This window comes from Chenopodium quinoa, unplaced genomic scaffold, assembly GCF_001683475.1.
Source record: "Chenopodium quinoa cultivar QQ74 unplaced genomic scaffold, ASM168347v1, whole genome shotgun sequence".
Taxonomy (NCBI): Eukaryota; Viridiplantae; Streptophyta; class Magnoliopsida; order Caryophyllales; family Amaranthaceae; genus Chenopodium; species Chenopodium quinoa.
In genome coordinates, this window is record NW_018743791.1 from 431363 (window position 1) to 574688 (window position 143326).

General features: G+C 36.6%; 14 protein-coding genes, 1 long non-coding RNA gene and 1 pseudogene across 18 annotated transcripts; 8 read left to right on the forward strand and 8 right to left on the reverse strand.

The window, feature by feature from the left end:
- Nucleotides 1-25657: 25657 nt before the first annotated feature.
- Nucleotides 25658-26760, forward strand: LOC110684997. The gene is made up of 3 exons (XR_002503902.1): nt 25658-25878; nt 25954-26000; nt 26472-26760. It is a non-coding gene; the product is annotated as an uncharacterized LOC110684997 (long non-coding RNA).
- Nucleotides 26761-34381: 7621 nt separating this feature from the next.
- Nucleotides 34382-35706, reverse strand: LOC110684951. Its single transcript, XM_021861397.1, has 3 exons — nt 35268-35706; nt 35147-35193; nt 34382-34798 (listed from the first exon to the last, which is right to left on the reverse strand). The coding sequence occupies exons 1-3, from the start codon at nt 35494-35496 to the stop codon at nt 34664-34666; spliced, it is 411 nt and encodes a 136-aa protein (XP_021717089.1). The 5' UTR covers nt 35497-35706; the 3' UTR covers nt 34382-34663.
- A 261-nt stretch (nt 35707-35967) lies between these two features.
- On the reverse strand, nt 35968-41513 carry LOC110684999 (magnesium transporter MRS2-3-like). Its single transcript, XM_021861452.1, has 6 exons — nt 40952-41513; nt 39776-40024; nt 39502-39630; nt 37105-37265; nt 36756-36981; nt 35968-36470 (listed from the first exon to the last, which is right to left on the reverse strand). The coding sequence occupies exons 1-6, from the start codon at nt 41336-41338 to the stop codon at nt 36183-36185; spliced, it is 1440 nt and encodes a 479-aa protein (XP_021717144.1). The 5' UTR covers nt 41339-41513; the 3' UTR covers nt 35968-36182.
- Nucleotides 41514-42582: 1069 nt separating this feature from the next.
- Nucleotides 42583-47241, forward strand: LOC110685000 (serine carboxypeptidase-like 18). Of its 2 annotated transcripts, XM_021861453.1 has the most exons (14): nt 42585-42821; nt 42933-43069; nt 44293-44372; nt 44495-44617; nt 44794-44896; nt 45008-45045; nt 45139-45240; nt 45568-45654; nt 45760-45909; nt 46006-46077; nt 46282-46400; nt 46493-46618; nt 46704-46761; nt 46927-47241. In XM_021861453.1, exons 1-14 carry the CDS (start codon nt 42679-42681, stop codon nt 47008-47010), a joined length of 1422 nt encoding a protein of 473 aa, XP_021717145.1. In that variant the 5' UTR covers nt 42585-42678; the 3' UTR covers nt 47011-47241. The 2 variants fall into 2 exon arrangements, with proteins under 2 accessions (XP_021717146.1, XP_021717145.1); XM_021861454.1 differs by lacking the exon at nt 45139-45240 and having other exon boundaries at nt 42583-42821.
- Nucleotides 47242-48445: 1204 nt separating this feature from the next.
- On the reverse strand, nt 48446-48811 carry LOC110684952. The gene has a single exon (XM_021861398.1). It carries the CDS (start codon nt 48706-48708, stop codon nt 48505-48507), a length of 204 nt encoding a protein of 67 aa, XP_021717090.1. The 5' UTR covers nt 48709-48811; the 3' UTR covers nt 48446-48504.
- Nucleotides 48812-64458: 15647 nt separating this feature from the next.
- On the reverse strand, nt 64459-81474 carry LOC110685001 (annotated as a pseudogene).
- A 3811-nt stretch (nt 81475-85285) lies between these two features.
- Nucleotides 85286-89844, reverse strand: LOC110685002 (probable zinc metallopeptidase EGY3, chloroplastic). The gene is made up of 6 exons (XM_021861456.1): nt 89009-89844; nt 88491-88688; nt 87534-87758; nt 86840-87078; nt 86341-86495; nt 85286-85841 (listed from the first exon to the last, which is right to left on the reverse strand). The coding sequence occupies exons 1-6, from the start codon at nt 89543-89545 to the stop codon at nt 85486-85488; spliced, it is 1710 nt and encodes a 569-aa protein (XP_021717148.1). The 5' UTR covers nt 89546-89844; the 3' UTR covers nt 85286-85485.
- Nucleotides 89845-96184: 6340 nt separating this feature from the next.
- On the forward strand, nt 96185-98200 carry LOC110685003 (putative F-box protein At1g23770). Its single transcript, XM_021861457.1, has one exon. The coding sequence runs from the start codon at nt 96305-96307 to the stop codon at nt 97922-97924; it is 1620 nt and encodes a 539-aa protein (XP_021717149.1). The 5' UTR covers nt 96185-96304; the 3' UTR covers nt 97925-98200.
- Nucleotides 98201-100472: 2272 nt separating this feature from the next.
- Nucleotides 100473-103460, forward strand: LOC110685004 (protein SHORT HYPOCOTYL IN WHITE LIGHT 1-like). Its single transcript, XM_021861458.1, has 4 exons — nt 100473-100768; nt 100877-101092; nt 101386-101451; nt 102738-103460. Exons 1-4 carry the CDS (start codon nt 100595-100597, stop codon nt 102894-102896), a joined length of 615 nt encoding a protein of 204 aa, XP_021717150.1. The 5' UTR covers nt 100473-100594; the 3' UTR covers nt 102897-103460.
- A 1650-nt stretch (nt 103461-105110) lies between these two features.
- On the forward strand, nt 105111-108098 carry LOC110685093 (amino acid permease 6-like; the record flags this gene model as incomplete). Its single annotated transcript, XM_021861558.1, has 6 exons — nt 105111-105345; nt 106395-106488; nt 106583-106797; nt 106963-107105; nt 107232-107459; nt 107538-108098. Coding segments are annotated over 6 exons (1341 nt in total), but the record flags the coding sequence as incomplete, so codon positions are not given.
- A 1306-nt stretch (nt 108099-109404) lies between these two features.
- LOC110685005 (60S ribosomal protein L8-1) lies at nt 109405-111217 on the forward strand. Its single transcript, XM_021861459.1, has 2 exons — nt 109405-109921; nt 110695-111217. Exons 1-2 carry the CDS (start codon nt 109482-109484, stop codon nt 111035-111037), a joined length of 783 nt encoding a protein of 260 aa, XP_021717151.1. The 5' UTR covers nt 109405-109481; the 3' UTR covers nt 111038-111217.
- A 692-nt stretch (nt 111218-111909) lies between these two features.
- On the reverse strand, nt 111910-115661 carry LOC110685006. Its single transcript, XM_021861460.1, has 4 exons — nt 115029-115661; nt 113526-113749; nt 112857-112964; nt 111910-112263 (listed from the first exon to the last, which is right to left on the reverse strand). The coding sequence occupies exons 1-4, from the start codon at nt 115225-115227 to the stop codon at nt 112159-112161; spliced, it is 636 nt and encodes a 211-aa protein (XP_021717152.1). The 5' UTR covers nt 115228-115661; the 3' UTR covers nt 111910-112158.
- Nucleotides 115662-118585: 2924 nt separating this feature from the next.
- Nucleotides 118586-119096, forward strand: LOC110684953. Its single transcript, XM_021861399.1, has 2 exons — nt 118586-118836; nt 118921-119096. The coding sequence occupies exons 1-2, from the start codon at nt 118639-118641 to the stop codon at nt 119059-119061; spliced, it is 339 nt and encodes a 112-aa protein (XP_021717091.1). The 5' UTR covers nt 118586-118638; the 3' UTR covers nt 119062-119096.
- A 79-nt stretch (nt 119097-119175) lies between these two features.
- Nucleotides 119176-120385, reverse strand: LOC110685007. Its single transcript, XM_021861461.1, has 2 exons — nt 119984-120385; nt 119176-119895 (listed from the first exon to the last, which is right to left on the reverse strand). The coding sequence occupies exons 1-2, from the start codon at nt 120237-120239 to the stop codon at nt 119279-119281; spliced, it is 873 nt and encodes a 290-aa protein (XP_021717153.1). The 5' UTR covers nt 120240-120385; the 3' UTR covers nt 119176-119278.
- Nucleotides 120386-122728: 2343 nt separating this feature from the next.
- On the forward strand, nt 122729-130450 carry LOC110685009 (inositol-tetrakisphosphate 1-kinase 3-like). Of its 3 annotated transcripts, XR_002503904.1 has the most exons (11): nt 122729-123345; nt 124009-124090; nt 124593-124625; nt 127261-127381; nt 127647-127739; nt 128356-128475; nt 128588-128764; nt 129266-129321; nt 129411-129495; nt 129648-129839; nt 129960-130411. XR_002503904.1 is itself a non-coding variant. In XM_021861463.1 (10 exons), exons 1-10 carry the CDS (start codon nt 123164-123166, stop codon nt 129737-129739), a joined length of 1041 nt encoding a protein of 346 aa, XP_021717155.1. In that variant the 5' UTR covers nt 122729-123163; the 3' UTR covers nt 129740-130411. The 3 variants fall into 3 exon arrangements, 2 of the variants coding, with proteins under 2 accessions (XP_021717155.1, XP_021717156.1); XM_021861463.1 differs by having other exon boundaries at nt 129648-130411; XM_021861464.1 differs by lacking the exon at nt 122729-123345 and adding an exon at nt 124863-124981 and having other exon boundaries at nt 124012-124090; nt 129648-130450.
- A 283-nt stretch (nt 130451-130733) lies between these two features.
- On the reverse strand, nt 130734-133876 carry LOC110685008 (F-box/kelch-repeat protein At1g22040-like). The gene is made up of 2 exons (XM_021861462.1): nt 133597-133876; nt 130734-132583 (listed from the first exon to the last, which is right to left on the reverse strand). The coding sequence occupies exon 2, from the start codon at nt 132539-132541 to the stop codon at nt 131120-131122; it is 1422 nt and encodes a 473-aa protein (XP_021717154.1). The 5' UTR covers nt 132542-132583; nt 133597-133876; the 3' UTR covers nt 130734-131119.
- Between the last annotated feature and the right edge of the window lie 9450 nt (nt 133877-143326).

Sequence of the window (143326 nt, forward strand, 5' to 3'; positions counted from 1 at the left end):
CCATTTCAGTCTTGTTATCTTGTGGTTGGATGTCAGTGCAGGGCGATTTGTGCTTGTATGTGTTCTGAGTCTTCCTTTTTTCTTTAACTTGTGGATGGTGACATGTGATATTTTGAGAGCTGCTCCATAGCTTCTCTCAGTCACCCTCTTGTACAATGGGGCTGATTGCAGGAACTCATCTGTGTATTCTGTTGGTTTGGGTCCAGTTTTGCCCAACTTCTTGCTTCTGACATCTATCACATTCCCCACTGCCATTTGTGTCTTAATGTCTTTGATTAGTCTGTGAATAGTTGACCTGTGTACCTGAAACTTGATTGCTTGCTTTGTTAAAAATCCTCTTGGTATTTCCCCACACTGATGTTGTAATAAAAAATCATCAACAATCTGTCTCTTCTGGGATACAGTCAGCTCTTTCTTGGCTCTAGGATTGCCATTTGTTTCTTGTTGTTGTTGACTGTGTTGATTGTTGTGAGTTCCTTCATTGCTTGCATATTGGTCTTCCATGTTGCCTTCATCGTTGAGTATTTGGTCAATGCTGAAATAAGCATCATTGAAATTGTCTGCCATGCTTGATAAACTAATGACCCTGAGTTCCACAGATTTAGGAACTGGTAATGAAGTTGGTGGCTGTTTTTTTTTGGGCTTTGCTGTGCTGAACCAGAACAATTCAAAGGAAGATGCTGCTTCTAACGTAGGATTAATTAGGCGTAGGATGGTAGCCTGATTTGCTAAACAATTGCTGTAATGAGGATTTCTGACTTTTGGATTGTAAATTTCTACTTGTACTGTGGATTTAAGGCAGTTTGTTTGTTAAATACCCTGACTTGATTGGAAAAGTCAAGTTGGGGGAAAAATTTGATGTTTCATAAGCTGTTATATTCTGGTGGCAGGGTCTTTAAGTACTCTTCCAAGATTGCTGATTTGAAATGGAGGGAAAAAATTTGGGGAAAAAAAAAACAGACTGAAATGTTTGGAGGGAAAAATTTTGAGTTGAAAATAGAGTTAATTGTTTGGTGGGAAAAAAGGGAGGTAAAAATTTAGGGGCTGAAATTTTTACCCCTCTTATTTCACCCTCCCTATAAATTCAGATTCTCTCTCCTCGTTTTTAAAAAAAATACCGGGTCCCCACTATAATTTTCAGATTCTCCCTCCTTTTTTATTCCCCTAATCACATGCCCCTCATTACACTTATAATATCCTAAACACTCTCTAAAAGTTTTGACTTGGTTTCCGCAACAAGTACACTTGTTGCAATTAATCATTAACGGAGGTAGTATAAAATATGGTATAGTGGTACTTATTTATTTTTATACATAAAATATATTCCCTCAATCCTGAAATCATTTTTCTCATGGGTGTGTAGGACTATGTACACACTGCACACATGTTAAGAGTAGATGGTAGGAAGGTGTAGGTTTTTCTGTAAATAGGGAGAAATAAGAATTAAAAATTAGGGAGAAAGATTTAGTGGAGTACCCTTATTACGTAAAAGAGAGAGAGAGAGAGAGTACTAGGGCCTACATCAAAAGGATATGGATAAGAAGAATTTTTCATTTTAAGTGAAAAGTTCCAACATACTATACAATTATTTAACGACAAAGGGAGTAATACTTATCTATCTTTACTAAAAAAGTGTATTTAGGGGTAAATAAGTGTGATGAATTTTCATCATTGGTGACTATTTTTGCTAGCTTTAATATGAGGTTCCATTTGTTATGGATAATTTCCCATAAACAAAATATAGCTTCATTATGACCAATTATAAAAAAGGCCAACCAAAATTAATTAGACAAACATTTTAAAAAAAAAAAATCAGATGTACATTAATATATTGTACATCCGTTATAAAATTACCTAAAAATTATCAAAAGATACCCTGTAATGAATGAAAGCTACCCAATATATATAAGCTACCCAATATAAATACTGCTTGTTCTTTGGCTGGGGAGGAACCCATGCCTGAGCTTTCTTTCAGAACCTGTGCTCGAGAAGGTCCCCCAGTTCCTCGGAAGCACCTCGATCTTACATGAGACGCGCCAGCCCCAGTCTTGAAAAGTCGGGTGGAGGTCAACAATGGAGAGAGACAAGGGAGAGCAACTCTTCCCTGATCTTTAGATTTACGCTTGTAAAAAGAATATTAGATCCCCTCCCCTATGTACTAAAACAATCGTAGCTGGAGCAAGAAGACGAGTAGAAAGAATAATGGCATCCATGGCTGAATGGTTAAAGCGCCCAACTCATAATTGGCGAATTCGTAGGTCACGGCTGGAACAGCGGCATTCACCGTAGCAGTTTCGTTCAACGAAGGAGCAGCGACTCGACGAAGGAAGGAAACGGCTTTCGGAGATCGAGTTTTTCTTTGTTATATATTAGTTACAACTTTCGGGATTATTTGTGAGAAGTAAAATATTCTAAAGTTGCAATTAATATGTAACAGTGGTAGTAAAAGTTAATTATTCTTTATTGATAAAAGTTACCCAAAAAAGTCTAAAAGTTACCCTAAATTCAATAGAAGTTAACTCGATGTATGTACTTATGTACATCGGATGTATACAAAAGTTTTTGAATCAATAATGGGGGTAATGGCTATTTATCAAACACCAATATAATATAACAACCATGTAATGCTGGATCAATGATATGCTAACAATGAATGAATAGGTGAGTTTGGGTTTGGTGATTAGAATCATCTTTGATAGCTTTTGATTGCAAATGCAAAATAGTTATAACAGTTTTGAAATACCTAAATACCTGCACCAAACTCATTCTCATAACTTTGTAGACCTATTGGAAAACTTTTTATGGTTGCAAACCAACTTATATAACTCGGTACACCCTTCATATTCACTATAATTTTGAAAAAATTTCCCAAAAATAGTGAAAGCATGGATTAGAGGCTTTAAATTTGAAAAACCTTGTTGGCATGAGAAAAAGGACGAGTCTATTCTTATCTACCAAAGACAATTTGGGTGGTTATAACCACCCACTTTGCCTTCACTTTAGCTAATTACGGACACGTCTCTCCTTATTAACAAAATTATATACACCACGACCTTTATGCGATCAAATAGTGGTAATGTTTGGTTCCTAACATTATTATGTAACCCTAGGATGTATCCTCTACCATTAGTTGAGGATTCAATATAGAGTCTTAAATCTTTCAAAATAGCCCAATTTCATGTATGCTTTCAAATTTGGCCTCCAGTGAACATGTTTGGACGCGACAAGGTTATGCATCGAGATGCTTTCGGGTTCCCAAATGGCCTTAGGAGGCTTAATTAGTGTCCAAAGTCATCTCATTCATACCGTGGCCCATCCCTCATTTTTATGCAGTGCATGCATCAACAATGACTGAATGTGTGATTTTGGATTTGATAACCTAATGAAGGTTTCCCTTTGCCTAAATAGGACTCGGGATGCCAAATTTATGATTGGAATCAACCCTTAGAGCTCTTGCCTACAAATGTTGTGAAGTTTCAAAATACCCACATAATTGAACCACACTCATTCTTGAGACTTTTTTAACCTATTTGTTGGTCTTTTATGGTTTCAAACCAACTTATGTGACCTTAAGCAACACCCACACATTCTCTTTAATTTTGAAATTTTTTTCCGAAAAATGGTCTGAAAACGTGGATTATAACCTTCTATTTTGGACACCTTTTGACTATTCTGGTTTCGGAAAAAAGGTTGAGGTGCTACCCATGGATCGCATGGGACCCGAAGAAGCCTTTTGGATGGTTAGAACCATCTACTTTGCCTTTAAAATGTCACTATAACAATTTTGTACACGGCTCCCTTCATCTGAAGGCCACTGCAGGCTTTTATGTAACCAACTAGTGGTCTTATTTGGTTCCTTACAACATTATAACCCCAAGTTGCGTACTTGAGCATCACTCTAAATCTCTTAGAATTGCTTGATCTTATGTATTTAGCCTTCAAATTTGGCTTTATGGAACATGTTTGACACTGTAATCTTGTTGATGATACTCCTATGCTATGATTTTTGTCTTTGATCATGCAGCTTTCCTTTGCCTTATGAAAGCATATATAATGAGCTGACAATTGTCTCCTTATTTTAGTAATTTATTTATGAAAAAAAAGATGAAAAGGAGAAAAATAGGAAAAATAAGGGAATTTTGGCAAAAAATTAAGTGTGATGATTTTTCATCAATACTGACTATTCTTTCCAAAGAACATGTTTGGACGGGGCAAGATTATGTATCGAGATGCTTATCGGGTTCCCAAATAGCCTTAAGAGACTTCATTGGCGTCCCAAATTGTCTTATTCATACCGTGGCCCATCCCTCATTTTCATGATGTGCTTGCATCAATAATGATTGAATGTGTGAAATTGGATTTGATAACCAAATGAAGGATTCCCTTTGCCTTAATAGGACTCGGGATGCCAAATTTATGATTGGAATCACCCCTTGGGAGCTCTTGCTTACAATTGTTGTGAAATTTCAAAATACCCACATAATTAAACCACACTCATTCTTGTGACTTTTTTAACCTATTTGTAGGTCTTTTATGGTTCAAACCAACTTATATGACCTTGGGCAACACCCACACATTCTTTTTACTTTCGAAAAAAAATTCCGAACAATGGCCAGAAAATGTGGATTACCTTCTATTTTGGACACCTTTTGACTGTTTTGGGTCCCGAAAAAAAGTGCTTGAGGTGCTTCTCATGGATCGCATGTGACCCGAAGAAGCCTTTTGGATGGTTAGAACCACCTACTTTGCCTTTGAAATGTCACTATAACCAATTTTGTACACTCCTCCCATCATCAACTAATGGTCTTATTTGGTTCCTTACAACATTATAACCCCAAGTTGCATACTTTAGCATTACTCTAAATCTCTTAGAATTGCTTGATCTTATGTATATAGCCTTCGAATTTGGCTTTAAGGAACATGTTTTGACACTGTAAACTTGTTAGTACTCCTATGCTGTGATTTTTGTGATGATTTTTCATCAATAGTGACTATTCTTTTAGAAGAACATGTTTGGACGCGACAAGGTTATGCATCGAGATGCTTTTCGTGTTCCCAAATAGCCTTAGGAGGCTTCATTGGTGTCCGAAATTGTCTCATCCATACCATGGCCCATCCTTCATTTTCATGGTGTGCATGCATCAACAATGACTGAATGTGTGAGTTTGGATTTGATAACCTAATGAAGGATTCCCTTTTCCTTAATAGGACTCGAGATGGCAAATTTATGATTAGACTCACCCCTTGGAGTTGTTGCCTACAATTGTTGTGAAGTTTCAAAATACCCACATAGTTGAACCACACTCTTTCTTGAGACTTTTTTAACCTATTTATTGGTCTTTTGTGGTTTCAAACCAACTTATATGACCTTAGCAACACCCACACATTCTCTTTTCTATTGAAAATTTTTGCTAAAAAATGGTATGAAAACGTGGATTATAACCTTCTATTTTGGATACCTTTTGACTATTGTGGGTCCGTAAAAATAAGAGGTTGAGGTGCTTCTCATGGATCGCATGGGACCAAAAAGGCTTTTTGGATGGTTAGAAACACTTACTTTGCCTTTGAAGTGTCACTTTAACCAATTTTGTTTACACCTTTATCAACTAAAGGCCGCCACAGGCTTTTATGTAACCAACTAGTGGTCTTATTTGGTTCCTTACAACATTTTAACCCCAAGTTGCATACTTTAGCATCACTTTAAATCTCTTAGAATTGCTTGATCATTATATAGCCTTCGAATTTGGCATTAAGGAACATGTTTTGACACCTTAAACTTGTTAATACTCCTGATTTTTGTCTCTAATCATCCAGTTTTCCTTTGCCTTATGAAAGCATGTATAATGAGCCGACAATTGTCTCCTTATTTTAGTAATTTATATTTGAAAAAAAAAGATGAAAAGGAGAAAAATAGAAAAGTAAGGGAATTTTGGCAAAAAAATAAGTGTGATGATTTTTCATCAATAGTGACTGAATATGTGAGTTTGGATTTGATAACCTAATGAAGGATTCCCCTTGCCTTAATAGGACTCGAGATGCCAATTTTATGATTGGAATCACCCCTTAAAGCTCTTGCCTACAAATGTTGTGAAGTTTCAAAATACCCACGTAATTGAACCACACTCTTTCTTAAGACTTTTTTAACCTATTTGTAGGCCTTTTTTGGTTTCAAACCAACTTATATGACCTTGGGCAACACCTACACATTCTCTTTAATTTTGAAAAAAAAATTATGAAAAATGGTCTAAAAACGTGGATTATAACCTTATATCTCAAGCAACTTTTGACTATTCTGGGTCCCGAAAAAAAAGAGGTCGAGGTACTTCTCATGGATCGCAATGGACCCGGAGAGGCTTTTTGGATGGTTAGAATCACTTACTTTGCCTTTAAAATGTCTCTATAACCTATTTTGTACACACCTCCCTTCTAGTACATGCTTTTATGTAACCAACTAGTGGCCTTATTTGGTTCCTTACAACATTATAACCCTAAGTTGCATACTTTAGCATCACTCTAAATCTCTTAGAATTGCTTGATCTTATAGCCTTCGAATTTGGCTTTAAGGAACATGTTTTGACACTGTAAACTTTGTTTTTGTTTTTGTTTTTTGTTTTTTTACGACACTGTAAACTTGTTGATACTCCTATGCTATGATTTTTATCTCTTATCATGCAATTTTCCTTTACCTTTAACACATGTATAAAAAGCTTACAATCGTCTCCTTATTTTGGTAATTTATATTTGGAAAAAAAAAATATGAAATGGAGAAAAATAGGAAAATTAAGGGAATTTTGGCAAAAAAAAATAAGTGTGATGATTTTTCATTGACTATTCTTTCCAAAGAACATGTCTGGACTCGACAAGATTATGCATCGAGATGCTATTCAGGTTCCCAAATAGCCTTAGGAGGCTTCATAGGTGTCTGAAATTGTCTCATTCATATCGTGGCCCATCCCTCATTTTCATGCTTGGCGTGCATCAACAATGACTGAATGTGTGAGTTTGGATTTGATAACCTAATGAAGGATTCCCTTTGACTTAATAGGACTTGGGATGCCAAATTTATGATTGGAATCACCGCTTGGAGCTCTTGCCTACAAATGTTGTGAAGTTTCAAAATACCCACATAATTGAACCACACTCATTACTTTTTAAACCTATTTGTAGGCCTTTTATGGTTTCAAACCAACTTATATGACCTTAGGCAACACCCACACATTCTCTTTTATTATGAAATGAATTTTCGAAAAATGGTCTATAAACGTGGATTATAACCTTCTATTTTAGACCTCTTTTGACTATTCTAGGTTCGGAAGAAAAAGAGGTAGAGGTGCTTCTCATGGATCGCATGGGTTCCGAAGAGGCTTTTTGGGTGGTTAGAACTAGAGCTGTCAATTCGGGTAAACAGGTTGGGGTTTGGTCGGGTAAGAGTGGGTCGCGTCAACTCAGGTTAGGTCAATTCGGATTAATTCCATAACTATGTGGGTCGGGTTTGGGTTATGCTTGACTCGGGTCACGTCGGGTCATACTTCTTATCGGGTTTGGGACTGGTTTAGGTCGGGTTACATTTGGGTCGGGTGAACAATAGGTCGGGTTTAATTCGGGTTTTCACGAGTTAGAGTAATTCTCGGGTTCAGCTCTAGTCAATAATTTGCGGGTTAGAATCAGGTTGGGTCATTCTCGGGTTTGAGTCGGGTTTGGTTCAAGTCAATAATTTGTCACAAAATTTTCAAGTCGGGTCATTCTCAGGTTCAAGTCGGGTTCGGTTCAAGTCAATAATTTGCGGGTTATAATCAGGTTGGGTAATTTCCAAGTCGGATCATTCTTGAATTCAAGTCGGTGTATGTTGAAGTCGGGTAATTACTTCCTTTGACTATAATATATATGACAATATACTAAGGAACTATAGTCTATAATTTAGGAAGATAATTATCTCCGTTGACCATACAACAAATACATACTATATTTAACTCTTAAATTTGAGGATGATGCTCCTTTCTTTTGCTGGCGTGAACCGACTTGGTCTCCTTAAACAAAATGAGTTGATCATCAATAATAAGGTGGTCTAAATTGCATTTAAGGTGATTTGAAATAAGGTCAGGAATAATGTGGGTTGAATTTAGGCCGGGTCAATAACAAGTCTTGTTAATTTCGAGTCGAGTTAGTAACAGATCGGGTTGAATTTTTGGGTCAGGTAAAATAGATATGGTAAAATAGGTCTGGTCAATAACTAGTCGGTTTAATTTGGTTAGGTCAATAACAAGTCGGGTTGATTTCGGGTCGGGTTTGTAACAAGTTTTGTTAAATTCGGGTTGGGTTAGGTATAGGTCGGGTTGAATTCAGGTCAGGTCAAAAAAATTCAAAAATTGAAGGCTATTATCCACCATTTTGAGAAATTTTGGAGTCTTCGGGGCTCGGTGTATAAAATTCTTGAAATTCAAGGGAATATATCTCAGAGTCATAATGTCGTTTAGAACCATATGTAATCATTATTTGTTGTCATAAATGTTCGTGGTAGGCTTGGGTTAATGAAATCGGTGCAAGTTGTAAACCGGTATATTGGCCATTTAAAGGCAAATTGGATGGTTCCACCCACCTGAATGGATTCCCGGAGGGTATTAGGGACCATGGTAAACATTTCGTCAATTTTTATTTACGGGCGAAAAAAGTCAAAAAATTCCCACCCAATACCCAATTGGACTCCCAAAGGTTATTAGGGATCGTGGTAAACAAAAAAAAGTTAAATAATTCCAAAAGTTAAGTCTAATATCTATGCATGTTTGAAAAAATTTAGAGGTTTTGTGGCCCGGTGTCGAAAATTTTTGAAATTTTAGGGAATACATTTCGGGGTTATATAATGTCGTTTGGAGCCTTATATGATTATTTTTTCTTGTCATAAATGTTCCTTGTAGGCTTGATAATGAAATCGGTACAAGTTGTAAACCGGTAACTCGGTTGTCTAAAGGCAAATTGAATGGTTGCACTGCAATAGACCAACCTATCCGTGTATATACAAGGAGGCACAAAATGTAAGGTAAAAACAAAGACAACGGTCAGCAAGGACATCAGCCAAAAAGGACAGCAGATGAAGACAAAAGTAATGAGTAATGATTTATTGTAATAGAGCAAGTGAAATGTAAATGTACAGCCTCTCTGGCAATCAGTACATGACAAATTACTGAGCTAGGTTACAGGAGAGAGCTTAGTATTTAAGCGAGGGAAGGAATGTGAGTGGTATGCGAATTTTGATGTTTTTTCTAGCCTAGTAGTAGCAGTAGTAGATTATCCTCCAAGACTCTAGCTTTATTCCTGTAGAAGCAGCCTTGTAGCCGTTATTTCTCTTTCAATATTTAATCAAAAATCCCTCCTTTCCTCTGCTATTTCCCCTGTTCTGGTGTTGTGTGTTATTGCAGGTACCTTGAGGGCTGAGTCTACAGCAAGTGGTATCACAGCAGTTCCATCATGGTGACCCCAACATTGTCCCAACGCGCCGACGCCGCAGATGAGAAAATCGGGGAGGTAGAAGGTCGGCTATAGTCTATCGAACAAAAGTTTGAGGCACAGGAGACTCACCTCAAAACTATAGCGGAGAAGCTCAGGAAGCTTCTATAGAGAAGGCGGTTCAAGCGGCGGTGGCCGGCGTACTGGAGGCCGAGAGGAAGAGAACGGAAGAGACTTTGGCTAGAACCACTCACCGACTGGAGGAGAGACTCGATCGATTCCGGATTGAGCAAGATCGTTTGGCAACGATTGAAAAAGAGAACAACCTGAAATTTTCGGGAAGAGTTGAAGAGAACCGCCGGAAGCGGCGGTCAGGGAACCCGACCCCCTTTACCACCACCAGTGCTCAACCAGCCCATCAACCTAGAGGGTGAAAGAAGCCACAACCATGGCCAAGGAGAGAACGAGGTGCGTTCCTCTATAAGGAGAGGCTGAAGGGGAGGCGGCCATGGCGAGGAGGAGCAGTTCGAGTTCCGACACTGGCCCGGAGGCGGGGGTGGCGGAGAAGGTCACGGAGATAACAGGGGCATTGGAGACACCGTAAGTTGGATATGCCGTTGTTCGAAGGATCCGACCCGGACAACTGGATTATACGGGTTGAGGTCTTCTTTGAGTTCTATAAGTTATCTGAAAAGGAGAAGCTGGAGGCTGCCGTCATCGCCATGGACGGAGCGGCGCTTAAATGGTATCAGTGGGAGAAGAGGAGAAGGCCACTAGTGGGGTGGATGGACTTGAAACAAAGGGTGCTCCATGAGTTCCGACCTTCGCACTCCGGTTCCCTGTACAAGCAGTGGTTAGCCGTCGAGCAAATAGGGAGCGTGGAGGAATATCGCAGGAAGTATATTTAATTAGCAGCTCCGTTAGAAGGTGTACCGGAGAACATAATGCTAGCACAATTCATAAACGGGCTCAAGAGTGAGGTCAAAACTGAGTTGAGAATGCTCAACCCGTTTAATCTGGAAGCGGCCATGGACCTAGCAAACCGGATAGAAGAGAAGAATCGGGTATGTCAGTCCAGGAAGGGAAGTTTTGGGCCATCAAGATTTGGGCCGGCCCAAGTCTCCACTCCAATCTCCTCATCCGCCCAAAATCGAGGGTCCAACTTGATGCAAACATACGGGATTCCAAATCACTCTAACTTAGCCAGATCTGGGTCAAAACCCCTGGAATCACAAGCATCAGTCAATCCGGCTGGAGCTTCTGGTTTCGCCTCCACCCGCAACGCCTCAAACCCGACTAGGCGGCTCTCGGAAGCAGAATTGCAAGAGAAACGAGCGAAGAACCTTTGTTTTCGCTTTGACGAGCATTGGGAAGTAGGGCACCGATGCAAAAGAAAGGAGATGAGTGTTCTCCTAGTGGCCGGAGAAGAAGAAGATGCGGCCAAAGAAGAGTAAGAAGATGGAGCGGCTGTCGGGGTATCCCTGTGCTCCGTCATTGGGCTTTCCAACCCCAAAACCATGAAATTGAGGGGAAGGTTGGCCGGAAAACCCGTGGTGGTTATGATAGATCCGGGAGTGACACATAATTGTGTAGCGGTGGAGTTGGTGGACGAGCTGGCGGTACCAATTTCTAAGGCTGGTGAGTTCACGGTTGCTCTTGGTAATGGTGAGATAATTAGAGGGAAATGGGTGTGTAAAGGATTGAAACTCGAGATGGACGGGGCGGTGACAGTCACAAAAGATTTCTTGCCTCTTGAACTTGGGAGTGCCGACGTGATCCTCGGGGTCCAATGGTTAGAGAAGTTGGGGGCGGTAACCACGAACTGGAAAACACATGTTATGAGGTTCAAGGTGAAAGGGATGCCGACCACCTTGGTGGGGGATCCGTCTCTTGAGAAGAGGGAGGTGTCCCTCAAGGCGATGCTACGCAACTTGAACAAGGAGAGGCAGGGTGTTTGGGTGGAGTTTGGGAATTTGAAGGGGAGGATAGAAAAGCAGGAAGGAAGCCATAATATTCCTTCTTTTCTAGCAGAAACTTTGAGTGAGTTTGTTACAGTCTTTGATTTGCCTAGTGGGCTACCTTCGAGAAAGAATCATGAGCATGCTATTGTCTTAAAAGGTGGAAGCGATCCGGTGAGTGTCCGGCCATATCGTTATCCACAAATACAGAAGGACGAGATTGAGCGATTGATTCAAGAGATGTTACAAACCGGAATTATCCGGCCATCCACAAGCCCTTACTCTAGCCTGGTAATTCTTGTCAAAAAGAAGGATTGCTCGTGGCGGTTTTGTGTCGATTACCATGCCTTGAATAAGGAAACGGTTCCCGATAAATTTCCTATTCCGGTAATCGACGAATTACTAGATGAATTGAATGGGGCGAGGTGGTTTTCGAAGCTTGACTTGAAATCGGGGTATCATCAAATTAGAGTGAAGGCGGAGGATGTCCATAAAACCGCGTTTAGAACCCATGAGGGTCACTACGAGTTTTTAGTGATGCCTTTCGGGTTAACTAACGCACCCGCGACATTCCAATCCTTGATGAATGAGGTGTTTAGGCCCTACTTGAGGCGGTTCGTGTTGGTGTTGTTCGAAGACATATTGATTTATAGCAAGGATGAGAAAGAGCATGCGGTACATGTTAGAGTGGTGTTGGAGTGTTTGGCGAAGCATAAATTGTATGCAAATAGGAAGAAATGTGAGTTTGGAAAACGGGAAGTAGCTTATTTGGGGCATGGCATTTCGGAGGCGGGGGTAGCTATGGACATGGAGAAAGTGAAAGCTATTGTTGAATGGGAAGAGCCTAGAAATCTAAGAGAGTTGCGGGGGTTTTTGGGTCTCACGGGGTACTATCGGAAGTTCGTTTCCCACTATGCCCAAATAACCGGGCCACTAACTTCACAATTGAAGAAGGATAGTTTTGTTTGGTCGGAAGAGGCTGCCCAAGCTTTCAACGCTCTCAAAACAACCATGACAACCGCTCTGGTACTTGCAATGCCGAATTTCCAAGCCGAGTTTGTAGTAGAAACGGATGCTTCGGGTTTTGGCCTTGGGGCGGTGATGATGCAACAAGGGAGACCGATAGCTTACTTTAGCAAGCTACTTGGGGTGAGGAATCGGGCTAAGTCGATTTATGAGAAAGAGTTGATGGCCATAAGTTTGGCCGTAATGAAATGGCGGCACTACCTCCTTGGAAGACACTTCATAATTAGGACCGATCAATAAAGTTTGAGGTTCCTAACACAACAAAGAGAGGTTGGGGAAGAATATCAAAAGTGGATGAGAAAGTTGATGGGAATGGACTTTGAGATACAATACAAGCCCGGGGCTTCGAATCGAGTGGCTGATGCTCTATCACGCAAGGAGAGTGGATCGGTGCAACTCGGTGCTCTCATTTCTGCCACGACAGTAGATTGGACTGACCTTGAGATCACTGCTGACCCATGGCTGGCAGAGGTACGGAAGGGGTTGCAAGAGGGGCAGCAAGGTCTTAAAGGGTACCACTTGGAGGGTAAGAGAGTGTTGTATAAGGGAAGGACCGTATTACCAAAAGGGTCGAGTTTTATTCCTAAACTACTCAACGAGTACCATTATACTCCAAACGGGGATCATGACGGAGAGGTGAAAACTTACTTGAGGTTGGCTAGTGAATGGTTTTGGCCCGGGATGAGAAAGAAAGTGGGGGAGTTTGTTCAACAATGTGAAGCGTGTCAAAAGGGGAAAAGTATGCACCAAAGCTCTTACGGGATGATGCAACCACTTCCAATTCCGGATGCCATTTGGGAAGATTTGTCCATGGACTTCATCGAGGGGTTGCCTCTCTCAAAAGGGGTGGATGCAATTTTGGTCGTGGCGGATTGTTTGTCCAAATATAGTCATTTTATTGGTATATGGCACCCCTTCAACGCCTTAAAGGTGGCTGAAATTTTTGTGAAAGAGGTAGTTCGGTTGCATGGTTTTCCCAACTCGATTGTGTCCGATCGGGATAGGGTGTTCATGAGTATATTTTGGAGGAAACTATTCCGTTTGCAAGGGACATCACTCAAGAGAAGTACGGCTTATCACCCTCAAACGCATGGTCAATCCGAGGTTGTTAATAAATGCTTGGAGACTTACCCAATTCGGTGGGAGTTGTAAATTGGTAAATTGGCCGTTTATAAGCAAATTGGATGGTTCCACTTACCCAATTGGAATTTCGGAGGGTATTAGGGATCAAGGATAACATTTCAGCAATTTTTATTTGCATGTGAAAAAAAGTCAAAAAAATTCAAAAATTGAAGGCTAATATCCACACTTTTTGAGAAATTTTGAAGTTTTCGAGGCCAGGTGTCTAAAAATCTTGAAATTTTAGGGAATACATCTTGGGGTCATATAATGTCATTTGGAACCATATATGATTATTATTTGTTGTCATAAATGTTCGTGGTAGGCTTGAGGTAATGAAATCGGTGCAAGTTGTAAACTGGTAAATTGGTTGTTTAAAGGAAAATTGGATTGTTTCACCCACGCAATTGGACACCCGTGGGGTATTAGGGACCATGGTAAACATTTCCGCAATTTTTATTTCCGTGAGAAAAAAAAGTTTAAAAATACCAAAATAAAAAGGCTAATATCCATGCTTTTTGAGAAATTTCAAAGGTTTTACAGTCTGGTGTCGAAAAGAAATGAGATTTTAGGAGATGCATTTTGGGGTCATATAATGCCATTTGGAACCATAAATGATCATTATATGTTGTCATAAATGTTCGTGGTAGGCTTGAGTTAATGAAATTGATGCAAGTTGTATACCGATAAATTGACCGTTTAAAGGTGGCAAATTTGATGGTTCCAACCACCCAACTAGACTCCCGGATGGTATAATGGACCATGGTAAACATTTCGAAAAATTTTATTTCCTTAGAGAAAAAAGTTAAAAAAAAAAATCCAAAATTGAAGGCTAATATCCACGTTTTTTGAGAAATTTTGGAGGTTTCGGGTCCCGGTGACGACAAGGCTTGAGATTTTAGGGGATACATCTCGGGAATATATAATGTCGTTTGGAACCATAGATGATCATTATATGTTGTCATAATGTTCGTGGAAGGATTGAGTTAATGATAATAGTGCAAGTTATAGATCGCTAAATTGGTCGTTTAAAGGCAATTTGGATGGTTCCACTCACCCAATTGGACTCCTAGAGAGTATTAGGTATCATGGTAAACATTTCGTCAATTTTTATTTTCAGGCGAAAAAAAAGTCAATAAATTCCAAAATTGAACACTAATATCCACACCTTTTTAGGAACTTTGGAGGTTTTAGGGTCTAGTGTCGAAAAGTCTTGAAATTCTAGGATATAGATCTCGAGGTCATATTATGCTGTTTGCAATCATATATGATCATTAAATGTTGTCATAAATGTTCGTGGTAGGCTTGGATTAATGAAGTCGGTGCAAGTTATGAACCGGTAAATTGGACGTTTAAAAGCAAATTGGATGGTTCCACCCACCTAGTTGGACTTCTGGAAGGTATTAGGTATCATGGTAAACATTTCGGAAATTTATATTTCTGGGGAGAAAAAAAATCAAAAAATTCCAAAATTGAAATCCATGTTTTTTGAGAAATTTAGGATGTTTCAAGGCCCGGTGTCAAAAAGTTTTGAGATTTTAGGGGATACATCTTGGTGTCATATTATGTCGTTTGGATCCATATATGATCATTATATGTTGTCATAAATGTTCGTGGTAGGTTTGAGTTAATGAAATCGGTGCATGTTGTAAATCGATAAATTTGCCGCTTAAGGCAAATTGGATGGTTCCATCCACTCAATGGGACGCCCGGAGGGTATTAGGGACCATGTTTAACATTTCGGCAATTTTTATTTACCGGCAAAAAAAAGTAAAAAAAATCAAAAATTGAAGTCTAATATACACGTTTTTTGAAAATTTTTAGAGGTTTTAGGGCTCGTTGTCGAAAATCCCTGAGATTTTAGAGGATATATCTCAGGGTCATATAATGCCGTTTGTAACCATATATGGTCATTATATGTTGTTATAAATGTTCGTGGTTGGATTGAATTAATGAAATCGGTAAGAGTTGTAAAAAAATTGGTTGTTAACGACAAATTGGATGGTTCTACCTACCCAATTGGACTCCCGGAGGTTATTAGGGATCATGGTAAATATTTCAGCCATTTTTATTTGCGTACGAGAAAAGGTAAAAAAAAATCACAAATTGAATGCTAGTATCCACTCGTTTTGAGAAATTTTGCCGGTGACTTAACGTCTAAAAATTCTAAGGAATACATCTCGGTGTCATTTAATCTCGTTTGGAACCATACATGATCAATATTTGGTGTCATAAATGTTCGTGGTAGGCTTGAGTTAATGAAATCGGTTCAATTAGTATATCGGTAAATTGGTCGTTTAAAGACAAATTGCATAGTTCCACCCACCCAATTGAACTCTGTGGGTATTAGGGACCTTGGTAAACATTTCGGCAATTTTTATTTCCGTGCGAAAAAAAACTAAAAAAATTCCAAAATTAAAGGCTATTATCCATGCATTTTGAGAAATTTCGAATGTTTTGAGGCCCGGTATCAAAGAAAAATTAAATTTTAAGGGATATATCTTGGGGTCATATATTGCCGTTTTGAACCATAAATGATCATTATATTTTGTCGTAAATGTTCGTGATAGGCTTGAATTAATAAAAACGGTGCAAGTTTTAAACAGGTAAATTGTGCATTCAAAGGCAAATTCGATGGTTCCACCCACCCAAATGGGCTCCTGGAGGGTATTAATGACCATGGTAAACATTTCGGCAATTTTTATTTCCCGCAGAAAAAAAAGTCAAAAAATTCCAAAATTAAAGGTTAATATCCACGCTTTTTGATAAATTTTGGAGGTTTCGGGTCTCGGTGTCTGATAACTTGCTATTTGATACGATTTTAGGGTGTTTTGAACCTAGTTTACTTGATATAAATTGCGTTTTGGTTCATTTTTACTCTATTATTATGCAATTCTTGTGTATCCTATGCTTCACGGGTTGTTGGTGTTTTTGTTGAGATTCTAGGTTCAAAAGAACGACCAAATGGAGCCCATGGATACAAAGCCGAGGTTAGAAGCAAGAAGATGGATGAAAGAAGCCAAGGAAAGGAGCATTATAGAAGAAAAGATGAAAAAAAGGGGTTTAGAAGACCCTGCACGGCTGTGCCAGACCTTGCACGTCCGTGCAGGAGGTTCCAGAAAGCTTCAGCATTCTGCCAAGGCCTGCACGGCCGTGCTTAATCTGGCACGTCCGTGTAGAAGAGGATGCACGACCGTGCCAGACTTTGCACGTCCGTGCAGAAGTGCTCCAGAAACTCAGAACATTCTGCCAAGGCCTGCATGGACGTGCCAAATTAAGCACGTCCGTGCAGATGTAGCTGCACGTCCGTGCCAATATCTGCACGTCCGTGCGGAACTGCTCGATTCTTAGCAGTACGTTCTGCCTCATTTCTGCCCCCTCTGCAGTGTCAAAAAGGCTTGAGATTTTAGGGGATACATCTTAGGGTCATATAATGTCGTTTGGAACCATATATGATCATTATTTGTTGTCATAAATTTTCGTGGTGGGATTGAGTTAATGAAATCGGTGCTAGTTATAAATCGGTAAATTGGCCGTTTAAAGACAAATTGGATGGTTCCACCCACCATATTAGACTCATAGTGGGTATTAGGGACCGTGGTAAACATTTTTCAATTTTTATTTTCATGCGAAAAAAGGCAAAAAATTCCAAAATTGAAGAACAATATCCACACTTTTTGAGAAATTTTGGAGGTTTCAGGGGCCCGGTGTCGAAAAGTCTTGAAATTCTAGGGTATTTATCGTGGTTATATAATGCGGTTGTGAATCTTATATTATTATTATTTGTTTTCAAATGTTCGTGGTAGGCTTGAGTTAATGATATCGGTGGAAGTTGTAAACCAGTAAATTGGTCATTTTATGGCAAATTGGAAAGTTCCACCCATTGAAAAAAAACGCGGTCACGGTCACGTTGTCGCTGAAACGGCTTGTAACGGTTAAATAAATTGGATCGCGGGTTTCGCGGCGTGAATTTTTTTTATACCATTGTATTTGTTTTTATACCATATTATAGCCCAAACTATACTCCATAATAAATACTCCGTACTAAAGACATTATAATGTAGACCATGTAGTAGTGCAGTACTATCTACAGTGATATTCTAATCTAAAAATGTATTGCTTAGTTAAAAACTTAAAGTACTTGTACGTGTACTTTTAAAATTATTATATCATTTTTTTTATAAAAAAGGGATAATGGAAGGGGGGGTTTAAAAATATTAAAAATAGAAAGAAAAGGAAGTTAATTGAAAATGGGTTCCAATTGTCTAATCTTTCAGCCACTCATTTTTAATTTCTCTCTCCTCTCTCCTCTCTCCTCTATAATTTTGTCTGTAGTCTGTTGAATAGTCTGAATGTTTGACCTTGACCCATCTTCAAACTCCTTCGCCATTTATGAAACTCCAAAAGCTTGAAGCCATGAAATCGCAAAAGCATAAAAAGGATAGTAGGAAATTCTGAAATTTAATGGTCGTTAAATGCCTATAACGGTTCCAGAACGCCGTTCCACCGTTATGGAACAGGAGATGCGCCGCGTTAGGTGCAATTTTTGACTCGCTGTTATATAATGGGGTTTTTCGGTTCGGTCTCTTTGAAACCTGTCACAAAGCGCCCGTTCCATCACGAAACGGCCGAGTTTTATTTCCATTGTTCCACCCACCCAATTGGACTCCTGGTGGGTATTAGGGATCATGGATAACATTTTGGCAATTTTTATTTGCATGCTAAAAAAGTCAAAATATTCAAAAATTGATGGCTAGTATCCACGCTTTTTGAGAAATTTTGAAGTCTTCGAGGCCCAGTGTCTAAAATTCTTGAAATTCTAAGAAATACTTCTCGGAATCATATAATGTCATTTGGACCATATATGATTACTACCTCCGTTTCTTATTATGTGCAACAAATGAATATTTTGTCTCACAAATAATAGCCCTTTGTTGCACATAATAGGAAACTGAGGGAGTATTATTTGTTCTCATAAATGTTCGTTGTAAGGCTTGAGTTGATGAAATCGATGATAGTTGTAAACCGGTTAATTGGTCATTTAAAGGAAAATTGGATTGTTCCACCCACCCAATTAGACTCCTGTGGGGTATTAGGGACATTGGTTAATATTTCGGCAATTTTTATTTCCATGTGAAAAAAGTCAAAAGATTCCAAAATTAAAGGCTAATATCCATGCTTTTTGAGAAATGTCGAATGTTTCGGGGCCAGGTGTCAAAGAGAAATGAGATTTTAGGGGATACATCTCGGGGTCACATACTGCCGTTTGGAACCATAAATAATCATTATATGTTGTCATAAATGTTCGTGGTAGGCTTGAGTTAATGAAATTGGTGTAAGTTGTAAACCGATAAATTGGCCGTTTAAAGGCAAATTTTATGGTTCCACCCATCCAAATGGACTCCCGGATGGTATTAGGGACCACTGTAAACATTTTGGAAATTTTTATTTCAGGGCGCAAAGAAGTAAAAAAAATCGCAAAATTAAAGTCTAATATCCACGCTTTTTGAGAAATTTTAGAGGTTTTGGGGCCCGTTATCGAAAAGCCATGAGATTTTAGAGGATACATCTAAGGGTCATATAATGCCGTTTGGAATCATATATGATCATTATACGTTGTCATTAATGTTTGTGGTAAGCTTGAATTAATGAATTCGGTGAGAGTTGTAAATTGGTAAATTGGTCGTTTAAAGGCAAATTGGATGATTCCTTCTACCCAATTAGACTCCCGAATGGTGTTAGGGATCATGGATAACATTTCGGCAATTTTTATTTTCATGCGAAAAAAAAGTCAAAAAATTCAAAAATAGTAGGCTAGTATCCACGCTTTTTGAGAATTTTGAAGTCTTCGAGGCCCAGTGTCCAAAATTCTTGAAATTCTAGGGAATACATCTCGGGGTCATATAATGTCGTTTGGAATCATATATGATTATTATTTGTTGTCATAAATATTCGTGGTAGGCTTGAGGTAATGAAATCGGTGCAAGTAGTAATTCGGTAAATTGGTCGTTTAAAGACAAATTGGATTGTTCCACCCACCCAGTCAAGGGTGGACCTAGGGGGGCCTACATAGACCATGGCCCCCCTATGATTTAAGAAAACCAAATTAAATAGTTAGCCCAAATAGCCCAACACAAAAAAATTACTCAGCTTATTGGCTTCACGTGTTGCCGGCTTTTGCAATTTAGCTATTCTATTCTAATACCTACAAGGCTACAAAGTCTTTGTCATGTAAATAGGTAATCATCAATTCATCACATTGCCTAATCAATAAAAAAAAAAAGGAAAAACTTTTATTTTTTTTCTCAAAATTTGTGCTGCTTGCTTGCTCCGTGATATTCCATACCTAAATTGTGAAAAAGCTCAAGTCATCTAAATTGCATATATAATTTAATTTTGTTTGATTGTATTTTATATGTAGATAATTTGTTATGTTCTTTTAGACTTTTACTAGATTATTAGTTTATACTAATCCAATAGAAATTACCTTAGCAATTAGCAATTTAGCAGTTTAAGATATTTTGATTGTTTCGGGACCCGATGTCGAAAAACATTGAGATTTTAGGGGATGCATATATGGGTCATATAATGACATTTGGAACCATATATGATCATTATATGTTGTCATAAATGTTCGTGGTAGGTTTGAGTTAATGAAATCGGTGCAAGTTGTAAACTGTTAAATTGGTCGTTTAAAGGCAAATTAGATGGTTCCATCAATCCAATTGGACTCGTGGAGGATATTAGGGAATATGGTAAATATTTCAGCAACTTTTATTTCCAGGTGAAAAAAACTTTTAAAATTCCAAAATTGAAGGCTTATATCTACGTTTTTTGAGAAATTTTTGAGTTTTGGGTAAAGCTGTCAATTTGGGTAAACAGGTCGGGTTTAGGTCGTTAAGAGTGGGTCGGGTAAACTCGGGTCGGGTCAATTCAGATTAATTTCATAACCTTTGCAGGTCGAGTTTTGGTTGGGTCATGCTTGAGTCGGGTTACGTCGGCTCATTTTTCTTATCAGGTTTGGGTCGGGTTAATACAGGTCGAGTTACATTCGGGTCTGGTGAACAATAGGCCGGGTTTATTTCAGGTTTTTACGGTTTAGGGTAATCCTCAGGTTCGTGTCGGACTATCGAGTTCGGTTCAAGTCAATAATTTGTGGATTAGAATCAGGTCGGGTCATTCTCGGGTTTGATTCGGGTTCGTTTCAAGTCAATAAATTTACGGGTTATAGTCAGGTCGGTTCATTTTTAAGTTGGGTCAGTCTCGGGTTCAAGTCAGGTTCGGTCAATAATTTGCGGGTTATAATCAGGTTGGATCGTTTCCAAGTTGGGTCATTCTCGTATTCAAGTCGGGTTATGTTGAAGTCAATAATTTGCAGGTTACAACCGGATCGGGTCATGTCCAAGTCAGGTCATATTCGGGTTCAACTAACTATAAATAGATAATTATCATTATTATGAAGCTAATTATTTCCTTTGACTATAATATATATGGCAATATAATATGGAATTATAGTCTATAGTTTAGGAAGATAATTATCTCCATTGTACATACAACAAATATATAATATATTTAATTTTTAATTTTATGTCTATAATATAAGACTTGGTCTCCCTAGACAAAATGCTTTGGTCATATCGCATTTAAGGTGATTTGAAATCGAGTCAGGAATAATTTGGGTTGAATTTAGTTCGGGTCAATATCAAGTCGTGTTTTGGTTTTGAGTCGGGTTAGTAACAGATCGGGTTGAATTTTTGGTCGGGTTAGTAATAGTTTTGGTAAAATTCGGGTCGGGTAAATAACAAGTCGGGTTGAATTTAGGTCAGGTTAGTAACAAGTCGGGTTAAATTCGAATTTTGACGGGTTAAAACGGGTTTGGGTCAATTTCAGTTCAAGTCAGGTCTGGTTCAGGTCAATAATTAACGGGTTACATTCGGGTCGGGTTATCTCCATGTTCATGTTCATGTACGGGTCAACTCAGGTCTAGGGTTTGTTTCAGGTCGGGTTAGAGTCACCATTTTTTCAAGTTCGAATGGTTCGGTTAATAATCAGGTTTGATTCGGGTCGGGTCAACTTTTGACAGCTCCAGTTAGAATCACTTATTTTGCCTTTGAAATGTCATTATAACCAATTTTGTGCACACCTCCCTTCATCAACTAAAGGCCACCGCTGGCTTTTATGTAACCAACTAGTGGTCTGCTTTGGTTCCTTACAACATTATAACCCCAAGTTGCATACTTTAGCGTCACTCTAAATCTCTTAGAGTTCTCTTAGAATTGCTTGATCGTATGTATATAGCCTTCGAATTTGGGTTTAAGGAACATGTTTTGACACTATAAACTTGTTGATACTCCTATGCTGTGATTTTTGTCTCTGATCTTGCAGATTTCCTTTGCGTAATTAAGCATGTATAATGAGCTGACAATTGTCTCCTTTTTTTTTCCCAGAAAGGACAATTGTCTTCTTATTTTGGTAATTTATATTTGAAAAAAAAAGATAAAAAGGAGAAAAATTGGAAAAATAATGGAATTTTGGCAAAAAAAATAAGTGTGATGATCATCAATACCAACTATATTTTGCAAAAAAAATTATTTGGACTAGACAAGGTTATGCATCGAGATGCTCTTCGGGTTCCCAAATAGCCTTAGGAGGCTTTATTGGTGTCCGAATTGTCTCATTCATACCGTGGCCTATCCCTCATTTTCACGTTGTGCGTGCATCAACAATGACTGAATGTGTGAGTTTGGATTTGATAACCTAATGAAGGATTCCCTTTGGCTTAATAGGACTCGGGATGCCAAATTTTTGATTCAAATCACCCCTTGGAGCTCGTGCCTACAAATGTTGTGAAGTTTCAAAATACCCACATAATTGAACACACTCATTCTTGAGACTTTTTTAACCTATTTGTAGGCCTTTTATGGTTTCAAACCAACTTATATGACCTTGGGCAACACCCACACATTCTTTTTAATTTTGAAAAAATTTTCCGAAAATTGGTATGAAAACGTGGATTATAACCTTCTATTTTTGACACTTTATAACTCGTTTTGAGTCCGGAAAAAAAAAGAGGTTGAGGTGCTTCTGATGGATCGCATGGGACCGAAAGAGGCCTTCTGGATGGTTAGAACTACCTACTTTTCCTTTGAAATGTCACTATAACTAATTTTGTACACACCTCCCTTCATCAATTATAGGCCACCGTAGGCTTTTATGTTACCAACTAGTGGTCTTATAACCCCAAGATGCATACTTTAGCTACACTCTAAATCTCTTAAAATTGCTTGATTTTATGTATATAGCCTTCAAATTTGGCTTTAACCTTCAAAAAAGATGTAAAAGAGAAAAATAAGGGAATTTTTGCAAAAAAAACAAGTGATGATTTTTCATCAATAGTTGCTATTCTTGCCAACCACGAGATGAAGAATCAGTCTTTCTGGAATTTTTTGTTTTTTTCTATGAATAAATGAGCTTCATTATGAAAATACAGCGAAGTAAAATCTACAATTGGGTTAATGATGTCAACAAACACCAGTTTAATGAAAAAAATTCATGTAATGCATGCATCCGAAATGGTTGAGTGGTTAATAAATGTATGTTTGACTTTGGGTTTGATAACCTAATGAAGAAATTCTTTTACTTTAATAGACCAGTCCAAGTTATTGGTTGGAATCATCCCTTAGAGCTTCTGACTACTACTGGTTCAAAACTCATTCTGATAACTTTATAGACCTATTGGCAGGCTTTCAATGGTTCTAAACACAGTTAATTTGACCCCCGGAGACACCCACACATTCTCTTCAATTTTGAAAAATTTAAAATTTTCCCAAAAAATGGCCAAATACATAGATTATAGCCTTCAATTTTGGACAATTTTTCAATTTTTTGGGTTCGTAAAGGAAAAGGGTTAGGGTGCTTCCCACGGACCCCATGAGACCCCAATAGGCCATATGGTTGTTAAAACTGCCTACTTTGGCTTTAAAATGTCACTTAAGCCAATTTCCTTGCACACATCCTTTCATTAACTAAAGAGCGCAATTATCTTTTATGTAAACAACTCGTGGTCATATATTTGGTTCCCAGTAGCATTATTTGACTTCGTCTGAGTCTTGAAATCTATGAATATGTCCTTGTTTCATGTGTTATCGCCTTTAAACTTTGCTTTTAAAGAAAATTTTTGGATCCAGCAAGGTTATGCATTGAGGTGCTTCTCGGGGTCCTAAAGTCCCTTGGGAGACCTAAATGCTGCCCGGATTTATCTCATTCATGCTTTGGCCCACCTTTCATTATTTTAATGTGGAAACTTGTTAATACTTCTATTGTGTGATTTTGGCCTCTTTAGTTTATGTAATTTTCCTTTGCCTTATGAAAGCGTGTTTGATGAGCTGATAATTGTACCCTTATTTACGTAATTTATTTAATAAAAGGGGGAAATTTGGGAAATTTAGGGGAAAAAAGGGAATGTCGGGGAAAAGTAAGTGTTACGTACTCCCTCCGTGTTTTTTTTAAGTGTTACAGTTTGACCGTCACATAGTTTTAGGCAATTTAATTGACTTAAATAAAATAAGAGGTAAGTGGGGTAGTTAGAGTATTAAAAAAATTGCAAAAGAAAGATAGTGGGGTTAATAGTTTATTGAAAAGTAATGAATGTGAGGGGAGAGATATAATAAAAAAAAGTAGTACGCCTAGGCGCTGAGGCGCAAGGCGGTAGAGGTCATGCGCTTTTTATGGTCTAGGCGAGGCGACTTCAATGAGGCGCAGCTAAGGCGCACAGAGGCGCGCCTAGGCGCACTAAGGCGCACCAAGGCACAGCCTGAGGCGCAACAAGAGCTTTTTTCAGAATTTTTTTTAGTTATTATATGTGTCTCACTTCAATGAGGCGCACCAAGGCGCGCCTTAGGCGCAAGATGCTCCAAAACGCCTTGGTGCGCCTTGTGCCTTTTTATACATTGGTATTGGGTTTGGGTGGGGACCATGAGAGGAGAGAGATATAATATTTTAATGTAGTTTTTTGCCAAAAAAAAGTGTAACACTTATTAAAACACAGCCGGATTTGATAAGTGTAATACTTAAAAAAACATGGAGGGAGTAGTATGTTTTTACAAAAATAATGAGTATTCTTGCAAACCATGAGATGAAGTTTCAGTTGTTATGGAAACATGGATACTACGTTGTTATGGATACTTTTGACTTTTCTATTAAAAAAATAGCTTCAGTATGTACAATTGTTAACAATCAAGTAAAATCTACAACGGGAGTTTTGAGTTTAATAAACACCAATATAGTTATAGTATAAAATACACAATTCATGTAGTGCATGCATCAGTTATGGCTTGGTAATCAATTAATGAATGTGTGGGTTTGGGTTTGATAACCTAATCTCAATAGGATTCTAAGATTCCAAGTTTGAAGTTTGTGATTGGAACCAAACCTGAGTTTCGATATACCCACATAATTGAACCAATCTCGGAACTTTATAGGTCTAGTGATAGGCCTTTTACGGTTCTCAACCAACTTATATGACCCCGGGGTCACCCACCACATTCACTTCAATTTCGAAATTTTTTTCCGAAAATGATCTAAAAACGTGTAGTATAGCCTTCAATTTTGGACAATATTTTACTTTTCTAGGTGTTGTATAGAAAAAGGTCTTGTGGACCGCATGAGACCCTTGGAGGCATTTTGAGTGATTAGAACCGCCCACTTTGCCTTTAAAATGTCACTTTAGTCAATTACATATACACCTCCCCTCAATTACTCAAGTCCAGCACTAGCCTTTATGTCACTGACTATTGGTCTTATTTGGCTCCTAGCAACATCATATGACTCTAGGATGCATCCTCTATCAACACTTGATTTTTCAACACCGGTTCCTTAAATCTCTGAAAATGGCTTGATTTTATGTATGCCTTCCAATTTGGCCTGTAGGGAACATTTTTGGACTTGGCAAGGTTATGCGCCAAGGTGCTTCCTGGGTTTCTCAAAGGGCCCCAGGAGGCCTGATTTGTGCCCGGAACTATCTCATTCATGTCTAGGCCCACCCCTTGTTATTTTCATGTGAAACTTGTAGATACTCTTATTGTGTGATTTTGGTCTCTACTGTTTATGACTTTGTGTAATCAACCTTTGCCTTATGAAAGAGCATATGATGAGCTGATTATTGTCTCCTTGTTTTAATATTTGAATGCAAGGATAGAACTCTTCAATGGTAAAGGCGGTTTGGTAGAGGGTTCTATAGAGAGAGTCGATCGCACGGGAATTGATTTTGTGGCAATTAAGGATCAAGTAGTTGTACATCCTCATGAACCACAATGGGATGTATATGCTGCTTTCGGTAAGTTTTTAATTTCATCTGCAGACAGCTACGTGTAGTTTCTGGTCATGACAACTGTGTCCTGTGTTTTTGCAGGTACACTGAAGGGTGGTAGGGCTGACTGGCTTGTTGAGAAGTGCACTGTATGTCATGGACATCCACTTTTACATGATTGTATTTTAGTTAGGATATTCTTAGCTCTTGCACCCTTTAGTAGCTTTTGGTTTGTTTTGCTTTGTAATCGATGGACTCCACTCCATATTGAATTTATAGGTAGGCAGTTGGCCAGGTCAGGTGTTAGATCTATTTTATCTTTCATCTTTTTATTCCTTCTGAGATTGTCTGTTTCTATTCTTCTTCTTGTCCCCCCCCCCCCCCCTCTTTCGCTTTCCCTTTCCCTTTTCTTCTTTTTTCTTTCTTTTTTCTTTTTTTTTTTTCTTTTTTTGATGATTTTTTTTTACTTCTCAATTGTCAATCCTAAAAAAAAAGTTAACATCCAAGTGCAGACGTGCAGTATTTTGCTGATGTATAATTGCCAATTGCTGATAATATTTTTACTAGACTATTTTGGTTTAGCTCTTAGAATTCATTATATTCTATGATTTTCACTATAGGAGCTTGGAGCCAGTAGTGTAACCCCACTTTTGACAGAACGTTCTCTTTCGATATCAGAAAATCGAGTTGACAGGTTGCAGAGAGTGATCGTAGCTGCAACGAAACAATGTAAGCTCCTATTATCCTGAAATCTTTGATTGTATCAGGGGTATTAAAACCAGTATAATTCATGGTTCTTTTTGTTATATCCTCCGCCCCTTTATCTACACTTTCCATTTTGGATCGTCCCATTCTAATACTTCTCTTCAATAATTCTCTCTGTAACCCTTTTCAATTTTTTTATTACTACCCTGGGAAGAGAGTATGTTGGAGTCTTGTATTAGTATTTACTTGTAATTCTACCTATACTACTTTAAAGTGATTTATCAGTTGTCCCACGTTATTGCAGGTCAACGATTGCATGAAATGATTCTAAATCCTCCAATGAAAGTTGGAAGCATTTTACCTAATGTGAGTTGCTACTTGCTGTAGTTTAGTTATTACAACGAAATCCTGATTTGTTGAACCATGCACTGTACCAGTGAGGCACTAAAGCCACTAAGGCTTGGTATATTCCTTTGACATACAACTTACAATTATTCTTCAATTCCTTTGACATGCCTCAATTTGTATATTCCTGCGCATTTTAATTTGTAATATATGTAATGTTAATCTGTTCTGCTTTGTTTGGCTATACGTTTACACTTCTATAGTGTGGCTATCAGGGTGTAATGAGCTGGGTGGATCTGTGTTTAACATTGGACATTATTGGTGAATTCATTCATCAAGCTGCCCAACTGAGTGACATCTGTTTTCAGAGAGATAATGAGGCTTGGGGGTTGAGGTGTAGGATGGGAAAAAAAAAACCTTGTTTTGTATCATAATCCGAGCATAAAAGAAGGGCTAGAGCCTACCTACTAACAATTTTTAAGCTTTGGAGGAAATTGACTGATCATATTGTCTGTTCTCCATGGAGCGGTGGCTGTATATGCAACAATGACAATAGGTTTATCTAAAAGGAATTTTCTAAAAGTGGTAGTAGGAACTAGGAAGAGTGGCAGTATGAAGTTCAGTTGTTTGTTGTGTATCCCTTGACCCTATTTCCTTGTTCTTGATGGAGTCCTATGAATATATAATTTGGTTCTGGTGCTTTAGAGTCCTCCGTTAGTCATTCTTTTAACATCAAAATCCTTTAGTTGCAGCCTTCACTTATTTTTGCTTGCATTGTGAAGGCCAAGGTTTCGAAGGGTGTTTATGTGTTTGTTCGAGCAGCCAGTTTGGAGAAGTCCTACACTTGAGCGAAACCCCAAATTGAGGGCAATGTCTCTGGACTTGTTTAACAATCCTGGAAGTTTGGGATAAGTTACATACTCAAGGGTTTATGACCAAATGTGACTTATGTTAGGCCAAAGTTATGTCCTGTTTTGAATCACAAGATTTTGTTCTTCATATGTGGGTATTAAAAATACTAAATCATGACATGCATACCCCATGATCTTTTGATAGCCTCTGAGAAAATGGTGTGTTATTATTAGTCAATTAATCAATACAGTGCTTCCCTTCTGCTAATTTCTCTGCATAGCTGTATATTACAATATGAGCATGACAAACTGGCTATAGTGACTTACATAAAATATCTTTTCCCTTAGGTTGCACAATCAAAATTATCTTTTGTTGCTGCAGCAGAAGCTACTCCTCTGATCAGTACATTGACAATGACATCACCGACCAAAGAATATAGAGGTTCGCTTATAATTGGACCAGAAGGGGGTTAGTTCAAGTCTTTTCTCGAGCAGATTTTTATCGCACATTAATATATACTTGATTAAAAATTTTACTCAGTGGTTCCTGTAGATGTTATTAACTTCTATGTTTTCTGGATCTCCTTTAAGAAAGAATTGCTGATTTGCTATACCTTGTAAATTTTTTCAGATAGTTTATAATGCCAAAGTGGATGAGGTGAATGATGAATGTACCCCATAAAGTTATGTGCGTGACTAGATTGAGAACTTTCTCTCTTTTTTTCTGTGATTGCAAGAACGACTTTGATGAACAATGCATTACTGTCCAGCATCATAAATCTTAAGTTTTGATACTCTATAAGTTGTAAGACTTGTAACTGTGTCCTCATGAGCTATAGGGTTTTTGTTTTATTAATTTTGGGGTGGGGGCGTTGGTTTTGTTTTCGACACACTGGTATGATGAGTTGCTGTCTTCCTGAAAATTTTGATATAAATTGACAAACTGGTGAAACTTATTGAATGCTTTTGTGAGCTAATCTCATCTTAATGTTTGAATGTTTCAGACTTCACTGAGAAAGAATTGAAACTGATCACTGAAGCTGGTGCAACTGCAGTAGGGCTTGGGCCACACCGCCTGCGAGTTGAAACTGCTACAATATCACTCCTCGCTACATTGATGCTGTGGTCTGATTCTCAGTAGCCATGAAGTTTATATCATAGTTTTTACAAATCTGTTTTTGACAGGGATTGAGACAAAATAGTGAAATACGAGAACTGTTTTTAGGAGTGAACATTTGTATATCATATGAGCTAGAGCTGTCAAAAGTTGACCCGACCCGAAATACCAACTCAAACCCGATTATTAACCGAACCATCTGAACCAGAAAAAATGGTGACCTGACCCGACCTAAAACCAACCCTACACCTGAGTTGACTCGAGTATGTGAGATCCAAACCCGAACATGAACTAACCTGGAGATGACCCGACTTGAATATAACCTGTAAATTATTGACCTGAACCGAACTTGATTTGAACCGAAATTAACCCAAACCCGTTTAAACCCGTCAAAATCAGAATTTAACCCGACTTGTTACTAACTTGACTCGAATTTAACCCGACTCGTTCCTAACCCGATCCGAATTTAACCCAACCTGTTACAAACCTGACTCGAAATCATCCCGACTTGTTATTAACTTGACCCAAATTCAACCCGACTTGTTATTGACACGATCCGAATTTTACCAGACCTATTACTAACCCGACAAAAATTCAACCTGGTCTATTACCAATCCGACTCGAAATCAACACGACTTGTTATTGATCCGAACTAAATTCAACCTAAATTGTTCCTGACTCGATTTTAAATCACTTTAAATGCAATTTAGACCACCTTATTATGTTGATCAAAGCATTTTGTCGAGGGAGACCAAGTCTTATATTATAGACTTAAATTTAAGAATTAAATATATTATATATTTGTTGTATGGTCAAAGGAGATAATTATCTTCCTAAATTTTAGACTATAATTCCATATTATATTGCCATATATAGTATAGTTAAAGGAAATAGTTAGCTTGATAAAAATGATAATTATCTATGTATAGTTAGTTAAACCCGAATATGACCTGACTTGAACATGACCCGATCTGGTCGTAACCTGCAAATTATTGATTTCAACGTAACCAGACTTGAATACGAGAATGACCCAACTTGGAAATGACCTAACCTGATTATATCCCTTAAATTATTGACTTGATTCGAACTCGACTTGAACCCAAGATTGACCCGACTTAAAAATGACCCAATTTGATTATAACCCGCAAATTTATTGACTTGAACCGAACCCGACTCAAACCCGAGAATGACTCGACCAGATTCTAAACCATAATTTATTGATTTGAATAGAACCCAACACAAACCAAGAATTACCCTAACCCGTGAAAACTCATATTAAACCTGACCTATTGTACACCCGAATCTAATGTAACCCGACTTGTTATTAACCCGACATAAAGCTGATAAGAAATATCACCTGACGTGACCCGACTCAAGCATGACCCAACACAAACCCGACCCGTATAGATTATGGAATTAATCCGAATTGACCCGACACGAGTTGACCCGACCAACTCTTACCGACGTAAACCCAACCCGTTTACTCGAATTGACAGCTTTACTCGAAAACTCCAAAATATCTCAAAAACCGTGAATATTAGCCTTCAATTTTGGAATTTTTTAATTTTTTTCACTCGGAAATAAAATTGCCGAAATATTTATTATGGTCCTTAATACCCTCCAGGAGCCCAATTGGTTGGGTCTAACCATCCAACTTGCCTTTAAACAACCAATTTAGTTGTTTACAATTTATACCGATTTCATTAACTCAAGCCTACCACGAACATTTACGACAACATATAATAATCATATATGATTCCAAACGGCATTTATTGACCCTGAGATGTACCCCTTAAAATCTCAATACTTTATGACACCGGGCTCCGAAACAATCGAGAAATTTCTCAAATAGCGTGGATATTAGCCTTTAATTTTGGAATTTTTTGATTTTTTTTCGTCCGGATATAAAAATTGCCGAAAGGTTTACCATGGTCCCTAAAACCCTCTGGGAGCCTAATTGGGTGGGTAAAATCATCGAATTTTCCTTTAAACGACCAATTTACCGATTTACAACTTGCATTGATTTCTTTAATTCAAGCCTACAACGAATATTTATGACAACAAATAATGATCATATATGGTTCCAAACGACATTATATGACCCCGAGAGGTATTATCTAAAATTTTAAGACTTTTCGGAACCGGACCCCGAAGACTCCAAAAACGTGGATATAGCTTTCAATTTTTAAATTTTTTGACTTTTTTTGCCCGTAAATAAAAAATTCTGAAATGTTATCATGGTCTCTAATACCCTCCGGGAGTCCAATTAGGTGGGTGGGACCTTCCAATTTGCCTTTGAACGACCAATTTACCGGTTTACTACTTGTGCCAATTTTATTAATTCAAGCCTACCACATATATTTTATGACAACTTATAATGATCATATATAATTTCAAACGGAATTATATGAGCCCGAGATGTATCCCCTAAAATCTAAAGGCTTTTCGACACCGGACTCCGAAACCTCTAAAATTTCTCAAAAAGTGTAGATATAATTTTTTTAATTTTTTCGTTTGAAAAAAAAATTTGCCGAAAATTTTTACCATAGTCCCTAATACCCTCTAGGAGTCCAATTGGGTGGGTGGAACCATCCTATTTGCCTTCAAACGGTTAATTTACCGTTTACAACTTGCACCGAATTAATCAACCCAATTCTACTACGAACGTTTATGACAACCTATAATGACCATATATGGTTTCGAACGGCATTATATGACATCGAGATGTATCACCTAAAATCTCAAAACTTTGTGACAACAAGCCTTGAAACATCCCAAATTTCTCAAAAAGCAAGGATTTCAATTTTGCAAATTTTTTACTTTTTTCACCCGGAAATCGAAATTGCTGAAAAGTTTTCCATGGTACCCAATATCCTCCGGAAGTCCAATTGGGTAGGTGGAACTATCAAATTTACCTTTAAACGACCAATTTACCGGTTCACAACTTGCACTGATTTCATTAACTCAAGCCTACCACGAACATTTATGACAACAAATAATGATCATATATGATTACAAACGGCATTATATGACCCTGAGATATATAGCCTAGAATTTCAAGACTTTTTTACACCGGACCTCGAAACCTCCGAAATTTCTCAATAAGTGTGAATATAAGTCTTCAATTTTGGAATTTTTTGACTATTTTTCGCCCGAAAATAAAAATTGCCGAAATATTTACCAGGGTCCCTAATATCCTCTGGGAGTCCAATTGGGTGGGTGGAACCATCCAATTTGCCTTTAAACGGCCAATTTACCGATTTACAACTTGTATCGATTTCATTAACTCAAGTCTACCAAGAACATTTATGACAACATATAATGATCATTTATGGTTCCAAACGGCATTATATTACCCTGATATGTATTCCACATAATTTCAAGACTTTTCGACACCGGACCCTAAAATCACAAAAATTACTCAAAAAGTGTGGATATTAGTCTTTAATTTTGGAAAATTTTGACTTTATTTCGCAAGAAAAAAAAATTTGCCGAGATGCTTACCATGGTCCCTAATACCCTCTTGGAGCCCAATTGGGTGGGTGGAACCATCCAATTTGCCTTTAAACGACCAATTTACCGATTTACTACTTGCACCGATTTCTTTAACTCAAGTCTACCACGAACATTTATGACAACATATAATGATCATTTATGGTTCCAAACGGCATTATATGACCTCGAGATGTATCCCCTAAATTCTCAAGTCTTTTCGACACCGGGTCACGAAACCTCCAAAATTTCTCAAAAAGCGTGAATATTAGCCTTCTATTTTGAAATTTTTTGACTTTTTTTCGCACGAAAAATAAAAATTGCTGAAATTTTTACCATGGTCCCTAATATCCTCTAAGAGTCCAATTGGGTGTGTGGAACCATTCAATTTGCCTTTAAACGGCCAATTTATTGATTTACAACTTGTAATGATTTCATTAACTCAAGTCTACCACGAACATTTATGACAACATATAATGATCATTTATGGTTCGAAACGGCATTATATAACCCCGAGCAGTATCCCCTAAAATCTCAAGCCTTTTCAACGCCGGGTCACGAAACCTCCAAAATTTCTCAAAAAGCGTGGATGCCTTCAATTTTGAAATTTTTGACTTTTTTTTGCACGAAAATTAAAATTGCTGAAATGTTTACCATGGTCCCTAATACCCTCTGGGAGTCCAATAGGGTGGGTGGAACTTTCCAATTTTCCTTTAAACGGCCTATTTACTGATTTACAACTTGCACCAATTTCATCAACTCAAGTCTACCATGAACATTTATGACAACATATAATAATCATTTATGGTTCCAAACGGCATTATATGACACCGAGAAGTATTCCCTAGAATTTCAAGACTTTTCGACACCGGACCCTAAAATCTCCAAAATTACTCAAAAAGTGTGGATATTAGTCTTTAATTTTGGAAAATTTTGACTTTATTTCGCAAGAAAAAAAAAATTGCCGAGATGCTTACCATGGTCCCTAATACCCTCTTGGAGCCCAATTGGGTGGGTGGAACCATCCAATTTGCCTTTAAACGACCAATTTACCGATTTACAACTTGCACCGATTTCATTAACTCAAGCCTACTACGAACATTTATGACAACATATAATGATCATTTATGGTTCCAAATAGCATTATATGACCCGATATGTATCCCCTAAAATCTCAAGCCTTTTCGACACCGGGTCACGAAACCTCTAAAATTTCTAAAAAAGCGTGGATCTTAGCCTTCAATTTTGAATTTTTTTTACTTTTTTCGCATGAAAATAAAAATTGCCGAAATGTTTACCATGTTCCCTAATACCCTCTGGTAGTCCAATTGGGTGGGTGGAACCATCCAATTTGCCTTTAAACGGCCAATTTACCGATTTACAACTTGCACCGATTTCATTAACTCAAGTCTACCACGAACATTTATGACAACATATGATGATCATTTATGGTCCAAACGGCATTATATGACTCCGAGATGTATCCCCTAAAATCTCATTTCTTTTCGACACCGGGCTCCAAAATCTTCGAAATTTCTCAAAAAGCATAGTTATTAGCCTTTAATTTTGGAGAATTTTGACTTTTTTTCGCATGGAAATAAAAATTGCCGAAATGTTTACCGTGGTCTTTAATACCCTCTGGGAATTCAATATGGTGGGTGGAATCATCCAATTTGCCTGTAAACGGCAAATTTACCGATTTACAACTTGCACTGATTTCATTAAATCAAGTCTACCACGAACATTTATGACAACATATAATGATCATTTATGGTTCCAAAAGGCATTATATGACTCCGAGATGTATCCCCTAAAATCTCATTTCTTTTCCACACCGGGCCCCAAAACCTTTGAAATTTCTCAAAAAGCATAGTTATTAGCCTTAAATTTTTGAAAATTTTGACTTTTTTTCCGCATGGAAATAAAACTTGCCGAAATGTTTACCATGGTCCCTAATATCCTTTGGGAGTCCAATTGGGTGGGTGGATCCTTCCAATTTGCCTTTAAACGGGCCATTTACTGATTTATAACTAGCACCGATTTCATAAACTCAATCCTACCACGATCATTTATGACTTCATATAATGATCATATAAGGTTTAAAATGACATTATATATGACTCCGAGATGTATCCCCTAAAATCTCAAGCCTTTTCGACAACGGGTCACAAAACGTCCAAAATTTCTCAAAAAGCGTGGATAATAGCCTTCAATTTTTAAAATTTTTGACTATTTTTCGCACGAAAATAAAAATTGCCGAAATTCAGAATTTTACAGAATAATAACGAGAAATACACTGAAATTACTTGTTCTTGTCCAGCCACTCAAGTATACCTCTCTCTGATTCAGAAAGTTGTTCTTTATCCTTGGCTCTCAAAGTGCCCTCTACAAATCCAAAGTAGTCTTTGTAATTTCGCTTGTAGTAATCATCCATTCTCTGCATTGGTAAATAGTGACAAGAAATTAAATACTATAAAAATAATTAATCTTAATCATATTGATTATTAGGAGCTATCTAACAGTGTTATTGGACTAATTCATCCAGCATTAATGTTAGAATTAAGAAATGTGTGCCTAGATTTAAGTTGATTATACAACTTGTAAATTAAAAACTGAAATGGGTAGTGATACAGAGAGCACACTAAATTTTGAACTTTGGCAATGTTAAGCTTAAAAGTATTGCTGCAAAATTGTAAACTCAATAAGTTGGTGCTGATCCTTCTTAATTGAGATTAATCAAGCATCAATTATAACAATTTTATAAGGGAACCTTAATCAGTCTTACCTCTTTGTCATTCTTTGCTTTGTTCTCCTCTGACTTCTTCAAATACTCTGATTATACATAAACTATCATTAAAGTAATTTAAGATTAATGATAAAGAAGTTGGTTAAACATAGATATTTACTTTGAAGAAGGGCAGTCCGGCTGTCATTAGCATCAGTGGCTGCTACAGCTAATAAAGCAGCAGCAGTTGAGGATAAAAGAAGCCTTCTCCTTCCACCAATATCAGAGCCGGAGACTGCTATACTTCTGGCTGTGCTCGCGGTTGCTGCTGTTAAAGACTTTCCACGATCAAGGAGCTCTTTCACATTATCTGGTACAAATCTGCAAGAATAACTTGCTAGAGCCATCATCTTTTTTCTGCAGTGCTATGTGCATGGAGCCTCAACCCTTTTCCTGTGGCTACAAACACCTGTGGATGAAGTTGTGAATTTTGTGGTCTACATATCTTGCCACTCAAATATCTAATTTTATCTTTCTTTGATTGGATTCATGCAATATACTAGATAACTTATTTCCTTGTAAGATTGTTTTCTAGTAGGCTTGGTCTCAATTTTACTCAAATTTCAGATAACTTGTCTAAAGGATGATTATTACATGTTTAAGGCCACAAGATTATCCATAACGTCGTAATTTGGGAAATAATGGACCAACATAAGGCAATAATATCGACTAGGTACCTCACTAAATGGAGGGGTAAAATAATTAAGTTAATTGTCATGGCTGCAAGATCCAAAAAAAGATACCAAGCATGTAGTTCCATCAAGCCCAAAGATATTTTGTATATATATATATTTTTTTTTTGGTAATAGAGAAATTCTCAATTGGATGGAGTGGGAAGTATATATATGACACTTGTATATAATAGCTGTGTAGATCAAAATCCAGTATGAATATATGTTGAAATCCATCGACAAGATTACAACAGCTTATTTTACTAATTTACATGTTTAGTGCATCTAAGTAAAAATTTAATTTCATATCAAAACTATACAAAGCCAATTACACCACATCATTCTTGCAATGGCCACTTGTGTGATCACTCTAGCAAACGCTTGTGCTTGCACCAGGCGACAGCAATAACATAAAGGGCTAAACAACCTGTTGCTCCACCACCAACAGTCCAGAGAAATTCCGGATCTCCAGCTTTGTCAGGATCGAACAGCTCGATGTGGATATTCATCCCGAAGATACCAGCAACAACAATAAAAGCACTCACAACTAAAGTTGCAGTTGTGAGCATGACCCCCATTTGCAGAAGGTGATTCTGTTTGTCATCCAGCATTATATTAATGTAATCCTCTGTGTCATCCACGTACTCACGCAACTTCAAAAATCAAGGATAGAAAATTAGAGACGCAATAAAAACCTGATTTTTTTGCATGGAATTAAATTCACCAGAAAATGTTCTGATCAAGTTAAATTTGCATGAAAACAAGAAGGTATGTTTTTTGTTTCCAAACTCCAAAGTATATACTATCCAGTTCCCTGCTAGTTAATCATGTTCAAGCATAATTTTTGAAGAGATCGAAACACGCTAGCATAAAGTCAATTTGTAAGTGCACTGAAACAGAAAACAGGAAAAACTTAAGACCAAAGGTATGTTACAAACCGTAGTGAGCTTATTAAGTGTACCATCGATCTGAACAAAGTATGCCTCCAAAAGCATTTCAAGCTCCTCCACATCAAGGTGCTTGCTTATGGCACTGTGTGTCGTGCTAGTATGTGTCCCACTTCTGGCTAGTCGTGCAGGCACTCCAAAATATTGGTCTTGAGGGTTGGCATCACTTTCATATCTGCCTGAACCCCCATTAACTTCCGATATTTCAGCAGGCATCCTAGTATACAAAAAAGCTAAACATTTAGGGACTTGAATTGAAACAGTCAGAATGAGATCCATCTATGCTTTAGATAACAAAACAAATAAACATTAATCTTTCAGAGCCCCTTTTGCCAGTTACCTTTCTTCCATTTCAGCTTGGACTCCATCACTAGCATAATCATGCTCATTAACAGAAGAAACGGAGGAGTCATCAAGGTTTTGCTCAGCTAGCTTCTCAGTTAGGTACATTTCAGCCATATCATCATCATCATCTAGCAGGTGCTCAAGTTCATCTCTCACCTGGGGACTTGGAGCATGTTTATTAGTATTTGAAATAACCAAAATTACATTTCATATATAAAGCATTATGTGACGTCAGTAACTGTATCTATTGAACTAAAACAATTTCACAATCACAAACAGTCCCATATATTAGCTAGAAAGTTAGATGGGCATGCAACTGACCTTTAAAAAAAAAAAAAATGTAACCAAGGAAAAGATCCCTAACATGAGACTTAAATTTAGCACACGCTAGCTGAAACCAGCTGGTTATCATTCTTTTCCTTCTTTGGTTCATAGGAGAGAAAAACGCCACTAACGAAATTATAACATGACCTCCAGTATGCTTCCCTCAATCCCCCCATCACCCTGAAAAAAATAGGCAAAGCAGAAATCTAATGGAAGGACAGGAAAATAAAGAAACCAATAGGGGTCCTATGTCTAATTAAATGAAAAAATACTACTTCCCGATCTGCATCTATCCAAACCCCATCTCCTTCTTCTCTGTTTCTTCCCCTCACTCCCTTCTATATCAACACAAATCTTGCCCTCCCTTTCTCCCTCTGTCCTTGCTGCATCACCTGAAAGATTTTCATGGGTCCTCCATTATTACAGTCGGGAAGCCCTTAGTACACCCCATGCTGAGGCACATAAACAGTAGCAACTAGGTGACCAGCGAGTCAGACCCACAAGGATAGAAACTCTAAAATTCTCATGGACAAGTTTAATATCCACAAACCAAAAGCACATACAAGTCACCAAACCCATGAATATACCAAACGTTGAAACTTGAAAGTCACTCAATTGACCAAAGACTATTAACAAAGGCTATAGCACACAATTATGGGTGCAACTCTCAACATATGAAAACCCACACAAGGAGTACCACATGATTGCCCCGAAACCTAGGAGATGTCAAAACCTTAGGTTCCCTGGGGCATCATAAAACCACTAGCATATCCATGCTAAATCTTGAAGAATCACGCCATATAAAAGATGTGCTCCCCAGTCAAGGGAATAAGCGTATCTGTTTGCATAGACACAAGGCTAAGGCATAGGCGCTGCGGCTCAAGGTAAAAGGACTGGGCATAAGTGTTGCGAGGGTAAGATGCCAAGGAAAAAGGCATAAAAACTCCTCATTCTAAAACAGACACCTATACATGGTATTATTGTCATAAAGGGTAGAGTCTTTGCTTATCTTAGGGGAAATTTCAGAGAGCATGGGCATGAGCCAAGCCAGGGCAAGGTATGGCCAAGGTATGTGATTTAAGGCATGAATTAATTATTTTCGACCACCAAATAGGTCTGCTAGTCTCTCATGAGAAACATGGGGAACACATCGATTCCTAAGATTGCAGGGTTCGAAAATAATCTTTGGAGACTAAATTGAAAACTTAATACACAAAATCAAATCATTTTCGGAGATTTCGGGATTCAGTGTCAAAATCTCAATACGAGGGATGTTTGGAACCATATGCGCCCACTAGTGAGAGCCAAAATAAGGCCTAAGATGGAATTTAGTAACAAGCAAAACGGATAGTTAAGAAGCAAAATTGATGGAACAACCTTCCTAAGTGGCCTCCCGAATTATCAAGAGAACAAGGATAGCTCCTCATCCTCTATCTAGAAAAGTAGAAAAATCCCTAAGATTGAAGGCTATAATACATGATTTCCAATCAATCTTGGGATATTTATCAAATAAATTGTAGAAGAATTGGAAGTGGTTCCCAGGGCCATAAAAGTTGGTTTGGAACCATGATAGCCAGCTTATAAGCCTCTCAAGTATCGAGAAGGAGCTCGATCTACGAATATGGCTATTCCATTAATCTCTTGTAATGTAGTCAAGAGCAACAAGAGATGGATCCAACTACACAAGTGGTCTCCTGGGATAACATAAAATTAAGAGAAGCACCTCAACCTCTTTCATTTTTACATCCGAAAAAGCTTTTCTATAATTAAACTATTAACGGGAATAATACATGATTAAGGGAAATTTTCCAAAATTGAAGTTGATGCAGGTGATGAGGAGAAAGATAGAGAGAAATGATAACCTAAAAGGAAAGAAAATATTTGTTGCATAAAATGTGTAGTATCCATTTTGGCAATAATTGCAAATAATACGGAACAGAGGCAATAACTATTTTATAAAGAATTTGTATTGTTAGTAAATCACAGTTGCTTCTGGACTGGGAATGAAAAAATGTACAGACTTCCTCACAAACAGGTACAGAGGAAACAACCAGGTAAATCACAGTACCTTCTGGACACGCCCAGTTAAAGCCACTAGGCGACTCTTAATTTGCCTAACACGTTCCAAGTTCAGGGTGCTGATTTTTGATGTTAGCTTATCCAAGGCTGGATGAGCTTCTTGCTCCAATGTCTTCGCCTGATAGAAAAACAACCAAAACCCACAAACCAAAATGAAGTAAAGAAAAATACGAAAAAATAAAAAATAATAATAAAGAAAGAAATCAATGACAAACCAGTATCAACAAGAATTTCACTCTTAAACATAAATTAGTTGGGTATACCTCAATATCTAAGGAACTACAAGCTGCTTCAAGGCAAGCCTCCAGAGCTATAAATTCAAACGGAAGGACCTTCACTCCATCTCTGTTCTTCAAATCTTCCTTTTCCTCCAAGTTATTCTTATCATCACTCACCCCTTGACGTGGAGGGAAGCCGCAAAGATCATCTGGAGGGCTAACATCAGTGCTTGGGGGCTCCTCAAGGTCATATAGATTTCGCCACTCAGAATTATCTGCCCCACCTCCAGCATCCTTCATAGCCAGTGTATGACGAAGAATTAGAAGGTATAACATAATAACTAGCAGTCTAGCATAGGGAAACAAAGTAACAAACCTTAGTGTTAAGTATCGATTTCTAACTCGAAAGAAATAACTAGATGACACACAAATATGAACTGAGATTTACAGACTAGTAGTTGATAAGCGACAAATGATACAGTTAACAATCATATGGAACATCAGAAAAGCTAAATGACAGAATTCAAGAGAATTTCATTGAACAAATCTTGAAGGAGGTATCAGCAAATCTAGAGTTAGCAATGCCCCTTTATGATTTCAATAAAATCCAAGTCTATTACTCTTGATGTTTTACTCTGATCATACCACAAATCTACTCGGTAATTGACACTCCAGCACTTGATTAGCCTAAAGGGGAGTGAAATTCAACATATCCCATGATCCATGACTAAACAGTATACTAAGTCGCTACCATAATGCTTCATACTTCACTTGTTCAACTCAGTATGCCTCTTTGCTACCATTAAGCTTATGCCGAGCTATTGAGATTCAAGTATAAATACCCTAATCTTCTCTCAATCTCAATCTACCAAGCTTTAATTTTTCTGATTGTAGGAAAACTATATGCCTATATTACACTTAAATCATATCATAAATAAATTCAGCATTACCATAAAAAAAACTAGATAAACATACTTAAATTCACCATCAACTCCAACACCAAATTGAAACATATAGCAACACAAAACTGATAATCAATCATAAAAATAAATAAATAAATAAACACACCCAAAAATCAAATCTCATATCTCAACTCCAACACCAAATTGAAACATATAGCAACACAAAACTGATAATCAATCACAAAAAAACACGCCCAAAAATCAAACCTCATATCTCAACCACAATCAAAAGCAACCAATCATTAAAAAAAGGGGCAACCTGAATTTTGGTAGCTTGATGAAGACGCACTAATCTTCTTTGAAGCTCCTCAACAAAAGGGGTAACAGAAGGATCTTTAGAATTAAGCAAAAGAACTTCTTGGGCAGTAATAATTGCTTTAATATGCTCCAAATTAATCACAATCGCTCTCTCTCTTCCAAGAACAGTTGATGGGTATGAAAGAAGCGGGTCCAATATCCTCAAGTCTCGGGCCGGGAGGCCCGTTCGTCGCATGATAGAGTGCTTCCCTGCTTCAACCACTTGAGCCTGACCCACTGAGTCAATCACCAACCAGGCTCGAACTCCGGTCCCCTTTTTCCGGTGCCCGCCGATCAAGCCCGGCACCAATCCAGGACGGGCTATCTCGGGCTCGTCGTCGGGCCGCATTGTTTTTTGTATTGTTTAAAATTGGGTTTCTCTCTCCTGGTTTTGGTGGCGTTGTGTATACATGCCTGGTGGAGTTGGTTTGATTTGATTCTTTCGATTAGTCACCACTCAGCAGTGAGGATTAAAGAAAGGAGCAAGAGTTTCCTTTTTCTTGGAATTTTCTAATGAAATGATAAAACATTATTACTACCTCCATTGTTTATGTGCAACAAAAGGAGGGTATTATTTATGAGACATAAAATATATTATTGTCGCACATAATAATTAATAGAGGTAGTAATAAAAATGGTTGATTTACAAAATTTCATTTGTATTTTTCTTAATATTTTTTTTTAAATTAGTTTTTTTTTTCGGAGTAATGTACAATTTGCATCAAATTTCATATACAATAGTAGTTAATATAGTTTTAAATCTTGATGTTGAATTATGGATTATTAAAGAGTAAAAGTTGAAGAGAAGTGGAATGTAGGAACAAAATTGATACATATATAAGATGGTTCTAAATATATTATAAAAAAAAAAGTCTCTTTCTCGATTATCATAAAATTATATAATAGTCTAACCAACCGATATTCCATAGTGTGATTTAACTATGCTACAGACTTACGAGTACTATAAATTTAACTTATCATTAACCTTATATTTAATCAATTAAATTTAATACTCATAGCGCTAAGTATCAAGATTAGCGTAAACAAATTACTCCGCATTTCCACAACAAATAATAATTAATGAGACTCGTGGAACACATGTGGTCCTATAATAGTATATGGAGACATGGAGTACTACATGATAAATTAGTCTAATCATGGGTCCTGAAATTTCTTAAGAAAACGGAAAAAAAGTCATGTAATCATAAAGACATCATCCTTCATACTTTATCAATATATAATACGGAGTACTCCTATTTAGTGCTGGTAAAATCCGACACAACACGAATCGGACATGAAAAAATGGGTTATGTCAACACAACAAGTTTAATTCGAATTGGTGTGAAAATTCTCAATAGGACAACACTAAATTAACACAACATGACTGATCCAGTATAAACAAGACTAATATTTTTTTTCATATAATACGATATGAATCGGACAAAAAAAAACGAGCTACTTGTAATGTTAAAGGTTCCCAACGATTTTAATTACTGATAAATGAATCTAATACAACACGATGCGTTTAATAAATGAGTTGAGTTAATATTGAGGCTCCTAACCCATTTAATTTCGAACACGACACGACATGAGTGCTAGCATCTCCTATTCTCCTCCTCATATAAAAGGCTAAAAGCTACGGGAGTAATTATACAATAGTGAGGAGTTGACAATTTGAAACAAAAAACCATGACCACATCCAAACAACTGATACATTTGTTCATCTTACTCTTCCTTGCCGTCGCCTTCTCGCCGGTGCCGTCGTACTCCGGCGAGACCGTCGATTATCTCCCTGGATTTTCCGGCAAGCTCCCTTTCAACCTCCAAACTGGGTAACTCTATTTCTAAACTTAATTCAATTATCTTATCTGTTTTTTTTTTCAACTTGCATTTTAATTCAGCTTTCTGCTACTAAAAAAATTGTAAATTGTGAAAAAAAATAGATACATAAAAGTGGGAGATTCAGAAATGTTCTACTACTTTGTTGAATCAGAAGGAAATCCAAAGAAAGACCCTTTACTTCTTTGGCTTACTGGAGGTCCTGGTTGTTCTTCTTGGAATAGTCTTGTTTATGAAATTGGTAATTTTTATCATCTATTCTCATGATTATCTTGGTAGAGCAAATCATATATTGTTTGATGTTATAATTTGAATTAGTACGACAGCTAAATTGAGACAGATGAAGTAATGTAAAACGTGAATCATTGCTTAATTAATTAATGGTTAACTCTGTATTTGGCATAATTATATTGCTCATCTCATAGTTGTTTGGTGGAAAAATAAATGACCTGAAAATTAATAGTGGAAAAGGAAGTTACACGTATGTTTATCAATAGTCGTGGGCCTATCTTGCATGTTTTGCTTGAGTGAGAGATTCATCAATTTGCAATCCAGAAAATACAAGTTGATTTTGAGATAAACCATTTACCTAATATTTTCGTAAAAATTGAGAATTTTTTCTTACTCCCTCAGCTTCATAATTAGTAGCCTATATCTCTTAATTATGTGAGTAATAAATGTTAGAAATAGGCTTCTAGTTATGAAACGGAGGGACTATTGATTTATGGAAAATGATAAACATTGTCGTACAAGAAGCTAGAAAAAGAAATATTAGGTATAAAGTAACATTAATTACACCGATCAGCACGAATTTTATCATGAATTCCCAACTTAATTCCTTTAAGGATAAAATGCCATGTGATAAACAAATCACAGTGATTAATCTGGGCTTGTAATATATAATTAATTACTTTATTTATTTAATTTGTGAAAAGCCCTTTTCTATTTTTATATAAACTATATACTTCACAATTGAGAGCCATGTACTGTATTGTGATGTCCTCATGTTACACAACTGATGGACCTTATTTTGGTCCTTTTTTAAAAATTGGTTCTTTTTCACATATATTCGCCCCTCTTAATTTACTGACTCTTACGTGGAAGAACGAAAAACTTCATCCTTAATTTTTTTTGTTCTACTCACTTAGTGTTTTGAGCTGCCAGTCCTGCATATGTATGATTGTTGAAGTTTGTGTGATACTTCGTAGGTTGGTAAGTACATTTGAGGTTTATGTTCAATACATCATAAGTTAGTCAATGCTTTGATCTTCTTGCAAGAGCTGCTGTTATATGGCTAAGTCACTAGACAATTGATCTACTTATGTTGATTATTCTTAATATTGGTAGTAGTACCATGTTAGAGATTATATATGAACACCACTTCTCAGTTGTCATAGTAGTATATGGATTGTTTGTCATTAGTCTGTAATCTAAGTTCGTTTTTGCATGTACACAATTTGGCAGGACCACTAGAATTTGACCTTGATGCATCTTTAGAAGGAGGTCTTCCTCTGTTGAGATCTTATGAACATTCTTGGACCAAGGTAAGGAGGATATAGGAAAACAGATAGTTATGGAGTACAGGCCAAGTTGCCAAGTTCTATTTTCCTACCTAATATTCTTTTCTGAAAAAGTACTGAAACGGGAATTTATGCTGTATATGCAGAGTGCTAGCATAATATTTCTAGATTCACCAGTTGGAACAGGCTTTTCCTACTCAACAACTCAAGAGGGATGGCCGAGCTCTGAAACAAAAGCAGCAGATGAAGCTTATCAATTTTTGATGCAGGTGGACTTGTAGACATGATTTTCTTGCTAGATTATCTGTGATTATGATCCTACACAGTCACAGCTAGAAAATACTGATAAAATTTTATAGTATTAAACCGAGATAATGCTAGTAGATTTAAGTTGGTAAACATGACTCAAACGAAGAAAGCTAAATCTTCCGAACTCCTGATGCAGTGGGTTGTAGAAAATCCTCAATATCTTGATGTTCCATTCTTTGTGGGTGGTGATGGATACTCTGGAATTATTGTTCCACTGATCACACAATTAGTAATAAAAGGTACTTTAATAAACGTAGTTCTTTATTACTCATTATTGCTTAAATAGCTAAATCGCTTTTTCATCATCTGTTACCTGAAATTTGTGAGGCAAACTGAAATACTTCTGACAGGTAATGAAGCTGGAGTGCAGCCACACTTAAACCTTAAGGTGATATTACCAGAGAATCATATGGATACTTGCTTCTAATGAAATAAATCAAGCAATTGTAGGTATAATCTCTGATTCGTTTTGATATTGAAGGGATATTTAGTGGGAAGCCCGAATACAGATGGTTTCATTGATGCAAATTCAAAAGTAGAGTTCGCTCATAGGATGGCACTCATATCAGATATTACTTTTAATGTAAATGACTTTAACATTAAATGGTTATTAGTTGTGATCATTCTAGATCTTAGCTTGTTGCACTCCCCTTTTGTGAGATATATGCTTCGTTCTTTTCCTTTGAAAAGCCCTTGTCTGAACTTAACAGCCCCTATTATCTGAATTTATAGACCAAACTCCTTGTTAAAATAAGGTTATTTTTATCAAGGTGAAATGAACAAAGGTATGGTGGGAGTATGAACAGGCAAAGCTAGAGTGGCTCTTTTTTTTGAATAGAGGGAGAAAAATGGTGAATATTAATTACTGCCACAGTTTGTAATTAAGTTCTTTCTGTCCTTCACCATGCAGAATGCCAAGAAGTACTGCAAAAAGAACTATGTAGATGTGGATCCAGATAACACACAATGTGTCCTTGCTCTTGATGATTATGAGAGGGTTTGTAAAATATCAATAGCTAAGAATAATTTTGATTACGAATGCTTTTAAAGGAGCTTTGATGTCATAAAAATCTAGGTTGTGAAAAAATTGTTCTTTCCACAGTGTGTCAGGGGTATATGGCCAAATCAGATTCTGGAGCCAAAATGTACACTTGGTAGCCCGCTTGATGATAGGTGGACTAGAAGATCTCTTCAGGAGGATCCCAATGAATTCATTCTTTCGGTCCCTCAAGCTTCAAATCTTTGGTGCCGGGTATTTTCCTTGCTAATCCCTCTTTTAGCATTTATTAATTCTTTCAATCGTTCAATCTTTCTTTTGCTGATTTCTAGATGCCTAATCGTGTTGCAGGATTTCAATTATACTCTGTCAGATACCTGGGCAAATGATGAAGCAGTCCAGGATGCCTTGCACATCCGCAAGGTATCATGTTTCTTTAATTTTGTGGCAGTAAATAAATCATTTTAGAACAAACTGACTTTTTAGGCTATACACTACATTAACAGTTTATATCAAGAATTAAGATTTTAATGTTTTTATCCTGCAGCATAAGCTCAATAAAATGTTTCATGAATAAAATAGATTCATGAAAATACATTTTCTAATATGTGACTATTATGCAAGTAGGGAATGGTAAGCCAATGGAGTAGGTGTAACCAGACTATATCATACACGAAAAATATACCAAGTGTTATTCAAGTTCATCAAAACCTCACCAACTATAACCTGAGGCTACTAGTATACAGGTAATCATATCCTAGCTTGAATCTTGACTTCTTGAGTGTCCTTTGGCATGAATGATTTTGCTTACTAGTTGTCCATTTTCTGCGTTAACTAGTGGTGACCGAGACATGGTTGTTACATTTGTTGGAGTCGTGGAATGGATAAAGTCCATCAAAAATTCCGCCAATCTAACTCTTTCAGACAAATGGCGTCCATGGTTTGTTGATGCTCAAGTTGGAGGGTAAATAATCTGAGCTTTAGTTTTCCTACCTTGGCTTTGCTTCAATAAGTTTACAAAGTTCTTATTAAATGTTGAAATGTGATAGGTATACAAGGAAATATGAAAAGAACTCAGCTTATTATCTGACATATGCAACCGTGAAGGTAAATTATACACATTACTCGTGACATCTCAGCATGTAAATGATCATATTGGATTCAGAACAGCTCTCTTAACATTTTGGCCGCAAAAATTTACTTAAGTATAAGTCTTGGCAGCTTAGTTTACGAGAATAGATGACTTATAATTCAATTTGAATGAATGTTCAGGGTGGAGGTCATACAGCTGCAGAATACTACCGCAGAGAATGCTCTGAAATGTTCGATAGATGGGTGTCACACTATCCTCTATGATGCGAACCTTTTGGGTTTTGCAAGTTTATTCTGTTTATGTTATTCCACTTCATTTGGACAATAATGTAACTAGTAGCATTTTTTTTTCTACCATAAGCGTATTACATCGTATGGAGTATTTTTTATTGATGAATTTACAATTGACAATAACTTCATCTGTAAAAGTTTCATAAAGGCCGAAGATGCCTCTGATATGATTGTAATATGGAAATATGTTTTCCCTTGGTACTACTATGATATTTTAGTCAAAGTATTCGCGAATCATCAATAAGAGGAGCTCTTTAGTACGTTAACCCTTGGAAATTTGGGATGGGATCAAAAGATCTAATTTTAGGTATTAGAAAGTCCCAAAAAACTTCACATATGACAAACCCAAATATTCAAAACAACCAAAACAACGGTCCAAAAGGTTTGATCCATGGAGGTATAGCGTATAGCATGGGCTAAGCATGGCGAAACAACTTTGCCAAACTTAAATTTTTGTAAAGAAATGGTGACCTTAAATTTTTGTAAAGAAATGGTGACGCGAAAAACCAATAGAAAGAGGGAACTCACGCGGGTGGAAGCAAGTCCACCAACACTATGGGTTGGGGCTGTTGGGCGTTATTAGATGGTGTCGATTTATACAGAGTACATAATTAATCGAAGAATATAAACTCCATTTTGTAAGGTACTGTAATAAATTAAGATTCCATAATAGATTAATAGTACAATAGCAATAAGTTTGTGAATGATGTGTGGTTTTTTCTTGCCTCCTTTTTTATTTTGAGAAATGTAATACTCGTACAACAATTGCATTGCAACTCTCCGCAAACTAGTCAATTCTCGTATAATTTCAATAAACAACGGAGCCTACCAAAATTTAATTATCAACTACAGAACCTAGTTGATTACTACCGTAGTAACACTTATACACAAGTAACATGCGTTTTTAAAATATTTTACACATATACGGAGTACATATACTATTATGTGAGACATAAATTAAAGTAATATCGCCGTTACATATATTATGTGCAAATCTTAAATTTTTTATATCTCACAAACAATACCCAAAAATTGCACATATTTAACGGAGGTAGTATTCGTATATACTCCGGATAAAAAGAACCTAGTTTTCGGAAATTGTTGGTATTTTGCCTCATTGTATTGAGAAGATGAACAATTAATAATTCATTAAAAATAAAAACAGAAAAGAAAGAAATATACATATATCTGGAAACCCTGTTATTATCAAGTTATCGGAGACAGGTTGTTATTCAATTCGATCCTAGTTGAATTATTACACCAAACTATATCTATTGATGAATACATATATATATATATATATATATATATATATATATATATATACATATATATATATATATATACATATATATATATATATATATATATATATATATATATATATATATATATATATATATACGACATGATATAATTTGAATTACGATCGATAAATAACAAATTAAAGAGATCGATTAAGTCGATCTAAAGGCTTAACTTGTTGGGTTGATCAGCGGCTTTAAGCGTTTTATCAATAAGTTGACGAGCTTTTCTACTGCGAATTTCCACCTTAACACTGGCGCTTTTATCCATCTTCAAGTAAGGCTTCTTTGACTTGTTCTTCCTCTTCAATGCATAATTCACCTTCGATTTTATCGTCTCCATTAGACTTCCCAACTGGTTCGCCATTTCTTTCTTCACTTTTTCTCTCTAAAAAATGGTTAGTGATAGTGTGGATATACAACTGACTTTAGACTAGTACTAACGGAACTACATATCCTTTAATGTATCAATTTTGTATTATCATGTGTTACTTCTTATGTATTTATTTAATTATATAACTTTGACTAACTTTCAGACTTTTCTTAATTGTTTAATGGCGGTCAAAATACTCTACACGTTATAGTGTTCGTGGACTTTTGTGGGTTGGAACTAAGGACGTTGTCAACTAGGGAAGCATGGATCATCATCATACTCTCTATATATATTAAACGAGTTTTTTTTTTTTTTTTTTTTTTAACTTTAATATATTTAAAATAGTCTAATTAGATATCCAACAACAACGGGCAGATACTAAATGAGTCCACACTATGGAAATATTAATTGCATTCTTGCATATAGGGTTGTACACCGGTCCAAAACCGGACCGGGCCTGTTGGGACCGGGACCTGAATCAGGGAAATTTGAGGACCGGAGACCGGACCTGATTCAACAAGTCCGGTTCCGGGTTAGACCTGAAAAATCAGGTCCGGTCCGGGTTCGGACCTGAATAGACCTGTTTTTTTATTTATTTTTTGATTTTTTATTTAAAAAATAAAATAAATAATAACATAAAATCTGATATTATCAATCATGAATACTACATAAATTGTATAAATTGACTAAAGTCCCAATTCCCAAACACCAAAAATACTAGACAACAGTAACCACCAGATCTACCACCTTCAAAGTAAATGGTCGCAAAGGAAGGTCGGGGTAGATCGTGAAGCGAGTAAGAGGGCGATTGGTGTATGATTGGGTGGCTGCAGTCGCTGGAGTCGCGCGATCTGGTGGATGCGGTCGCCGGAGTCGCGTGTTCTGGTGGTTGCGTTTGCTGGAATCGCGCGTTCTGGTGGCTGCGTTCGCTGGAATCGCGCGATCTGGTGGTTGCGGCCTCTAGTGTCGCGCGTTCTGGTGGCTGCAGTCGCTGGAGTCGCGCGATCTGGTGGCTGCGGTCGCTAGAGTCGCGTGTTTTGGTGGCTGTGGTTGCTGGAGTCGCGCAATGTGGTGATTGCGGTTGCTAGAGTCGCACGTTCTAGTGGCTGGGGTTGCTAGAGTCGCGCGATCCAGTGGTCGCTAGAGGAGTGTGCAGCGTGAGGGAGTGGGTTTGTAAGTGTGTTGTGTGACTTGTGTTGGCTGAGTGGGTTAGGGAGTGAGTGATTAAGTTAGGGTTAGAAATGAACTGACTTCTTGTTTTGATATTTGGGAAAAAAAAAGTTTTTTTTTAAAAAAATACATTTTTACCGGGTTTCAGGTCCAGACCTGAAAACCTCGGGTTTGGACCTGATCCGGACCGGGACCGGAAACCTTGAATTTTAAGGACCGGGACCGGACCTGAATCTACAGGTCCGGGTCAGGTCCGGTCCCAACAGGTCCGGATCAGGTCGGTTTTCAGGTCCGGTCCTGTTTATGTACACCCCTACTTGCATATACTCTGTATTTCGCATGTTTTGAAAAAGTTATGACGTTGCTGTATTTTCTTTGTTTTTGAAAGATAGTTACGTTACTATTGCAACAATAATCTTTTAAAATGACATTTTAATAGCTAAAATGAGATATCTAAACAGTAAATTTTAGACTTAATTATTGTTCATCATGAACTAATCCGAGTAGGGGTGTACAAAAACTGGACCGGACCTGAACCGACCTGATCCGGACCGGACCTGATCCGGACCTGTTGATTCAGGTTCGGTCCCGGTCCTTGAAAATCAAGGTTCCCGGTTCCGGTCCGGACCCGGTCTAAAACCGGGGGTTTCAGGTCCGGACCTGAAACCCGGTTTTTTTTTTTTAAAAAAAAAAAAAAAAACAAACACAAAAACTCAAAAAATCAGAAACGCTGCTCAGTGCTCTACTTCAATTTTTATTTTATTTTCTAACCCTAACTCGTTGCTCACCCTGCTCTGCCTCTACGTTGCGCCTCCTCCCTCATTCTCACTCTCTCCTCGCCTCTGCCTCTGCACTGCGACATCTCCCTTGCTTCCTCACTCTCAGGCGACGCCCACCCAAGGCTTGCTACATCAGCCACCGCAAATCTCCGGTAATTTTTTTTGCATATTTAATTATTCTTTATTCTTTTGTTCTTGTTTGAAATTCCGAATTATGGTGTATTGGTGTTCATGTTCAGTGTTCTTGTTTAATTTATATACATAATTCGAATTTATATATGTTTAATTTTATTTATATACATAATTCGAATTTATATATGTTTAATTCGTATAAGATATACATAATTCGAATTTATATATGTTTAATTCGAATAAGATATACATAATTCGAATTTATATATGTTTAATTTTTGGAAGTATGCTTAAATTTATATATGTTTAATTTAATTTATGTGGGTCGAATTTTTGTTCATTTTGGCCGAATTTTATTTATGTTCAGAATATATATTCGAATTTATATACGTATTCGAATTTATATATGTTTAATTTTATTTATGTGGGTAAGCTCTTATGTTTAATTTTATTTATATATGTTTAATTTTGGCTGTTAAGCAGGTTTGATGATTAGGGTTTATTGTTTTTGAATTTATGAACTTGAATTTGTGTTGGGGGTAATTGTGGAAGTTTGATTTTGTGAATTGGGTTTTAATTTGCAGGTTTCGATTGCTTCTGGTGGTGCTTCTAGAGAGAAAACTCAGGTTAGGGAATCAATTCAGGGTTTTGTGATGAATTTGAAATTAGGGATTGGTTTGTCTTGATCTATTAATTTTAGTTGAATTTGAAATGGAATTATTCAATTGAGACTTGTTTGAGCATGCAATTCACAATTTTTCCTGTCTTGGATGGTTAATTGTGTGAATTTGCCGTGTTTTTGGATCATTAATTTTGATTTATTAGTTTGATTCTTATTGTTACCTGCTTTAAAGATACAAGATTATCTACATTCTGCTCCTATAAGTTGATTGTTTGATTTATTTTTGTTTCGAAATGAGAGTAGGCTCACATAAGGGAGCTGGAAGAGGAAGTGAAGCTGCTTAGGAATCTATCACACACAAATATAGTTGCAAGTATTTTATCTTTTCATGTACCAAAATACGATCCGATATTGCTGGATTCTGAGCTTAATTTCCATGCTAGAGATATTTGGGGACTGCAAGAGAGGAGGAGGCTTTAAATATCTTATTGGAATTGGTTCCGGGTGGATCCATTTCCTCACTTCTTGGCAAGTTTGGATCATTTCCGGGTGAATCTTAAGAGACTTTATGTAATGTTATGAGTTTTCGTGGACTCATTTGTATTTTCGGTGGACTCATTTGTATTTTTGGTGTTTGGAAATTGGAACTTTAGAGACGTTATGTAGTTTTGTGATTGATAATTTTGGTTTGTATGTAATTATTAAATTATGCAACAGGTCTAAAAATCACAAAACAAGTCCATATGCAGGTCCAACAGGTTATTTATAAAAAAAAACGAAAAAACCACAAAACAGGTCCATTCAGGTCCAAACCCGGACCGGACCTGATGTTTCAGGTCTGACCCGGAACCGGACCTGTTAAATCAGGTCCGGTCCCCGGTCCTCAAATTCCCAATTCAGGTCCCCGGTCCAAACAGGTCCGGTCCAGGTCCGGTCCGGTTTTGGACCGGTGTACACCCCTAAATCCGAGGCATCTAGATCTAACTATTCTAACCCAAAAACAAGCTTTTAAATTACAACTTTATATGTACAGTTAATCTTGACTTTAAACCTGTGTTTTTTCAAGCATATGATTAAAAAATCAATGCTATTGTCCAATCCATAGGTTCAAGTCATTTGACTTGTACAAACCTTTTATTTTTCAACGAATCGTTTATAAGAATAGATTGCAGAACTAAGTATTACATAGAAATATTGACAAAATAGATATTAATTTCAAAGGTTTAACATACATAGTGGACAACCTGAGTGTACAGGTCGAACAACAAGCCTTCCATTCTCTTCATTTTTTTCAAGCTATATATACTTGTACATTGGATGCCTGGATCAGAAACGCCATTTGAGTCACTTGGATATATATTTCCAGGTCCATGAAATAATTTACGACTTAAGGAAATACTATCATGATACGGTGCCTTCGCCGGGGGTGTTATTGGCCTCTTCTAGTGTCTTATCAAAGTGTTTTGGAGCTTTCTTAGTCCGAAATGCCACCTTAACACTAGCACTCTTTTCCATCTTCATGTAATTCCTCTTATTCTTCAATGACAAAGGTGACTTCATCTTCTTCAGGGCTTTTACCTTAGACTTTATTACTCCCACAAAGCTGTCCAATTGATTTCCCATAATATATATACCTCTTTTTTTGGGCAGTATCTTAATATAGTTGAAAGGATATTGTAAGAAATTGAAGAGGGATGAACTATTTTAGAGAAACTTCATGTAATTGCAATTAGCTTAAATTTTAAGGACTTATTAACAGTTTAACACGTAATTTTGAAAGGGGTTATGGTGTGAAGTGTAAACCAATTGTTCTCGTTACTTCTACTCCACTATTTCAAGAATTTTTTTTATTATAACTTGTTGGTGATTTACTTTGCTTAGCTTCTAATTAAGATTATGAGATATTTATTCTTGTTAGATACTAATCAGATAAGAAACCGCGGATGCATGCAAGTACTAACAGTTGTGGACATGCATGACTTGTAAGAAGACTTTCCTAATTAATCATTGTTAATTTGTTATATATCCTATGTAGAGCTGTCAAAAGTTGACCTGATCCGAAATATCGACTCAAATCCGATTATTAACCGACCCATTTGAATCCGAAAAAATGGTGGCCTAAACCCGACCTGAAACCAACCCTAGACCCGAGTTGACCTGAGTATGTGAGACCCGAACCCGAACATGAACTAACCTGGAGATGACCCGACCCGAATGTATAGTAACCCGTAAATTATTGACTTGAACCGAACCCGACTTGAACCGTAATTTGACCCAAACCCGTTTTAGCTCGTCAAAACCCGAATTTAACCCGACTTGTTACTAACCTGACCTGAATTCAACCCGACCCTGTTCCTAACCCGACCCGAATTTAACCCAACCTGTTACAAACCCGACTCGAAATCAACACGACTTGTTATTGACCCGACCTAAATTCAACCCAAATTTTTCCTGGCCCGATTTCAAATCACCTTAAATGCAATTTAGAACACCTTATTATTGTTGATCAAAGCATTTTGTCTAGGGAGACCAAGTCGGTCCAGGCCAGCAAAAGAAAGGAGCATCATCCTCAAATTAAAGAGTTAAATATAGTATATATTTGTTGTACGGTCAAAGGAGATAATTATCTTCCTAAATTATAAACTATAGTTCCCTAGTATATTGCCATATATATTATAGTCAAAGGAAATAATTAGCTTGATAAAAATGATAATTATCTATTTATAGTTAGTTGAACCCGAATATGACCTGACTTGGAAATGACCCGACCTGATTGTAACCAACAAATTATTGACTTGAACATAACCCGACTTGACTCCGAGAATGACTTGACTTGGAAATGACCCAACCTGATTATAACCCGCAAACTATTGACTTAAACCGAACCTGAATTGAACCCGAGAATGACCCGACTTGAAAATGACCCGACTGTAGGAGTTTATAGGTACTATTAAGCGGAAAATCATGAATCATATTCAATCAAGCACCTAATCCCAATATCTCATGCATAACACACAAGACGCATAATCATACCTTTGAAGCGTGAATTCCACGTAGCAATTTGATAGGCAAATCAAGGAGAGAATAGATCCCCAAGCATTGCTCCTCTACTTAGTCCACGAGCTTCAAACGAGCCGTCCACCAATACTAGATTGGTTGGGTGAAAGAGGAAAACCACGATCACCACCTTTAATGGATTAACCGACCACCACGAACCACCACACTGGCGCCGAGGGAGGAGAGAGTGACGTGAGATAGAGGTAAGTTTGAGAGGGATTGGTCTCGTGTTTGCTAACTCAGGTTTTGATCTCACTGATCAATTGAATTCTTCTCTCATGCAAACCATATGCACCTACTCTATTTATAATCATATTATAATTAGACTGGGTTAGGAAGCCCAAAACCCTTCAACCTTACTACATTTGGCTGGCCATACTAGGGGATAAGGCCCATCATGGGCCTCGTCCTCACATGCCCGATCTAGACCCTTTGTGTACCGTTATAGGATATGTCCAATTGGGTTTTGAGCTATTTTAATATCCCAAAGATCATTAGTACCTCTAGCTATGACAAAACGACGACCCAAATGTCCGAACTTAATTATCTCTATAATTTGATCCATATATATATCTAGTAATTGCATACGATGAAGACATAAATCCTTCACCGACCTTATTATAACCCGCAAATTATTGACTTGAACCAAACCCAACTCAAACCCGAGAATGACCCGACCTGATTCTAACCCGAAAATTATTAACTTGAATCGAGCCCGACTCGAACTCGAGAATTACCCTAACTCGTGAAACCCGAATTAATCCCAACCTATTGTTCCACCAACCTGAACGTAACCCGACCTGTTATTAACTCAACCTAAACCCGACCCAAACCCGATAAAAAATATGACCCGACGTGACCCAACTCAAGCATGACCCAACCCAAACCCGACCCGCATATGTTATGGAATTAACCCGAATTGACCTAACCCGAGTTGATCCGACCCACTCTTACCGACCCAAACCCGACCCGTTTACCCGAATTGACATCTCTACCAGAAACCTCCAAAATTTCTCAAAAAGCGTGGATATTAGCCTTAAATTTTAGAATTTTTTTTTTTTACTTTTTTTCATTCGGAAATAAAATTTGGCGAAATATTTACCATGGTCCCTAGTATCCTCCGTGAGTCAATTTGGCTGGGTGGAACCATCCAATTTGTCTTTAAACAACCAATTTACCGATTTACAATTTGCACCGATTTCTTTAACTCCATCTTACGACTAACATTTATGACAACATATAATGATCATATATGGATCCAGACGGCATTATATGACCCCGAGATGTATCCCCTAATATCTCAATGCTCTTTGACACCGAGCCCCGAAAAATTCGAAACTTCTCAAAAAGCATGGATATTAGCCTTCAATTTTGGAAATTTTTGACATTTTTTCGCCCGGATATAAAAATTTCCGAAATATTTACCATAGTCCCAAATACCCTCTGGAAGTCTAATTGGGTGGGTGGAACCAACCAATTTGCCATTAAACGAACAGTTTATCGGTTTACAACTTACACCGATTTCATTAATTCAAGCCTACCACGAAAATTTATAACAACAAATAATGATCATGTATGGTTCCAAATGACATTATATAACCCCGAGATGTATTCCATAAATTTCAAGACTTTTCGACACCAGGCCCTGAAGACTCCAAAAATTCTCAAAAATCGTGGATATAGCCTTCAATTTTTGAATTTTTTGACTTTTTTCGCCCAAAAAAAAATTGTCAAAATGTTTACCATGGTCTCTAATACTCTCCAGGAGTCCAATTGGGTGGATCGAACCATCCAATTTGCCTTTAATAAACGGCCCATTTACTGGTTTACAACTTGCGCCGAGTTCATTAAATCAAGTCTGCCACAAACATTTATGACAACATATAATGATCATTTATATGGTTCCAAACTGCATTATATGACCCCGATATGTATCCCCTAAAATCTAAAATCTTTTTGACACCGGGCATCGAAACCTCCAAAATTTCTCAAAAAGCGTGGATATTAGCCTTCAATTTTGGAATTTTTTTACTTTTCTTTGCCCGGAAATAAAAATTGCCGAAATGTTTACCATGGTCCCTAATATCCTCCGGGAGTCCAATTGGGTGGGTGAAACCATCCTATTTGCCATTAAAAACCCAATTTACCGGTTTACAACTCGCACCGATTAAATTAACTCAAGCCTACTACGAACATTTATGACAACATATAATGATCATATATGGTTCCAAATAACATTATATGACTCCGAGATGTATCCCCTTAAATCTCAAAACTTTTCGACACCATGCCTCGAAACATAAAAAATTTCTCAAAAAGCGTGGATTTTAATTTTGAAATTTTTTGACTTTTTTGGCCTAGAAATAAAAATTGCTGAAATGTTTTCCGTGGTCCCTAATACCATCCGGGAGATCAATTGGGTGGGTGGAACCATCCAATTTACCTTTAAACGACCAATTTACCGATTTACAACTTGCACCGATGTCATTAATACAAGCCTACCACGAACATTTATGACAACATATAATGATGATATATGGTTCAGAACGGCATTATATGACCCCGAGATGTATCCCTTAAAATATTAAGGCTTTTCGACAACAGGCCCCGAAACCTCCAAAAATTTTCAAAAAGCGTGGATATTTTATTTCAATTTTGGAAACTTTTTACTTTTTTTCGTCCACAAATAAAAATTGATGAAATATTTACATTTTATGACACCAATATGTATTCCCTGGAATTTCAAGAATTTTGGACACCAAGTCCCAAAACCTTCAAAATTTCGCAAAATATTAGTCCTTAATTTTGGAATTTTTTGACTTTTTTCGCTCGAAAATAAAAATTGCCAAAATGTTTACCCTGGTCCCTAATACCCTCAGGGAGTCCAATTGGATGGGTGGAACCATCCAATTTGTCTTTAAACGGCAAATTTACTGGTTTATAATTTACACCGATTTCATTAACTCAAGCCTACCACGAACATTTATGACATTATATAATGATCATATATGGTTCCAAATGGAATTTTATGACCCCGAGATATATCCCCTAAAATCTCAAGGATTTTCGATACCGAGGCACGAAACCTCAAAAATTTCTCAAAAAGTATGGATATTAGCCTTAAATTTTGGAATTTTTTTACTTTTTTTCGCCCATAAATAAAAATTGCCGAAATATTTGCCATGGTGCCTACTACAATCCGGGAGTCCAAGTAGGTGGCCTGGGTGGAACCATCCAATTTTCCTTTAAATGGCGAATTTACCAGTTTACAACTTGCACCGATTTTATTAACTCAAGCCTACCACGAAAATTTATGACAAGATATAATGATCATTTATGGTTTAAAACAGTACTACATGACCCAGAGATGTATCCCCTAAAATCTCAATGTTTTTCGACATCGGGACCCGAAACCTAAAAAAATTCTCAAAACGTGTGGATATTAGCCTTCAATTTTGGAATTTTTTAACTTTTTTCCGCTCGGATATAAAAATTGTCGAAATTTTTACCGTGGTCCCTAACACCCACCGGTATTCCAATTGGGTGGGAGGAACCACCCATTTGCCTCTAAATTAAACGACCAATTTACCGGTTTACAACTTGCACCGATTTCATTAATTCAAGCCTACCACGAACATTAATGAAAATAAATAATGATCATAAATGGTTCCAAACGGAATTATAAGACCCCGAGATATATTCCCTAAAATATCAAGTGTTTTCGAATGCGATTCCCGAAACCTCCAAAATTTCTCAAAAAACGTGGATATTAGCCTTCAATTTTTGATTTTTTTGACTTTTTTTCGCCCGTAAATAAAAATTGTCAAAATGTTTACCATGATCCCTAATATCTCCCGGGAGTCCAATTGGATGGGTGGAACCATCCAATTTGCCTTTGAGCGACCAATTTACCGGTTTACAAATTGCACCGATTTCATTAAATCATGCCTACCACGAACATTTATGACAACATATAAGTATCATATATGGCTCCAAAGAGCATTATATGACCCTAAGATGTATCCCCTAAAATCTCAAGTGTTTTCGAATACGGGTCCCGAAACCTCCAAAATTTCTTAAAAAATGTGGATACTAGCCTTCAATTTTGGAATTTTTTGACCTTTTTTTCGCCTGTAAATAAAAATTGTCGAAATGTTTACCATGGTCTCTAATACCCTCCGGGAGTCCAATTAGGTGGGTGGAACCATCCAATTTGCCTTTAATGGTGAATTTACCGGTTTACAACTTGCACGGATTTCATTAACCCAATCCTAACACAAACATTTATGACAACATATAATGATCAATTATGGATTAAAAAAGTATTATATGACCCCGAGGTGTATCTCATATAATCTCAAATCTTTTCGACACCTGGCCCTGAAACCTCAAAAATTTATCAAAAAGCATGGATAACTTCAATTTTGGAATTTTTTGACTTTTTTTCGCCCGAAAATAAAAATTTCCGAAATGTTTACCATGGTTCCTAATACCCTCCAGTAGTCCAATTAAGTGGGTGGAACCATCCAATTTGTCTTTAAACGACTAATTTACCGGTTTAGAACTTGCACTTATTTCATTAACTCAAGACTACCACGAACATTTATGACAATATATAATGGTCATTTATGGTTTCAAACATCATTATATGACCCCGAGATGTATCCCCTAAAATTTCAAGACTTATCGACACCGGGCCCTGAAACCTCCAAAATTTCTCAAAAAGCATGGATATTAGTCTTCAGTTTTGGAATTTTTTGGCTTTTATCGATCTGAAATAAAAATTGTCGAAATGTTTACCATAGTCCTTAGTATCCTTCGGGAGTCCAATTGGGTTGGTGGAACCATCCAATTTGCCTTTAAACGACCAATTTAATTACCGGTTTACAACTTACACGGATTTCATTAACTCAAGCCTACTAAGAACATTTATGACAACATATAATGATCATATATGGTTCCAAAACTGCATTATATGACCCCGAGATGTATCCCCTAAAATATTAATGTTTTTCTTCACCGGGCCCCGAAACTTACAAAATTTCTCAAAAAGCGTGGATAATAGCCTTCAGTTTTGAAATTTTTTGATTTTTTTTCGCCCGGAAATTAAAATTGCCGAAATGGTTACCATGTTCCCTAATACCCTCTGGGAGTCCAATTGGGTGGGTGGAACCATCCAATTTCCCTTTAAACGACTAATTTACTGTTTTACATCTTGCACCGATTTCATAAATTCAAGCCTACCACGAACATTTATGACAACAAATAATGATTATATATGGTTCTAAATGACATTATATGACCCCGAGATGTATCCCATAGAATTTCAAAACTTTTCGACACCGGGCCTCGAAACCTCCAAAATTTCTCAAAAAGCGTGGATATTAGCCTTTAATTTTGGAAATTTTTTGGCTTTTTTTCAACCGAAAATAAAAATTGCCGAAATGTTTACCATGGTCTGTAATACCCTCCAGGAGTTCAATTGGGTGTGTGGAACCATTCAATTTGCTTTTTAGCGGCTAATTTACCGGTTTACAACTTGCACGATTTTCCGGTTTACAGCGGCTAATTAAATTAGGAAAACTTTTGTATACACCCAGTTTTTAGTAATTTATTGTACATCGAGTACACATTTGTCAGATTTAGTGTCACTTTTGTGCGTTTCAGTATAACTTTTGCACATTTTATTGTCACTTTATAACGGATGTTCAGTAATTTACTGAACATCCGTTTTATTTAAAAGTTTGTGATTAAATTAATTGCACCGAACCCGACTTGAACCGAAATTGACCCAAACCCGTTTTAACCCGTCAAAACCCGAATTTAACCCTACTTGTTACTAACTTGGCTTGAATTCAACCCAACCCGTTCTAACCCGACCCGTATTTAACCTAACCTGTTACAAACCCGACCTGAAATCAACCCGACTTGTTATTGACCTGACCCGAATTCAACCCGACTTGTTATTGACCTGACCCGAATTCAACCCGACTTGTTATTGACCCAACCCAAATTTTACCATACATATTACTTACCCAAAAATTCAACCCGATCTGTTACTAACCCGACTCGAAATCAACACGACTTCCCGACCTAAATTCAACCCAAATTATTCCTGACTCGATTTCTAATCACCTTAAATGCAATTTATACCACCTTATTATTGTTGATCAAAGAATTTTGTCTTGGGAGACCAAGTCGGTCCAGGCCAGCAAAAGAAAGGAGCATCATCCTCAAATTTAAGAGTTAAATATGGTATATATTTGTTGTATGGTCAAAGAAGATAATTATCTTCCTAAATTATAGACTATAGTTCCCTAGTATATTATCATATATATTTTAGTCAAAGGAAATAATTATCTTGATAAAAATGATATTTATCTATTTATGGTTAGTTAAACCCGAATATGACCTGACTTAGAAATGACCCGACCCGACTTGATTGTAACCTGCAAATTATTAACTTGAGCATAACCCGACTTGACTCCGAGAATGACCTGACTTGGAAATGACCCAACTTGATTATAACCCGCAAATTATTAACTTGAACCGAACCCGACTTGAACCCGAGAATGACCCGACTTGAAAATGACCAGACCTGATTATTAACCGCAAATTATTGACTTGATCTGTACCCGACTCAAACCCGAGAATGACCTGACCTGATTCTAACCTGCAAATTATTGACTTGAACCGAACCCGACTCGAACCCGAAAATTACCCTAACCCGTTTTAACCCGTGAAAACCCGAATTAAACCCGACCTATCGTTCACTCGGCCCGAATGTAACATGACCGTAACCCAACCCAAACATGATAAGAAGTATGACCCTACGTGACCCGACTCAAGCATGCACGACTCAACCCAAACCCGACCCGCATAGGTTATGGAATTAATCCGAATTGACCCGACCCGAGTTGACCCAACCCACTCTTACCCGACCCAAACCCGACTCGTTTACCCGAAATGATAGCTCTAATCCTATGCTAAGTGAGCATTGTATTAGAAATAGAACTACACAAAGTTGTGTGAAATTAATAAAATTAAAAAAAAAAAAAAAAAATCAATATAATTGTAATGTTTTGTTGAATCTTCTAATTTGTGTAGTATTTAGCCATTTAGGAGAGGAGGAAGCTGTACATTTCAATGTAACTGATACTGTATAAAGGCGAACACTTAAATGAATATACAATACTTTAACGCAAGAGAATAACCTATAAAATCTTCATGGTTTTAGCTTTTGAGTGTAGATATAGTCTGTGTGAGCTAGCAAAGATCTTCTAATTAAGCATTCTTCTTCTGATAATCCTTCACACTTCTCATTATCTTCTTTTGGCTCCCCTCCTTTATCCTTCTAAACCCGAACCAAGTTAGTTCATAAACATTTATATATAACTAAACATTTATATATAAAAGGGAGAGAACGAATCGACGTAACAAAAGCCTCAAATTAAATACAACGAACCATAGTTAACCTGAAATGGCGCTTGTGAATAATGCAGCTTGTTGCTTAAGAACCGAGGTGTTGATCGCCATGCATGCGTGAATGCTAGGAACACCAGGAGAAGCGCCATAAGAAGGGCAGCATTTTTAGCCTTAGGAATCATATGGTTAGTCCACTTTTATATGAAAATATAGTACACAACTTAAATTAGGAGAACACGCCACGTTCTATACATATATATATATACATATATATATACATATATATATATATACATATATATATATATATATATATATACACGCATGGTAAGAAAAACACATGAAATTTTGGAGGAAAATATGGATTAATAAAACGCATGGTTAGGTTTATGTTACGAATTGAAGAAAGCAAGAAACATAAAAAGAGATTCTGACTTTGTCTAATGTGTATGTATCTAGAAGCAAAAAAATGATCTCTACAAGTAAAGACAATTACAACAAAATAAACATAACTTTTGTAATTTTCTAGATGATTAGACCTACACGACACACTAATTACTTACTATGTTTGTATGTGAATTGAATATATGGAGCTGATTAGAGGTACATCATTATGTTCGGTATAAATAATTACTTTAGACTGTGTAATATCTATGAAGTGACAAATTAGGATGTGATGGATGATTTATATTGTTTTTTTTTTTTAAACCTTTTTATTGGTAATGGTTTTATAAATAGATTTTCAATTTCCGAGTTAAAATGTTTTTCCGTCAAAAAAAAAATGTTTTCACTTTTCAATATCAAACAATTCACCATTACTTCTTAAAAAAAAAATCTGTAATCCATATATATAGTAAAAGGGAGACTTTAAAATGTAAATATAGGTTACAATTTTGGTTTAAAGAAATTACTTGTCAAATATACTTCTCCAGTAAAAATAAATAAATAAATAACCTACTAAGGAATGACGCTAAGAGTGATAATTAATAAGCCGTATCATTGTAGTAATGTAGTCCACGATTAATATTTGTAAACACTATGAGGCTATCTAAAGGGATTTATATAAAAGTTCAAATTCAATTTACAAAGTTAGAATATGAAATTAAATAAACTTAAACAAATATAAGGCCAATATTTGACAAAATTATTGATATGTATTTTTTTTTTTTTTTTGGTGCACAAAATTATTTTGTTTGTAAGATGATAATCATGATTTAGTTAGTGTAAGCGAAAGACTAATAGAGTAGCATTGGTCAAACTCTTGGCATAGTTTTCTAAATTTGACAAGTAACGTGCATTTGTCAACCTAATTTACACACTTTTAACACCTTTATTATCTCCCGTGTACTTTGTACTAAATTGTTAGTCCACTTTAATTTCTAGAATTAGCTAAGCCAAGTTTGATAATCCAAAGAATTGGTAGGTTTGTAAATTTGGTAAACCTTACTTTCAACATTTTTCTCACCAGTTGCAAACTCTTATACCTATTCCATTAAACACAATTTATTGTATTATAAAGTATAAATATATTGTACTCCGTACTAAATAATACATAATTTCAAAATATTACTTCATATACTTTTTTATTAATAAATATACACTAAGAAATATTAATGATTAAAGTTAAGCAGGGACAATTAAGAAAATCAAACTATAGCATGCATCTAGAAACAACAGAAGTATGTGAGAAAAAGTTCAAATATATCAAGTGACACCTATACAAAATAATTACAAAACATAAAATAAAATTGACATAGGGAGATAATTGAAGGATCTAAACAATTTTCTCTTCATTCTAAATCGCGACCCTAGACTCGTGATCTTAGACCATAAGCCCTTGAACAATTTTCTTTAAGTTCAAACATATATTAACAACTCAAATCTCTAACACACAAGCACAACATCGGGTGTAAAAACACTTAAAATAAAATTGATACACGGACATCTATATTGAGATCCACAAATGTCAATGTTCTTTATAGAATTATTTTTCCCTACAACATTGGTCAAAAACTCATAATAAACGGACAATTCTCAAACCGAACTACTAGTATGTATTAAGCTATATTTAGTCCTAGTCAATCAAGAAAGTATTCCACAATATAAGCTAAAATTACTACATTTATCTTATACAAAGTATATAGTTTAATCTTCTAAATACTTAATGTACTATAGTTCTTACTCTGATAATATGGAATACAATTGAATACTTATCAAATGAACTAGTCATATATACAGCCTATCATTTTAAAACAATGAACTAGTCATATATACAGCCTATCATTTTAAAACAATGAGAACACCATTTTAAGGGTAGTAAGTAGTAACACAGCGAGAAACCTTGCTATTGCTATTAAAGTAGAATAATCTCGCCCCTTTTTTTTTTCCGAGTATAATCTCTAATTTCAGGAAGACAAGCATAAGAATGATTAACAACATACATAGTACTCTGTATTTTCTAACAATCGCAGCACAACCAAACAACTTGTAATTGAAATGAAATAAGCAATACATAATTCAGAAAAGAACACACCCTGAAAGTTAACGCTAAATGAAAACTTAGCATATCAAACCCAAGTTTTGTATAGTACTTCAGTTTCCCAATCATGTATTATAAATATAATCACATATGAAAAGGAAATTGGGATGATAATGTTTAGGTGTTCAAAATTAAGGAGTCAACCACTGAGGTTAGACACTCAGTTATCTAATACAAGAAGCTGTCTCACTGTCTCAGGACCAAGAAAACTGGGGATTAAACCTATGTGCTAACAAAATTTGACCCTGATATCAATATCAATTAGCGAACATATAAACTTCCATGATCAATACCATTCAGACATCTTGCAAGCCAAACTCAATGCTTACTCTAATAAGGAAAATCGATGAAAACCATCCAAATACTGCCTAAATCTAGTCATAAAAGAAATATACCTTCCTGATTACATACAAAGATCCTTCTGGCTTCCAAGGTGGATGTGCAATCGAGCCTTTTCCTATAAATATCATGCAATGTAGCTCTCTAGGTCTGATCCCTCTCACTTCATGTAGTAAGCAAAAAGTGATGATTGATGATGTCCCACTGAAGTGAACATGTTCAGAACAACAAAATAATGCTTTAATTCCCTTGTATATTGCTACAACATACATGCCTCACGGATCACCAGTTACCTGAAATTATTTGAAGAACAACCAATCAGTCAAGGCATCTCGAAATCACTTAGGTAGCAGTTTTACCTCATGCAAATACGTGTAAACAACACTCTATATTATCCTTAAATAGTAGGCCACATTTTTAAATTGGTCCGTTCCAGAATAATAGACCACTTTGTATATATTACGAGTTACGTAAAAAAATTAAGCTTGCTCACAAAACCTTAAAAATTCCTTCAGCTATAAGCATACATGGAGAGGATGGCTATGTTATTTCAACTCGATGCCCCCCCCCACCCCAACACACACACACAAATTAGACGTGTCCAACTATGTAAAGACGGAGAGAGTAATAATATAAAGATTGAGAGAAGATTTTATCCTATTAAGTCCATACCTAGTATAAAAGCAACATCAATATGGATAAAAAAATTTACAGCACTGTAGCCAATTCATTTCAATCGTAGAACCAGAGAAGTAATAACACTGAATTTTCTTGGTCTAACACATTTGAGATTTCAGTTCCAACAAATTCTAACACATTTGGATAAAACCACTCTGTTTTATCCTGCGAGAACCTCCTTATTGGGAGAAGGAGATTCTAACCCAACCTCATGCAACAACTGGCATAGAAACTCTATTGAATAACAAGACAAAATAAAAACTAATTATAGCAACTATCATGGCTTAACTATTTGAATACGGCAAAAGACAAAAAAGCTAAGATATTGACATTAATCATAAGAGTCAAAAAGAACATTTAGATAGCAGGATGTTCAAGGTTAGGGATTGACTTTGACTGGCCATCTTATAGATTGATAAAGTATGATTAATTTTACTAGCCTACACATTCCTGAACTTGGGAAAATAGTGGATTATGCAATTAAAAACAAGATTGAAGTGAGCTTACCCAGCTCCCCGTCTTCAAGCTCGTCATTGTCTCCTTTTCTACGAGAACCATTACGATGCTCTCTCTTGGGTTTCTTATGCTTGCTTTCACTATCGGATTCTGTGTGCTGCTCCATCTTAAACAAGATATAGGAGAAAATTCAATAGCAGTAGTAAATGAACAAATAACTGGATTTTAAAGGGAACCCAGAGGAGGATAAGGAGCGCATTTACAGAATTGATGGGAATAAAATGCATACTTGTCTTGACTTCTTATGCTCACTGCTGTGCCTGTGAGAACTTCTCGAATGATCTTTTCCATTTTTATCCAAAATGGAACCGTTTTCATCATCTTGATGGCGCTTACGATGTTTCTTATCCTTGTCTTTTCCTGACTTTCGGCCTTGACTTGATACCGAAGTTTCATCAACGTCAGGTTCAGCGTCACCCTCGTCCCTTCCACTTCGGTCCTTTGCTCTATCTCTGTCACGCCTCCTATCTTTTTCCCTTTTGTCTCTAGACCTTTTATCTCTTTCTCTCTCCTTCTCTCTCTTAGCCTGATAGAATAGAAAAAGAAAGAACCAGCATTCAGAAGAATTGGCAGAAGCACAAGCAGGAAACTAATAACAGCCTCTGAGCCTCTCTCTCCACTCCACCCCCTCTTTTTCCCCCACCCCAGTGCCCTATCCTATTCCCATGTCCAGATAGGCCCATTTATAGAACTTGAGGGCAAGGAACATTTAGAGACTGCATTAGAGTGAATGAAGAGAAAAGTTGCAAAACTGTAGATGGTTCCATATTAGAGATTCAACAGTGCCCCAAGGCTGGCAGCGTGTCAACAGACTTTTGTGAAAGATTCAACCATGCTAATTAGTGCACAACTACCAAAAAATTTAATGTAAACAGAATTTTGATTTCAAATAATTGATATACCAGCAGTCGTATTTATTATTCAGTTATTCCTCTTGTCCCTATATATGGGGCTCAAATTATAAGTACTTCCTCTGTATCGGAAAAAGTATTCCTGATCTTCGGTCACCGTTGTGAAAACAAAGTGAGCTTGGTAACAGTCGGTTGTAAAAGGTGGAGAAGAGAGAAATTAATGTGGAAGGAGGATAAGCATGAGAGACAGAGTGCCTAATGAGCATTCATGCTCTTACTATCACAAATTAAAGTTTTATGTTTCAGGACATAAGTACCTTTTCTTCTTTTCTCTTTCGATCTTTCTCCTCCTTTTCCTTCAACTGATCAAGATACTCCTCAAAAATCTGCATAGAGAAAGCTTCTTCCCCCATAGATCTACACATGACACACAAGACTAATTTGAGAAATTAAAAACATAAAAAGAATATAAGACAAAATCAAGAATAAATAAAGAAGCTGAAATCAATCAGAAACACATATATAACTTAATTCCGATTAGAATTATAATTTTTTATTAAAAAAAAAAAAAAAAAGCAATTAACTCTTCATTAATGCAGAAATGTGGAAGTGAATTATATTCAGAATGAGAAGCACAGACAGCTCACAAAAGGTCAACTTACAATGTATTACGCAAACAAGGAATGCTTTTCTTTTCTCAATTTGGCTACATTAAAACCATTTTGGCTCTAGTTATATACACATGGAGGTTACATGTGGCTATAATATGGTTTAATTGGACATGTTGAGAAGTCCAATTTCACACACTCCTGTTTGGGACTCTAATATTACATGAGCTTTAAGGTGAACAACTGAACGGATTGTTCCACACTACATTGGAGTCTTTATGAACCAGAACATAACTCAGCTTTTAAGCAATAATTTTAGGTGGCATGGCAGTAGAGTACCCTGCTACAACAGAAAACATACAAAAGACTTGGCATTTTAGAAACACACTGGCAACAGAAGGCCAACAAACCATCAACCAGTGCCTCTTCTGGGGGCTTTACCTGCATTGGGTTCAGTCCTACCCTAGAGGTTGCCTCTAACCCTCTATTATAAACACATTACACTATGACATGATTATAAAAACACCCATATTTAATCTTAAGCATCTAGAGCTACAATGAGCTAACAAACATGCAGTACCTAAACTCTTCTCGATCTTCAAACAGTGGTAGACAGTCCTCCCACTTTGAATCAACGGTTATATCCTGCAATATATTCAGAAACGCATGAGGACTAGCGGACCAATTTTAACATCCAACAAAGTCAACTATCTAGTGTAAAGAAAACATGTACTACCTTGAGCGAACATAACATGTTAAAGAATTCATCTCCAAGACGCTTTCGCCTTTTTGCTTCTTTCTCCTCTTTTTCTTTGACTCGTTCAAGTAACTCATCAAAAACTAGCTACAAAGCACAAAGCATTATAGCATTAGAAGCATTCAAGAAAATTAGCTTAGAGCCACAGGAAGGAAAAAAGCAACTAAGAAATAATCTACAACCCGATGACATGACATTAAAGGAGCAAAACAAACTCCATAATTGTTATAGTACCAGACTTGGAAAAGCTGAAAAATTTTGGAGTTGAAAAAAATGAAGGCATAGAACAAAGTTGAGCATTCAAAGCCATCAGAGGGCATGCCATAAGCCACACTCTCTAGTATATCAATCAATCAAAAAGCCTTAATTACATAAGTGGGGTCGGTAACATGCACCAAAAATGATTATTCCGTATAGTCATCCACAAATCTTCCTCTTCCATCCCTTACTAATGTTACTATCAAATGCCTCATGCTCATGCAAATCCATATACTTCATAACTTTCCTAACTCCTTCCAACCAAACCATTTCGGTCTCCTCCTCCCTCGTTTAACCCCTCCATGGTCCCACTCTTCCACTCTTCGTACCGGTGCATCCTCGGGTCTCCGTCTTACATGCCCAAACCAACGCAGACAATTTTCCCTTAGTTTGCAATGCCTGCTACACCCACTTTCTTGCAAATAACCTCATTTATGATTCAATCCCTTCGAAGTGTTCCCGCACATACATCTTAACACCCACTTTCTTGCAACACTGGTCTTATGTCAGTCCTATAGAATTTCCCTTTCAACTATAGGAGAATGCTTTGGTCACATAACACTTCGGTGGTCGCTCAGTGCTCTATACGGGGGAAATGAAAGCGCATCAAAGATGCAGTCATTGATTCTCCCGAGAGGCCGGAAAGAGTTGGGTTCGAGTCCCATAGCCCCGTAAGTCACCCGACTAAATCATGTAAGCCACGTCTTGATCAATGTCACCTTGGATGATCAACCCAAGATATTTAAAACATTCACTCATGGTCAAGTTCTTTCCGTCCAAGCTCACTACATCATCGCTAGTCCCCCTGTATACTAAAGCGGCATAGCAAATATTCAGTCTTACTCCAACTTAGCTTAAAGTCTCTAGATTCAAACCTTTGCCTCTATTGCTCCAATTTGGCATTAACCCCATCTTTAGTTTCATCCACCAAAATGATATCATCCGCAAATAATATATACCATGGGACCTCATCTTGAATTGGTCTGGTTATTTCATCTAGAACCGTTGCAAAAAGAAAAGGGCTTAATTCAAACATTTGATGCAATCCATTTGTAATAGGAAAATCGTTTGTCAACCCTCCACATGTCCTCACATTTGTTGACACATCCCCTAACATTGGCGGGCAAAGTACCTTTCTTGGCACTTTGTCATATGCCTTCTCTAAGTCAATAAATCCATATGGAGATCCTTCTTATTTACCCAATAAAACTCCATCATTTGTCTTATCATTTGTCATATGTCTTCTCTAGTATATCCATGACTTAATATATTGGTGCATAGAATCAACATATTACTCATAACCTGATAGCACCATCATAGAAGTAAAGAAGGGGGCAAACTCGGAAATGGAAAGAAAAACTTAAATTGAGAATTAAAAGGGTCAAGAAAAAGATCTAGGAATAGAAGTGGCAATCAATGGACCCAAAAGTGGGGCAAATAAGTGAGAAGGGATTATGAATCCTAAAAATTCTATTAAAATTTTACAATTCCAGAAACACTACTCAATCACAAAATTTGGACCACTCACAAGGCAGCTCTAGTTTCACACACTTGTAAAACAGACACAAACAAAATTTGTGACCATAAGTCCATAACAGCTTCTTAATAGGTAACAAACAAGAAAAGCAAACAACACGTCTTGTAAATAGGTTCATTGAAGATCCCAAAACTACATGCTCCCTCCATGTCCACTAAACTAACTTCTCTCAAAATATACTATCCATCACTTATTATCAATGCACTTTTACTTGTCAAATTTAAAATAAAAGGATGGTTTAAAGTACTGATACAATAGCTAACAGCTCCATACTCTCAATGCATAACTTCAAAAGGATACTAGTGTTATAACGGAGAAGTACCTTCCAAAGGCTACAATAATACCATATGCAAGTATTTGAATCAAAATTGCAGATTTTTAACATGTCCATAGTTCAAGCCACATAATAATAACTTGGAAACTAGGGACATGCATACACCCTAATAGTATTTTTGTCCTCTACTAAACACTTAAATCATCATAATAACTCGAGATACATCAACATAAAGATTGATATAATAAATGCTTAAAAGTAAGGCTCAAGGACAAACAACCAGGACCAATACCAACCTTCATGTTGTTCTCTGACACTACTGGATTGCTGATATCATCCTCAATTGCAGCCTTGAAGTCGTCAAGAGTCCAAGTAGAAGACATGGAAACCTTCAGCGAAGTTAAACTTTAGTTACTGTGAAACATATACGTATGGAGAGAAAATATAACTATTCATACACATTAACCTTTCCAGACTTCACAGCATCCTTAATCCGTATCCTATCATCTTCAAACTGCAAAACACAAAGGTTTCCACTTGATAAATAATGTATATTCAAGTTGAAAAGCTATAGAAAAATTCTCCACTGCACCCTTAAGGTTACTGCTTTTTCAATGCATCCCTATTTATAACCCTGATATTTTAGATGATTTTTCTTTATAAAAGCCTGATTTGCTGATGAATGTTTTTATTTTTTTTATGTCGATTTTTTTTTTATTATTATTGGAAAGAGAAAAGATAAACAAGGTTTAGTCTTCTCTAAATGTTGGGTCAAGTAGCATATAGACAATAGGCATGATTGACATTGATCATAACCTTTAAAAAAAAATAAAAAAATAAAAACATTATCAATGTATGTCTATTTTCTAATTTCAAATTTATGTTAATTAAAGAGAAATCACTGGGAATGTACATTGGATTCATTACCATCAACCAATGCAATAAGAATCTTAAAATCTATCATTACAAAGGGTGTATTTTCTTCACTTATCTGATTTAATTGGCCATGAACTTAACCAATACTTCCTCCTTTCCCCTAACATTGCAACAAGGGGAGAAGACACGGAATTTAAGATGAGGAGAGTGATGCAGAAAATAAAGATAAAGATCCATGTGATGAGGAGAGAGAGAGAGAGAGAGCATAAGCAAATGTTTAAATGTTGCAATATTTGTGAAACTTCCTAAAATGGTGCTTGTTGCAATATAATGGGAACAGATAAAATATGTAGTACTTATTAGCCCTTATAGGGAAATTAAGGAGAGGAAAACAAAGCCTAAGAGATAAGATAGAGAAAAAAAGAACTTGAAGATAAAGCGCATACAGTTTCCCAATACTTAACAGCTGGAAGTAAATTAAACTAGAGAGGCTTGGTTTGACAGCACATAAATTTCTACTACTAAAAGTTTCAGAAAATCAAGGTATTAGTTTCTACAAGTCATTACAAATCAGCCATAATAATCTGTGAGGAGCAGGTGCACAATCAAATGCTCATGTCATGCTATGCATCGACTTGAGTGAAACTCTGGTTCAATTCCACACTATTATAAATGCACATACCTGCTTCTTTAGCTCTTCAACTACATCTTCAAACAACTCTTTAGGAGTGGAACCGGAGGTATTGGACGAGACTGCAACATACACCGATGTATCTTTAACCTGAAAATGCAACAGAAAACGGGCAAAACTAATATTAGCAATGGAGGCATGAAGAGCCCAGCTGCACAGGGGGGTAATATCTGACAAAAACCTTAAACTCCATTCTTCAAACACTCTAAAAAATGAGAGGACAAAAATTACACAGCCTATTCAAGTTAGACAAGAGAAATATGTACCTTTGAGTGGTAATCACGCCAAAGTGTCTTGGCACTGAGAGTGCCATCTGAGACATGTCCTTCCATCAACTTCCGAAATTCATCACGGTTTCTCCGTTCAGCTCTTCTTATTTCTTCCTATTATATCAAATGCACCAAAAAAAAGGGAAAGAAATTAGGAAGAAAAACAAAACAAAAAAAGTTAACTTCCAGCAAAATAATCAATAGTTTCTTTGTTTATGCATGCATACTTTTAGACTTTGGTTGGGGATCACATGGTCTTATGACCTGTTCCGGAGGATAGACCTAGAAACCCATTATAATTGCACTAGTAGCTGATTTTAAGAATGGAAATTAGCATTCCAGTGAGCCACATGTGTTCATTTGACTCAACATGAGTTACTTTGAACAAACTAGAAACATAAAACAGCAATGATATACAGCTAGCAAGCTTCTAAGCCTGCTAAATCATCTCAGGATGAGACCTTGTAATGAGCACAGTGTAATGGGCTTAAAGCCTTAACCCCCTTTTCAGTTTTCTTCATCGATCTCTAACATGTCTTAGTTCTTATAAAAGACCAAAAATCAGTGCTCGTAAAATCAATAACCATTAAACTTTTTGAACGAAATTTATTTGGAAGGGATCTTCAGGCATTAAATTTCACAAACATTATGACAAAATGATAACCAAACCCCCTATAATTTTGCATGTAAGAAAAATATAACTTAACACTTTTTAGTGCCAAGTAAGAGAAAAAAAAAAAGGAGCAAACACAAGGATGGGATGAAGCAAAAACTGCGATACCTTCTGAATTCTTTTTTGCTCTTCCTCTTCCTTTTCCAAATCACCAACATACTCCTGCAACCATGCATCAAGGTTAGCTTTAACTCCATTATTTCATTTGATGTTCTTTTTCCAAACACTAGCTGTAAGGCACAAAAGATACCTGGAAAATTTTTAGCTGATCCATTGCATCAAGCCGAGAACATCTTTTATCATCCTCCAAGCGGTCTTTCACTTTCCTCCATTGACTGTTTGCCTTAAATATGCAAAGAGTGGTACCAAGAGTATCACCAATGAATCCAATGGCATCATTAATCACATGATAGTAGGCAACAGCTTGACATTATGGATACAAACTAAAGGATTTAATCAATGTACTGATAGATACCTTAATAAAGTCGCATGATTCCAGAAATGTCCTGTACTCCATTATGTTCCGTTGACGTTCTTCTTCTTGCTTTGAGCGTTCCTAGCAACACAAAATTCAAAAGGACCATTTTTCAAGGAAGTAAATAATATGCTAAAGAGCCACAGTCTAGTTGGAAAAGTACAATTATAAATCTACAGAATAACAGAAAGAAATGCCCTGCAGATAACTATCAGTAAATCTATCAATAATTGTAATAAGAACAAAGCTCACCTTCTTCTCCAATTCAACCACATATTCTTCAAACATGTCCTCACGATCTCTCGCTCTCTCAATGGCTTTGAAACGCTCATCATTTCCAAACATATTTAAAGCTTTGCTGTTTCCGAAGGAAAAGAAAGGTCAAGCAGCAATCAAACACTAAGAACTACAACCTTAGGAAAACATAAGTACAGATGTACTACCCCCATCTTGTCGTTGATGTCAGCTCACTGCATTCCTGCAAGAAAGAGGAGGAGCTTAGAAAGGGGACAAGATGTGCTATCTAATAATTGAAAGAAAATTCAGGTAGCTTACTTCTAACATTTTCCTGAAGTTCTCCCTTGCTTTCCTGTGCTTAAAACGCCTTTCCTCCGCTTCGTGTTTTCTTTTTTGAATCAAGTACTAGAAGTAAAGGACAAATATATGGGAGTATGTTAGTATACATATGCTCACTGGCTATTCAAAGCAAAGTTGCCAGATATCAACAAATGGATCATGATTTATTGAGAAATTCAGAAAACTAAACCAAACCTCATTGAAAGCTTGCTTCCTTTCTCCAAGCGATCTAAGAGCTGCATATCTTTTGTCATTGATAATTAATCTCATAGCCTGAAAAGACCAAGTTCCAATGTCAAGGAAACTTAGGTATAAGTAGCTATGTGGTTTCAATACTCGACAGATGAAAGAGTGGTGTTGCTTTTAACAAAAGTTCTACCTGCTCCCAGGTCCAGTCAGATTCAACATTCACAGATTCAAGAAGTGCTTTAAAAGCATCTTTAGCCTCCTGCATTACAAAAGTCTAAATATAATTTCTCAAAGAAAAAAAAAAAACAAAAATAAAAAGAGGAGCAAGTTCGGAAGAATCACTATACCTGTTTGCTAGCATAGGTTAGCGTTTCAGGCTCAATCACTTTTTCTTCTGAGGCAGTAACACTTGTCTTTCCAATAATGTCTGTGTTTTTGTTGTCTTCCTGCAGCAGAAAACCAACAAAATCTTAGAAAAAGTTATTCATGGATTAATCATGATATATCCACAGCCAAAGTGAGATCATTTCCTCATCTTGCGCCAGAACATTCTGTAAAGACTCTATAGCTTCCTCGGTTGGAACCAAATTGGATTGATTCCTGCAAAAGAAATGATTGCATCAGAATCTGAGAAGCCAGCGTCCCTATAATATGCAATAGTAAGCATCAAAGACTATACATTGGCAAAGGCGCAATATCAGAAGCCGCTTGCTCATCAACAATTCCAGGGACAGTTGCACCAACATCAACGGTAGACAAAGCATCTTTTTGTACCTCAGTTTCCTTAAGAGGCAAAGAAGCCAAGCCGGGAGATGATACAGTTGGTGAAGTGGTAGCATCAGCAACAGCCACAGGTGTCACAGTAGCTGGACTTACATGTATAATAGGAATAAAAGAATTTGTATCGGCTGTAGAAGGTGTTTTAACACTAGACTGGAAAGCAGATACAGAAGAGCTTCCAGCAACTTCTGGTATGGAAACTGCCTTTTCTACTTGCTCCCTTGCCAACTACAAAGAACCAAAACAATAAAAAAATCTTATTTAAGTCATTTAAGAAAATATTAAAACAATTACATAGATCGTACTTTGAATACTACTAAACATTGATAGTAGTGTCAGCAATTAGGAAACTGAAGGGTCAGTCAAGAAATAACCTTAAGCTCTTCAGGAATCACCCACTTGGACTGCTTGGTAACTTTATTATAATAATACCTGGAACAGTTTTGTATCACAAACAATATCAAACAACCTTCACGCAATTGGTTGCAGATGATTTAACAAAAAAAATTGTCAATGAGTATAATAGATGGCTCACTTTCTTCCATCAGGGCCCGTATACTCCTTCCAATCAGTAGTCGCATCAGCCCTCTGTCATAGTACAACAAAAATAATTATAAACCCAAATATACAGGGGCGACAAAAGAACTAAACAATATCAGATGCAAAATATCCTCCAACAATGACATTATTGGAACAAACAAGGAAAAAAGTATTCAATGAGGAAGAAAGCCAATACTGAACTTTATCATAAACAATCCAACCCAAAAGTGTAAAGCACTTATGTTCAAAAATAAACTTAAATGCCAAAATAAATGCAATAAATAAAATATACTGCCAGCTTGATCTGAAAGACTCATCAAATATTTAGCCATGAAAAGGTTGGGCGAAGAATCACTAAGAGCAAAAAATGGGCACAACTATCAACAAAAGTAAAGACTTGAAAAACTCAACAATATAACACGATTACTTTAGTGATAAACAACCTCAGAAAGTCAGGTAATATAAACTAATTAACCTGCCTTACCTCAATAGGAGTCATCAGTTCGAAAGGTTTCTCCCACGTAGACTGCCTTGTTTTCTTGTTGTAGTAAAATCTGCAACAATAAATAGAGTTAAAATCACTATGTTGCTGTTTAAGACAAAGAGCGTTTAATGGTAAAATACAGACAACTGGAATATTATTTTTTTTTTAAAACCGTGATTATGATAATAACACTACACACACACACACACACACACACACACACACAAAGGGGAAAAAAAAAAGTGGAATCCATAACAAAAGGCCATTGACGGTAATTTGATGAGACTAGAGACTGCAGCTTCAATTCTCAGCTATGCAGATAAACAATATTAATCATTATCGCATTGCTTTCTCTTAGACCAGATCTTCTCAATAGTTAAAATAAGAGGTGGTATGACAAATTTTTCTTTTTTTTCAGCTAAACAGAAAACAATATAAATCATTGTCATATTGCTTTCTCTTTAGACCATATCTTCTCGATAGTTAAATCCAGAGGTAGTCTAACAAATTTTGATTCAATGTGAAGTAGCATATATTAATAATCAAAAATATGCTACATAGAAGATCTAAAAAGAAAACTTCTTCATTTGTAATTAATGTAAATATAACAAATAGAAGTAGTAATCAAACTTATTCATGCATATATTAATGTGAAGTAGCATATATTAATAATCAAAAGTATGCTACTTGGTACATTGAATGAATGCAAAAAATTGTTGTCCCTTTCTTAAATTGGCAAAGTAAGCTTAGACCCTCACTCCGTCCCCAACTCTGCACCCCCCCCCCTCCTCTTCGGGCATTTAAAAATAAGAGAGAGAGAGAGAGAGAGAGAGAGTTGCATTAATTCAAAAGGTGAAATTAAAAAATCAGATTCCAATAGTAAATATAATGTCAGTGCTTTGCCTTAAAAGACAATACTGGCACTTTGCTCAATCCAACAACACCAACCCAGTGCAGAAATGACTCTTGCCAAAGCCACTTCCTGCCTTTGTTCTTGCAAACTAAAAATCTTGACCTGAAACATATGCAAAACCTTAGCAAGGAAATGCTCTTTCACAACCCCTAGAATATCTCAAAAAGAAGCTGACCACTGGGATAACCAAGTAATAAAATAATGAAATTATTCTCTAAATCCTTACCTATAGTAAGTAATCATAAGTGTTTTGAGAAAACAGGTAAGAACAACAGCAATCACATTTTCAAAAGTAGCCAAAAAAAGGGAACACAAACCATGTTGTGATGTTGATAATCTTTCTCATTCTTTTCACTTTTTTGGCAGCTATTTGAAGTCAAGAGGTAAACGTAAAATAGATTATTATTCGACCATTATAAATACATCAATATGAGTCTAACAAGCCTGAACCACAACATAAAGAACTCATCACTATATTACAATGCAAAAAAACAAAGTCAAGTTAAAAAAAAAAAAAAAAAACCTAAAACTTCCACAATAAGATAATGAAACAGCATTTTCTAATTGTAAAACAATATAAAATCTGAAAAAGAATCCAAACATTAAGCAAAAGAAGCCATATCAGCCATTTCTTATGACTAAATGCATCTTAGAGGAAAAAAAAAATTGATACCGAAAAAAGGGCTTACATAGACATATAAACACCCAATCAACTACCAGAGCATTTAAACGATACCATATTTGCCTCTAGTAAGCTAGTTGAACAAAATCTAGGTCTTGCTAATGCCATAACAGTTCCCAAGGTAGAGAGTAATGTTAGATATTATTCCCACAATACAGACCAAACTCCTTTTGCTGAAAATAATTAGAATACCACTCACGTTCCTAATTAAAATGTAGCTCAGACCCACAACCAAGATCCAGATACACGACGCTTTAACTTATTCCAAACAACAACATAACTCAACCCAAAACCTACCGCCTTCCATTATTGGTGTGTTCCAACCAATCCGAAGTAGATTTCTCTGTAGACTTGAATCGAGAATCTACTACCTGAAAAGATATGTTGATTGAATCCTTTATTAGCAATATATCTTATAATCTTTAGGTTGTATACAAAAGGCAACAAGACAATAAACATACTGAGGTTGTGGAAATAGATGGTGGAGGTTGCCCACTTTGCTGCATTTGGATAAATGAAGCAGCTGCAGCATCCTGGTTTCCAGAAGTTGATAAAGATTGCCCAGAAACAGGATTGCTTTGAAGATTTATTTGAGATACTGGTTGATATTGAGATGTAGGGTATGTATTTGGCTATAACAAATGAAAGAAATTGTTAGATAAAAAAATATATCACGAATTATAAATGGGAATCCCTAAAGTGTACGCATGTTTAAATTCTTACAGCATAAGCTGGAAGAGGGTGCATTCCTGGACCGCCCGAGGCAGGCACATAACTACTTGGAGCCTGCAGATTTTGCACAGGTTGGTGCAATCCAGATGACATTGGCCTGTTTAACTGAATATTGGACATTGGCATAGACTGTGACATTGAAGGAAGGTGAGCTGGCGGTATCGGTCTTGCAGGCACTTGTTGTAATGGTTGTGCAAACTGCATTTGCTGATTCTGTGATGGAGGCATTCCTAAATTCATTGCAGGAATACCAGGGCCAATAGACTGATACTGCTGAGATGCTGAAGGAGCAAATTGCTGAGATGGATGCATTGGAGCAATTTGCCGAAACTGGAGAAAAAAGCATTTTTTTTTTTACAGCTGGCTTAAATTGCCTAAGAAGTTAGTTTTATTAAACAGATAAACTTACCTGAGAAGGCATTGGAGGTGGAATATTTTGTGGGGGCCAACAGATCCAACCATAGGTGGCCTTAGAGGCTTCAGATACAAGGCAATTAGATGGAAGCAAAAACATTCATGAGTCAGAAAATTTCTTAAATTTACAATAAATAGAGTAACTAAGAAAGGAGCAAATTCACTTGTATAATCACATATATCACGTATAGCATGATAAGGGGGGCAGAAGATGGAAAGAGAGGAGGGAAATGGAAATTGAAAAAAAGTTTTCAGAGAGCTGTCATTTCTCCATAGTAGATACAATAGGAGACTGTTTGGTAGTAAGAGAAACATTTTTCAGAAAAAAATTTCCAATTTCCTTTGTTTGGTTTGTAAGGTTGGAAGAGGTTAAAAAATACTTATTTGAGATAGTCTAACATTTTACTTCTGTAAGGAAACAACATTTTCCTCTCCCCTCTTCATTAATGAATAAATTCATGGATATTTACCAATCTACATCCCATCTAACATATGTATATTTACGTGGTACACAAATCAGCCCTATACAGATAGATAAATCATGTCCCCAGGATACTAAAATATGTATTTTACGTGATACATCAATCTGTAATAAATATATTCATGCATGATTTTAAATTTTTTTTTCCACAATGAAGAACAACTAATGCTCATGTCCAAGAGCTTGACTCCAATCTATTAGATATGTCCATTTAACTGGTTTTTTTAGTCATAATCAACTAAAGCAGGTCACCTGTCCTACTTTTTCCATGCTTCTCAAATCAATGTCACAGTTGAGACAAAACAATAATGAACAGCAAAGACACAGTTGTCTGACAAACAATGCCTTCATAGGTGATCTTGTGTTAACAAAAGTTAAAGAAAACAAGAGTATACATTCAACGAAATCACTAGAAGGAGAATAATCGACATAACAGCACATTTATATCTGACGTAAGCACTGAGACTGATATACAGGATAAGAAAAGCCATATCTTTTAAAGTTCCTAATCAATAATAATACGATTTTGTGAAAAACAACCTATTAAATCCCATATTATGTGAGAAACTACTTGATAAAATAATATTACAAGAAACTACCAAATAAAATGTAAAATGTTGTAAAAGACTTCCAAACGCCAAAAATAAAGTCAACGGGGAAATCCGGTAGGTGGTAGTCTTTTACACATTTTAAACTTTACTTGGTAGTTTCTTACAACATTTTTTTATCAGATAATTTCTCAAAAAATCTAGGATTTAATAGGTAGTTTCCCACAAAAATTCCATAATAACATAATAACCACGAAATGAATGCACCAAACACATAGAGAAAACCCATATCGAAGTATCAGATAGTAATAGGTAAAATCAGTATATTATAAAAGAGGAGAGAGAGAATCGCAGACATATTAATAGTTCCATAAGTTCCTCATTTAATAAGAACAATGCAGAGAGTAGTCCTATATCAATGATCCTTTAACCAAAGATAGTGTAGTGGCTCCTTTAAAAATAATTGAGGAACAGATATCAAGCTGAAAACCTACCGGACCCGGTCCACCGGTATATTGAGGGTTGTTCGCCATACAGCGATAAGATCAAAGCCCAAGGTTGACTGCAAACTGAAATAACAAACAAACAAAAAACTTACATTACACATATACTCGGAGAAAAACCCATGAAAACTATTAGCTCAACATTAGCTGGTGCTAGAAATATCTGATTACACCGATTTTAGAGTCACATAAAAGTTAAAAGTTAGTAAGTATCATGCAGTGCTCAAACCAATGATTCAAAAGCTCCTGCAACTGAAATCCCGATAGACAACACAGACAGATAATAATTTTTTCCAAAAAATGTGATCAAGGAGCAAAATGTTCCTCCGATCAATGTAACAGTATTTGAACCACCAGTTCAAGCGACACATCTCACGTGAACATTAAAACCCTATAAGTGAATGATAGCAGAATCCATATAATCACATTCCACTCAAAAAGAGATTCTCCTACAGGTCGTCTCTTCAACCCTTCTCCGGTCTTCCCTCGTGTCTTGCTCTCTTCCTCTACCTAAGCCCCCCCCCCCCGGGGGGGGGGGTCCTCTATCAGTCTAACAACCCTTTCAAGTCCATAATCTGGAGCTCACAACTTACTCAGACCACCAATTACTATAGTATAACTACTCTTTACCCAAGTTGGGAAGGAAGGAAAGAGAGGAACGTCAACAGATTTCATGATCAATGAAAAGCAATTGAATTCAGGCAAAATGGAGACTAAGGTTGATTGAAAACAATAATTCTTCTCCCCAATTCTTCACATATATCATAGCCTAAATTATACAAACTCCTGAGACTCAAAAGAAAAATCATACTTAGATTAATCGCCCCCTCCAAAAAAAAAAAAAAATCCAGAAAACAATTCAGCAATTCACCAATGCAAGAACACAACTTTCTGTATATTTCGAAAAAATAAAGAATACATAACATTAATTCACAACAACAAATTCAAATTCACATAAAAATCGCCTCTTGAAAACAAAATAAAATCAAAACCCACCACCAACAATTCCAAATAATTATAAATGCTAAACCTTTTAACAATCAAAACCATATATCAGTTGAATTCAGCACAAAACACAATTGATTATAAAAAATCACAAGAACCAAAAAAAATTCCCAAAAGAATTCGACAATTACATCAAATTGAGGAGAGAGAGTGAAGAGAGAGAAGAAGAACCTGATTGAAATCAAAGTGAGGTTCTTGAGTGAGGGAGTTACGAATTAAGGTCTGATAATTAAACCTCCCAAAATATAAACCCCTCTCCAACTTTGAGCTTTCTTTTTTTTCTTTTTTTTTTTTGGTTTGTCAAACACCGGCAATAATTTCAGTTTTGGTTTCTGACCCGCACTAGAGCCATATTTGGTTCACGACTCTTTTGAGTCTTTTATAATGTCTATATTTGGGTTACCACTTTTCTAGTTGCCCTATAACTTAACCATAACCATCTTCATATGCCCTTGGGCATAAAGATGTATATCGTTCTTATTTTACTAAGATTGCACGCTTAAAGTAGATAGAAAAGATTTCCGATAATAAATGAACCTAGGTATAGGTGGTACACGTGTCAGTATGTGGGATTTTTAATTATATCATGCACGTGTAAGTGCTGTTATTACAAACACACGAGCATTATTGTGAAAAGTGCATGCATTTCACTAGGTATCATTCATAATTTAATACTTTGTATATCGTACATTCAAAAGTAGACTGAGAATATGATTTTCTGTAATGCATAGGCCATATGTATAGCACACGTGCCATTATGCAGCATTCTTAATTGTATCATGCACACATGTTATTATTACAAACTTACGAGCATTACCGAGAAAAATTCATGAATACATATTTGCATATGTGTTTAAATGTAGCAATCTTAATTTAGTATATTGTATATTTGAATTTTGAAAGTAAAGAATAAGATGTCCGGTAACATATAAACCAGTATGTGGTGTATTGCACGCGTCAATATGCATCATCCTTTATTTTTTCAAGCACGTGCACATTATTACAAACTCACAAGAATTATATATTAGAAACCGTCCAAGTTCACTTTTGCATAAGGTTCAATAAGTTACATTTTTTTGTGGGTACGGAAACTGACCATACGCGATTGACACTTCTCATGAGTAAATCTGCCTAATTACGTAGGTCACTCTATTGGGGAATGGGGGATAAGGTAATCTCCACCTTCAAGAACAGCAACGGATAAGAATCAAAGTCATAACCTTGAAGTGAAACTCCTACTAAATACACCAAGTACTACATAATATAGCGTACATTGGGAAGTAGAGAATAAAATTTTCGGTGATATATGAACTTGTAAGTATAGTGTAAGTGTCAAATATGTATAATTCTTAATTGTTTCAAGCACGTGTGTGTTGTTATTAAGACTCACAAGCAATTCTGAGAATGCTTGAATACACTCTTGCATTGGGGTTAATATTATCACTCGCAATTTATTATATCGTGCATTCGAAAATAATAAAATATCTGGTGAGTACGTGTGACATATGAAGAAGTAGTATGTGTTACATAAGTGTCGATATGCAACATTCTTAATAGTTTCAAATACGTATGTTGTTTATTACAACCTAACCAGCTTTATTAAGAAGTTAGCTGGTGAATTGATAAAGCCTTTCAAATTTTACTAAGGATCCAACTTAATTTTTTTTTTTTTTATCTTTTATAAATTTCAATCAAGATAAAAATAAATTTGCTAAAAAAAATGTGATTGATAATATTATATTATTAAATGAGAGTGAATAAATGTAATTATATGAAACCATTATTAGCTTGCTCATTAATTACTTGAATTATATAAAACCATTATTAGCTTGCTCATTAAATGTTTGATCTTGAGTAATTGTAAAGATTGTCCTAAGTTATTGTACAAGATTATGTTTTCCCAAGATGTAATAATATAATGGGCTAGGGTTCAAATCCGAAGTCCGTAAATTTGTAACACTCCCTATGCCATTAAATCTTAATTAAGTGCGATGTACAGTTTGTTTGAATTTTTTAAAATAATTTTTTCTTTTGTATTTATGTGCTAAAATTTGTTACATTTTTAGATAAAATTCCTAATATCAAAGATAATATTTTATATTTAATTAATAACTTAAAAATATCATTTGCCAATTTGGCTTGCGTGGCATTTGAATTAATTAATTATAAAATAAATTAGTAATCTCTTATTTAATTGGCTACAACTAAAATTTATTATTTCTCTCAAAAAAAAAAAATTATTATCTTACATGGCATGCTAAGAAGATTAAATCCTACGTGGCTCTCTAAAACCTCGGGAAAAAACTCTCTTTTATATATATATATCATCATATAACTAATATATAAAGCTAAACTTTTAGCCAGGTCACGAAATAGCGACACTGGCATTCCAACTTTTCGCCAAGTGTCGCACTACCTTGGATAGATTTAAATAGACTTCATATGATAAAAAATCGTCAAAGTGTCGCGCCACCTTGGATAGATTTAAACAGACTTCATAAGATTAAAAAAAAACAGTTAGTTAAAAATTCTATTAATCAAATTAGGATAGAATTTTAGAATAAGATGATTAGTTTAAAGTTTTACTAGATGTAAGCCCGTGCGATGCACGGCTTTTAAATATTTCATTTTGTATATTTTTTTTGTAATTTCTTGATATTTTTTGTTTTTATTTTCTATTCTATTATTTTAAAATTAATTTAAGGTAAAATATTTGGTTAAGTTCTAAATTATAGAACTTGAATTTATAAATTGAAATAAATATTATCTCATTCATCGGATAGTTAGATAAAATCATTAAATCAAAATATATTTTTTAATTTCTAATTATTCGTTAAAATAATATAAATCTTAATGTAAAAGATAATTTTTGTTTTTTTTTCATAATTTAAATCTTAAATTATTATTTTTTGTTTTCAATTCTCAAATTTCATTTGTTAATATCTTAAATGGAGACTGAAAATTAAAATTCTAAATTAATATATAAATCTAATTTTTCATTGGTCAAAATATTACTTTTGCTTATGTGGCGTGCGATGCACGAATTTCTACATACATTTTGTATATAAATATTTTATTGGTGGATTATATCATCAGATATTTACATAAAACCATTAACATCGAATGATAATTTATATTTTTTAAATATCAAAATATAATTTTAAGTTTTTTAAATAATATAAATCCTAATATCTAAAGATTAGTTTTAGTTTTGTAACAAATAAAAAGGATAAAATTTAGTGTTCTTAAAAAATAAAAATCCTAATAAATTACTATTCGTCGTTTTTACCTACGTGGCAAAAATTTTAAATTTCATTCGTCGCTTTTGTTTAGGTGGCGAGTGATTTTTTTAATTCTAAAATAAAATAAAAATCTAATTTTTAATTGGTTAAAAATATACCTTTTCTTATGTGGCGCTCCCAATGCTCTCCAAAAATTCCTACTTTATTTATATATATTAGATTTTCGATAAAATCCCAAATAATAAATTTATAATTAGGCCACAAGACATCATATCGCATTTTAACTTTTCACCAAGTGTCGTACCACGTTGGATAAATATAGATAGACTTTGTAGCAAAAAAAAATTAATTAAGAATTCTATTTTCAATCCAATTAAATTATAATATCATTTTATCTTAAAAGTCCATAAACAACCCGGGCATCGCACGGGGCACAAAACTAGTGTGTGTGTGTGTATATATATATATATATATTAGATTCATAGATTAAAAATTATGTGACATGTCATCAACAAAGAGAGTTATACTTTCTCTGTTTTTTTTTACTTAGAACACATTTTTTGAGATGATTAGACTAGGTAAACGAATGAGTTAAGTTATGAAATTTAAACCGTAACAACTTATTCTTTTCTTCTTATTGATCGGTGGTTTATTGATCGGTGGTAGAATTTCTAGAAGTGTGTTGTAAGTAAATAAAAACAAATAAGTAAATAAAAACAAATGAAGTATCAAACAAATATGGAGTACAATAAGTAACAAAGTACATTGCCAAAATGAATCACCATTTCTTTGTCAAAATGGGCTTTATAAGATTAGACCTTGTTCTAGCAAGGTGACAAGGTCTAATGTCAAAACCCCTGCAACATCAAACTTCTTGTCCCTTGTTGAAATTGCATTCAAACTTAATAGAAACAGACAAAGCGCCATTTACTTGTACCATTATTCGTTGCATTCACTTTTTTTTTTTTTTTTTATTTGAACTACAACTTCAAGCTCCAAAAGTCCAAAATTCTTCAATTTCTAGCTTCAATTTGCGCAACCGACTCACATACACAAATGATCAAAAAAACATCCAATTTACAAGATCAGGAAGTCAAAATTGATCTGGAAGGAGATAACAACATAATTACAAACCCCTATTAGCACTTTACAATAATTACAAATTGCCTCTAAAATACGGCCCGTTGAAAAAGGAGCTTGAGAAGGTCCCTCCTCCATTAGGGAAGAGAGTTAAGAAGCATACAAGGAAGAGGACGACACCCCAGGCATATCGGTCATCACCTAATGGAGTTATCTCATCCTTAGCAGGAATTTCTTCTCCCCCTCGAAAGAAGGTAGCAAACAGTCCCCATGCTAGACAGATTACACTTCCGCTGAGACCACCAATACCAAGTAGCAAAGAAGTGGCAAACGACAGCAATGTGGCAGTGCTCCTACCAAACATGGCCTGTGCGATCCTACCCCCTTCAAGTCTTCCACAAGGCAACAAGTTCAGCGACGTCACCACCATTCCTAAGGGAAATAAGCACAGTTAGAATCTTATATGAAAAGCAAAGAAATAGTGTGATTACTGTCATATGGGCTATGGGCAAAAATGTATAGCCATATAAACTTAATCATGTTAAAAAAATAAATAAAAAAAATCAAAAGTTAGCCTTATTTCCCTTATATCTCCTAAACCAGAGCAATAGAGCATGATAGCATATAAAATCGTGTAATGACTGTCAACACCTACCAACACATAATCCTATTTCATATGTTAAATGGAGAGCTGTTATCAATTGATTTTTAAGTGAATGGTAAAAGGGCATTTTCAGAAATTAGATAAAGTTTTGATCAAACTATGCAGAGATATAAGCTTGTTACTTCTATTTTTGATTTAATGAACTTTTAGTAGTAAGACGGTCTAAAAAGGTTTCAGCTTCACACAAATAGTAAATTCACTAAAAATAAATGATGCTCAGCGTCACATTTCAGTTTAAAAATCAAACAGCAAGGCAGCAGGACCAACCTAATAGCCCAGCGAAGGCAAGGGGATCAACTGGGACACCCACTCCTTCCACCGCATTAGGTAAAACATTTCCAAGATCATCAGCATAAGGCCCAATTACATATTGGATGAAAGAAAACAAAGGATTGTTCTCAAAAAATTGAGGCCTTACAAACCTGTAAAAACAAAAAGCACCACTTAATATGGGAAAAACAGAATGTTTGAAGAAAAATATTTAGACTGCACCATGTCGATTATGCATACAAATGAACTTGAGTGCTACATAATTTTACAAAAATAAGTCATTTAACTAAAATAACAGTCTAACAGATGTTTTACAGCTAAAGAATGTGTAGCTTGTTTTACACCAATTAGAAAAGGTCCCATGTGATGCATACAGTGATACCTGTCTATCACATACTCTTATCTTAAAGTAAACCTACAAGTTGAGGGAATCTATCAATAGTTGAGACATAGTAACTACAAGAACTGGTTTTATTAAGTGGTTGAGGAATCTTACAGTGCATTATCACCACCATTGAAGCTACCATCTGATATAAAGGCAGCAACAGCAAGCCCCAAGGAAGTCAAGTAGGCACTGGCTGTACGAGCAACAGGAATATCAAAAAGGGCCTTCTTATTTGGGAGGAGGGACTCGTAGTTGTTCATTACTCCCAAACACCCCGTCCAATTTGATGGAACAAGAAATGATGGGCTGAGCTTTACCCCATAGCGATTTGCGGTCAACCTTGTGGCAATCTACGAATAAAAGTATCAAACAAAGTGCCAGAAAGTACATATGTTAGAAAAGCCAAATAGTAAGAAAACAGCTAAATGCTAAATTTCATAATTTGACAGTAACACGGGGCATTATTAGTTTGTTACTCTTTCCTTTTGACAAATTTTAAATCTAGGGATAAGGACAACAACCGGAAGAGAACAACTGCTATCACAACATGAGCTCTTTCCCTTCGAGACTCAAATGCGATAATATAGGAGACAAGAAATAACATGAATATAAATGAACCTAATTTGCTATGTAATTCGCAAACATTAAAAGAGCTTTGACTTGCCCATAAAACAGAAAAAACGCAGCATTTTAGTATTCCAAGCCACTTTTAACATCTAAATCCAAAGATAGCAACTTATATTAAATCACACAATGATACAAGTGTCATTACAGAAAACACAAGATTAAACATGTCATAACACACCTCAGAAACGCCCAAGATGGTTAGGAAACCACCAAAAAGAGGTACAACATTAGCCAGGTAGTCATCAAATGTTGCACCAGGCTTGACAAAGAAACCACTCGTCAAAGCAATAGTTCCAAACGTTGTAACACCCAATGCTATTGCACTAAGATAGCCCCAGGGAGTGCTCAGCTTCGTTGATTCAAACTGGAGATCAATTTCTGATTTTGGTTGCACCAAACAGACCTTTAAAGAAAAACAGCAGGTAAGTTATACCAAGATGCAATAGTCAACGACAAGCTTCATGAGGATGCTACAGACTAAGACATCAGCACATAGAAAAAGTGGTGCATCATTTCATGCCATCATATAAAGGACTAGCACTCAATTTGATCCAGGAAAATAAGAGTAAGCAACTTTGTGGAAGACAGAGATGGACCTACTCCTACTATTTCAGCCTTAAACTGTAATTTGAGATACTTTTTCTGTACACATCCCCTACTTGAAGCTCGACAATTCTCCAAGCCACTACAGGGATGCAGTTAAACTACTGTATAGCATTATTACATGAACATAGGTTCTGCACAACCTGAAACTCATATCTATCCACAAGCTTTATGTTTGCTTATTATATGAGTTCTTTCCTAACTTCCTTAATTGAATGTTCAGACTTCATAGAGATATAACCGCATAAGCTCTGACTATAAATCCCTACTAAAGGTACCAAGTATTCAAGGCAGTATATATGCCCCAGCAATAAGAGAGAAGTCAATCATTTTTGACCAATTTACTCATGTTTCCGGTCTTTTAAGACACTAAAGTAATCAAGCTTTCGTTTGCCAAAATTTAACATATTTTTAAATACGAGGTATCATCACACACATTATGATTTTATAAGCTTCATTTGAATCAACAAGAGTAATAACGAAAACTTTAAATTATGATCATAGTGAATTAAGCATTACCATAATACCATACCTGTTTTTTAATGTCATCCTTAGTCTCTTCCATAAACCATAACACAACCTCTGTCCCTGCTGCTTCAGTCAATTTCTTCTCCAACTTTGGCATGACTTCTTCGATAGGCTTTCTCAAATTCCCTATGAAAATCCCTCCATCCCCAAATCTCCGGACGTCAGTTGCAAAGAAAGTATCAAATCCAAAGCAATTCTTCAACTGAAAATCACAAAATCATACAAATTCATTACCATCTAAATACTTCACTTAAAATCAGTTTTCCAATTTTATTCCATTAGTCTACTTGAAGGTATAATCGTTTAAGACCATTAACAAATCAATACCACAAACAAATAAACAATTATATAAATACTATCACTCCTACTATGCAATTCTTCCTATATCAATTTCCAATTTTGCACTAATTCCACAAACAACAGTCTGACTAACAGTGATGGGATTCAATAAAACTTTACACATACCAGCAATTAATATTACGCAAAATAGAATAGGAAAAAGGAAAATTTCGATAAACAGACCTTATTAAGATCAAGTGCTTTGAAAGCTTGTTCAACTTTCTCCAAAGTCTCTTTCTCTCTCAACAAATTATCGCGAGCAATTCGATTGAAAATCCCAACAATCGGGTTATCACTCTTGCTCTCAGCATCAAGCTCCTTAAGCTTCCTATCAGCCCTTTTCTTCTCCAGCTTGATTGCGGCTTCAATTGACGGATTTCCCATGAATTTCTTGAATTCCTCATCAGTTTTCCAGTCCAATTCCTGCTGCTTTGGCTGATCATCATCTTCGTCATTTTTTTCTTCTCTTTCCTCAACCCCTTGTTCTACTTTCTGGGTATTTTCGTCTTTGTTTGAATCTTCATCCACAACAACAGCTACAGAAGAACTCTCTGTTTCTCTCTCATCTTGCAGAGAGAAGCAGAGTTTTCTGGGTTTTAAGGGTTTGGAAAAGGAAGAGGAAAGAGAAAAAGGGTGGTGATTGTGAGAGAATGAGGGGAATTTTAGAGTTTTGTTGGAGACCCATGATGAAGAAGGCGGGGAAATGAAGAGGGTAGCCATTGAAATTTGAGATTGAGACTGTGCTTGAATTTGGACATTGTAGAAGAAAACAGAGAAGAAGGGCTGGAATTTGAAGGGGGTGATTATGGAGGATTATTCTGGAGTTTGATTGAGTCTGGAAAGTTGGAGAAGATTCAGTGAGTTTCACAGGTGGATGGTGATTTGATAGTGACGACAAAAGGAGTCTCATTTGGATTTTGCAAATATATACCCGCGCATGAGGATGCCAGGATGGTTAGGGAAAGTTAGGCGGGATCCGAAGACTTAACAATTAACCTTTTCCCCTTCCCCTATTCCTAACTGTGTTCTATAAGTTTGAATTTTCTTGTATTTTTTGCAAATCTTTAACAACTATTCCGTAAGAAAGATAAAAGTTTCAAAAATGGAGATATTTTATTATTTGATATGTGTTTCTTTTTTTCGGTTAGGGAGTTATAAGTACATGTAATGAGAATTGATTCAAAAATCTCTTAAATTTGGGTGGAGTTCTATTTACTTGACTCATCCCTCACTCTCAAAAATATTAATCCAAGCAAGCTTGGTGTAATTTTTTAATATTGACAGTTAATCTACCATTACTTGCTAGAATTTTATTATTTTGAAATTCCTATAACTTTTTAAAATTTGTAGATGAGGCTTTCACTACCTTGTAAGCCGATTTAAATTGTTTTCAAATGAACCTTGAGTGGATTGATGGCTTATGTCATTGGATGATTATATTTTCCGAAGCTTAATAACAAAAACAAAGGAGATGATTGCAACATTTTTTTTTTTTGAAAGGATATAATTGCAACACTTTGAAGTATGAGAAAATGAGGAGGATTTTGGAGGATGCCAATGAAACTCAACAACTCATATAAGATTCGCTCAATTTCAAAGAGATTTATGTCAAAGATTAATGGTCGTATATCTTTTTAAATAAATTGTGAAGGATATTACTATTTTTTAAGAGTAAAAGCATTTTAGTCAAGGCTGACTTTTTTTACATGAAAGGGTGTTTTTTAAGGTAGCAAAAGCTTAAAAGTTTAAATATTTTATTCAACATGGCAAACTACTCATGTCAAAAAAATTGGTTAGGCAAATGGACTTGAGTCCAAAAGCTATTAAAATTTAATTAACACGCTCATTGAAATCTTCAGCCCACTTATAGCTTTTTTTTTTTTTTTTTTTTTTTTTTGACGGACACTTATAGCTATTTTAACTTAATTATCATTAAAAATTACTAAGTACCAAAAGCTAACAGTCGTTCCATATAATAAGATAGCTAAAAATAAAAATATTGTAATGATTTAAAAGTAACCTTAATTACACAAATCTAAGTGTGCTTTTGAAATGCAATTTTAAATTAACACCAATTTAGAAATTGTTTTTAAATGCTTATCTAACACTCTGAGAGCATTCGTTAGCGAGGTCATTAAAATTTCTAATATAATTAACAAAGCTTTAGAGCTGTCAATTCGGGTAGACGGGCCGGGTAAGAGTGAGTCGGGTCAACTCGGATCGGGTTGATTTGGATTAATTCCATAACCTATGCGGGTCGGGTTTGAGTTGGGTCATGCTTGAGTCGGGTCACGCCGGATCATACTTCTTATCGGGTTTATATCGGTTACATTCGGGTCGGGTGAACAATATGTCGGGTTTAATTCGGGTTTTCACGAGTTAAAACGGGTTAGGTAATTCTCAATGCGAGTCGGGTTCGGTTCAAGTCAATAATTTGCGGGTTAGAATCAGGTCGAGTCATTCTCGGGTTTGAGTCGGGTTCGGTTCAAGTCAATAATTTGCGGATTATAATCGGGTTGGGTCATTTTCAAGTCGGGTCATTCTCGGGTTCAAGTCGGGTTCGGTTCAAGTCAATAATTTGTGGGTTATAATCAGGTTGGGTCATTTCCAAGTCGGGTCATTCTCGGATTCAAGTCGGGTTATGTTCAAGTCAATAATTTGCATGTTACAATCAGGTCGGGTCATTTCCAAGTCAGGTCATATTTTGGTTCAACTAACTATAAATAGATAATTATCATTTTTATCAAGCTAATTATTTCCTTTGACTGTAATATATATGACAATATACTAGGGAACTATAGTCTATAATTTAGGAAGATAATTATCTATTTTGACCATACAACAAATATATACTATATTTAACTCTATAATATGTCTGGTAAAATTGGGGTCGGGTCAATAATGAGTCGGGTTGAATTTGAGTCAGGTCAATAACAAGTCGGGTTGATTTCGGTTCGGGTTTGTAACAGGTTGGGATAAATTCGGGTCGGGTTAGGAACGGGTCGGGCTGAATTCAGGTCAGGGTAGTAAAAAGTCGGGTTAAATTTGGGTTTTGACGAGTTAAAATAGGTAAGGGTCCATTTCGGTTCAAGTCGGGTTCGGTGCAAGTTAATTAAATTGGCCGTTGTAAACCGGTAAATCGGTGCAAGTTGTAAACCGGTAAATTGGTCGTCTAACAGCAAGTTGGATGGTTTCACACACCCAATTGGACTCCCGTACGGTATTAAGGACCATGGTAAACATTTCGAAAATTTTTATTTCCGGGCAAAAAAATTCAAAAAATTATAATATTGAAAGCTAATATCCACGTTTTTTGAGAAATTTTGGAGTTTTCAGGGCCCGGTGTTGAAAAGTCTTGCAATTCTACGGGATACATCTCGGGGTCATATAATGCCGTTTGGAACTGTATATGATCATTATTTATTGTCATAAATGTTCGTGGTAGGCTTGAATTAATGAAATCGGTGCAAGTTTTAAACTGGTAAATTGGTCGTATAATAGCAAATTAGATAGTTCCACACACCCAATTGGACTGCCGGAATGTATTAGGGACCATGGTAAACATTTCGTCAATTTTTATTTGGCGGGCGAAAAAAAGTCAAAATTTTCCAAAATTAAAGGCAAATTTCCACGTTTTTTGAAAAATTTTGGAGATTTCGAGACACAGTGTAGAAAAGTCTTGATGTATTAGGGGATGCATATCTAGGTCATATAATGCCATTTGGAACCATATATGATCATTATATGTTGTTACAAATGTTCGTAGTATGCTTGAGTTAATGAAATTGATGTAAGTTGTAAACCGGTAAATTGACCGTTTAAAAGCAAATTATATGGTTCCACCAATCCAATTGGACTCTCGGAAGATATTAAGGACCATGGTAAGCATATAGGCAATTTTTATTTCCGGGCGAAAAAAAGTCAAAAAATTCCAAAATTGAAAACCAATATCCACGCTTTTTGAGAAATTTTTGAGATTTCGGGACCCGGTGTCGAAAAGTCTTGAAATTCTAGGGGATACATCTAGGGGTCATATAATGCCATTTGGAACCATATATGATCATTATTTGTAGTCATAAATAATGTTCGTGGTAGGCTTGAGTTAATGAAATCGGTGCAAACTGTAAACCGATAAATTGGTCGTTTAAAGACAAATTGGATGGTTCCACCCACCCAATGGGACTCCCGGACGGTATTAAGGATCATGGTAAAAATTTCGGCTATTTTTATTTGCGGGCGAAAAAAAAAGTCAAAAAATTCAAAATTGAAGGCTAATATCCACGCTTTTTGAGAAATTTTGGAGGATTCGGGGTCCGGTGTCGAAAAGTTTTGAAATTTTAGGGGATACATCTCGAGGTCATATAATTTCGTTTGAAGCCATTTATGATCATTATATGTTGTTATAAACGTTCGTGGTAGACTTGAATTAATCAATCGGTGCAAGTTGTAATTTGGTAAATTGGTAGTTTAAAGGCAAATTGGATGGTTTCACCCACCCAATTGGACTCCCAGAGGGTATAAGGGATTAAGGGATCATGGTAAATATTTCGACAATTTTCATTTTTTGGGCGAAAAAATAAGTCAAAAAATTCCAAAATTGAAATCCACGCTTCTTGAGAAATTTGGGATGTTTCAAGACCCAGTGTTGAAAAGTTTTGAGATTTTATGGGATACATCTCGGGTCATATAATGTCATTTGGAACCATATATGATAATTATATGTTCTCATAAATGTTCGTAGTAGGCTTGATTTAATGAAATTGGTGCAATGCATGTAAACCGGTAAATTGGTCGTTCAAAGGCAAATTGGATAGTTCAACCAATCCAATTGGACTCAAGGAGGCTATTAGGAACCATGGTAAACATTTCGGCAATTTTTATTCTTCTTGCGAAAAAAAGTCAAAAAATTCCAAAATTGAAATCCACGCTTTTTGAGAAATTTGGGATTTTTCGAGACCCGGTGTCGAAAAGTTTTGAGATTTATGGGATACATCTCGGGGTCATATAATGCCGTTTGGAACCATATATGATCATTATATGTTGTCATTAATGTTCGTAGTATACTTGAGTTAATTAAATCGGTGCAACTTGTAAATCGGTAAATTGGCCATTTAAAGGCAAATAGGATGGTTCCACCTAGCCAATTGGACTCCCGGAGGGTATTAGTGACCATGGTAATATATGAGCGAAAAAAGTCAAAAAAAAATACCAAAATTGAAGGCTAATATCCACGATTTTTGAGAAATTTTGGAGGTTCCAGGGCCCAGTGTTGAAAAACCTTTAAATTATAAGGGATACATCTCGGGGTCATATAATGCCGTTTGGAACCATATATGATCATTATATGTTGTCATAAATGTTTGTAGTAGACTTGAGTTAATGAAATCGGTGCAAGTTGTAAGCCGGTAAATTGGTCGTTTAAAGGCAAATTAGATGGTTCGACCCACCCATTTGGACTCTCGGAGGGTATTAGGAACCATAGTAAACATTTCGGCAATTTTTATATACGGGTGAAAAAAAGTAAAAAAAAAAAATCCAAAATTGAAGACTAATATCCACGCTTCTTGAGAAATTTCGAATGTTTCGGGGCATAGTGTCGAAAAGCATTGAGATTTTAGGGGATACATCTCGGGGTCATATAATGCTGTTTGGGACCATATATGATCATTATATGTTGTCATAAATGTTCGTGGTAGGTTTGAGTTAATGAAATCAATGCAAGTTTTAAATCGGTAAATTAATCGTTTGAACGAAAATTGAATGGTTCCAACCAGCCTATTGGACTCCCGGAGGGTATTAGGGACTATGGTAAACATTTCGGAGATTTTTATTTCCGGGTGAAAAAAAACCAAAATTGCAGACTTAATATCCACGCTTTTTGAGAAATTTTGGGGGTTTCAAGTGAAGCTGTCAATTCGGTTAAACGGGTTGGGTTTGGGTCGATCAACTCAGATCGGGTCAATTCGGATTAATTCCATAACCTATGCGGGTCGGGTTTGGGTTTGGTCATGCTTTAGTCGGGTCACGTCAGGTAATACTTCTTATCGGGTTTAGGTCGGGTTAATAACAGGTTGGGTTACATTTGGATCGGGTGAACAATAGGTCGGGTTTAATTCGGGTTTTCACGGGTTAAGACGGGCTAGGGTAATTCTCAGGTTCGAGTCGGGTTCGGTTCAAGTCAATAATTTGCGGGTTATTATCAGGTCGAGTCATTCTCGGGTTTGAGTCGGGTTCGGTTCAAGTCAATAATTTGCGGGTTATAATCAGGTCGGGTCATTTTCAAGTCGGGTCATTCTCGAGTTCAAGTCGGGTTTGGTTCAAGTCAATAATTTGCGAGTTATAATCAAGTTGGTTCATTTTCAAGTCGGGTTATGTTCAAGTCAATAATTTGCAGGTTACAATCAGGTCTGGTCATTTCCAAGTGAGGTCATATTCAAGTTCAACTAACTATAAATAGATAATTATCATTTTTATCAAGCTAATTATTTCCTTTGACTATAATATATATGGCAATATACTAGGGAACTATAGTCTATAATTTAGAAAGATAATTATCTCCTTTGACCATACAACAAATATATATTATATTTAACTCTTAAATTTGAGGATGATGCTCCTTTCTTTTGCTGGCATGGACTAACTTGGTCTCCCTAGACAAAATGATTTGATCAACAATAATAAGGTGGTCTAAATTGCATTTAAGGTGATTTGAAATCGGGCCAGGAACAATTTGGGTTGAATTTAGGTCAGGTCAATAACAAGTCGTGTTGATTTCGTGTCGGGTTAGTAACAAATTGGGTTGAATTTTTGGGTCTGTTTAGTAATAGGTCTGGTAAAATTCGGGTCGAGTCAATAACAAGTCGGGTTGAATTTGGGTCAGATTAATAACAAGTCGGGTTTAATTTGGGTCAGGTTAATAACAAGTCGGGTTGATTTCGGGTAGGGTTTGTAACAGGTTGAGTTAAATTCGGGTCGGGTTAGGAACGAATCGGGTTGAATTCAGGTCAGGTTAGTAACAAGTCGTGTTAAATTCAGGTTTTGACGGGTTAAACGGGGTTGGGTCAATTCGGTTCAAGTCGGGTTCGGTTTAGGTCAATAATTTACGGGTTACATTCGGGTCGGGTCATCTACATGTTAGTTCATTTTTGGGTTCGGGTGTCACATACTCGGGTCAACTAGAGTCTAGTGTTGGTTTCAGGTTGGGTTAGGGTCACCATTTTTCTGGGTTCAAATGGGTCGGTTAATAATCGAGTTTGAGTCGGTATTTCAGGTCGTGTCAACTTTTGACTGCGGTACAAAAGCTTCAAAGCAATGCAGGTAGGAATTTAATTTATATTTAAGCAATTTTTACGGAAATAGTCCATTTATGGATAAGAAAGAATGAAACCGACTTTTGAGTTTTGATTCTTGCCTGCGAATGCGCTCTCATATCTCCCAAAGCAAATCCTGATCAATCTACTGTATTTCTCAAAGCCAACCATGAAACTAAGGCTAAGATCATTAGAATCCAAAGAAACTCATAAGATTGAAGTTCCCAATACTTTTAATCTTCAACAACTCAAAGAATTCATCTTCCTCCAACTTTTCCCTTCTTCATCCTCTGCTCTGCAACACCAGAATCTGCTCTTATCCCTCAACAGGAAGGAAGAGCTTTGCGGATCTTCTCCAGAAGATTCTATTCAGTCTCTCGGCGTTACTTCAGGTGATCTTATCTATTATTCTACAAATTCTTTTGCATTTTCATCTCAAATCCCTAATTTATCAGGAAATTTCCGGGAAACTAGGGCTAATAATGAATTGGTGAATACCCAGAAAGTAGATTCTGGTAAATTGGATGAATTGAACATTCCTAATGTTGAATTTAGGGTTTTGAATGATGCCCAAATGGAAGGAACCTCGAATTTGAGTAACCCTAATGATACTGGAAATTTAGAAAATACCCAGATGATTGAATCCTCTAAGGTTGATGAACTAATCGGTTCGAGCGCTCGAACTCGAGAAATTGTGGATGCCCAGTTGGAAGGTTCATCAAATTTGAATGATCCTAATGTGGAAAAATCAATTGACTTAGTTGAGGTGGTTGATGAAATGGTGGTTGATGATGAGTCTGAATCAGATGGAAATTATAGGTTTTCTGTCCCAAGTTTTTTGAAGAAAGTATATGTGAAGGAGGTGGGAGATGCTGCTGCTAATGGTGATCATAAGCTATTGGTGATTGCTGTTCATGCTGTTCTATTGGAGTCTGGATTTGTGGCATATGACATGGTTTCGCACAGGAAAGTTGAGGGATTTCATCTGGCTGATGCTTGCCCGTCTTTAGCTTTTGGTATGACTTTGCATTATACCCTCCCTGAGGTTTCAACGTCCGAGGTTGTCGAGACTGTTGCTTTGAAATTCCAAAGTATGGGAAAGTTTGTGAATATATATGGTTCTTTGCCAAAGAAAGGATTTGGGATCCATCGAGTATGCTTGGATGAACCTCGGTTTCTCCCAGCTCTGAGTGATATCTGGGAAGGGGGTGATTATAGTCGTTCTCATGATGAGATGGATAACTCCAGGAAGTTATTTCCATACCAAGAGATTTTCGAGTTCTGGAAGATTGTCAAGGATGGCCTTTCGTATCCTCTTCTAATCGACCTTTGTGAACGAGCGGGTGTAGTTCCTCCACCTTGCTTCATGCGCCTTCCCACGGAGCTTAAACTTAAGATCCTGGAGTGCCTTCCTCCAGTAGATGTTGCCAGAGCGGAGTGTGTGTGTTCAGAATTGCGATTTGTTGCTTCAAACAATGATCTGTGGAAACTGAAGTATGAAGAAGAGTTTGGAAACACTGCATTATCACTAAGGGAATGTCCATGGAAGGCAAAGTTTTCTTCTGTTTGGGAGCTTAGGAAAAGGAGAAAGAAAATTTGTAGACCATTGCAGTTCCGAGAGCCTCCCCATTTTAGGCCTTTATTTCCAGGTCAAAGGGATCCAAATCCCCTCGGCTCTCCTTTCATTATTGGTGGAGATTATGATCGTCTGCCAACTTTTGGTCTACCTCAACTTCCAGGACGCAGGACATTCAGGCGGAATTGTGACCTGGGAGGGTTTGGTCTTTAAGCAGGATTGGAGCTGAATTGATATGGAATTTGAGTCATTTACTGGTGGCTTACTATAAGTTCGTTAGTTTGCATAGGGTACTCCTAGTTTTCATGATGTTTTTATAGTAGTGTGAAAATTTTATGGTTTAAGGTTTAACTTTCCGTTTCCTGTCGTCCTGTCGTGCTCAGATTTGTATTTTTCTGTGAGTAAATAAAATCGGCAGGGTAGGTTTTGTTCTTAAGCTGTTGAATACTTCGTATTATTTACTGTAAACTAGTAGCTAAATTTATCATATTTGAAGTCCAAAATCATAGACACGGAGAGTATCAAGCGCGATCATATCCTTCACAGACTCACACTAGACTCGAAGTGTGTTGTACTGTTTTAAGAGATTATTTATAACAAATTGAAATTCTTACACTTCAACAATAAGAATGCTGTGATAGTATTATACAGGTCGTCTGTCAGGTTTAGAACTTACAGTGGATATGAAGCAGCTATCAGATTCAGGCTGGTTTGTAGGTTCATATCTATCACATGTATTGAAGAATATCTCATCTATCGGTCCAAGAAGATCGATGCCAGGCTTTAGCTCAGCCTCTGGGTTATCAGTCTCCGCTTAAGTTGTAACAATAGCAATGTGTTTCCCATTAGCAGCAACATTATGAGTGTAGGAGCAGCAGAATACCTACATGATAAAATTACCAGTTAATATTAGAATGGTCATATACATATCTACACAAGACAATTAGGCAGTCATAGCACACAACAAACAGCCCATGTCACATTAGTCACTCAAAAACAGAATGCATATCGAAAGTACATGTCTCATCAAATGTCCCTTAGATCAGAATTTTTGCACCTAATCTTGATTAAGAAAATTGACATGAAGGCATCAATATGTTTAAGTTTGAGAGCTTGCCTTATCAGGTTACACTTACACCCAAAAACAGAATGCATATCAAAACAACTTTCTTGCATTTAGCAGTTTCTCCTTCAGAGGATACTCCAATTGCTTTCCTACTCCCATCAAAAACTACTTGTCATCCAAAAGCAAATCATACTTACTATACTGTATATTATCTTTCTTGCAGACTAGATACATAGAAATTTTCCGCAAAATGATGTTACTTAAAGAACAAACATAGTTGCACAATATATGCCGAGCAATCATTACCCTGAAGTACTGATTTATTCAGAAATTTTGAACAAGATAAACTATTCAGTTCTTTTGTTTAAAGACCTTTTTCAACCTGGAATTATTCTTAAATGATTCATGTAATGAATCGTGGTGTTTACAGCCTAATATTCACGCACTTAGCCGGAAAGACCTAAGCATGGAAGGCACTATCCCCTGAAGTACTGCAGGCAGCCTTCAACGTGAGCCCAGAGATAGAGAATCAGTTCAGATCAAAGAGGACTTCAGATGCCATCTTTTTCCCTCCGTCTAACTGAGCAGATCAAATCACCGATATCTTCATTGCTTCGAGTTAGTATGACCTCAGATCTTTCTCCTCTAGCATCATCTTACTGTACTAACAAATGTTTCAATTCTGTCGTCTTAGCCTTTGTTTATGCCATTAGTGTAATGACTTCTTTCTATGAAGAAAATTTTGAAATTTGTAATAGAGGATGGCTTTTGTTGCCATCAGAACAGGCTAGTATGTAAAACACTAGCTTTAAAACTGATGCATGATGCTATGAATGATTCATGAGATAATAAATCTTATTATAATAAATTTGAATATGGAGTATCTCCTTATTAAAGGTGTTCCATTTTCTTCCTAACTATATAAACGGTTAGGAGAATACAATCAGCTTTGATAAGTTTGGGAGAAGGGTTGAATTTTGCTTGATAGTTGCTTCCTGACCTGTATGGCTGTATACATATTCGTGTCCGGGGTGTGTCCTGTAAAAAAAACCTCAACATTTGTTATCTGAATGTCAAGATAATAACCATTGTATATCTTGGAATGTTCAACGAAGTATAATTTATTGTCTTGTTTTTTAAATAAACATTGTATATAAATAGCTATGTCTGCATAATTATTCACTAAGTGCCCCTCCAAGCTTTGGACAGCATAGGTGTGTCAAGTGAGGGAATTATATAAAGTATGAAGTGTCAAATTATCAAGGTAATTAAAAAAAAAAACTTAGTTATCTGAGGCAATTCTCCAAGATCCTCCTTGAAATCGAGCCAAAGACTTTATATAACTTTCGAAACAAAAGTCCAATATGATTAGCAGCCAAGTCACTTTAGTCGCTCAAAGTCAAAAACATTACAATTAAGTATCTGAACACATAGAGTGAGGGATAACTCAAGTGGTTAGAACTTTCCTAACTTGCTTAGTTACTTTATCATGTTATTTCTTTTGTAGTCCAAGCTTGGTCCTTGGCCTAGCACGCATATTGTGTATGCGGAATGCTCATCTCGTAACCCGCTGAGCTTTTATCGTATTGTGTCAAAGGCAAGCCCGGTCCAGTGTCATCTTTAGTCTATGCACCAAGAAAAAGTCTCAAATTTCCTCTAAACAAATCCACCCACTTGCACCAAGAAAAAGTCTCAAATTTCTTCTAAACAAATCCACCCACTTGTTATTCCATACACTTGTAAAGTACACTACGAAGTTATTCTTATGTAATGAAGGAGCTAATCAAGGAACCTAAAGCAAGAGAGTAAGTTCATCAATGGCGGCATCCTCCATTTCTCTCTCCTCCATTTCATTCTTCCGATTACCTTATTATCATCATCATCATCATCTTCTTCAACATCAACATCATCCTTTTCTCTCTTCTCCTCATCAAATCCATCTTCTCCGAACTTTCCCCACTCTTCAAGCTTCTCGCCGAAGTTCTTCTCAGGTTCTTTTCTCTCAATTTCTGATCAATTTTATCTTTGATTAAGGATTAATATATCCTCAATTAACATATGATTTCATGAATTTTGATTAATATATTGCGAATTTGCAGAACGATGATTTGATAAATAATAGCCGAAAATGGAGCCGATTCGATTTTGATGGATACGAGGAAGAAGACGACGATGAAGATGATGAAGAAGACGAAGAAGAAGATCGAAGCTTAGATTTATTGATTAGGTTTGTTGAAAATATCTTCAGAAAAGTCTCTAAACGAGCTCGTAAAGCTGTTCGATCAGTTCTTCCTGTTGCTATCTCCACCAAATTGGTGCGTTTTTCTTGTTGATTTCTCCTTTGAAGCTTAATTCTTACAGTAGCAATAGATTGATCAAAAAATTATAGTTGCTTCAAATATTCCTGAATTTTACACTTGATTTTTGTTGGTACGATTTTCTCAATTGATGAATACTTACATTGGTATGATATTAACAATTGTGATTATTTGTTGGTGTTTTTGGCTTAGATAGAATGATTATATATGTTTTTGCATTGATTAATGATCATAATTTAGGTTATTCAGGGGTTTCTGTTGTTCTAAGTGTTACTGTTGTTGTTTGATAGGTTGGTTTTGCTGTCAATGGACTGATAATTCTATCATTTTTGTGGGTGTTGAAGGCTTTTCTTGAGGTAATGGATCAATTGCACAAATTAGATATGCATTATATGAAGTACGACATATATTGTTTGTCTTATCATTGCTGTTGTAGTCTATGGTGGCTGTTGATATATCTCTAACTTGTGAACCGGGTTGATAGACAGGATAATTGTTCGATGAATTGTTTTATACCATTATGCTGATACCAGAATCTTGTATACAATTCTTAATTGCATGATTAATTATTAGATATGTAATGTGCTAGTTGTAATAAAATGGATTGATTAGTTATGTTTAAACTAGATATTACAAACGAGGGAAGTGTTAGTCTGTTAGATGATCTCTTAACTGCAATACTTGCAATAATTGCGATTAAAAAACAACGAATTGCTTCAGGCATCTATGTGGAATTACATAAAAGCTGTCAACTTGTGTTTTAAATGGGAGGTGATATTGCAGGCTGTTTCATCAGATGAATAATCTGAACAGATGCTCCTGATACCATACTAGTAAAAACTTGGAACTAATTAGAACCCTAACATCCATAATTTGACTAAAATTAGAAAGGTCATTTGGTCTTGTGAAAGGTCCTTCTTGTGGCTAGTGATGTACTGTTGTGCTTTCCCTGAACTTCGGTTTTTTCACATCCAAATTGGACTAGTAATCTAGTATAGGTGCAAGTGTTTACTATTCCCCCTATCTATTCAATTGTGGCTGTTATGGTCAAGTGCATGTGATGAGTCCTATGTTGATCTATTAGAAAAATCGTGAAATTAATTTTACAATTAGAAAAGCTCTTATTGTATACTGTATAGACTCATAAGGCTAAGCTAGAAGCCTGGAACACTTTTAATATGTCAATTATGTAAAAATTACTTGGTACAGTTTACATAAGATCACTTGTTCATTTTATACACCTCTCCTTGTTTGAGTTGTTTCCTCCATAGACCAAACGGAGTTAAATTGAGGCTTTCATTTGGAATTATGTCACATTTTTGTATGCATGTTCTACCCGAGACATGAATCCACCATCTTTGTGCATATTTTGATCCAACTGCGGTGTTGTAAGAATTCTAAGCTTGATAACTAGACTATTCTGTCACCAATGGTGGGCTTAGTAAAGAAAATCGAGATTTGTTTGAATTGAATTTGTTGTGCTTTATACATGATATGCTGTTGAGGCTTGGTCTCATCAGTCTCATGGGTGCATGTATTGCTTTATTTTTGGAAGATGCTGCCTTATTTTTCTGCTTTCATGTTGATTATACAGGTCTTATTGTTACCTCATCTGATTCGTTTGCCTCACTTCAAAATGCAGGTCATTTGTACTCTTGGAAGTGCAGTGTTTGTGAGTATTTTACTTATCCGTGGGGTATGGTCTTGTGTGTTATATTTACAAGAGGGTCGCAGCCGTCATTTAAACGGATTTGATGATGATGATCAACCTTCATGGACTAGAGCCCAGCCTGTAACTTAAGTGCTCTGCAGCCTCCTTTCTAATCATTTTAAAGTCTCAGTCTGGCATTTAAACATGCTTCTGACCTTTGGAAAATAAAGAATCTACGCGATTGGCTATCAAAAATAATAGTCTTTGTCAAGATCCAGGTTTGGCTGTATGCACGAGACCATCTGATCATGCAGCCTGCAGGTGCGTGAATGAACGTCTATCTCAATCAAGTACTACGATACGAATATACTATTATGCAAAAGAGGATGGGCTTGGCCAGTTTTTTATTAGAGTTTGAAGCCCCTGTTTGCATAATTGCATTCTTAACATCTTAAGTCGTTGCTCTGACTTATAAGTTTAATGATCAGTTTTTGCTGTTTGCTAAAATGATCAACCAACAATGTAAATTCCAACTTCTTATGTAAGCCTAGAGTTCGTGGCAAAGATCATAATGCTACTTTGTAAAACTAATGTCTTCCATATTGGGAGTAAAATAGACTATGATGGTGCCAAAGACCGAAACCATAGATTGATAGATGTAACAATAACATATATATACCAAGTACTTCCTATTTTATGACCAGGTTTTATAAAGCAATAATCTTCAAACTTTACGATTTTATCAAGCAATAATCTTCAAAACTTTTCGACTTAAATCTACACTTGAGTTGTTTTATCTTATTTAAATAATTGAGTTTGTTTAAATTATTTTAAATATGTAAAATTCTGGTACATAAAAGAGATTGTCAAAGGAATGTTTAGATTTATAATGCGCATGTTTTTACACCTTAGTTATCTTTGACGGTCTTTCACGTGTTCACTTGTGACCTTGTGTGGTTACACGGTTTTTACAACTTATTTGTATACTTTATTCCTAAGTATTAGCTAAAAATATGGTGAATGAGTGGACACTAGTCCTACTACACATCAATATTATCCTAATTAAGTAATTATACATAATTTATAAAATAAAATAAAATTATGCAGTATTATTCCGCAATTAGATTCGGAGTAGTTCTCCCCCCCTTCAAAAAAAAAAAAAAAAAAAAAGATTCCGAGTAAAACGAAATATTCTCTTGATTCACATCCATGTAACTGATGATTCCTTGGTTGTTGCAATTCATCACCATGGTCAAATGCATGAATTAGATAAATTAACAAAATTTGTCAACAATTCAAATATTTTCACATACGTAGTATATTGTTGTGATTACAGACTTATTTTCTAATAATGCATTTAGAAGCTTAACAAAAAATTAAGTAATTCATGAATTCAAGATGGACTTTTGGACTTTAGGTTACCATATTATTTTCGGTTTGATCATGACCGGATGTTTTTACAGTAGTCGTTTGAAAAATGACTACCATATTATTTTAATGATATACAAATATGATTGGTTTATTTTTTCACGTTATAAAATAGTCACACTTAGTCTTATTATGTCTACAATGCAAATATATTTTTTGAATATTTTAATCCAACATAAAATAAATATTTTTCGAGAAACTATAAAATAAGAATAAAAATTACATAAATAAAACTAAAAATTTGATCAATCAAAAAATTGTTGATAATACTATTTTATACCTAAAATAAAGTAATATAATTAATTACTTGGAAAAAATATGTTAATTATGAACTATATAATCATGAAAACATTATGGTAGCCATAATTCAAATGACTACTATAAAATTTTCATTAGATGACCACATAATTGCAATTTGTCTACCTTTCACTCAACTTTCCTTTATAAATTCACTTATTAGGTATTCCTCTTTATAAATATATATTCATATTTTCATTTTATGGTAAAAGATAAAGTCCAGGTAACCTATGATTTTTTTTCCCAAAAATAAATTTATGGTCTTATATAAAAAGAAAGGAATAACGGGCCAAAAATCCCAAAATTATATATATAGCTGCATTAGATCTACTAATTCCTGATAATTCTCATCTCAATTCTCAAGCACACTCTCAAAAACACACAAAACCTTTGTTGGCCTAGTTTCACTCCTCTCCTTGCAATACCAAACCAATATGAACGTAAGTTCGCCTTTAGAATCCGGTAGGCTTTATGCAACGGATGTCGACGACGACGGCTGTGCCAAAAGAACAGGTTTATCTCTTCTAATCGTCCAACTATTAAATCCAAATTTGTCACATTGTTACAATCTATTTCCCATATCAAATTACAAAATATATGTTCGACTGTTACTAACTTTTTTATTTTTGTGTGTGGTGTAACGAAGGTACATGGCTTACTGCAAGTGCACATATCATAACAGCCGTGATTGGATGCGGCGTGCTATCATTAGCATGGGCCGTGGCCCAAATGGGTTGGATCTCTGGGCCCGTTGTTCTTCTCGTGTTTTCCCTTGTTACGTGGTTTGCATCTGCGTTGCAGGCTGATTGTTACAGAAATCCTACTACCGGCAAGAGACATTACACTTACAGAGAGGCTGTAAGGTCTATTCTAGGTATAAATTTTTATTTTAATAATTTAGTTGTATAATTATTATTCGCCGATTTTTTTTTTTTTTTTTTTTTGATTAAGTATATTTAATGTAGGATGTGTATCTTGTTCTCGCATTTGTAATATGGATCTTTTTGTGTTCGGAATTTTTTTTGTTTTTTTTTTTATTGAAATATAATGGGATTATTATATTAGGGTTTAACTGGATTCTGGTTAATAGCCTTTATCATCCCTTTACAATGTTCATGAAAAAGATAAGTATTTGTTTTTTGTATGGAAAAGATTTAGGTGGTGTTTGTTTAGAATTTTGGCTAGGTATGATATTATCATTTTTGTAAATGATATGTGAATTATCATAAAAATGGTTAACATTATTTTTATTGTTGAATCTTGGGAATATATGAAAATAAACATTTAATTGAAATAATTTCCTCAATAATTCATTGAAATATTTTAATTTTAAAAAATAATTATAATTTTAAGATTGATCTCTAATTGAACTTATGGTGAGGTGGGTAATATATATTGATATAAAATGGTGATTTCCTTTTTAAAATGGAGGGCAAAGGATTAAGTGCCATTAACTAAAAATAATGTAAACATTGTTTCTTTGACAAGGTTGAAAATTATAATTATTCAGTTAAATAATATTTGTTTTCATGAATTCCCAAGATTTGACAAAATTAATAGTGTTTAGATTGAGCTCTTTAATTCTTTACTTGAGTTTGGATGTAGATATTTTGATTCTCTTAAGGAGTAGGAAATATGCCAAAGGGTGAGGGTTAACAAATTAAGCAAAGAGACTACAAGATGTTAACTTAATTATTATGTAATTTAACACCGAATATAATGTGATCATACATATAATACACCCTTGAGGCCTTGATCAGGATCGTTTGATTTAGAATATCGTACACATTAATCTATGTTGAAATACTCGTAAATTAAATTCATACTCCATTTGAGACTTCGAGTTAAGGTATATGTATATTGTATGAATAATGTATGATATTGGGTGATACTAATGCATCTTACTTTGACATGTATGAATAGGTGGAAGAAAATTCAAGTTATGTGGCCTTGCTCAATATTCCAATTTTGTTGGAGTATCAATAGGTTATACAATTACCGCATCTATAAGCATGGCGTAAGGAATTTTATATTGATTAATTTGCTAAATTAAATTTTGATTAAGATGTATTGTATAATATAATGTTTGTTTTAATTACTGTAATTTTCAGGGCTGTGAAACGAGCTATATGTTTCCATAGGATGGGGCATCAAGCAGGATGTCACACACATAATAATCAATTTCTCCTTATATTTGGAATTCTACAACTATTGATGAGCCAACTTCCCAATTTTCACAAGCTTTCATGGCTCTCTATTGTCGCGGCTGCCATGTCGTTTGGTTATTCTTTCATAGGAATTGGTCTTGCCATAGCCAAAGTTGCAGGTAACTGTAACTTGTAATCACAACTTCTCATTATATTGATGTGCTATTTTTATTAAGCGTGACCGTGTGATTCTTCCTTAACACGAATGTATCTCTTAGAATGCAGGATAAATTTACTTGTATTGTTAAATTAATAACAGAAGTTGTTTGTACATATTGTTGTAGGTGGTAGCAATGCAAGAACATCATTAACAGGAGTAGAAATCGGAGTAGATGTTACCGCGGCACAGAAGGTTTGGAATATATGCACAGCATTGGGAAACATGGCCTTTGCTTATGCTTTCTCTATGGTTCTCATCGAAATACAGGTAAGTTATAATCCATGTTTAAAATTCTATTTTTAGTTCATTAGTCCCAAAACAATTACGAGTAGTCGGACTCATCAATGTCAAATTATCTGATCTTGTTTAACTAATGTGTGATTTATGTGACAGGACACACTAAAGCCAAACCCTCCAGAGAATGTAGTTATGAAGAAATCAATATCAGTTGGAATTTTGATCACCACATTTTTTTACATGTTGTGTGGAGTTATGGGTTATGCTGCATTTGGGAATGATGCACCTGGAAATTTCTTAACTGGATTCGGTTTCTTCGAACCTTATTGGCTCGTTGCCCTTGCCAATGTCTTCATTGCCGTCCATCTTGTTGGAGCTTACCAGGTAATTAATTTATTTTTTGCATGAGTTTGTATTCAATAAGGTGAACTTAACAAGTCCTAATATATATATGTTGAACAGGTATTCGTGCAACCCCTATTTGACTTTGTAGAGACACAATGCTCCACAAAATGGCCTGAAAGTAAGTTCGTGAATGCGGAATACCCCGTGAAGCTACCTCTATATGGTCCATACACATTTAACTTGCTAAGGTTTTTCTGGAGAACAACATATGTCATACTAGTGACAATAGTAGCAATGATCTTCCCCTTCTTCAATGATATTGTTGGCTTAATCGGGGCGCTTTCGTTTTGGCCTCTCACAATATATTTCCCTATAGAAATGTACATTGCACAAGGCAATGTTCGCAAGTATTCTTGGTGGTGGATTTCGTTACAAGTCTTGAAATATTGTTGCTTGATTGTTTCCCTGGTGGCTGTGGTTTCTTCGATTCGAGGTCTTGTTGTTGGTGTTCAAAATTTGAAGCCATTTCAATCTGTTTCTTGATCGATGTACATCTATTTGGTTACAAGTTAGATTATTATGTATGCCAACAACGTTGGGGGTTAATTTACTCCTTAATTTTTATTGTGCCACACAATATTCATTAATGGAATACTAGCTTAACATTTCATCTTGAAATTGTGCATTCAACTTTTTTACATTATTTGATGTTTGTCTCCTTTAATTATCTTTACATTATTAATTTATTATAGTAACCTAGCTTTAATTATCTTTAGCTAGAGGCTATTATATTCATTACATTAAACAAAAAAACTTTAGAAGATCAAAAAGTTTGAGACATCAGTAGTGAAAATGGGCCATAATACCAAGTAGAATGGCCTACGAGATGCTTAGTGTTCCAAACTAGCTAATAATAATATATTAATATTGATTTTATTAAATTGTAAACAAACTGTAAGAACTTCACAAACTATATACCCAAATGATAACATCAGGATATACTTTTAGTTAATTGTAATTATCATGTAACAAAATGATGTAATTTGCCTTATGCAATGCTAACAAAACGGTAGATGATAAGATTCATAACTAACCCCTTAACTATTCTTGATGGAAAGATATAGGTGTTCCGTGTTTAACTAAACTACTCTGTATTTCAATTTAACTTGCTCCGTTAATTATTCTTGATTTCACCCTTAAATTTACCCCTAAATAGATTTGATTTATTATTTTTCTATACTAAGGTAAAGAGAACATCACAACATGAAAAACTTAGCTTTTAATTACTATAACAACGAGTCAACGACTCATACTTTCTTCGGTGAAATTAGGACCCAACATAATTACTGAGCGATATTTAATAATTTTGTGGTAGCTATATATATAAATTGATTTGACTATCTAGTTTGATTAGCATGATGTATATGGCTAGTTGTATAAAAAATGTTTGGCAAATATTATTTAGTGGTTAATTCATAGTTGTTTAAGTATATTATGTAAAAACAAAAAAAAAAAAAACAAAAAAAACAAAAAGAAATTGTTCAGTAGCTAATTTAGTATAAAAGAAATTTTTGAACCCATATAAGGTTTTAATAAGTTACGGAGTACGATCAAACACCTAAATTAATTTTTTCATAATAGTCAAACCTATGATAGGCTACCTTTTTTTTTTTGTTGTCGTTCTACCCGATTTTCCTTTTGAGCTAATCTGGATTCGGGGATCAGTTCTAGATGGTCATGTTCCAGTCCCCTCCCGATCGTTGTTGCGCGGGATCAAACAAACTATGATAGGCTACTTTAATGTAAAATCAATATTGATTCTAATAAAACACCCAATTAAAAAAAAAAAAAACCGATAGTATTAAAACTCCAAACAAACATTAAGAAACCCATTAATAATCCAGTCCACAAAAACAAGCCCAAAAAAAAAGCTAGGGCAAAAACCACAAACCCTAACCCATCACCCCCCACATAAAACCCTAACTCCCCCTTCTTTCCCCCATTTCATTCCCACAGCATTCATCCTCCCTCACATTTTCTCTCTCTCCCCTTTCCGCCGCCATGGGAAGAGTCATTCGAGCTCAACGTAAGGGAGCAGGCTCCGTCTTCAAGGCCCACACCCACCACCGCAAGGGTCCCGCCAAGTTCCGAACCCTCGACTTCGGCGAGCGCAATGGCTACCTCAAGGGTGTTATCACCGAGGTCATCCACGACCCTGGTCGTGGTGCACCCCTTGCTCGCGTCACTTTCCGACACCCTTTCAGGTACAAGCACCAGAAAGAGCTCTTCGTTGCTGCTGAGGGTATGTACACCGGTCAATTCATCTATTGTGGGAAGAAGGCTAATCTTATGGTTGGCAATGTTCTTCCTTTGAGATCTATTCCTGAAGGAGCTGTTGTTTGTAATGTTGAACATCATGTTGGTGATCGTGGTGTTCTTGCTCGTGCTTCTGGGGATTATGCTATTGTTATCTCTCACAACCCTGATAATGATACTTCTAGGTATATTTCTCTTTCTTCTCTCAGATTTTTTATTTCATTTTGTTTTCTGGGTTTTTGATTTTTGTTCTATGTTTTTCTGTGTTGGAATTGAAAGGTGGGATCTTGTTGTATGATTTGTTTGTGTTTTGGTTTATTGTTTTTTATTTTAGATTATATTTATGGTGATTTTTGATTGGGGTTTTTGTTTTAGGATTGAAAAATTGGATCTTTTTGTAAGTTTTGGTTTATTATTATGGAGTTTAATTGATATTTATGTTAATGACAGTGTTTTGTTGGGTTTTGATTATGTTGATACTTGTTTTACGATTGATTAATGTGGCTGTTTTTGAAATGACTAATTGGGTTGAGCTTAGAAGTATGTATTGATGATTTGCAGACGATTGTTCAATAAGTTAGTTCAATGAAATGTTGATGTTGCGAAGGTTTTAGGTTATAGGTTGATATAAGTATAAAACTCTTGTTGGAGTTACTAATCTCTTTAAATTCCAGCCTTCAAATCATGTTCCCAAGGCAGAGTATTTCATAATTATGCCATTTGATTTTGTTTGTATTTTGTATCATTGTGTAGCATGATATGTTGTGATGTGGATTAAGGAAATGCAAGTAAGCTTTTAGCATGATCTGTGGTAATTGAGGTATTGAATTTTGTTTTAGTGATCTTTGAGTGTGGTTGTAAACTTGTAATAGCGTCAACTGGAGCTGCCAATGATCTTATCAACTCTATTTATAAATTCTGATCGGACCTATTTAACGAAATCTATTCTCTGTTGTAGGATCAAGCTCCCATCTGGTTCCAAGAAGATTGTCCCAAGTGGTTGCCGTGCTATGATTGGTCAGGTTGCTGGTGGAGGTCGTACTGAGAAGCCTCTTCTCAAGGCCGGAAATGCATACCACAAGTACAGAGTGAAGAGGAACTGCTGGCCTAAGGTTCGTGGTGTTGCTATGAATCCAGTTGAGCATCCCCACGGAGGAGGTAACCACCAGCATATTGGTCATGCCAGTACTGTTCGTAGAGATGCACCACCAGGGCAGAAGGTTGGTCTTATTGCCGCCAGGAGGACTGGTCGTCTTCGTGGTCAAGCTGCCGCAAATCTTTCCAAGAGTGACAAGGCTTAATTTACTTAGGCATTTTATTGTCGTTTTTGATGTCGTTTTGTTTATTTAAAGTTTTAAGTACCTATTTTAAAGATTGCAGTGCTAAGAATATACTGAGTTTTGTTTGCAATATTAGGAATGGTTTTTGTCATGGTGACATTGAATCAATTTCACTGAGCTAGTTCTTTTTTAGCTTTAATCTGTTGAATCCGCCTTAGCTTAGTTGATTATTTGTATGAATTGCCTTGATGATAGCCTAAGTTATACATCTTGAAGCTACCATGCGAATGATTATAAGGAGTAATGCTGGCTCATATCGTGTAGTTATAAAATTTATTAATTATTAAAGGCTATGCTTTTAGGTAAGCTGAATGATCTAGTTTAGAGACACTGTCAGTCAAGATTAAGCCACCGGCTTTTGTATAATGTTTCACAAGTCCTTTTATTAAGATTAAAGTGGCTACGACGATGGTTAACAGAGTAGCTCAAACCTGGATGCCTAGTCTGAATTATCTCTGATCTTAAAAAACCTCCATATTTAACTTGTAATGAATGCCTAATTGAATTCCTGTTAGAAGGGCTTCTTCTGTATTACGGTATGCGCAATGTGCGCTTGGACATCATGACCACCAAGGCAAGAACTTGAATGAGATCACTTCTGTAGAGTATGCCGGGAACTTGTGATGGCAGATTCCAGATTCAACTAAGGCAGGGGTACTTTCAACCAGAAAGATTATTGCGTCAAGTGTGTTGATTAAATATTTAAATTGAATTGTCGCTATCTTGTTATTATAAATTTTTATTTTGAATTACATTATATTTTATTAGTTACTTTACGAGTGACTTGAATGTTTAAAGTGTAACTCTCGACTTGTTTGATTTTATCACTTGGAGAGATTAATCAATTTTGAGCATTCCATTTACCAATATAATTCTTCTTATATTTTGGCATAATACATTCATACATACATACATACACTAATATGTATAAACAGTTACATACAAGGCAGGAAAAGGATGGACATGAGTTACAATTCTTTTGCTTGCAAAATGAGCTTGAAGATGAGGAACCCTACTAATAACCTGCCATCAAGTTTTGGTATTTGCAGATGAATGCCACCATTTTGATCAACAATGAAAACCTATTGAATGATTCTATCTTCTTGCAGAAGTTCGTATGGATCAATATATTGAGGGAGAGAAGCTGTAGTATCAGTCCCATCATGAACGAAAGTTGGCCCAAAGTACTGCATCGAGAATTAGACAGTATAAGGGAGTATAAAATGAACAATCATATTCTATTGCATTCCAGCAAGTCATTAATCAAGGGACAAAATATATATTGACGAGCATCTACAATTCACTCTTTTTATAGTGATCATAGTGCACAAACATCTGATATTTATCTTAGTCTGCCATCATCACTTTACGCAAAGTAGCCAGATTGTTTATAAGACTTCAATATCTGTAACCTGCCCCCCAGTTCATCTTATAGACCTGATCATCATAAGCAGGACATAGATATCCTCGTATTACACTATTACATGTTCAGGTTGTATACCCTCCCCCCACTTTCTTTACAAAAGTACACTATCAATTGTTCAGACTTCAGACTGTCATTAAAGAACAACATTCACCCACTAATTCCATGTTGGAACCATTGCCAACATAAGAAAGCAAACCACTAGAAAGCATGTGTCAAACAATCTATTGCCGTTTTTCAGAATTGTTAAATCACATTCATCCCTTGTTCTACTAATATTCCATTGATTCTGCTCAGTAACTGTAGTTACTCATTCTCAAAAGATAGGCGTACAATTTTATTGCTAGAAAGGCTTACCAGATAGAGAGCAGCAAAAGAACCAACTGTCAAAATTATTAGAGGCCAAAATGCCAAGAAGAATGTTCCACCAAGTGTCAATAAAAGTTTAGCACGGGGAATTAAGCCCTGGATTAAACAAACGTAGGGAAAAATTTAGCAATTAGATAGACAAGTAAAGCAAGTACTGGAATGAAATTGGTGCACCTTAGTAAGAGATATAATCATGAATGAATCAATTCAACTAATAAAAAATGTGTGGACAGAGTTAAGAAGGGTGAGTAATTAGAAGAAACCAAGCAATGAATGGCAAATACAGAAATTCACACTACACTAACGTTTAACCATAGTAATTTGCCACTCCGAGGTTACCTGGCTTGTTCCAAAATCACTTTCAGACAAAATAATGGCAAGGTCATGCACTCATGTGCCTGATTTTGGGCATCAAATTGATGATACACAAAGAGGGGGCAAATACCATAACTAAGTCGCTGCAATTGATACAAACAAATCTATTTCACACACGCACACACACAATGCAGAGACAAAAAAGGGAAACCATGAGGACAGAAAAGCAGCTTACAGAACAAAAGAGAGAGGCAGGGAACAATTGAACAAAAAAGACAATAGGTCTTTTGTAAAGCTTGGATTTTTCAATAAGCAAAGCATCAAAAATAAATTATGGTTAACCTCAAGGCCTTCACTGTTCAGTGCCATTGATTGCTCTCTTTGATTAGTCAAGCTTTTGTCTGAATCAGTCGCAACTGCATTTCTCTTTGAATACAACCTGTCAGATCCATCTTCTGTTATCTCTTCCTCAATTTTGCTCCTATTGCTCTCCTCAAGCAGTGATGTGGGTGTAATGCCTCGTCTTCGTAGCTCCTTCATAAACAAAGATTCAGGAGGTTCGTTGTCTACAAGGAAATCATATACAGGGTTAAAAGAAAGCCTAATCATTTACAACTGTAATTCTACCTGAGTGAAATCTGAAATCACTGTAAAGCATATAAAGTGCTCAAAGCTTCATGCACCCCAAATCAAAGTAAACAACCAAACCTTGTGCTCCTTGTAGATACATACCAAGTACTTTATATCTTTTATAGCATTTGCATATCATTAAAAAAGAAGTCACAATCCCCTTAAGCAACATTCCCAGATCAAAATATCGTAACCACTAATGATGATGTTTTAAGCACAGGCAAAGCTTCAGCACGACCATGATCATTGAAAATATGCAGTTAACATATTTGAGGCATGATCTTACTGTCAGTCTGTCACTAGACAGTAAATACAACTAAATATCAATCGATTAACATATTGGTTGGTGTTCTAAGACATTTTATCAATTCACATCAACTTATTCAGCTTTTTTAATGAGATGGTGCCTCTCATTCCCTTTTATTCAGACTCAAATGAACTATTCCTCATGATTCAAAGCCATTAAATAGCAATTTCATGCACACATAATTCAATTAACATCATAAAACAGTAAGTTTACACAAACACACACTCTTTTTATCTTGAAATAATCAAACAATTCTCGTAAGTACTTGAGTAAACCCATTTAACTTAAACCATAAAAAAACTTCAAAATCACTCAACCCAAATTCACAACCATCACAAGTTCAAATCTTTGCTTACATGATCCTGAAAACAAGCTGGCATTGATTCCCGACACTAATCATAGTATCTTACAGACAAATGTATCCCTTATTCCAATTATTATAAATCTATAATTATTAAATTCCAAATGACTGTCATTGTTCCAAATTCCAATTATCATATTCATATACATGACATAATGCTCCATTGCTCCACAAATAGGAAGTATCCACTCTTGCCCTATTTATTACCCTTTTCTTACCTAAATCCACTATCACATATAACAACTCAAAGAATTATCATAAACAGTTACTAACAAACAAATAAGCCAAACCCCTAATCCATCATAAAGTTTCAATCTTTTTGCCAAGAAACTGACTTAATTCAGGGTATATGAATTATATAACTAATTTAAGTACCCCCTAAGTCCCCTCGCCCCTGAATTAATAGTCACCTTGATAGCATTAGTTTAATTTGAACTAGTAATGTGACAACTAAATTTATAACTATTAGAACAATTCCCAAATCAATCTTATCAATTAATAATTAATAAAATAGTTAAGAAATCAAGAAAGGAAAGTAAGAGCTTACTGCTACTGTTGCTAGGACGATCATCACCATCTTGTAATTTAGAAAAAACCCTGTTCACCAAATTCCTAGCAGCAAATCCCCTTCTTTTCAACCGGATAATTCCTTTCCTCTGAACTTCGGAATCCAATTCAAACCTTGATGAACTCGGGAAAGAAGAAATAGTAGGTTTCATCATTTGCATAGAAGCCATTGCCACCATTTTCTTCTTTCTTTCTAAAAATGAAAAATTCTCTCTTTTTCTAGATTTCTCTAACTTTATGAACCAAACAAGCAAACAAACAAAGAAAAGACAATCAAAGGGAATGGGAAACCAATTCCATTACGTAAAACAAAGGAAAGAAGAAATAAAGAGTTAAAGGGAATGATTCCCTCCCCTAAGAGGTGGCTGACGGCGTGTTATAGAGCGGAGTAAGGCGGAGTTTGTGGCGGCGCTAATTATGTTACGAGTGGAATATTGTGCTACGTAGTTAGCTTGTTTATGACCACGAGTTTTGGGTAATTGTTACCAAAAGAAATAAAAAATATGTGATGTGTGTTAATATTGTCTCGTAATGAGTTTGGACCATATATACTAAATTACTAGTACTTGTATATTTTTGGGAAATTTTGTTTGGGTGAATTGGTATGATATTAGCCGTGTAGGTGGCGGTTGACGAGGGTGGTAGACAAAGATGACAAATTGACAAGTGATATAAAACCAACTATACAAGGGAAGACATAGAGGCTATGCGTGCACGATTTCTTCTTAATATTTAGAAAGTATTGATATGATATTGTTCGAGATGGGTATTGAATATGAATTAGAATTAATTGACATGTAAAATGAGATATAGTCATATAGGAATATGTTTGATAAATGATAATTGTATGCATTAACAGATCAGGATTCTATATTAATTCATAAAACATTGATGAAAAAAAATCCCTAAAAATTAATTATTGTAGACTCGGTACTAACTAATACATAAATATCCGGAAAAAAAAGAAAGAACAACTAACATATTAATAGCGTGAACTAATAAATTGAGATATAATAAGAACCTTATTGTTGTTCCCTTATTGTGTTTATTGTTTACCCATCTCGCATCGGCATGTACTACTTAAAGGATAACATCTATTTACCATTATTTAGGGTGTGATTTCCTTAACTTATTAGGATTGTTTAGAGCAAAATAAATTCATTATAAGATAGATACTTATTTGTATCTATAATTGGCTCAAAACAAAATAATTCAACACGTTTACTAATTTGAATAAAAGTATGTTAAAAAACTTTTTTTTTTAAAAAAGAGTAGCGATTAATGAAGATATATTTTAATATTTTTTTAAAAAAAAAACCCTTAAATGCTAAATTAATCATATTGTTGTTTGTTTCCATGACACCTCGAAATAGAAATAACCTACAACTAGAAATGCACTAACGTACCTACTATTCCACTTGTGAATAGATGAATTTGTATGTACATTTGGTTCAATAGCTAAAGATAACGAGAATGAAGCAAATAAAAGACACTATATCAAAGTAGATTAGGAAGAAATGGAAAAATAACGGGTTTACTTTTAGTGAACTGTTAAACATCGCCCGCAAATTCCTACATAAAGCCCACAAAATAAGAGTGAAATGACACTTTTGCCCTCATACTAAAAAACACACAATTTCTCTCTCTACTCTCTACTTCCACTTTCTCTCTCTAAATTATTTCTAGAGCTATGTCGAGGCGGCCCGGCAAGGAAGTGGCGGCAGCGGCGGTGGGCGGAAGGCGGTTTGCCGGCCAGAAGGTAAATTTTTTAATTTTTGTAATTTTTTTTTAAAAAAAAAACCTCCGGCGACGGTGGGGCGCCAAGGCGAGACGCCACCACCACGGCGGAGGCGCCTAGGCAAGGCGCCCGTACGGTGGTGGCGGCGCCTAGCCCAGACGCCACTACCACGGCGGCGGCGCAGAGGCTAGGCGCCACGGCCGTGGTAGTGGCGTCTGGGCTAGGCGCCGACACCACCGTACAGGCGCCTTGCCTAGGCGCCTCGTTCTTTTTTTTTAAAAAAAAATTTTTTTTGTTTTTTTTTAATTTTAAATTTTATTTTCGATTTTTTTTTTTTTTTTTTTTTAAAAAATTTGTTTTTCTTTTTTTTAAATTGTATGTTCCCTTTTTTTTTTATCTTTTTTTTTTTAAATTTTGTTTTTTTATTTGTTTTAATTTTATATTTTTTATGTTTATAATTTTATTTCCGTGACTTGTTTATTTGCTTTTGTGTTTATTTTCGACTTTTTTTAATTTGTTTTCGTTATTATGTTTCGTTATTTACTTGGAGTTAGGCATCGCAATTTAGACCTGGTGCGGGGAAGAGTATTGACGTCGTGAGGAGTACGATCTACTCAATGGAGAGCTCGGGGCCCAGACACGTTAGATCCCGTGGTATTTCGGCCTCGGCCCGCAGAGAACGGGTGCACTGTTCTGCGGACGATCAAGATGATGATGATGATGATGAGGAGGAGGAGGAGGAGGTCGAGGAGGAGGAGGTCGAGGACGAGGATGATGCAGATGAGGATGTCGACGATCAGAGTGGACCATATGATGATTACGGTCCATTCAGTCAGAGACTTGATGATACGTATGAGACGCATAGGGTAGATGTGCGTAAGGGTCGAGATGGTAGGTTTGTTAGTAGATCTGGCACATCATCTGCGTCCACTGTGTCTGCGGGTAGCAGAAAACGGTCGAGGGCCGTTAATGATTCTTGGATGGTGAGGGGTGAGGTGGCCGGGGGACCTATAGACGGGAGTGTGATTCCTAGCTTTTTAGGACACATCGCTACCCGTATTTGGGAGGACCAGGAGAGGGCTTTGGATACAGGCATTTTGAAATGCCAAACCCGGGAAAAGACTTGTAGGTTTTTGTGTAGCTGGGCTGATGCTTGGCCGGAGGAGAGCGAGATGGTCGGGCGATTGAGGGCCACTAGAGTGAGTCACCTTCCTGCCACCATGCACGATAGGATTGACTGGACGCTGATCACGGCTTTCGTTGAGCGATGGCAGCCGGATACGAACTCGTTCCACCTTCCGTTCGGTGAGATGACGATCATGTTGCATGACGTCGAGGCCATCCTTGGGATTCCCGTGGAGGGAAACCGAGCATCTGTCGTCACTGATGCGGATCAGGCAGATTTACTAGCGGAGCTGTTGGCGGTGGATAGGGCTGCGCTGTACACATCGGCACTTGGTGTGTGGGATCACGGCGGCGTTAAGATCGCAGCCGTCTTGCAGCGATGTTTGCACCCTACGGCACGTAGGACGCAGGACACACAGCTGGCTGCATATGTTTTTCTTCTTCTCGGGTGTACCTTGTTTCCGGATAAGAGCGGGAACAAGCTCAGGCCACGCGACATAGTTGACGCGTGTGAGCCCGACAGAGTAGGCCAGTTTTCTTGGGGGTCGGCTACGCTGGCGTATCTGTATCGCCAGTTAGGATTCTCGAGCCGGGCTGATGCAGCAGGTATCACTGGATGTCTGACGTTGTTACAGACCTGGATATACGAGTATTTTCCTGCGTTTCGACCAGTAAGGCGGTACGATCTGCGTCGTCGAAGGAGTACGTCGTCCAATGGCCGTCAAACATGATATCCATGTGGGAGCAGTTTCCGATGGTTGCCCGCCTATGGACGGCGGAGCTGCAGCGGCCGCCAAGTGGGGTGACTGCCATGTGTGACCAGCACTACATGGAATGGTACATCCGGCACTCGCACCCGAGGTTGATCAAAGACATCGACGACGCAGATGATGACGATGTGCCACCTGCCACTGCCTCTTATGCGGTACGTCTCATCTTTTATTTGTTGTTCTCTTATTTTAATATATATATGTATAATACGTCGTTTCATGTTTTTTGTTTTGTGTAGTGGATGGGCAAGATTATGCAGTTGGGACACCGACTTTTTGAGGAAAGGGACTGCATGACGAGTGCATCAGGCAGAGCTGTTATTGACGATTTGGAACGGACCCTTGAGCAGTGGCAGTGGGCGTCACAGAGGGATTACTGATATTTGAAATTAGACATTATCTTTTTAGTTTGTAATATTTGAAATTATTGTTCTTAGTTTTTAAAATTCAATATTATCATTTTAGTTTGTAATATTTGAAATTATTGTTGTTAGTTTTTAAAATGAAACATTATCTTTTAAAAATGAACACATAGAAATGACATAGTATTGACAATACAAGGCCTCATAGTAAAAGGTAGGTGTACATCAACAAAAACTACATGGCAATTAAATTGTTCCACTGTTGCACGCGAGCATGGTACAAAGCATCCCAACCCTCCACGCTTGCTCTACGAATTTCATACCACTTCGGTATGATATTTGGGACCGGAAAATCGGGTGACATGTCTAATCGGATAAAATGTCTGTATGACGGCCCAAGAAATCCAATAGCAACGTCCCTTACCGGTCTGGTGACGGTCTCGCGCGAACACCAGGGCAGAACCGTTGTACATGGATAATAGGCTCGACTATGTAAACCAAGGCCGAAATGCATGACTGCACACTTGTAGATGTTTGCAACGGCAAAGAGATCAAGTGGCGCATCGAACCAATGATTTTGACCGCAAGGTCCCCCTCCCCACCGGATACGCTGCAGAGACCTATCCAAGTCCTCGCCGTACACATGGCCATACACATCTCGGTTTGATGCGATTTCACTGTACATCAACTGCCGCACTAAACCGTAGTTGTCTTCACCCATTTGAAACACATCCGCCACAACCCGAAATCCGCAGTTACCATCTGCAATGACATCATTCCACCCGTCCAAGAATGGCATCATGATATTAGGGATCCTGTCCTTATATGGAAAATGTTCAATGTCCATTCTCCCTGTTACACACATCAATAAACACAATAAACAAGTCAACAGTAAACTAATCAAACAGTCAACAAAAGAAATTGAAGTCGAATGTCTTACCGGTGCCGGGCATATTCACCGACGACGATGATTGGCTGCCACTTGATGAGGATGTACGACCACGGCCACGGCCACGGCCACGACCGCGAATGTACTCAAACGCACTCTTGTTCCGCCGTGGTTGTCGACCCCTAGGTCGCTCGACCCCTTCCGGTTCCTCGGTATCCAAACACGATGTATTGAACATGTCATGAAGTATGTGTGTAGCACTACGAATGATCGAAGGGTGACTGGAGGACACTTGGTCAAACATCATCTGAAACTGCTCCAACTCCTCCTGTTCACGGTGAACCGTATGCGGAACAGCATGCTCTCCGATAACGAGCGTCCGCCAGAATGGATGAACCTGATCGACATGTAACGACGCCCTGTCTTGCGTAATTACGCGGTGAATGGTGCATGCACAAGGTAATCCATGAGTCATTGATATAGCACATCCGCACCGAATAGCCACTTCATCGCCCAACTCCCTCATCCTGGTATACTCGCTCAGAATCAACCCCAAACAGTGGTGTGACACACGACCGTGGAGAATCTTAAATATGAAATGGCCATACAACATGCCATGTCGTCGTCTGGAGTCCTCGAGATAGTTCTTGATGCCGTTCCTCTGAGTATCAATAGCCTTGTTTATTCTCTCGAACAGTGTATCCAGAGCAGCCGTGGAAGAATCAATCCAGTCCTTCAAAGCTCTATGAGCGCTCTCGACTCTGCATGTCGTAGTGTTCCCAAAATGAAGAACTTGGTTCGTCCAATATTTGACAAACTTTTCCCTCTGAGGTACCCACTGATGCATCACATAGTCTACGATTGGCGGGCACCACTTGTACGCATCCTTTAAGTTTTCCAAGGCTCGATCGTACTCTGCCTCCGTGGTAGCTTGCAGGATCTTCCGCCCCTTACCATTTACCAATCTCTCTGCTGAATCTAAGTTCTTGTTGAAAAGGTTGTAGGCTTTGACTTTCACGCAGTTGTTGATGTGCCATGTGCACAGTAAATGGCTCGACTCCGGAAACAGCTCCGCTATAGGGGCAAAAAGACCTCCCTCACAATCACTTACGATGGCCGATGGCTGTACATTTGGGCCGATGTAGTTTCTCAACTTTTCCAACACCCAACGGTAACTCGCAGCCGTCTCATCCTTCATGACTGCATAACCAATCAGAAAGTTCTGGTTCGTTGGAGCCATCCCAACCATCTCAACCAGTGGGAACTTGTACTTGTTTGTCTTGTACGTTGAATCGATCAAAATCACAGATGGCCAAGACGAAATCATATCAGCACAATCAGGATGGACAAGGAACAAATAAGTTACCTCCGATGTGTCTTCGTCAGATTCAAACCAGTAAAGGTAACCACGTGCTTGTGCCTGGTGCAGAAGCTGCTGTATAGGGTTCCTTCCCTCTGACCGTTCAAACCTCAATTTCTGTCTGACGTTGTAGATGTGTCTTCGGTTTGGCTGGTCTTCGGGGAATTTCTCTAACACAGACGCTAATATTTTAGCGGGCTTCACTTGAGCATCACTCATTTCTTTTACAACTAGTTTCGCAGCTGGACTTAGGCCGCTTAACTGCCGATGCCCCACTTTGTATGCTATCAGCTCATGGTTGTGATATCCCCATTTGCCGTAACCCTTCACTTCCCAACCGTCACGCCTTTGATGTTGTCGAACCTTAACTCGGAATTGACACCCACAACCTTTCCGCTTTGAGTCAAACCGAATCGCTTTACTGAAATCTCGTTCTTCTCTTTTGCGATAACGGTCGCATCTCAAAATGCGATCCATTCTACCATCCCGTTGAGATTTATGAGTTGCTACTACTAAACAAAAGCCTGATCTAATTGCAACCTGTTTTGCCCAATCAATCGCTTGTTGAGCATCTTCGAACAGGCCATCATGTACAAAAATCCCACTGTAATCATTTCCGTCTCCACCATAATCCTGTAACAATAACATATAACGTATAAATATAATTACATTAAGATTAAATTAACAAAAAAAAAAAAAAAAAAAAGGGGATTAAATTAAAAAATAAAATAAAAAAAAAAAAAAAAAAAAAATATTCCCCTACTACTCTACTAGCGCCTGGCCAGGACGCCGGAGCCACGGCCGGGGCGCCTGGTCAGGACGCCGCCGCCATGGTGGCGGCGTGGTGGCCAGGCGCCTTGGCCGTGGCTGCGGCGTCCTGGCCACGCGCCACTACTATGGTCGAGGCTTCTCCACCAGGCGCCGTGACCACGGTGGCGGCGTCCTGGCTAGGCGCCACAACCACGGCATGGCCTTTTGGCTAGGCGCCAGCCACCATTTCGTCCTTACGATGCGTTACGAACCTCGTTTTCCGATGACGACGGCGATTCTCCGGTGATCCTCGGCGATCCGGTGCTGCTCCACATTTTTTTAGTGCGAAAAATTTATCTTCCGTTAAAATTATAAAAAGGGCAAATTTGTCAAAAAATTATAAAATGTGGGCTTTATGTAGAGATTTGCGGGCGATAAATAACAAGTCCCTACTTTTAAAATCGACCGACGTCTTATATGTCTGATGTGTACTACCATTTCATTATATCCTTGGGTTAGTACAAAAATACAAATGTCTCTATTGACATTAGCCTCGTGCAAATTGCATCATACTTTTCACAAGTGGCAAGAGATAATTTTCACAAGAGATCAAATACTTCACCAAATTAAAACAAAGGGGAAAAAAAAAATCTAGTACAAGTAGATAAGAACAATGAAGGACAACCAAGTAAAAAAAAATAAATAAAAAATCCACTAATAATATAGACCAATGGAACATTCCAAAGCTCTTTGCTGAATTTGATACTTAAATTCTCTTCATTTCCCCAATTTTCTCCTTCTCTCTCCTCCTTCATCTTCTTCATCCTCACAAATTCTGCAAATTTCAGAATATTCGCCTCTTTTTCTTCGTAATTCTTCGCTTTTTTATGCATTTTCCACACGCTATTAACAGGAAAATTATCCTAGAGAGAGAAAAAGTGAAGGATTTTTAGAGAGAGAAAGTAATCATCGTTGACTGATACTTTGCAGAAATTTCGATCACTGTTGAGAAATTGAGTTTTCGCCATTTTTGATTGTGTAATACCTCGAATTTCAGCTTGAATTTGGTGTTTGTTTGACGGAATTTGGATTTGTTTTTGGCTTTTGATTGTTCGCCGGGTATGAGGTTAGACGGAGAGATCAAAGAATTTGAGTATGAAGAGGAGAGAGAAAGTGGTGAAGAAATGAATTCGGTTTCAAATTCGATTAATTTAGGGTTTTCTCAGCAAGTTGTTGTTGGTTATGCGTTAACGACGAAGAAGAAGCAGAGTTTCTTGCAACCTAAGTTTGAACTCATTGCTAGGTATATAACTACGCATTTCTTTTTGTTTCATTCGATCAAATTTCAGATTATTGAATTTTTATTTTGTCAGTTTGTTTAACCGCCATTGTTGTCTGCTTGCAATCATGAGGATCAGATATTATTTTGGAAGCTTGTGTAAGATAAATATTGCATAGTAATGAAATTGCTTTTAATAAGTATTATGTTGAATATTCCATGGCATATATGCTCCCGCCCTAATAAGACTAAGTCGGAGTCAATGATTTTGAGAATTTTTGAGTTTATGGTACCTAAATTACCTAACTTGTCTAATAATACTGTTGATATAGTAAGAATACGAAGTATTCTTATCCATTCTTTTACTGTACCAATGGACTAGTTTGTTACTGTACACAAAACACTATTGGAAGTATTTGATGATAAGTAGTGTTTTACAGTTGATTGCATTGCCTCATGGATTTATATAGTGAAGTTTTCGGCATTTCGTGTTCAAAAGATACAATCAATGATTTAACAGCTGTTTAATTTTCTTTCTATATTTGTCTAATTTTGTGTCTTATCCAAGCTCTTTGTAATGAGTATGTGATGTCAATTGTTGTTTGGTGAAAAAGAAGCCAATATGCAAAAATTTGGTATCATTTGTATTTTCTAGAATCAATTTAAATGTAGCTTGTTTTGATGCAGAGACAAGGGGATTATATTTGTTCCCATTGACCAACACCGGCCATTGGCAGAGCAAGGTCCATTTGACATTGTTTTGCACAAGGTCAGTCTATATATTTTGATACTTGACTTTGCATTCTTATATTTGTGATTATTATTTTTTAAAATTACTAGTGTCCTTTTGTATTCCAAGTTTCCAACACAGTGCACTTTTCAATACTTAGGCTTTTGTTTGAAGGATATCTTTCTTTATCCACAGTGTTCTTCAATTCATTGGCTTTGTTGAGTTTTATTCGTAGACATTTCATATAACAAAGAGGTCAAAATCTAAGCTTTGGCAAATGTTATTACTTGTTTAGTTTGAAAAAATATACAATTTTGTTTTCTAGCGGGCTGAAGGGGTGAGTTGTAGGCTTTTAGTATAGTATTTCCGGGGTATTTCCGGTAGCAATGTTTCCCAAAAATTGTCTTTTTTATCATCAAACATGATCAATATTATCTTTTGTAAATTCATTCATGCTTAATACGAGCTAATTCTTCTATTTGCTTTTGCTTTAGCTTTAGCTGCATATCACTCTCTCTGATTAATCTTTTGTTTCTTACAGCTACTGAGCAATGAATGGAGCCAACTTCTTGAAGTAAGTCATTCTTTAAGATAACATATCTAGCAATGCTGATAATCATCTCACGTGTCACTTCTTATGATGTTGTGCTTCCTGATATATCTGATTATTCTGGGTGGTTTTCAGCTTGTTATATAACAATTATGTTCTTTTGGATAGTTTGGATCTCATATGACATTGATTGGTGGAACATATAAGTGACATATGTTCCTATGTTAGTTAAAACTTATTGTTGCCTGACATAATTTGCAGAATCATGCTCTGTACATCATGAACCATCACAAGATATTTATGCTTGGTCATTGAAGAGTTCAGACAAGTGAGGGTTGATTTTCTGCGTCAATCTGGATAACTTATCCAGGAGTTATTAGGTCTGGCTGCTAAAAAAATACTGCATTGCTGAATCCATTCTTGGGGTACCACTGCCTTGAACTGTATATGCTGATATGACTAGTTTTTGTCTGAGTATGCTGTTGGTTCTGGTCTTGGTAACTTGGAACCTTTTATTTTCTGCAATCCAGTTTTGTGTCGGGAAAAATCTGGTTTCTAATTACGCTGATATGACATAATTGGCTTAATTGATGGCCAATTGAACGGTTGATGTAGGTTATAAGGAGCAGCAAACTAAAAAAAATGAGCTGTTTGCCTGTCCCTAATGTATGTCTATTGCTGTCTCAGCTATAATGTTTTACTGAGTAGATAAGAGTTGCTAGCTCCTCAGTTATTACTCCTTATAAATGTATATCTGCTTTATTGCTTAGGCTATCCTCATCAATGCTTATCTTTACCAAAAAGGTTGAATTGAATTGAGCTTCAATCACAGCTAAAACCCAATAAGTAGTTGACTATAGGTGCAGCCCTATTGGTAAATTTGATGCTGGGGAGAAGTTGACCAATACAGCCCTACGCCCCTACCTAGATTAAGTATTTGGAGGAATAGAAGTGTATGGTGTTGAATAAAAATCACGGTCAGACAGCTATTGACATAGGTAGGAGAGAATATGATATTTGTTGGCTAGGAAGATGTGGAGCAATAGGCAGGTGAGTGGTGACTATTGGGTTCTTAGAATACTCTAAGGGAGGCCTTTAAAGGATTGGGCTATGGAGTGTTTAGTAGCTGTTTCTTAAGGATAAGCGCTGGAGATTCATGTTGATGGTTGAAGAAGAAGGCAGAGTTTTAGATCTTAGTGCCTTAATTTCTTTGTTAATAAGTACCTTCAAGTAATAGGAGGATAACATCTTTCCGAGCCTGCTTCTAGGTGTAAGATATAAGGTAAAATTCAAACCCATGGATTTCCTAGAATCAGTACCTCATGGGAGGTGTTTGGTTCCTCCTTTTCTTTTCTCACTCCTCCTTTTATCTCTTCCAATGCCTCTTCCTCTATCTCTTCCCCACCCCATTGTGCTCTCCTCTCTCTTTCACCATTATGGAGCTTCTTGAGCAGTGGCTCTGTGCTCTAATGTATGAAGTGCATAGTTAATCTTAAGGTCGTCGAGAGTAATTCACTTTGTCCCGTAAAACTTAATTTTTATACTTCTAATCAAGTAAGAATATCTTACACGTACTATTGATACACTGTCATTTTACGCATAAGAGCTACCCAATTTTAGGGATTAGAGCTCTGATTATAATGTTGCTTTTGGTGGTGGGGGAGGGAGGGTTGGGTGAGCGGAGCCTTAAGCCATGAATGCTTTTAGTCACTGGCTAATGCTGAGTTTATATTATATTTTATCTTTCTCTAGGTAACTGATTTCACAGAGATTTCCTTTTATCTTTGCTCTTTTATTAAATGTGTTTCTGCAATTCTAAGTTAAAGAGGAAACTCTGCTTGCATGAAGTGAAGAAAGTAAAGTTGTTAATGATTGTATGTGGTGTCAGTTTTTGGTGTTTGCACTATGCATGGGTTTGAGCAATGGATGAGATAGTCTGGAAGGTGAAATAAATTAATGACCTTTTTGTTACATTATGTCCGTTATGTAAAGTAATTCAACATGCTGTTGTGTGAATTTTTTTTTCCATAAGTTGTATTTAAAATCACACTGTGTGTCATAAGCTGTCATATCTGCATTAGCCATTGTAACTCGAAGCTCAAGTTAAGTGTATTACTGTTTATATTCTTGAAATTCACCTATAAGAAAACTTTGGGCCACACTTAAGTCACTACGAATGTTTGAAGTCTTTTTCTTTACAGATTATCTTGATATGCTGTTTAAAGTTCTATAACTGTACGTAATATCTAAGAATTTTTTTTATAAACCCATTCTGATAAGGAAGTTGAGAATTTTTAGTCTATCATGTCACATTGCAACTGTGTCGATATGATGTGCAACACCTGAAAAATACCAATTTTGTAATACTGAGGTTGCCACAGTTATGAAGACTGAATGCATTAGAAAGTTTTTCAATACTTGTTATTATATCTCTCTTTGACAGTTTGACAAACACTAGCTTTCAAGATACTACTTCTACAAAGGAATGAATATAATAAATAAATAGAAAACTAAATCTAGACACAAATTGCTATCTTGGTCATTGTATTTGTCTCATGTACTAAGGTGTTTACTGAGTTATATGCCTTTCAAGTGAAGCTTTACCACAGAATGTTGAACTTCAATCTTACCATTTTCCCTGTCCAATTTCATTTTGAAGGATTACAGACTCAAGCATCCAGATGTAATGGTTCTTGATCCTCCTTATGCGATACAATGTGTGAGAAATAGACAGTCCATGCTTGAAGATGTAGCTGCTTTGGGCTTGGCTGATTCTTATGGTAAACACTGTTACATGTTGCTGAGTGCTGACATTTATCTGATTTTAATAAGATCTTATTAATATTTATAAGGAGAACAATACTTTCTCCATTTTCCTTATATTTCTCTATTGGTTGGAAATATTCTTGTACTTCTCAAGTTTAATTTTTTCAAAAAGTTGGCTTACTTATTTGGATTCTCGTTCCGTGATCTCATTTGTCTTCTGGTGTTATAGATGTTTATCGTGTTGACCTGATGTATTATCTATTATTTTATATCCGTTAGGCAGGGTATGTGTGCCTAAACAGCTGGTTATCGAGAAAGATCCTACGTTGATTCCTGCCGAGGTTGCTAAAGCTGGATTGAAACTCCCATTAGGTATGCATCCTGTGCTCTGTTTCTGTCCATTGTAAATCAATAGTTGTAGTTTGTACTGCTTTTTTTAATGGTAGAGAGCCTCAGATGCGAACATAGTGGTTCTATCATTGCCCACAGGATGTGCGAACTGTTTAAATTGTAGTACACCTATATCATGCATATTTGGATTATTGTGTTTCTATTTTATAATGTAGTGTTGGCATCTAGTGCTCTCTCGAGTGTTGGTTGTTTGAAAGGCTTATAATTGTAAAGCATGAGAACGTTGATGATGCATGAATGACAATGAGTCTTGGTTCTTGAATGGTGTATAAAACAATGGTGGTATATATGATTGTTTACATTTTGTGATAATGAAAAATATTTAGATGCTTGCATAGTTGCCTGGTTGCCCCTACGTGCATTGAACAGGTTTGCTTTGTCAGTTGCAAAAGAACCTTGGCATTTGGCTAGCAATTTATTTTTCTTGGTTTAGTTTCCATGTTGGAAGACAGAAATGTTTATGGATATAGAAAATAGAATGCAACATTAACTTTGGAATGGCTTCAAGATTCTCGTGTCCTTGGTATGTTGGTATTTGTTCAGTGAATTGAACTTGGGCTTTTGGATTGTATTGCAGTGTCGAAACCATTGTTTGTGGATGGAAGTGCAAAGTCACACGAGCTATTCCTTGCTTATGATAATGTCTCTCTATCGAATCTTGAGCCTCCATTGATTCTTCAGGAGTTTGTTAACCATGGTAAGTTATTTTGATATATTAACATAGTACTCCGTATGTCTTTTTTCCCTGCCCTTCCTAGTTCGTCTGTAGGTAACCAAAGATATCAATCACTTCTTTTGTTTCAATGCAGGTGGTGTCATGTTTAAAGTCTATGTTGTTGGGAATGCTATAAAAGTTGTAAGGCGATTCTCTTTACCAGATGTCTGCAAGAGAGAGCTCTCAAAGTATGCTGGGGTTTTCCAGTTTCCAAGGGTTTCATGTGCTGCAGCAAGTGCTGATGAGGCAGATCTAGAGCCTGGTATTGCTGGTAAGACTATGTTACCATACACCAACTAAGGAAAATTAGAGTTCTGAGGCCAATTGTGCTACTGCTGGCTCATATAGCTTTCCCAGTGTCTGAAATGACAAATGACTGACAAAGAAAATGATATGATAATCACACTGCTTATGACATGCTGGAATGCTGGATGTGGGTTATATTGTGGATTTCATGGAAACCTTTTGTCATTTAAAATAGTTCTCCACGAGAGGAGCTGTTGTGGTCAAATTATTTGTTGTCTTATTTTTTATTGATGCGAAATTAGTCACTTAACTGCTGACTCATTTTAAAGTGAATTACTCGGTACTTATTTGTCTTCAATAGCCTCTTTCCTGTTGGTGGTGTTGAGGTTGGAGGGGGTAACAATATATTTTGTCCTGAACAATCTTTTGTTGGGTGTAAGGAGAGTTTGTATTTTTCAAAGTATGGAAAGCCTCTATTTGAGTGTTTTACGTCTGACAGGATTGCACTGTATTTTGTTTGTTTCAGAGCTTCCTCCAAGACCGATGCTTGAGAGACTTGTTGGGGAACTTCGCCGCCGAATGGTAATTCCCTGTTGTTCATTGTGTCCGCCTTTTTATAGCATGTTGTCTCTAGACATACCTCTGCTTCTGACCCTTGCTGTATTTTTCAGGGGCTTCAGCTGTTCAATATTGATATTATCCGTGAGCATGGGAAAAGAGATCTATTCTATGTAATCGACATAAATTACTTCCCTGGTTAGTTTCTTCATCTATCTTGAATGTTGATATATGCCTGAACCACCCTCTCTTCCCAGTAAGCACCAAGTGCAAAACTTCAAGATTGATCATTTTACTTAACCTGGGATACAATTCATTCTAATTGTGAAATTGGCAATTCCATCTATCAGGTTATGGAAAAATGCCGGGATATGAACACATATTTACTGATTTCCTGGTGGGCCTTGCGGACAGTAAAAACCAAAAGCAGCTCGAGTTATAAGTTCAGAGGTTATGAAGCCATTGGCATAAACCTGCTTGCAGGCCATTCCGCAGAAAAGCTGAATACCTGTCAAGATCTTGGATTTTCTAAATGCTAACTGGTATGAATGACCCTCCACAAATGCTTAGCTTTTTTAGCAGTTGAAGCATTAAGGTTCACGTGCTAGTGGCTATTATATCTAGCAATGAAGCAAACTTGTTTTATGTAAATATGTAATCAGGTATTGTCCCACTCTTTGGGGCACTTTGATACATGCTCTGGATTTGGCAGAAGCTAACTTATTCAGATCGTGATTTCTGGTGGAAATTCGGCATGGCTGAGTGCAATTACAAGTGAAGCTATGTACCTATAGTCCTCCAATCCTGAATTTGATTTCCCTTCATGAATTCTTGAATCTTGATTCAATCTAATCCTAGCAAATGGAGAGAATAAAGGATCATCCCTTATAAGAGCAAAATAATTGTGTAATTTTTTTTTTGGTTTTGTTTTTTGTTTGAATAGCCCTAGCCGCTAGTGCTAAACCGCCAATCATCATGGTATTCTATTGATTGTTCTGGTGGTATTAGTTTTGTAGGTGTTTGAATTTTTAATTTTTTATTCTGAAGGAGATGTTCACTGGTTCTCGTTTAGCCTTTTAATTGTTAATTTACGAAGCCTTACAAAGGTGTATCATCTTTTGGTTTATGTTACCTTTTAAACGTTTGAGATTAATGTCTTCCCATGATATTCTTTTTGGCATAAGGCATGACTCTTGGGGCTGTGCTAGAAAAACATGGAAAGGACCAGAAGCTTCAACCACCCAAGCTCAAACCATGTGTCTTGCTTGGGCTTACATGACATTTAAGTCTATTGACAGTAGCAACACGAAAACATAAGAAGAGCCATTTATAATATTGGTTTATTTGTTTGTGTTTTTTTATGATTATACTCTCGTATATGTTTGGAACTAATGTTATGTATCAGAGAGGTATACTGTACTGGAATAATCTCCAAATAGAAAAGAAAAAAAAAAAATGAATTAAGAGTGGAGTAGACAGAGTAGGAGTGTAGGACGTGGTATTAATCGTATTATGTATATCTACAATTGACGCTAACCAAACAGCCAACAATAGCGTCAAAGAAAAATGCACAAGTACTTATTAGTTATTATTACATGTTCTTATCAGCACAAACTTGTACCCATGCGCAATTATTCATATGGTAACCTCTGAGCTCCAATCACTTTTAGCCTTCCCTTGGGGCAGGACGCCTAGAATGAGCGACGAGTGAAAAGATGCATCACGTTCTTCCATCTAACGCTAGCGCCAAAAACTGGGCGATTATATCAACTGCAGGTCTAATCAGATTCGAGCAATAAGCCAATGATAACAACATCAAGAATCAGATTCTGAGAATTTGACAGCTAACCAACTCAGAAGGCCCAGTTCTCATTGATGCAATGACTTTCCAGGTAACTTCTGACGGAGACGATGCAACAGAGCTTTCAGTTAAAGAGCATCTGCTAGACAATGAATTCAACTGTGCGGGTTGTGCCAAGGGTCCCGTAGCAGCTTGCAAAACTGCAATATCAGAATTGGCATCTTTAATGATCACATGAAGCTTTCCAAGGAAACCAGCAAGTAAATATGGAGATTCAGCATCAGTTTGATCATGAGTCATAGGAACTTCTTCAGATATAACTTTCCAAGAATCATCTTGGTGATCATATACTTTAATCTTAGCATTATCCAAAGAGCCTGACAGATCCAAAGCGTATAACTCATCATCAACTACAACACTCAATTTGGTTCCTGCCTGCTTAGCAGGCCAACCCTCGCCCATTCCAATAGGCATTTCAATCCATGAATTAGTTTCTGGGTCGTATATTTCGCCACCAGCATCAACAAAGAAAGGCCAGCAGTACAAACTTTGAGGCACATAAAGCTTATTCTTGTATGTTGTCAATCCTGTTGCTATTGGCTTGAGAAGATCAGCTAAAAAAGCAGTAGGCATGACCTGAGCCTTAGCGAATGGCATGCTGGGAACCTCAGACCACTGATCTGTCTCAGGGTCAAACACTTCGGCACACTGCAAAGGAGTTAACCCACCTCTGTATCGGCTAACCCCTCCAACAACGTAGAGTTTGTTGTTAATGACTCCTGTCTTACTATAAGCTCTACCAGTTAACATGGGACTCACTTCATTCCAGGTATTTAGAATAGGATCATAGCGTCGGACACACCTTAAAGCTGAGGTCCTCGAAAGTCCCCCAACTACATAGAGACAACCATTCACAGCCGCAATTGAACAGCCACAGAAAGGAAGTTTGTCCAGTGGATCACCTCCACCAAGCCACCCTCTTATCGCTTCTGCTATTTTCAATTTTGATCCCAAAGAGTTCCACACTTGAATAGCCAAGCCTCTACGAGATTCATCATGGGTTAAGTTACGAGGCATTGGGGGCAACCTTTGCCATTTCTGAGAAACAGGATCCAATGCATACCATGATAAGTTATCTTCAACACGAGACAGTATGAAAAGCCACTCCTCGGTTATTGTAAACTCTCTTCTTAAATCATATATTTCAGAAGTAGATAAAGCTTCTTTCCAAGTCCGAGAAACCAACTTCAGTTGCAAATAGTAAGCTCTAGGCACTCTGGCAAGAATCTGGAGTGATAGTTCATTTGGAAGAGAAGGAATTAGTCTTGTGCTATGCTCAAAGCACCTTGTTACCCTTAGCCGCTTGCAAGAGCCTCTACTTGTATCCTCATAGTCCAGCCGTTTACACTCACTGGAACTGTTCAGGCTGAATATACCACCCATTAAGCTGAGCAAGTCAATTCATAACCATAAAAAGTACGAGGCCTTCATACAGAAAAAAAGGGTATTCGTTAATCTCTAAGAGTGAACACAATAGAAAAGGTTGACTCAGCTACAAAACCAAAGATTTGTCCCTAAATTGAGGAAAAAACTACAGAGGCCATTGCTAAGGGAGACACAGATCCTATACTGTTGCAACAATCCAAGGAAAACACAAAGGAGTCCAACCCTTGTATTCGTCCCTAAAATCCTAGATTGTGTATAAAACTAAAGAGGCCATTGCTAGGGAAGATACAGAACCTATAGACTTTAGATAATGTGGCAACAATCCAAGGAATACGCGAATGAGTCCAATCCATATATTCGTCCCTAAATTGTTCCACATCACCTAGGCTCGTGCACCCGGAGACACAGACGACTAGGTGTTACGGTGTCCATGGCTAAAGTCTACCATCAATTAAATCAATTGTCAACAAATGAAGTCAATCTCTCTTCTGTCAATGCAAATATTGAAAATGATATACAAATACCTAACTACAACCAGTCAATAATATATCAAATCATACTAAGATTCCATTCAAATTCCAGACATTCTTGCATTAAATAAACACGAATATTGCAAATACACTTGTTTTCACACTCCAAAAACCAATGTTGATTGTGCAAAAACTGACCAAATCATTATTTACACTCTGTTTACATTTCTTAAAAATCTCAACTAAAAGCATGTAATTTCCCTCATCTTCAAACTCAAATTCACAGCTACTTCAACAAGATTTTCCCCAAACTATAAAGCAATTAATACCAAAAAAATTCTAATACAAACAAAAAACAAAGTTAATTTTTTTGCAATCAAATCAATATGAATAGTTTTTTGCAAATTTTCCTGAGAATCACTTTACGAACACCCAAAAGAAAGTTAAGAATATGCAAAATCAACGCAATGAAGAAAGGTATGAAAAATTTCTATTCATAGAAATACTAAAAAAGGAAACTAGAACTTCTAATTTGCGATCAATTAATCAATTAAGGGTTAATTAAAAGGGGGAAAACAAAACCTGAATTACGCCGCAATTTAATCGGAAGAAATAGTTTAGTTTGAGCATGAGAATAATTTGCAGAGATCTGACAGAATTAAAATTAAGATTGATAGAATCCGGAAGAAATTGAATAATGAAGGTACAAAAACAGAGATTTTGAGGAGAGAGAAAGTGAGCAGGAGATCCACGAGTATATTTTGTATATATACTGCTTCTTATGCGCTAGGACCTTAGGAGAGAGACTGTGTTTAACCACAAACTTCTTGGAGTGTTGTATTGCGTACAATAACACAAATCAAAATTAGCAAGTGACACAATCCTACGAAATAACATTATCTTTTTTTTTTTTTTTTTTTTTTTTTTTTTTTTTTTTTTTTTTTAAGGAAAATATTATCTGATCTTGGTGATTGCAACTTGTCGTATTTTAGATCATAGACACATGTGCACGATATTTAGTTTCCACCAATAATTGTGATTCATTCTGACTAAAATTCAACCCAATGTGAAACAAAGTATTTGATCCAAATGCGAGATATGTAATTTGAATTGATTAAAAAAATGAAATCCAAATCCAAATGTATGTATATAGAATAATAGTAATTCGTAAATAGGAAGTATTGATTTTGAGTTATTTTTATAAAAGGTCCTATGGTTGCTATGTTGGGACATGGGATTGAATCTCAATATTTTGTACCCTCTAATACCCTCCGGGAGTCCAATTAGGTGGGTGGAACCATCCAATTTGCCTTAAAACATTCAATTTACCAATTCGCAACTTGCACCGATCTTGTGAACTCAAGCCTACCTTGGACTTTTTAGACATCATATAATGGTCATATATGGTTCAAACGACATTATATGACCCTAAGATGTATACCCTAGGGTCTCAACACTTTTCTCCACCTAGCCCCGTAACCTAAAAAATTCCTCAAAAAGCGTGGATAATAACCTTCAATTTTAAAATTTTTAGACTTTTTTTCGCCCGGAAATTAAAATTGCCAAGATGTTTACCATGGTCCCTTATACCCACCGGGACTCCAATTGGGTGGGTGAAACCATCCAGTTTTCCTTAAAACGGTCAATATACCAATTCGCAACCTACACTGAATTTGTGAACTCAAGCCTACCACGGACATTTATGACATAATTTAATGGTCATATATGGTTCCAAACGACATTATATGACCCTAAGATGTATCTGGTAGGGTCTCAACACTTTTTGCCACCGGGACCCGTAACCTCAAAAATTCCTCAAAAAGCTTGGATAATAGCCTTCAATTTTGGAATTTTTTGAATTTTTTCGCCCGAAAATAAAAAGTCACGAGATGTTTACCATGGTCCCTATTATCCACTAGGAGTCCAATTGGGTGGGTGGAACCATCCAATTTGCCTTAAAACGGTCAATTTACCAATTCGCAACTTGCACCGATTTTGTGAACTCAAGCCTACCACGGAAATTTATGACTTCATTTAATGGTCATATATGGTTCCAAACGGTATTATATGACCCTAAGATATATCTCCTAGGGTCTCAACACTTTTCGCCACCGGGCCCCGTAACTTCAAAAATTCCTCAAAAAGCATGGATAATAGCCTTCAATTTTGGGATTTTTTTTGACTTTTTTCTTTCGGAAATAAAAAATTGCCGAGATGTTTACCATGGTCCCTAATACCCTCGGGGAGTCCAAATGGAGGGTGGAATCATCCAATTTGCCTTGAAACGGTCAATTTACCAATTTGCAACTTGCACCGATTTTGTGAACTCAAGCCTACCACGGACATTTATGAGATCATTTAATGGTCATATATGGTTCCAAACAGCATTATATGACCCTAAAATGTATCCCTTAGGGTCTCAACATTTTTCGCCACTGGGCCTTGTAACTTCAAAAATTCCTCAAAAAGGGTAGATAGCCTTCAATGTTGGAATTTTTTGACTTTTTTTCGCCCAGAAATAAAAATTTCTGAGATGTTTTACATGGTCCCTAATACCCTCCGGGAGTCCAATTGGGTGGGTGGAACCATCCAATTTTCCTTTAAACGATCAATTTACCAATTCGCAACTTGCGCCGATTTTGTGAACTCAAGCCTACCACGGACATTTATGACATCAATTAATGGTCATATATGGTTCCAACTGGCATTACATGACTCAATGATGTAACCCATAGGGTCTCAAAACTTTTCGCCACCAGACCCGTAACGTCAAAAATTCAACAAAAAACGTGGATAATAGCCTTCAATTTGGAATTTTTTGACTTTTTTCGCCCAGAATTAAAAATTGCTGAGATGTTTAACATGGTCCCAACTACCCTCCGCGAGTCCAATTAGGTGGGTGGAACTATCCAATATGCCTTTAAACAGTCAATTTACCAATTCGCAACTTGCACCGATTTTGTGAACTCAAGCCTACCATGGACATTTATGACATCATTTAATGGTCATATATGGTTCCAAACGACATTATATATATGACCCTAAGATGTATTCCCTAGAGTCTCAACACTTTTCGCCACCGGACCCCGTAACCTCAAAAATTCCTCAAAAGCGTGGATAATGCCTTTAATTTTGGAATTTTTAGACCTTTTTTTGCCCGGAAATTAAAATTGCCAAGATGTTTACTATGGTCTCTAATACCCTCCGGTAATCCAATTAGGTGGGTGGAACCATCCAATTTGCCTTAAAACAGTCAATTTACCAACTCACAACTTGCACCGATTTTGTGAACTGAAGCCTACCACGGACATTTATGACATCATTTAATGGTCATATATGGTTCCAAACGGCATTATATGACCGTAAGATGTATTCCCTTTGGGTCTCAACTTGTTTCGCCATCGGCCCCAATAACATAAAAAATTCCTCAAAAAACGTGGATAATAGCCTTCAATTTTGGAACTTTTTGACCTTTTTTGCCCGGAAATAAAAATTGCCGAGATGTTTACCATGGTCCCTAATACCCTCGGGGAGTCCAATTGAGTGGGTGGAACCATCCAATTTGCCTTAAAACGATCAATTTACCAATTCGCAACTCTCATCGATTTTGTGAACTCAAGCCTACCACAGACATTTAAGAAATCATATAATGGTCATATATGGTTCCAAACAGCATTATATGACCCTAAGATGTAATCCCTAGGGTCTTAACACTTTTCGCCACCGGGCCCCTTAATCTCAAAAATTCCTCAAAAAGCGTGGATAATAGCCTTCAATTTTGGAATTTCTTAAAGTTTTTTCGCCAGTAAATAAAAATTTCCGAGATGTTTATCATGGTCCCTAATACCCTCCGGGAGTCAAATTAGGTGGGTGGAACCATCCAATTTGCCTTAAAACGATCAATTTACCAATCCACAACTTGCACCGATTGTTTGAACTCAAGCCTACCACAGACATTTATGACATCATTTATGGTCATATATGGTTCCAAACGGTATTATATGGCCCTTAAGTGTATCCCCTAGGGTCTCAACACTTTTCGTCACCGGGCCCCGTAACCTCAAAAATTCCTCAAAAAGCATGGGTAATGCCTTCAATTTTGGAATTTTTTGACCTGTTTTCGCCTAAAATAAAAAATTGTCGAGATGTTTACCATAGTCTCTAATTATCTCCGGGAGTCCAATTGAGTGGGTGGAACCATCCAATTTGCCTTAAAACGAACAATTTACCAATTCGCAACTTGCACTGATTTTGTGAACTCAAGCCTACCACGGACATTTATGACATTATATAATGGTGATATATGGTTCCAAATGGCCTTATATGATCCTAAGATGTATCTCCTAGAGTCTTAATACTTTTCGCCACCGGGCTCGGTAACCTAAAAAATTCCTCAAAAAGCGTGGATAATAGCCTTCATTTTTTGAATTTTTGACCTTTTTTTGTCCGAAAATAAAAATTGCCGAGTTGTTTACCATGGTCCCTAATACCCTCCGGGAGTCCAATTGAGCGGGTGGAACCATCCAATTTGCCTTAAAATGATCAATTTATTAATTCGCAACTTGCACTGATTTTGTGAACTCAAGCCTACCACGAACATTTATGACATCATTTAATGGTTATATATGGTTCCAAACGGCATTAAATGACCCTAAGATGTATCCCCTAGGGTCTCAACACCTTTTGACACCGGGCCCTGTAACCTCTAAAATTCCTTAAAAAGGCGTTGATAATAGCTTTCAATTTCGGAAATTTTTGACATTTTTTCGCCTGAAAATTAAAATTACCGAGATGTTATAATGGTCCCTACTACCCTCCGGGAGTCCAATTGGGTGGGTGGAACCATTCAATTTTCGTACACTCCTCCTGTATTAACTATACGCTTTCACGGGGCTTGTACATAGTCGAATAATGGTCATATATGAGTCAAAGCAATATTATATGTCCCCGGGATGCATCCCGTAATGTTCCGTGAAATTCCCACACCAGGTCCCGACACATCCTAAATTGTTCCGATTTCGTGTTTTATAGCCTTCATAGTTGGCTTCCGTATATCATTATATTTTTACCCGGCGAGATTATGCATCTAAGTACTTCCTTGGATTCCCAAAGGCCCTTGGGAGTCATAAACAGTGTCCGGAACCATCTAATTCATCCTTAAACTTCATGTCTTAAGGACCTTAGGAGTCTTAAATAGTGCTCGGAACCCGGTATGCCTTGTCCTTGGGTGCACATGTCTTATGCACATGCCACACGGCCCTTGCCCACTTGTACCATCCAAAATTCCAACACTTAGGCTTTGTGACACCTCTTAATCCCGTACTTAGCCTTTTTTAGCATACGAGATGCATCGCTAAACTCATTTTCTTAAATATAGGTGTTTTTAGGGAATAGGGTGGGGGGAGGGACGAATAGAAATGACACAGGGCTGAATCTCACTATCCACCGCGCGAGCTTAGCCTATGACACATGCCGAAACCCCTACTGTAAGACGACATCGGGCGGTGGGCGCATGCGTCGCTTCTGGCTCGGATTTTGACTTAGTGGCGTTCAGTCATAATCCAGCTCACGGTAGTTTTGCGCCACTGGCTTTTCATTCAGGCGACGCATGCGCCACACGGCCCCTTGCCCACGCCCAAGGAAGAAACCCCACGCCCTAGGAGAAACCCCACGCCGAAGCTCAAACCCCATGCCCAAGGAAATAACCCACGCCCATCATGAAACCCCACGCCCTAGGAGACACCCCACGCCGAATCTCAAACCCCACGCCCATCATGAAACCCCACGCCCTAGGAGAAACCCCATGCCTATCAACCCTACGCCCAAAAATCAAACCCCACGCCTACTGTATCAACCCCACGCCCAATGAAGAACCCCACGCCCTAGAAAGAAACCCCACGCCCAATGAAGAAACTGCACGCCCAAGGTCAAACCCCACGCCCAAGATGAAACCCCACGCCCTAGGAGAAACCCCACGTCGAAGCTCAAACCCCACGCCTAAGGAAGAACCCCACGCCCATCATGAAACCCCACGCCTAATGTATCAACCCTACGCCCAAAACTCAAACCCCACGCCGAAGCTCACCCCATGCCATAGGTAGAAACCCCACGCCGAATGTAATCCCCCATATTTTAAAATATATTATAAATGAAATTATATATTATTTATAATATTTACTTATATTTTTCCGGAATTTAATTTCAAAAGTTTCAAATTATTTTTGGGGTTGATAAACGATTTTATTACAAAGAACTTTTTATGAACCTTCCTTCTATAATTTATGTCCAACAAACAAACCAAACCCAGTTTACTTTCTTAATTGACCCATTAATTTAATGAGGCCCAATATCCTTACTTACCCTACTACCCTCTCTCCTATAAATACCCCATACATCCCCAAAAATTTCCCCACGCAAAAGGTTAGTCTTATTTTCTTTCTCCTTTGTTTTATTAATTTGTGTAATTATAATTATTGATTATGAGTTTTGATTTTATTGTTTGAAATTAATTTAATTAATATCAAATTGTATTTTGATGATTAAACTTTATAATTTCAGATTTTATAAATGTTATAATTTTCAGATTTTGTAAATTTAATAACCTAGGGTTTTTAATCATTGAAAATCATGATTTTAGGGTTTTTATGAACAATCGATTTAGGGCTTTTATATTAATGATGTTTTGAAATTTTGGTGATTATACTACTAATTAGTTTAACTTAGTTTTAGATTATTTTGAACACGTAAATTCGTGTTTTAATGTTTAGATTTTCGTTCGTTAATATTAATCCCGTTTTAATCCCGATCAGGTTCTGAACTCATCTGATTTTCACAAAAAAGTAGTGTTTTCCATGTGGAAACAATGTTTTAAGAAAGACTCACTACTTCTTGTAGTTAGCACCACCCTCTCGTGGCAAAATTCAGCCTCTAAATATGATTTTCGGGCAGTTTTTGATTTTTAACGAAGTTTTTTTTTATGCTTAATGTTTATAATTAGTTTTGGGTTTTGATTTTATAGTATAAAGTTTATATTTTTAGTATCAAAATCATGTTTTGTTTTAAACTAATAATTTCAGATTATAATTGTTGTTATAATTTTCAGATTTTATAATTTTAAAAACCTAGGGTTTCAATTTATTTAAATTGGGATTTTAGGGTTCTTATGACTAATTAAATTGGGGCTTTTGTTCCTATTGTATTTCTAATGCATAATTAACCATAAAAACATGTTTTTAATGAATTTTTAAGGAGTTTTAATCTAAATTATATTGTTGGAAATTTGGTTAAGTATTAATTTATTATTGTTGTTTGTTTTCTAGGAAGTGATTATTTTTTAGGAGACTTTTAAGTGATTAAAAGTGGCACAAATGATTGTTTATACGAGGTACGTACATGTCTACTTCGTTGTAAGTAGTATCATGTTTAGGTACCAAAGAAAAGAACTTAGTTTCATGATTAGAGAACACTTGGATGAAAATTGTTTGGTTATACATTTAATTAATTCATGTGGTTATGTTTATGAGACATGTTTTGGTGAATTGATTATGTTTGTATGGAATTATGGATGCAAACATGTTGAATTATATTGGATTAATTGTTTGTATGGAATGTTGATACAGGCATATTTTTATTGGATCGGTTTGTTAACCACATTTGGATTATTAAAGGATTGAAATTGAATGGTTTAAGTGGAGTGAATTTATTAATTATTCCACAAGGTTATTATTTTATTTATTACTTAATCATGACTTGTTAGTATGTTGAGTAAAGGTGGATTAAGCCGAAATGGCTAGGTGGGTTGACTATGTTCAACAATTTTGAATAATTTGGAAGTTTAATGGAATTAAAGGTCAACTTGTGATGTGATCACCATTGTCCTAAATAAGATTAAAAGTGAATTGATGTATGATTGTTATGTATGGTCTTCTTGATTGAGTCGGCTATTAATTAAAATTGTAATCACGTAAAGTGAAACATGGATGAGCAATAAAACTCTGGAAAGCGTGCACTTCTGGAGTATTGACAATTATGGGTTGGGGTACACGGTGGTAGCCCGTGGCTTTTCGAGGCTTGTTTGATCAACATGTCCTCTTTTCTTTTGGTATTTACATTTTATTTTTATAATGAAAGTTAGATGGGATCCTAGACTAACTTTGTGAGAATGGAGTCGCGCCCATTCTTGCATCGCGCTAAACTTTTATTTTAAATGGTCATTTGGGACCAAAATGATTTGGTGGATTGGACAACCTCGTCTATTGCTTACTCCAACTAAATTAATTAAATTAAATATAAAGAGTCAAGTGTTTGGAATTGATTAGCAAGTATGTTGAGTCGATTGAATTGTTTAAGTGTGGAGTCTTGATTAATGAATTTATGTTGTATGTTTATTTACTTTAATTAGTTGAGCATGCTAGGCTTGGTACGTTGTAGCTTGTATGTACTCAGCTTTGCTGATTGCGTGCTTTTGTGTGTTTTCTTTTGGTCATGGCCTTCGCCTTTCAATGACCCTGTGATGATCCAATTATTACACTTGTATTATTGGGGAGCAGTATTGCACAGGTTAGCTTGATGATGTGAAGTTCGGGGATTTGACATACGCATTGTCAAAGGATTGGTGTGATTGGGAGTATTCGTTCTTTGTGTTGAACTTATTTATGTTTTACTATTTTAATTATGTTTTGGGATTTTGGAATATTGGTTTGGTTTTAATAAGGGCCTTTATGGTTCCAATTTGTAAGCTCTGACTTATTGGTTTTCTAAATTATATTATTTTAATATTTAAGTTGGATTTCCGCTGCAATACTTTGACAAAGCCTTAACGTTTTAACACGTGGCGGTAACATGCCAATGGTTCTCCTCTATTTTTATTTAAAGTAAGTGGTTTGGAAAAGGGAGAATTATTGGGGTGTTACACCGAAGCTCAAACCCCACGCCCAAGGAAGAACCCCATGCCCATCATGAAACCCCACGCCCTAGGAGAAACCCTACGCCCAAAACTCAAAACCCACGCCTACTGTATCATCCCCACGCCCATAGAAGAACCCCACGCCCTAGAAAGAAACCCCACGCCCAATGAAGAAACTCCACGCCCAAGGTCAAACCCCACGCCCAAGGTCAAACCCCACGCCCAAGATGAAACCCCACGCCCAAGATCAAACCCCACGCCTAATATCATACTCCATGCCCTAGGAAGAAACCCCACGTTGTTACTCAAACCCCAAGCCTAAAGAGAGGACCGCCAAGGAAGAACCCCACGCCTAAGAGGGACCCCACGCCTAAATTCAAACCCCACGCCCAAGGAATAACCCCACGCCCATCCTGATACCCCACACCTAATGTATCAACCCTACGCTCATCCTGAAACCCCGCGCCTAAGCTCAAAACCCACGCTTAAAGAGGGACCCCACGACCAAGGAAGAACCCCACTCCCAAGGAAGAAACCCCATACCCATCTTGAAACCCCACTCCCAAGGAAGAACCCCACGCCCAAGGAGAAACCCTAAACGAACCAACCCCACGCCCTAGGACCAACCCCACGCCAACAAACCAACCCCACGCCGAACTAACCGACCCCACGCCCAACTAATAAGCCTCACGCCTTAGGGAGGACCCCATGCCCGAGGGACACCACGCTTATATAGGGGCGGGTTCAACGCCCAAGGAAACCCCACGCTTATAGAGGGACCCCACGCCTAAGGAAACCCCACGCTCATATAGGGACCCTACGCAATACTTCTTTTGGTGTGCTCAAAGTTTCCGAGGATAGTAATCTTCATGCCCTAGATGAACATAATTATATCTTTTGGTCATCAAATATATCTAATGATCAGGCAAATAATTCAGTAGCTCGGCTTTTAGATATTCTGCTTTCAAATGCTATTGGGGAGACAATCTAGCAGAGTTTGGAACATCCTTCACAATCATTGTTGCCATCAATGCACGTTGATGTGCATAGTAGCTTAGCTTTTAGATATTGAAAATCTTTTTTTTCTTTCAAATGCTACTGGGGAGACAATCTGGCAGAGTTTGGAACTTCAGCTTAGGTACTCTTCCTCGAAACCTTCCTGAATTTTTCACTTTAGATGGTGATCCCAGCTATAAGATCAAACTCAATTTTCCTCCAATGTGTCTGCAAATTCCTGACTGACTATAAAAGGTAATAACCCGGGCTATTACCTTGTCTCTAACAAGGTGATTCCTTACTGATGGGAAAATCCTAAGTGGAATAGCCAGTTGTGACCCAATTGATAATTTTTTTTCTTCCTCAACTCTTTAATATCTTCCATTGTGCGTCGTGCGTCGAATTACGAGG

Excerpts from the sequence above, each read along its gene's own strand:
- LOC110684999 (XM_021861452.1), bottom strand. The coding sequence starts at position 41,338 with ATGCGGCCCGACGACGAGCCCGAGATAGCCCGTCCTGGATTGGTGCCG. Across the intron at positions 37,266-39,501 it reads TAACTGGGCGTGTCCAGAAG|GTGAGAGATGAACTTGAGCA; the intron begins GTACTGTGATTT and ends CCAAGTCCCCAG. Across the intron at positions 36,471-36,755 it reads CACTTAATAAGCTCACTACG|TTGCGTGAGTACGTGGATGA; the intron begins GTTTGTAACATA and ends TGATTTTTGAAG.
- LOC110685000 (XM_021861453.1), top strand. The coding sequence starts at position 42,679 with ATGACCACATCCAAACAACTGATACATTTGTTCATCTTACTCTTCCTT. Across the intron at positions 46,401-46,492 it reads CTGAGGCTACTAGTATACAG|TGGTGACCGAGACATGGTTG; the intron begins GTAATCATATCC and ends TGCGTTAACTAG. Across the intron at positions 46,762-46,926 it reads TGACATATGCAACCGTGAAG|GGTGGAGGTCATACAGCTGC; the intron begins GTAAATTATACA and ends ATGAATGTTCAG.
- LOC110685003 (XM_021861457.1), top strand. The coding sequence starts at position 96,305 with ATGAAACTAAGGCTAAGATCATTAGAATCCAAAGAAACTCATAAGATT.
- LOC110684952 (XM_021861398.1), bottom strand. The coding sequence starts at position 48,708 with ATGGCGAACCAGTTGGGAAGTCTAATGGAGACGATAAAATCGAAGGTG.
- LOC110685008 (XM_021861462.1), bottom strand. The coding sequence starts at position 132,541 with ATGGGTGGTATATTCAGCCTGAACAGTTCCAGTGAGTGTAAACGGCTG.
- LOC110685007 (XM_021861461.1), bottom strand. The coding sequence starts at position 120,239 with ATGATGTTTGACCAAGTGTCCTCCAGTCACCCTTCGATCATTCGTAGT. Across the intron at positions 119,896-119,983 it reads GGTGAATATGCCCGGCACCG|GGAGAATGGACATTGAACAT; the intron begins GTAAGACATTCG and ends TGTGTGTAACAG.
- LOC110685005 (XM_021861459.1), top strand. The coding sequence starts at position 109,482 with ATGGGAAGAGTCATTCGAGCTCAACGTAAGGGAGCAGGCTCCGTCTTC. Across the intron at positions 109,922-110,694 it reads CCTGATAATGATACTTCTAG|GATCAAGCTCCCATCTGGTT; the intron begins GTATATTTCTCT and ends TCTCTGTTGTAG.
- LOC110685006 (XM_021861460.1), bottom strand. The coding sequence starts at position 115,227 with ATGGTGGCAATGGCTTCTATGCAAATGATGAAACCTACTATTTCTTCT. Across the intron at positions 113,750-115,028 it reads TCGTCCTAGCAACAGTAGCA|ACAACGAACCTCCTGAATCT; the intron begins GTAAGCTCTTAC and ends ATTTCCTTGTAG. Across the intron at positions 112,264-112,856 it reads CTTTTGCTGCTCTCTATCTG|TACTTTGGGCCAACTTTCGT; the intron begins GTAAGCCTTTCT and ends TTCTCGATGCAG.
- LOC110684953 (XM_021861399.1), top strand. The coding sequence starts at position 118,639 with ATGATATCCATGTGGGAGCAGTTTCCGATGGTTGCCCGCCTATGGACG. Across the intron at positions 118,837-118,920 it reads CTGCCACTGCCTCTTATGCG|TGGATGGGCAAGATTATGCA; the intron begins GTACGTCTCATC and ends TGTTTTGTGTAG.
- LOC110684951 (XM_021861397.1), bottom strand. The coding sequence starts at position 35,496 with ATGATGGCTCTAGCAAGTTATTCTTGCAGATTTGTACCAGATAATGTG. Across the intron at positions 35,194-35,267 it reads CCGGACTGCCCTTCTTCAAA|AGTATTTGAAGAAGTCAGAG; the intron begins GTAAATATCTAT and ends ATGTATAATCAG. Across the intron at positions 34,799-35,146 it reads AAGCAAAGAATGACAAAGAG|AGAATGGATGATTACTACAA; the intron begins GTAAGACTGATT and ends TTACCAATGCAG.
- LOC110685009 (XM_021861463.1), top strand. The coding sequence starts at position 123,164 with ATGAGGTTAGACGGAGAGATCAAAGAATTTGAGTATGAAGAGGAGAGA. Across the intron at positions 124,626-127,260 it reads AATGGAGCCAACTTCTTGAA|GATTACAGACTCAAGCATCC; the intron begins GTAAGTCATTCT and ends TTCATTTTGAAG. Across the intron at positions 127,740-128,355 it reads TGGATTGAAACTCCCATTAG|TGTCGAAACCATTGTTTGTG; the intron begins GTATGCATCCTG and ends ATTGTATTGCAG.
- LOC110685002 (XM_021861456.1), bottom strand. The coding sequence starts at position 89,545 with ATGGCTACCCTCTTCATTTCCCCGCCTTCTTCATCATGGGTCTCCAAC. Across the intron at positions 88,689-89,008 it reads AAGCACTTGATCTTAATAAG|TTGAAGAATTGCTTTGGATT; the intron begins GTCTGTTTATCG and ends TGTGATTTTCAG. Across the intron at positions 85,842-86,340 it reads TGCCTTCGCTGGGCTATTAG|GAATGGTGGTGACGTCGCTG; the intron begins GTTGGTCCTGCT and ends TATTTCCCTTAG.
- LOC110685004 (XM_021861458.1), top strand. The coding sequence starts at position 100,595 with ATGGCGGCATCCTCCATTTCTCTCTCCTCCATTTCATTCTTCCGATTA. Across the intron at positions 100,769-100,876 it reads CTCGCCGAAGTTCTTCTCAG|AACGATGATTTGATAAATAA; the intron begins GTTCTTTTCTCT and ends GCGAATTTGCAG. Across the intron at positions 101,452-102,737 it reads TGTTGAAGGCTTTTCTTGAG|GTCATTTGTACTCTTGGAAG; the intron begins GTAATGGATCAA and ends TTCAAAATGCAG.